A 142,462-nucleotide genomic window follows, 5' to 3' on the forward strand; every position below is an offset into this window, starting at 1 on the left:
TATAGGGAATAAATTGATAGAATTGGATCCATCATATGATGGACATTATGTACAACTAGCTAATATTTATGCCAAGTCTAGGAAATGGGATGAGGTAATAAGAGTTCGAAGATTGATGGCTGAAAGGAACACCAATAAAATTGCAGGTTGGAGCTTGATTGAAACCCAGGGAAGAGTCCACCAATTTGTCGCTGGAGACAGAAAACATGAGCGTTCACTAGAGATACACAAAATGCTTGAAGTAATAGAAACTCGTGTAGCTGAAGCTGGCTATGTTCCTAATCTATCCTCAGTTTTACATGACATTGGGGAGGAAGAGAAAGAGAACGCAATTAGGGTGCACAGTGAGAGGTTGGCAATTGCTTTTGGTTTTTTAGTAATCGGAGCTGGGGATTGCATTCGAATTGTAAAGAACCTGAGGGTATGTACAGATTGTCACGAGGTGAGCAAGATCATATCTAGAGTGTTTGAGAGGGAGATCATAGTGAGAGATGGGAGCAGATTTCATCATTTTAAGGAGGGGAAATGTTCATGCCTTGATTATTGGTAGAATAGACATATACAATCCATTCATTAGAGTTTTTGTTCGTCCTTTTGTTCTTTACTGGAAACTTTCAACACAAAGAAGAACCTTTGTATCTTCCTGTCAGCTTGTGCATTATTTTTTCATTCTTGTATTATAGATTGCTTTTGTTAGTCATTTTAATGTAATGCTAGACGAATAATGTCGCGAATGAGATTGTTTTGACATTATAGTTTGTGTTTCTTTTCATATTCACAGCCATATGATTTATTTCTTCCGATTGGCATTTTCACTTGGATCTTTTTGTCTTGCTTAAGAATTCTAGTTAATGATTCTCAGAAGTAGTTTATGTATTTTTCTTGTTTCATAATCTCTGCTTCTGTTGCAATTTTCAAGCAGTTTTCGTACTACATTTGTGTCCAAGTATCTTTTCAATGCCTTCTTTAGACCAAATGTGAAAGTACTCGAGTTTATGCAGTAGCATATCACTGTCCTGATTCATCTCAAAAACAATTTGGCATGGAACGTGTTGCAACTCTGCCCGAGCTTGAAGAATTGAAATGGTATTCTAGGAAGGGAAGCCAAGGCAAGGACTGGACCATAGAAGATGACTATCACAAGTATCTGAAGGTCTGGGGAAGGTGGACCATTCAGATCATTAGAGAAGAGTCACATGCTACTGCTTCATTGGAACCACTAAACCAGACTAGTTCTCAGATGCGTCTTTGGACAGTTGAACATAACATAAATTAAGGGAAACAGTAGTGAACAGGAAGCAATTTTTCTTCAAGTTAAATCAGTTTAATGGTTGTAGCTTAGCTAAGTGCTTGTCTCTTTGAATTGAAGGGTCCAATCTTGGAGTTCCAGATCCTAAAACTTTTCTCCCTGGCTAGAACAGATATTAGTCCAGTTGAACACACTAGACTGAAAAAGAAGAGAAATTCATTTATGTGAATTTGAGGACTGCTCGAACTGTACTTTCCAAGCATGCAAACATGTTTTTGAGGTTATAACCCTCCCACAAAGAACCTATCCGAGGTCAAGGGTACAGGCTCCTGAAGGACCATGCAAATTAAATAGAAAATCCATTCATGTTCCGAGAATGGAAAAATAAAAACAAAAGAGTGCATGTTTCAATGATCTTCCTGTTCTTGCAAAGTTATAGAACACCCTGCCCAAGCATTAATTGACCAACACAGAAACATGAACTCAGTTGTGTGATTCTATTCAACAAATGGAACCATGGCAAATGAAATTTATAAAATGAAATGACAAACTAATATCTCCTTGCAATTGTACAAACAGATAAATCGAAGTTCATGATCTTCCTCCAGGGTAAATCAAATTATTTTTCCAACCACAGAAAAAATGACAGTTAATATAATGCCACAATATGCGATAAACTATATAATCCAGATTCTCTCTCACTTTGTGGCAATGTGAAGTATGGGCCATTCAATGTTTTCTAAGCTAGAAAAAAGATTTGTATAGTCTCAATTAAGAATCCAGGGGAGTTTCAGACAACACTTCCCACTTCAGTGTTATGCTCACATAAAATTCTTCTCCTCAGGGCTTCTCTCAGCGGCTTCCTTCCTTAATGTCTGAAGCCTTTCTTTAAGTTTCTTACTCTGTTCAAAATTTGCCTTCCGCTTCACAGCTTTCTGAGGGCGAATTTCAAACTTTTAATTTAAAGTCAAAGTCTATATTTTAACTAGATAAACAAGAGACACACATAATAGTTACTCACTTCCTCCCGAAAACATCGATCAAGCTTTATTTTGAGGTCTGTACATTTGCCAAAGAATTTTCCAATGGGATGGTCCAAATGACACTGTTGGAATTGTTCAATAATCTGCAAAACATTTTTGTTGCTTGATTAAGCAAAATGAAAGCTTTAAACAGCAGAAGATTATCACCAAAACCCAGTACAATATAGTAGGCAAAAATGGCACAGGAGTTGCATTGGTTTCACTTCCCTTGATAAAGCATCACAATTACAGTCTCCGTAATATGCTACACATACTTCTGTTAACGAATCATAATTCCGATTCTGCTTTATTCAGGACCAAATACCATAAGAAACACAATTTAAAGATGAAGTTTGAATGTTTTGTGTATAAAGTTTTACAGTGGCCTTTGATCTCTGACCTACAAGCTACAACCAGATGCAATAAAAAGATCTCTGTTCATTTGTCATAGATGAGGCACTATCTTAAACCTCTGTGCAAGAGATTGGAAACAAAGCCAAATCTCCACCCACCCTACAGCAGAAGAGGCAGAGGGCAAAAGGTGCGGATCACCAGCAATAGGAAATGTTGATTTTTCTCCTTATAAATTAAGTTACCAGTTAAAATTATGAACTTTACCCTTCCCATAAAGTTACTCACAGCATCACAGTTGGCCCTTTAATCCAACAAACATTATGCCCCTCTCTCCTACCACTGACCCCACTCCAACAAATACGTAAAGTTATGAGTGATCCATCCAAGATTAAATGCAAGAGAAAAATCTGAGTTTTCCCATTAGCATCACAAATCCTAGGGACAATTGAACAATAACAAGAAAAGAAAGGCATAAAGGGAAACTCACTTCAGCACACATTGGATGCATATGCAATGCCAAAGGAGGATGCATTTTCCTTGAAGCAAATCACCAACTACAACACCTGGAGGAAAAAAAAAAAAAACTCACAAGTGAATTGCTAATAAAGTTAATACGTCTAATTCTATGGAAATCTAAAACTGTATATGGAACTCATAAAATCCTCAATCTATGAGCAGTTTCACCTTACCAAATATCAAATTAATCAGTTGAAAGAAATACACCCATAAATTCATCAAGAAATAGAGAGAACCCATCATTCATTTAACCCAAATATAAACGTTTGTCCCCGTATACATAAAGTATTATACACATAGTACCTATATATGCAAACTAAGTATATGAAGAAAAATGCGCAGAGAGGACCCAGATCAAAAGGGAGGCAATTGAGTTGAATAGAGAGAAATTAAAATTTTAATTCAGCTCCTTGATATGCAAACACGTACAGGTTAACTCGTATCCAAGGTGTGTAGCTCTCCTGCTTGCAGTTGCGGAGCTGAAACGGGCCGGCTGGAGGTGGAGGCGGAGATGAAGAGAGACTTTCTGCTGTCGCCCGCTTCTCTATAAATGCTCAGCACGACACCGTCTGGACATCATTTTAAGATAAAGAGTAACGCACAGCCCAAAATTCCAAAACAGATCAGTGAATTTATTGTGCAAAGCAACGACACGTCGTTTGCACTATAAAGAGGAGAAAATAATTGCCGCAAAATCATGTTTGAAATCTTTAAAATATATATATTTAAAAATTATAGAAATTGTAAAAAAATAATTTTATTTATAAAATAATTGATAAATTAGCAATTTAATATAAAAATTTTTAATTTTTTATTATAGTGACTTATATGAAATCAAATTAAAATTTAATGTGTTTTATGATAAAAAATAAAATTTAATAATTTTTATAAAAATACTCATATTAAATTAACTAATTATGTGTGATAATTACCCTTTAAACACTAGTAATTAACTGAAATGTTGTGAAGCTATTATTTAAAAATTTTATTTTCATTTTTTTATTATTAGAAAATTTTAAAATTGCATAATACGGATGATATGATTTACTAAATATGTTTAATTGATTTTTGTTATTATGCCAATTTTTATTGGTTGTTTGTTTTATCTTTTTCCTTTTAAACCTTCTTCTTGGATGAACTTCTGCTTAGTTACTCCTGATGACATGAACAACTATCACTTCCATCATTGCCATGCCATTTTATAAGCCTTGAGAATGATCATATATTGGTTTAAACAACAAAATCCCTTTATATATGTGTGTGTGTGTGTGTGTACATGACACTGACTTCTCAATAGCTCCCATAAGAATGGGCATGAAACATGCTGTCAGGGAAATATAACACCATGTATGATCATATGATTGCATGAACCAAAGTTACAAAAATTTTCATGCAGAATTTCAATCCACAAGCAAGTAAATTCATTTAATCATTGCTTCACAGATATAGCCAACTTGCTTTCTTTACCAAAATGTTGGCATGTTTCCTCCTCCTTTCCAAGATAATTCAAACAATGGTATTGTAGTTTGGCTAAATATTGTGATGAGTGGATGCGATCTCTCTCACACCATGTGATGGAACTGGCTGCTCCTTGATGCGAGATAAGAGGATGGAAACTTGCTCAGTAGCAATGTCCAGCCTTTCTTTTGACTTGGCAGATTCAGTTATTAGAGTTGATACCAAGTTCTGCAATAACTGTACCCTTTCTCCATGATCATTTGGAGAACCGTGAAGAAGTTTCGCTGGACTTGTGCTGATTCTACTCCAACGGGTGGGGAGATACCTTTCTGGAATCTGAAAACAATTTCCTGTGGAAAGAACTCGGAGAGCATGCCGACAAAGAATTCCAGAGAACTCAAACTGATGGCAACTGCAACTAATGATGCCTTCCCTGGGAACCCAATATACTTTCCGGCCTCCCTCAAGTTTAGTATGGTGTCTCACAAGAAACCCATCTTCCATCTGGAATGATGCATAGTGGTTAGCCAAAACAAGTTGTTCCTGGAGCTTAGAGAAGGCATATGGCGTAAGGACTGTGGCAGCATGGGATTCCATAGGTGCCCCTGTTTTTAGGCATATGTTTTGGAGATTCTGCTGCATTGTTTGCTGTTCAGCAGCTTGATCTTTAAAATCTACAGCAACAGCAACCTGATGTGCAAAGCTAAGTCAAAAACAGGGAAAAGTTTTTCACCAAAAAATGCATAAAAAAGATGCCTCTCATCAGCAGCAGAAAGACTTGTATAACTGAAAGCTGCAAACGCATGGTACACTCTCAACTAACCGGCAATTCAGGAGTAACTTCCAAATTATCATGCACAAACCATCATCATCATCAAGAAAGAAAGAAAGAAAAATTCAAATAAGCATGGATTCGCAGCTGAAACTACAACTTCAACAGTAACAATAATAGAGAGAGTATAACTTAAAAATGTGAAGTCAGTACTGTAGGAGTGGTGAAATTTTGGAATAGTTCAGTTAGATGGAAACTCATTTTGACTCTCACTGATTTGACAGGAATAGAAAGACAACATACTTGTTCCACAAAGTGTGCAAGCCGAGTCTGTGCGCTCAGAAATCGTTGTATGAAAGCATTAATTGATTTTGAATAACCAGCTGCAGTCATTCCTGCAAAGAAATGGCTTCTCAAGTATGGTAATGCCCAAAGAGTGCGCAAGGTATACAAGTTGGCAAGGTGCCTATTATTGTGCAGCCCAAAAGAATTAACCATGTCCCTCCAACCCAGCTCAAAATCCTCAATTGACTCCAGGTTATAGAGTCGATGGAACTCTGCCTTCCACTCAGTATAACGTTCTCCCAGAACAGCATTAAACCAGGATGGAAACTTTGCCACAGTCATCCATATGCAAAGAGCATGTTTTGTTGTTGGCATCTCCATTGCTATTGCTTCTTTGAGGCACATATTTTGGTCAGTTAGAATTGTTTGTGGAGCCTTCCCATTCATAAACCCTAAGAATGCCTATCATATAGACAACATAAAACAAATCACTGTAGTAAATTTGGGAGCAAGATTGCATTTGTCCAAGAATTATCATCAATTATGAAAACAGCATTTCAAAGTATAATCTTATGACTAGCTGTCACAGAATGTACATCAAGAGGTTCATACACAATTTGTTGGACTAAACTACATTCATGGCAAGTGACTATATCAAATCTAACAGGCATTATGTTGGTGATTATTTAGCCCACTCCCCAACATTCATAAGTTTAAACACAAAAACAGAGACTTCGCTAATTATTCCACATCCATATAAATATATAATATATCCAGAATATTTTAGTGAATGTTGCAAATAATTGACCAACCAATTATTCCATATCCACCATAATAACTATCTCCTGCATATAATCCTATTAGTTTCTGCTAATCAATTTCAGAATATCTGCTTTCTTTTTGCTACTTGCTATGGCTAAAAGGATAAGGCCAATAAATTGGATGAAATAAAATTAAAAAGTGCTACGTGTGCAATATAAGGTGATCGATTGATTGATTAAAGGAAAATTACTTCAATTCTATTACCTTCAATGCCCACGATAATAACCTCAAATTTTCCTCTCGTAAAAGCACACAACCGAAGAAACATGGCATTCCATAATTATTCACTCCAACCCATATCCCAAGAGGCATGTCAAATGCAGTCAGGCGATGTGTTGTATCAAATACCACTGCATCACCAAAGATATCATATGACTGGATTGATGATGCATATGACCAAGCTATATTCTCTAACCTATTGTTTGAATCAAGTGTGTATTCAAATTTAAAGTTCGGGTCTTTCTCTTTTATGTTTCTGCACATTCTCAACAAGTCTATGCTCTCTTCCTCCGGATCTAATTTCCTGAAAGACTGAATCAAATTCCTCACGTCCTTCTCAGTAAATGGCAAGTATCCTGGCTCCACACATTTTTCAAGCTCCATGAGCCTCATCATTTGCTGCACTGAAATTCCTGTTTTGGCAAACATGAGGATTCTGCTTTTGTCTGCATCTGATATGGTTCGATATGCAGGAAGGAAACGGACCTGATTTGGTTCTAGGAGTTCATGATTATGGTGATTTGCAAAACCTGTGACACGCCATTCTGGCATCCCTATCTCTGTGGCCTTGCTTATCCTCATATATGCTTGACACCCACACCGGGAGGATTTTCTGTTCCTTTGGGGCTTGCTCTCATTTGAGGCTTTGACAGGAGTATTTCCAGCTCGGTGACAGACAAAATAACGTCTGGTGAGTCCTTTGCCAACCCCATCCTTTCCTTCTGTGCGATGACGGCGGATTGAGAATCCACATCGCCTCGCAAATTCACTGTAGAATTCATAAGCTGCATCATGGGTAGCAAACCTCTGCCCAATGTATGGAATTGCATCATTAGTAGTTTCTAGTGAAAGTCTGGTTTTATCAGGTGATTCTTCCGTGCTACTGGTATCATCCAAAGACACAGATCGTTGGTCTGAGGGATCATCATAAACCACAAGCATCTGTCCAGCCTCTTCAGACATCATGTTTCTCATTAACCTATGTGAGGTCAACTTAGAAACCTGTGTCCAATATGCCAACAAGATAAACAACCTATTCAATTCCTATAGGTAAACAAATGCATCGCATAATAATACAAATATCAACATATTTCAGTAAGAATGCATCCATAAAACACTGCTAGCACAAAAAGGCAAACCCATAAATAATGCTTATGATTACAATGAACATGCCCATTTAGATATTCTCATCTTTATCAGATAACAACATCAATGCTACTATTGTAACTCATCATAAAATAGTTTCCTTTATGCACGATAACATTTCAGGTTTGTGAACCATTGAACAAATTTATGATCAGTAAAATTCGCCACTTTGCACTCTTAAGTTCCATTAATTACAATTTTTCTTTTGTTATTTATAACTTTGTTCTACCAAGAAGCACATCGACCAGCAACTAAACAATGATCCACTTGTCTACTCCAAATTCTTTCCCATGAATTGTATCTTTGTTTTTAGTTTATTTCAGAATTTTCTGGTTCACTGATCCTATACTGTTGAAATTGCGTATTGAAACTTATAGTCCATCAAATAATACCGATTGTTCTCCTTTTGCAATTTTTTGGAAGGAATTCATTGAACACAAAGAATTCATAGCAAAACAAATCGAATAATCTCGCAGGGTAATTATATGATAACCAGGTTGATCTTTCCTCCGAGATTCTTTTGCCTCTCAGTTTTCGTTTGCTTCTGCAAAATTCAGCTGGTTTTTTCCCAAGGGCAGGGAAAGTTTTGCTTCAGCATATTGTTCATTACTTACCTTCTCAATTATTTGAAACACATGAATATTTCAATTGCATTTGAAACACATAATATTCCTACCACGTCCTTCGAAAAGAAAGTGAAAAATAACAGCCCAGTAGGATGCAAGTGAAGGGACTTAGTTTATAGTTAACCAGCATTGGTGGCTTTCTTCTTTTTGTTTTTACCCAATGGCCAAAACTATATCAAAATTTGTAAGGTCTACCAGAATATTTAAAGCTTCTTGGAAATACTGATTTTTCAAGGATCATGTACTGCATAAGAATAGTCAGATTTACAGGTTCAATAGTAAGATTCAAATCAATTTAGGTAATAGATTTAAATCAATTTAGGTACTAAAACATTTGTATATGGCATAGGAAACAAAAACAACAAAGAATAATAAAAAAATCAATAAACTCAATGGATAATCAAATTGAATAACACAATCATGAAATTTCTTCAAAGTTGAAAAACTCACACAAAATATTCACTTCAGAAAACTTATCAAGCTTCAATCACTTCATACTACCCATACTAACAAAACCAAAATAGAAAATTAATAGAGAAACCAACAAATCCTACACAAAGTATACAAGGCACACAATTAAACAAAACCATATAGTTCATGCTTGCGGGTACACTGAATTGAAAATTTGAACGGTGGATAAAATGTATCCTTATTGACATACATCAGCATGCATGGCAATACCCCAATTTTATTATACTATTTTCTTTGTTTTCAAAAATAGATTACTAATCTAGTAAGGTATTAACATTTTCAAGGTTATCATTGATTCAAAAAAAAAAAAAATCTTTGTATTCGCCACCCTTTTCAATTCAGAATTCCAAAAATGGACTTTCCAATTCAAAACCTGCAGTTTAACAATGCAGATGTTGCACCTGGCCATTGGCATTTCATGAAAGCTGAATAGGACATCTTACTTACAACTATGGAAAAGCTTACTCCATTTCACTGAGATTCAACCAAAAAAAATGAGTGATCAAATACTTGAATTTCTACAATCATAATAATTCTTCAAAAACTGAAGATAGTTTTAAGCTCAGAGAACTCTTTGCTATCTAAATTTGAAGAAACAAAATAAAATCACAACCCCAAAAAATCAAATCACAATATTCCCAATACTACCTTAAAATTTCCCTACATTTCTAGATTTCCCATGGAACAAATCATGGAACAGACAAAAAAAAAAGTCCCTTTTTTTAACTACCCCCATACAAGTACACAGCTACAAAAGACCCGTTTCAATATAACATATGAAATACCCAATTCATAATAGAAAGAGGGAAATTTTTCAGAGAGAAAGAGAGAAGTACCAATCAATCAAGGATCCATCTGTTGTAAAATGGTGAAACTACCGGGGAATTTTCCGCGAGGACCAGCCCTAATTTGCGCAGGGAGTGAGGAAGACCTCTTTATAGTCCTGCGCACCTTTTCCTATCGTACGCTTTCTTTGTTTCCAAACAGATTTCTTGCCCGTCGAATTGAAATAGCTAAATCAAGAGACGACACCGTTTAACCCCCACCATAGGGATACATATTTTCGCATTTTTATTTTATTTTTATCTAAATTCCCATTTTTATTTTATTATAAATTCTTTTTACAATATCTTTTTGCTTTGGAAGAAAGGCGTAAACTTCTAACAAAAGAGTGTCGTTAAAGTGAAAGGGATTTGAAGATGAAAAAGAAAATCAACTTTCTCATTTTTATTTTTTTTTTCTATTTTTTACAAGTTATTGTAATGTTTATAATATTTATTTGAATTATTTTTTTTTAAATCTTGCTAAATATAATTAAAAAATTATTTTTAATTCATAATTTATAAATTTAAAATGAATTTTAAAACTGAAAGCATATTTAAATTCCTAATCTTTATTTAAAAAATCACTTCTCATATTTTTTTTTTTTTTTGTACTATTTGAAACCTCAGCTCTTACGGTTGGTGAATGTGCGCGCATACGTGACTGATATATGCTTTGGCCTTTCATTGCACTTTTATAAATTTTAAAAATTTAATAATTACATTTTTATAAATTGATGGATTAAATAATTGCATTTTTTATTATTAATTTAATTTTAATTTCTTTTAAATTGTTCATTTTTATTATCATTATTATTCAAAAATAACACTTTTTTTTTTAATTTTTTACATTATATAATTGAAATTTTTTTGATATGCCACTCACTTTTTTTAATTAGTTTAATTTTTAAAAATTACAAAAAAAATCTTCTCTTTTAGGTGTTTTATATTATTAAATGAATTTTTAAATTTTTATTAATTTATTTTAATTGTTAAACCACTTAAGTATTCATATATGAACCTAAATTATTTTTTATTATTTTATTTTCTTTTATTATTATTCAATTGTTTAAATTATTTAACAAATTAATTATTAAATTTATCTTTATCATTATTATTATTATTAAACAAATTTTAATTTAATTTTAATAAAATTTAAATTTATAATCTTATAATTTTAAAAAAATTAACACTAATATTATTAAAATAAAACTAATGATACAACTAAATTATTAGGTTAATGATAATCCACACGGAGTGTGCAAACGGTCAGTTCGGTTCGGAACCGAATCGAACCGAACTGATAAAACAGAAAATCGAAAATCAAAAATTTTAAAAATCGAACCGAACCGATTGATAAGAGAAAATCGAATCGAATCAAACCGATAAATATCGGTTCGGTTCGGTTTTAAACTGATCAAACCAAAATTTATAAAATTTAATATTTTTAATATTAAATCTAAATAATAAAAACATAAAAACAAAAAAGAAATTAGAAATCAAAACTCAAAAATCTTAAGGTTCGGTTTGGCTTTTTTTTTATTTCAGTTCAGTTTGATTCGGTTCGATTCAATTTGATTATTTTTTTATTTTCTATATATATATATTAATAATTTCGGTTCGGTTCGATTTTTTTGATTTTTTAATGAAAATAACCGAATCGAATCCATTAATCGAAATTATCAAAATTATAAATCGAACCGAATCGATTAAATTTTAAAATCAAACCGATTAAACCAAATTAATCGATTCGATTCGATTTTTCGATTTAAACCGAAAACTGCTTTCCCTACACACATCAACTAAAATACATCTACCTAACCATTATTTTTTTTAAAATAAATATCAATTATGGATGATCACATGTTCAAGTCGCCATCTCATTCTCAACGTCATTAGATTTTTTTTTTTTAAGGAAGATTTTTTTTATTATTATTATTATCATTATCTCACGTTATTAAGTATATTCTCCATGATAGACATGCATCAACTAACAATTTTTTTTTTTTAATTATATCCAACTCATCCTCAACTTAATTATTAAAAATTATTTTATTAAAATTAACGTTTTTATGTAGTGGTGAAGTTAGAATGTTATCTTTGAGGGTAAAAAAAATATATATATATATTGTGATTATAGTAATATGCAAATTTTTATTATAATAAATTATAATTTTTTTAATTAATAAAGTTTAAATTAATAATAAATAAGTAATAAAATAAATTAAAATATTACCAGCCTATTGTATGTACATATTATAATAAAAATATTCGTGATTTTTCTTAATTTAAAGTAAAAATTAAAAAAAAATTAAACAATGCTAAGTGATAATATTAATTTATTTTAATACTTATTTTAGAGTAACCGATCATAAAAATATCTAATTATATAATATTATATTATATGTTAATAATTATGAATAAATTTTAACAACTGTTTCTTAACTTATATAATTATAATATTATAGTTTTTTAACTTTAAAATATAATAGAAAATACATTCAATTTTTAAATTTTACACTATAAAATTCATTTGATTTTCAATTATTGATTTTCTTATTATATGCTAACCTGAACAAATTCAGGTAGCGCTTAGACAATATTTTTTTTATCTTTTTTATTCAAATTTTTGAAAAATTATTTTCTATATAGAAAGGAGAAACATTCGATTTACACATGATTTGAGAGAGAAAAAAAAATATTGACTAAACGCAGTGTTAAAAATCAGTGCCTAACTGAAAAATCGATGATTGAAGGTCAGAGAAATTTTACTGTGTAAAATTTAAAAATTAAGAGATTATGATATTACAACTATATAAATTTAGAAATGATTACGTTGAACTCTAAATCCACAAGACGTTCCGTCCTTGGTTTTACGAGTCAATATATTTGAAGAATCACATTATAATATATTATTTTAATTATAATTTATTAAACATTTATTTTACAATATACATATATGCTATTTTTTTATTTGTGCCTACGCAATTATAGAATGGGAACACGAGTGTGTAAAATTGGCTTTAACTTCATGTGAAAAATATTTAATTAAATTTAAAAAATTTAAGTTGCTGAATAGTAAGATTTAAATATATCTAATCTGATTTGATTTAATGAAAAAAAAATATTATTTAAATGATAAAATTATATTTAAATTTTCATGTTTTAATTTTTTTATTGAATAAAAAATTTTTAAACATTATATTAAATTTTATTTTTTTATATATTTTAACACAAAATTTTAGTTTTGATAATTATTGAATAAATTATTTATTTTAAATTATTAATAAAATATTTCATTCCCATTAACACTACTTAATGAAAATATAAGCAATTTAGTTAAAAAATAAAAAATTAATTAAATTAAAATTTATAATAGATTAAATTGAATTAAACTAAAAAAAATCAAATTAATTCAATTCAATTTTTTTATTTCAACTTTATTTATTTTTAATTTATATTTTAAATAGAATAAAATATTTAAATATTTTTCAATAATTAAATAATAAGATATTAAAAATTTTCAAATTTAAATATTATCTATTATAAATTTAGTTTTTTATAAAATATAAATATTTAATTTAATAATTATAAAAATTATTTTTAGATGTATCAAGAAAATTAGATTTTCAGCTCAGCTACGTTTGTTCTGTAATAGAATTATTAAGAGGTATTTGATTTACTTTTTTTTTGTATAACTGACAGCTAATAGACATTCAAACAGATAAATTAAAATATTTGATAAACTTAAAAAAAATAGAGCTGATAACTGATAAGTAACTGATATAATATTATCAGCTGCAGTTTGTATTAACTTTATTTTTAGAACTATTTCTCATCCGCTAATAGTTAATTTAATTTTATTTTTTATTTATACTATATTATCTTTCTTCATGTAATTCAAAAATTAATATTATCAATGCTTTTATTTTTTTTTATAATCTTAACATCTTAATTTATATATTACAACTTTGTTAATAACATAAAATATGAAATACTTACTTATTATGAAATAATGTATTTTTTATATCTAAAAACTTAAAATTAGCTATAAATTTTTCATTATTAATTTAATTTTAATTACTTCTGAATTGTTCATTTTTATTATCATTATTATTAAAATAATTTTAGAATAATTTTATTTATAATAAAGTGTAATTAATTGTTCTAACAACAGTGTTGTAACATGTTATGATTTCTTATTTATGGTGTCTTTATTTTTTTTATTTTATTATTGAAAATAACACCTTTTTTTTTAATTTTTACATGATATAATTGAATTTTTTTTGATATGCCACTCACTTTTTTTTAATTAGTTTAATTTTTAAAAATTACAAAAAAATCTTCTCTTTTAGGTGTTTTATATTATTAAATGAATTTTTAAATTTTTATTAATTTATTTTAATTGTTAAACCACTTAAGTATTCATATATGAACCTAAATTATTTTTTATTATTTTATTTTCTTTTATTATTATTTAATTGTTTAAATTATTTAACAAATTAATTATTAAATTTATCTTTATCATTATTATTATTATTAAACAAATTTTAATTTAATTTTAATAAATTTTAAATTTATAATCTTATAATTTTAAAAAATTAACACTAATATTATTAAAATAAAACTAATGATACAACTAAATTATTAGGTTAATGATAATCCACACATCTAGGAGTGTGCAAACGGTCAGTTCGGTTCGGAACCGAACCGAACAGAACCAATAAAACCGAAAATCGAAAATAAAAAATTTTAAAAACCGAACCGAACCGATTGATAAGAGAAAATCGAATCGAATCGAACCGATAAATATTGGTTTGGTTCGGTTTTAAACCGATCAAACCAAAATTTATAAAATTTAATATTTTTAATATTAAATCTAAATAATAAAAACATAAAAACAAAAAAAAATTAGAAATCAAAACTCAAAAATCTTAAGGTTCGGTTTGGCTTTTTTTATTTCAGTTCGGTTTGATTCGGTTCGATTCAATTTGATTCATTTTTTATTTTCTATATATATTAATAATTTCGGTTCGGTTCGATTTTTTTGATTTTTTAATGAAAATAACTGAACCGAACCGAACTGATTAATCGAAATTATCAAAATTATAAATCAAACCGAAACGATTAAATTTTAAAACCGAACCGATTAAACCGAATTAATCGATTCTATTTGATTTTTCAATTTAAACCGAAAACTGCTCTCCTCCTACACACATCAACTAAAATACATCTACCTAACCATTATTTTTTTTTAAATAAATATTAATTATGGATGATCACATGTTCAAGTCGCCATCTCATTCTCAACGTCATTAGATTTTTTTTTTTTTAAGGAAGATTTTTTTTATTATTATTATTATCATTATCTCACGATATTAAGTATATTCTCCCTGATAGGCATGCATCAACTAACAATTTTTTTTTTTTAATTATATCCAACTCATCTTCAACTTAATTATTTAAAATTATTTTATTAAAATTAACGTTTTTATGTAGTGGTGAAGTTAGAATGTTATCTTTGAGGGTAAAAAAAAATATATATTGTGATTATAGTAATATGCAAATTTTTATTATAATAAATTATAATTTTTTTAATTAATAAAGTTTAAATTAATAATAAATAAGTAATAAAATAAATTAAAATATTACCAGCCTATTGTATGTATATACTATAATAAAAATATTCGTGATTTTTCTTAATTTAAAGTAAAAAAAAAAAATTAAGCAATGCTAAGTGATAATATTAATTTATTTTAATACTTATTTTAGAGTAATTGATCATAAAAACATCTAATAATATTATATTATATTATATTATATTATATGCTAATAATTATGAATAAATTTTAACGATTGTTTCTTAACTTATATAATTATAAAATTATAGTTTTTCAATTTTAAAATATAACAGAAAATACATTCAATTTTTAAATTTTACACTGTAAAATTTATTTGACTTTCAATTATTGATTTTCTTATTAGATGCTAACCTGAACAGATTCAGGTAGCGCTTAGTCAATATTTTTTTTCACCTTTTTATGCAAATTTTAAAATTATTCTTTTTATAGGTGAAAAATTATTTTCTCTATAGAAAGAAAAAATATTTAATTTACACATAACTTGAGAGAGAAAAAAAAAATATTAACTAAGCGCAGTGTTAAAAATCAGCACTTAACTGAAAAATCAATAATTTAAGGTTAAAAAAATTTTACTGTATAAAATTTAAAAATTAAGAGATCGTAATGTTACAATTATATAAATTTATAAACGATTATATTGAACTCTAGATCTACGAGACATTTCACTCTTGATTTTACGAGTCATATATTTGAAGTATCACATTATAATATATTATTTTAATTATAATTTATTAAACATTTATTTTACAATATATATATTTGCTAGTTTTTTATTTGTGCCTACGCAATTTTTGTGTATGTAGAATGGGAACACGAGCGTGTAAAATTGGCTTTAACTTCATATGAAAAATATTTAATTAAATTTAAAAATTTTAAGTTGCTGAATGGTAAGATTTAAATATATATAATCTGATTTGATTTAATGAAAAAAAAAATTATTTATCTGATAAAATTATATTTAAATTTTCATGTTTTTATTTTTTTATTGAATAAAAATTTTTTAAATATTATATTAAATTTTATTTTTTTATATTTTTTAACACAAAATTTTAGTTTTGATAATTATTGAATAAACTATTTATTTTAAATTATTAATAAAATATTTCATTCCCATTAACACTACTTAATGAAAATATAAGCAATTTAGTTAAAAAATAAAAAATTAATTAAATTAAAATTTATAATAGATTAAATTGAATTAAAATAAAAAAATCAAATTAATTCAATTCAATTTTTTTATTTCAACTTTATTGATTTTTAATTTATATTTTAAATAGAATAAAATATTTAAATATTTTTCAATAATTAAATAATAATATATTAAAAAATTTCAAATTTAAATAATAGCTATTATAAATTTATTTTCTTATAAAATATAAATATTTAATTTAATAATTATAAAAATTATTTTTAGATGTATCAAGAAAATTAAATCTTCAGCTCAGCTATGTTTGTTATGTAATAGGATCATTAAGAGGTATTTGATTCACTTTACGTGTAATGAGACCGGTGATAGACATTTAAATAAATAAATTTAAATATTTGATAAACTTAAAAAAATAGAACTGATAATTGATAAGTAACTGATATAATATCATCAGCTGCAGTTTGTATTAACTTTATTTTTATAACTATTTTTCATTCGCTAATAGTTGATTTGATTTTATTTTTTATTTAGACTATATTATTCTTTTTTATATAATTCGAAAATTAATATTATCAATGCTTTTATTTTTTTTTATAATCTTAACATCTTAATTTATATATTACAACTTTGTTAATAACATAAAATATGAAATACTTACTTATTATGAAATAATGTATTTTTTATATCTAAAAACTTAAAATTAGCTATAAATTTTTTATTTATCAACAATAATAGTGACTTTATTCTTTTTATAATTACAATTTTAAAGATATTTATTTATTTTTTAAAAAAATTAATTATTTTTTAATATTTAATAATAAAATAAATAATATAATATAATAAATTAATAATTATATATTTATTTTAATAATAAAATAAATGATACAATATATTAAATTAATGATCATATATTTATTTTAATAATATAATAAATAATATAAGTTATTAAATTAATAAATTTATAATTTAATATTTATTTTAATAATAAAATAAATTATATAATATATATATATCTTTATTAATTAATTTACATATTATTAATAATAATTAAATATAATTTTATTAAATATTTAATATAAATTAATTATTATTCGTTTAACCGTTAATAGTAATAACTCAACTAGCGATACATCTGGCTGTTAAATTAAATAGGCTCTGAATACTTATAAGTGGAAATGGTTAATTAAATAACTTGAATAGCCACGTAGGATAAATGTGCAGAGAGTATAATGTAAAATCCTACGCGCGCGAGTAACATAATCAGAGGTTCCCACTTTCCCACCACCCCCGTGTTCTCCCGAGCATCAGCCTCTACTCTTTGGCATTATGTGTCGCTTCAAGGTTCAAAGTTCAATCTTTAACTGGTTGAAGACTACATACAAGTCCCAGAAAACAAAATAAAAAAATATTAAAAAAAAAGAACAGAGACCAATTCAGATTCTGAAAGTGCTGTAAATGAACTGATTCTAATGGTGGGTTCTATTTTCTCTCTCTCCATCTCTATCTCTATGTCTTATTTCCTTCTGTTTGTATGCTAATGGTGGGCTTTTTTTATTTTGTTTAAAAAAAAAAAAGCTTTTGGGTTTTGTTGTTTCGCCCTTGCTTTCAGTTAACGTCACCGTTTTATCCACCTTAGGGAGGTTTCAGATTCTGTGTAGACATTGCCTGCCTTTGCAGCTTGGCTTTCTCTCATCAACTTTCTCTTGTGGGATTCTTTGCTTTATCTAAACACAGAAGCGTTCCGTTTTACACTTTTTTTTTCAAGTTGATATTTTTTCAAGTTGATAAGTTAACTCCAAAAGTGTCCCTTTCCTCTCCCTTTTGGGCTTTCTTCCTTTTTTTTGGGTTTCTGTTTGTTGTTGATGCTTCTTCTGCTTCTTTCCTTTCTTCATTCAATATGAAGTTTCTCCACTGTGTAAGCTGTCTCTGTGTGCTTCTCTCTTTTATGTTTATGTTTTGTTGGTGGTTTTTTAAAAAAAAAAAAATTCTTTTGCCTTTTCAAATGATTGTGCTTCAATGTTTGTGAACTTCATTAGATGCTGCTCTGTTCTTTTCTTCTTCTGCATATGATTAGTGTTGGCTATTTTGGTTCAGCCTTATCATAATTAGGGGAAATAGAAGGATGCATTTTTTGAGATTGATTCATTACTTCTATCATATTCTGTTTGGTTGCTAAGAAAACAGAGAAAAAAAATGAACAAAGTAAGCAAAAACAAGTTGAATCTTTTACTGGTTTACTGTTTGTTTTTGTTTTCTATACTCCAAAAGTTGAGTCTTTTGTCTTCACCAGGCCACCGGAGTGAACAGAAACCAGAGAGGTTGCTATTTTCAAATTCTTTTCCTCCCTTTGTTTCTGCTTCTTCATGGGGGTGCGTGAATTTCGTTAAATTTGTGTAGTTAAGGTTGCATATTGGTTTTCCATTTTGTAAATGAATGTGTACTGAATTTTCATAATCTATAAGATTTATGTGTTTATGGTTCCAATCTTTTGAACTTCTTACCGGAACCAAACTTGAGAGCAATTTCAGATTTTGGTGGAAATTAAATTATTTTCTAGTTCATTTTTTTTTATTGCAGTTGTTTTTTCAATTACTATAATGACCATGGTTGTAATTCTAAAATTATGGTCTATGGGTTCTACCCTGTTGCTTGAATTTTCAGTTTATAAGGGAATTCAAATCCCAAAGTTTGCATTCTTTTGGCTGAATTGGAGGTAGCACACAGATTTGAATTGATAGCAGTTCTAGAAATGATTTATCTTTTGAATTGTGGATTGATTTATATGGATTTTCAGTAGAGCTTATTTTTTTGGATGAATGCTTTCTGCGTTAACAATCAGTTCTTTTGTAGTGTCTTGACAATTCAGCAATATATATATATATATATATATTTATTTATTTATTTTTTTTTTCTTTTCTAAGTTTTCCTTATCTGAACAAATTGATTAATTTCTAGCATTCCATGAGATATTCAGACTGCACCTAATTTCTTATGGTTACATATTTTTGCCATTGCTGCTGTTTTCCTTGTGCCCATTCCACAATAACATGTTATTATAATTTCTCATGCTTCCATGTACCATTGCCTTCTCAGGGTTCTGCACAATCAGATCCTAAGAGCAGATCATACCTTTGGACTCTCTTCTTTGCAGCTTCTTTGATCTGTAGTGCTTACTTCATTGGTTGTTCATCCTTTGGAAGTGAATATAAAGAAGTATATATCTCTTTTCTATCCCTTCTTTTTGAAATTCACTTTTGCAGAAGTGAATGGTATAGATGTTGTTTTTTCAATGTATTTAAATCTTTTGGGTTGACATGATAATTTCTCATTCATATGAGAGGATCTTGATGTATTCAATACTGGCATAGAGGTCATATGTGATATATCACTAAATAAAAGAAAATTTCATTGCTGGTTTTATTCTTGAATTTGTCATATTATTTTTTCCCCAAGACATAGACCTTTGTTTTTGTTGTAGCAAGTATTACAGATATTATTGATTGGGTTTAGTCTAGTTTTAGGGCAACAAGCTATTCTAGACATTATTTTATGTTGAAAATCATCTATGCAGAGATTAAGAAGATGGCAAGTCATTGAGAAAATGCAGAGCACAACATCCAATAAATGCCAGGTTTGCGCCATTCACAAGTTTAAAATGAAAAGTACATTGTGAAGCGTTACATAAAGTCATTTAGATATCTCGTTAATTTACATTTTCTTTTGCTTAGGATCTTTGCAGGTCTTCTGGAAGTGAGGCATTGCCCCAAGGAATTGTTAGAAAAACATCAGACTTTAAAATGCGGCCTTTATGGAACAATTCTGTGAAAGATGTGAGTGCAGTCATCATCACAATACATAATCTGTGATGGAATGAACTTGAAGTGCATGAGATAATCTTTCAAATGTATATGATCATTTCAAGATTTATAGCAATTGTTATTGGGTTCATATTACTGAAGGATCATGCATTTTGTCCTGCAATGTGAACCCTGGCTGGCAAAATACTGGTATCTACTGTTGGGTTGCATCATACACAGATGCGCTAGTTGTATCATGTCATTAACCTCAACAAGTGATATTTTGTGAGGAAATATGTTTTACTGAAAAGTTGTTTTCCCTTAAACAAATGGAGTCTAAAACTCTAATTTGATTTATCCATGACTGAAAGCATAATTATAATAGTCTGGTTTGGAATTTAGGGTGTCATTGTATTTTAAGACTGGAGATGGTGCTGTACATTCATATGAATTGAAGTAAATAGGCATTAAGATCTGAGAAGCTTGAAGGGGATGTAAGTCTTAGATTAACTAGTGTTCTGCTGGGAAGAAGCAGTGATACATGCACGGTTTCATGCGCTATTTTTATGAAAATTCTCTCTCTATTCCTTATATTGTTTTGTTTGGGTGTCAGAATGAGCCAAAGCCTTCAATGAGCTTATTAGCACTTGCGGTTGGAATTAAGCAAAAAGAAGTAGTGGACCAAACTGTTAAGAAGGTAGTTGTCAATCCTCACCATTTGGTTTAAAATTTTCTCACCATATTTATATCTGAAATTTATTGCCTTCTTGCAGTTTCCTTTGAGTGATTTTGTTGTGATGCTTTTTCATTATGATGGTGTTGTGGATAAATGGAGGGATTTGCCATGGAGTGATCATGCCATCCATGTGTCTGCAGTGAATCAAACAAAATGGTAAGGTTAATCAACCAAAATGATTCCCATATATTTTTGCATTGGTAATGTTCATATACAGCGCGTTTGTGTTTGTATGTACTCAAGGGGCACAGATGAAGGCATGCATATCTGTGCAAGGATCTGTTCTGTACCTCTCGTGCCTGTGCACAAATGTTTTTCTCATGGTTTATACAAGCTTGACCATTACTTGGTTGTATAGGTGGTTTGCAAAACGATTTCTGCATCCAGACATAGTTGCTGAGTACGACTACATATTTCTTTGGGATGAAGACCTTGGAGTTGAGAATTTTAATCCAAGACGGTATGAATGTTTTACATTCCAATGGTCATACTGAATTTCAATGTCGATAACTACTGTAACACTCTCTCGGTAACTAGTTTCTAAGATCAGAGTTTTAACATGTTAATTACAGCATATTAGAAGCTTGGTTTATCTTTCCAACTCAAATTATGAGTGGTTTTTCTGTTCTCAAAATTTTTTTTTAATGAAAACTTTTAACAATGCATTGAATATAATAATTCCTTTTCAGATATCTGTCAATTGTTAAGGATGAGAGACTTGAAATATCACAGCCAGCTCTTGATCCTGCCAAGTCAGCAGTGTCTCATCCAATTACTGCACGTCAACCAAAATCAAGGGTGCACAGGTCAGTGTAAATTAGTGTTTGGACTAACTGAAATGGTGGCATATCTTTCTACAAACTGGGGAGAGATCACACGATTTGCTATCAATATTTTTTGCTGTAGATGAAGAATATTACAATTGAATTTTATAAATTGAAGGGGATATGACCATTGTGATTAAACTATTTGGGGCCTTTTCATTTGCTTGAACTTTTTTAGGTTAAAAATTTAGTTGTTAACATCTAGGACCCTCATGCTTTCAAGAATTTAACAAAAAATAATAATAGAAAAAAAGGAACCTTCACTACACCTTGTTCTGTTTTATTGTAACTAGTTTTTGCTGTTATCTGTTTGTCCAATTTGGTGGATTAGTTTGCTAAACTTGGGTGCGTCTACTGAAATTTGTTATTTTCTGTTGAGAATTTAATTCAACATCTAATTTGGATTTCCTTCTCAATAGAGGTAAGGATTATGCACAGCTTATAGATTCTCTTATTCTGAATAACGAACAATCTTGGTTTTGGGTATAGAATGTGAGTTTGACTAGTGGTTACCTTTTAACAGAAGGATGTATAAATTTAAAGGCAGCGGAAGGTGTTATCACAACAGCACTTCTCCTCCTTGCATAGGGTAAATGATGACCAACTCTCATTACTTGTCACTTTGATTATTAAATTTATATCATATTATTTTCCTATCTACTTGTTGGAAAAGAGAAGGTTTTTTAATGAACTGTAAATAAGTATATTGCTTCCACAACTCAACTCAACTCAACTAAGCCTTTATCCCAAAAATTTGGGGTCGGCTATATGGATTCGCTTTTTCCACTCTGAACGATTTTGGGTTAAATCCTCAGAAATGTGTAATGCTTCTAAGTCATATTGTACTACTCTCCTCCAAGTTAATTTAGGTCTACCCCTTTTTTTCTTTCTATCCTCTAACCTAATGTGCTCTACTTGTCTAACTGGAGCCTCCGTATGTCTACGCTTCACATGACCAAACCACCTCAATCTCCCTTCTCTCAACTTATCTTCAATTGGCACCACTCCTACCTTTTCTCTGATACTCTCATTACGGACTTTATCTAGTCTAGTATGGCCACTCATCCACCTTAACATTCTCATCTCTGCAACTCTTATCTTAGATGCATACGACTCTTTCAGTGCCCAACACTCACTACCATATAACATAGACAGTCATATGGATATACGATAAAATTTTCCTTTTAATTTATTGGGAATCTTACGATCACATAAAACTCCCGTGGCACGTCTCCACTTCAACCATCCGGCTTTAATCCTATGACTAACATCCTCCTCACATCCCCCATCTACTTGAAGGACTGAGCCTAGATATTTAAAGTGATTACTTTGGGACAGTACCACCCCATTCAAACTAACTCCTTCCCTATCACCAGTTTGGCCTTCACTGAACTTGCAATGCATGTATTCTGTCTTCGTTCTACTTAACTTAAAACCCTTTGACTCTAGAGTACTTCTCCAAAGTTCTAGCTTCCTATTGACTCCTTCTCGTGTCTCATCTATCAGAACAATATCATCCGCAAACATCATGCACCAAGGAATACTCTCTTGTATATGTTTCGTCAGTTCATCTAAAACTAATGTAAAGGTAAGGGCTTATGGCTGATCCTTGGTGTAATCCAATTGAGATCGGAAAATCTCTTGTGTCCCCTCCCACTGTGCGCACAATAGTAGTTGCTCCTTCATACATATCTTTCAATACTTGTATGTACCTAATAGATACCCTCTTTTGTTCTAACACATTCCATAAGATCTCTCTTGGAACACTATCATAAGCCTTCTCCAAATCAATAAAAACCATGTGTAGATCTTTCTTCACATCTCTATATTTCTCCATCAAGCTTCTAATGAGAAAGATCGCTTCCATAGTTGAACGACCGGGCATGAAACCAAATTGATTGAGAGAGATAGAAGTATCATGACGTAGTCGATGCTCCACAACTCTCTCCCACAACTTCATAGTATGGCTCATGAGTTTAATTCCCTATAGTTTGAGCAACTCTGTATGTCTCCCTTATTTTTAAAAATAGGTACTAAAATACTCTTCCTCCATTCATCAGGCATTTTCTTTGAGTTTAGAATCTTATTAAATAATTTAGTTAACCATGCCACTCCCATATCTCCCAAATACTTCCACACTTCAATTGGTATTTCATCGGGTCCACAGTCTTTACCCACTTTCATTCTCTTAAGTGCTTCCTTTACTTCTAAAGATCGAATCCTTCTAGTATAATTTACATTCTTTTCTATTGTTCTATAATCTATATTCACGCTATTACCATTTTGACTATTATTAAAGAGATCATTAAAATAATTTCTCCATCTTTCTTTAATGTCCTCATCTTTCACCAACACTTTTCCTTCTTTATCCTTAATGCACCTAACTTGATTGAGATCTTGACATTTCCTTTCTCTACTCCTTGCTAATCTATAAATATCTTTCTCCCCTTCTTTAGTTCCAAGTTTCTCATATAACTTTTCAAAGGCATGTGCTCTTGCTTGACTAACTGCCTTTTTTGCCTCTTTCTTTGCTATCTTGTACTGTTCATATGCCTCATTATTATCACATTTAGGTAATTTCTTATACCATTCCCTTTTTCTCTTCACTACCTTTTGTACTTCCTCATTCCACCACCATCTCTCTTTTGAGGGTGGTCCATGTCCTTTAGACTCTCCAAGTACTTTTCTAGCTACTTCTCTAATCTTTGATGCCATCTGTATCCACATATCATTGGCCTCCATATCTAGCTTCCATACTTCAGACTCGAGAAGCTCATTTTTGAACTTCACTTGCTTTACTCCTTTGAACTCCCACCACTTTGTTCGAGCTACACTATTTCTTCTAACCTTACTTGAATTGTTCCTAAACTTGACATCCAAGACCACCAACCTATGTTGACTTGTTAAAGCCTCTCCTGGAATGACCTTGCAATCCTTACATAGAGCTCTATTTGTCTTCCTGGTTAAGAGGAAGTCGATTTGGCTTCTATGTTGCCCACTTTTGAAAGTCACTAAATGTGACTCTCTTTTTATAAAGTAGGTATTTGCTAGTATTAGGTCGTATGCCATAGCAAAATCCAGGATGCTTTTTCCCTCCTCGTTTCGACTGCCAAAACCAAAACCTCCATGAACATTCTCATAACCTTGCCTATCACTTCCTACATGTCCATTCAAATCTCCACCAATGAAAACATTCTCTTCATTCGGTATGCTTTGCATTAAATCATCCATATCTTCCCAAAACCTTTGTTTACTCTCACTGTCTAGTCCTATTTGTGGGGCATAAGCACTAACTATATTTATTGTTTCTCCTTCTAGTACTAGCTTTACTAGTATAATTCTATCTCCTACTCTTTTCACAGCTACTACTGCGTCTTTCAATGTTCTGTCTATGATTATACCCACTCCGTTCTTATTTCTCTCCTTTCCGGTAAACCACAGTTTGTACCCTGAATTACCCACTTCCTTACTTTTCTCTCCTACCCATTTAGTCTCCTGAATGCAAGCAATATTCACCCTTCTCCTTTCCAAGGTATCCACAAGCTCCATTAATTTTCCTGTAAGTGATCCAACATTCCAAGTACCAACCCTGATCCTCCTCCTATCCTGCTCCTTCCTAATTGGTCTCCTTCTATGATATCTTCTATTGTTTTCTATATCTATCTTGTGTTCTGTTCCACTATTTGTTCTACTATCTGTCCTATGGACTAACTTCTTTACCCACACCCGTCCATGATGTGGGAACCCTTGCTCACTTAACACCACACCCGGGCGCCGGCATGGCGCGTCGCTTTCGGTGAACGCCCTACACCCTTGCATATTTATCACTACACCCGGGCTCCGATGTAGCGCGTCGTTAGTAGAGGACGCCCCAACGTTTATATCATTTGAATCCATATCATAGGGTGTGACGAAATTTTTACGCTGGTTGTCACCTACCGCAACCCTCCTCCTTTACCCGGGCTTGGGACCAAGTATATTGCTTCCACCCTGAAACTAAATTTTGTTAATGCAGTTGGGTGGAAATGATGGCACCTGTCTTCTCAAAGGCTGCTTGGCGATGTGTATGGTATATGATCCAGGTATAGTTTCTGTCTCAAGTCTTTTTCACATTGGAATGTGAGGGGTGGTACTAGCTTTTGATAAAATCATACTCAGCAATCTATAGTTAAAAAACTTGACCAAATTTATAGCAGTGGGTGACTACTGATACTTGAAATCGTTCTGTGACATGATGATTAGGTATATTGCTAATCACATTGAATGAAACTTGGTAGAGCGGGTGGTATTCATTCTGACTTTAGTTATATTTTAGTTTAGATTCAGTTGCTAAAATCCATTCCCTTTTGTTAGTTAGGATATAGAATCGCTAATGAATCAAAATACACCACCTTACTTGGTTGGTCAGTAGAATATATTTGCACTGTCATCTCTACATCATGTCTGTCTTCGTAATACTCACTGGCTAAGGATCTTTCACTTGTACAGAATGACTTGATCCATGCCTGGGGCCTGGATTTCCAGCTTGGTTATTGTGCACAGGTAACTTTCCAAATCCTATGAATTTCCATGTGATTCCATGGGCTATAAATGTGATAGTTCTACTATTTTATAGGGTGATCGAACAAAAAATGTTGGCGTAGTTGATTCTGAGTACATTGTTCATCTGGGTCTTTTAACTCTTGGTGTCTTCAATGGAACTGAGGCAAGTCCTTAATGGAATATGTTTCTTTCATCATTCTATTGTATTTTCATCCATCACTTTCCATTACCAAACATGTGTTAGTTCAATTAAGCAAGACAGCTTGCACTAGCAATGCTAAATGTTTAGTCTATCTCAATATTTATATAAGTTTCTGCTTTTTTGTGCAGTCTAATTCTCATTCTGGTTCGCAAGTTCATCTTTCTCAAGAAAAGCATTTTGCTGTAAGCTGCTCAACCTAATATATTTCTATAAATAATCTGAGCTTGCTACAGTCTTCTGAATAAAAAATAATAATAATAATAATAATAATAATCTTTGGTACTGCAGGAGCCATCGGAGTCCCATGTAGTTGATAACAGAGTAGAGGTACGCTCGGTTGATTATTTTCTATGCTCGCAAGCCATGTTCTTTTTTTCATTACGCATTGCACAAACTGCAAAATTATGTTCTTTTTGTTGTTTTTCCCTGCTTATTTATACTCTCAACAATATGCTTATTTTTCCTCAAATGAATTGACATGGATCCATTGGTTTAAGAACTAGTTATGGAGTAATGATATTTATACAGGTAAGAAGACAGTCCTACTTTGAAATGCAGATCTTCCGGGATAGATGGAAAAACGCTGTAAAGGACGACAAATGCTGGGTAGATCCATTTCAATACTTAGCAAACCAAACTAATAATTAAACTTTATTCCCTCATATGAAGATTGGTGGCTACATTCATACATGACAGCAATAGCTTCTTGTACAAACCATCCATATGAATTTTTTGTTCGAAAAAATCTCAAAACAGCAGAGGTAAAGTGTGTAAATTCTTCAAGGAGATTGAGATTGTGAATTTGTGATTTCTTGGCTGCTGCTGCATAGCCAGTGGTGTTCATATCTGGATGATCTCAGAGAGATGTGGAACAGCCAATGCAGATTTCTGTAATTTTATGCTTCATTTGATCTTCTCATTCAAATGAGAAATGGCAGATATGCCTGATGTGTGATTTCCTACTTCCCACTTTCAAATTATTGATAATTTTTTTGAATTCTGTAAATACAATTTAATTTTGAGTGTTTTTTTTTTTGAGTAACTTCAAATATTTATAAAATAATACCCCTTCGTTCACAATGATTGGTTTACTTTTATTTTCACATAATTTAAGAGAATAAAATTAATATAATTAAAGCAATAAATTTTATTTAATAATTTTTTAATATACTTTTCATTTTTATTATTTCATTTAAAATTAAATAACTTTTGGTATTAAATTATTTTTAAAATTAATGAATTTTAATTTTTTTAATGTGTATTAAATAGAGAATATTAATAAGTTAGTAAATAAGTTATTATTTTAAAAAGAAAGTGATTTACAATTTGAGATAAATGGAAAATAAAAGCAAAAGTTAATATTGAAATTCATCAAATGATGAAATTGTAAGGACGATATTGTAAGTGCGCATTACATACAAAATGATGAAATTGTTAAATTTTGTAAAAATTTGGCCCAACTGTAATTATAGGTAAAAAATAGGTACTAAAAAGTAATTTTGTCAAAAATAAATTAAAAAAAAAAAAAAGAAAACCACAAACATCACATTTTTTTTTCATCAGATTACTTTATGGTCATTTCCATTTGAATCCTCTTAGGGTTTAAGGCTTGAAGCTCTCTCCGACTGTACTTCTCTTGCCTCTCAGACTCACACAAAGGTTCAACGGCCCAAAGATGTCAGTCTACCGCCTCCTCCGCCACTCCACTGCCACCGCCGCCACCAACGCCAAGTCCTGTCAACCTCTAATTCGAGCCCTCCACTACCTCACACTCTCTCCCAAGACGACCACCTCCGAAACTTTTGACTCTAATGACCCAATCTCATCGTTATCCAACCCCATCTCCTCATCTTCTCTCCTCCCTATATCCCGCACCTACGCCTTTTCCTCCGCCGAAGAAGCTGCTGCCGAACGCCGTAGACGCAAGCGTCGCCTCCGCATCGAACCTCCACTCCACGCCCTTCAGCGCAATCCCAACCCTCCGCCTCGTGACCCCAACGCGCCTCGTCTTCCGGACTCTACCAATGCATTAGTAGGCCCGCGACTGAACCTTCATAACCGAGTGCAATCTCTCATTCGCGCCTTCGATCTCGACAACGCCTCCCTTCTCGCTCGCAACGCCGTCTACACCAGAACTCGTCCCACTGTGTTCACCTGCAACGCGATCATCGCTGCTATGTATCGAGCCAAACGGTACAGTGATGCAATTTCGCTATTTAAGTACTTTTTTGAACAGCATGATATAGTTCCTAATGTTGTTTCGTATAATAATTTGATCAATGCACATTGTGATGAGGGGAGAGTCGATACGGCACTTGAAATCTATAGGCATATAATTGCAAATGCTCCGTTTAGTCCATCGCATGTAACTTATAAGCATTTGACTAAAGGGTTGATTGATGCTGGGAGGGTTGATGAAGCAGTGGATTTGTTGAGAGAGATGTTGAACAAAGGTCACGGGGCAGATTCTTTGGTCTTTAACAATATAATTAAAGCGTTTCTTGACTTGGGAAATTTGGAGAAGGCAAATGAGTTTTTCAATGAGTTGACTGAGAGATGTTTGTGGTATGATGGCACAGTTAATGCAACATTTATGGATTGGTGGTTTAAGCAAGGGAAGGATAAGGAGGCTATGGAGAATTATAAGTCATTTATGGATAGGAAATTGAAGATTGCACCTCCAACTGGAAATGCCCTCTTGGAGGTTCTGCTCAGGTATGGGAAAAAAGAGGCGGCTATAGCTTTATTTGAGTTAATGTTAGATAACCATACCCCACCAACCAACCAAGGTGTTAATTCGGAAACTTTTAATATCATGGTGAATGAGTGTTTTAAAGAACAGGAGTTTGCTCAGGCAGTGGACATGTTTAGGAAGGCAGGGACAAAGCCTGGGTCAAAACCTTTTCAAATGGATGTTGCAGGGTATAATAACATTATAATAAGGTTTTGTGAGAATGAGATGTTATTAGAGGCTGAGAAATTCTTCACAGAACTATCATCCAAGTCTTTGTCCCCTGATGTCACAAGTTATAGAATGCTGATCGATGCTTATCTGAAGGTTGAGAGAATTGATGATGCTCTAAAGTTGTTATATAAAATGGTACAGGAAAATTTGTGGGTGGTGGCAACTTATGCGACAAGGGTGTTTAGTGAGTTGATTAAGAATGGAAAGGCAGTTGAGTGTGCACAGATTTTGACTAAAATGGGAGAGCGAGATCCAAAACCAGACCCCTCTGTTTATGATGTTGTGGTGAGAGGACTATGTGAAGCAGGTGCATTTGACATGAGCACAAATATACTGGAGCAAATGATGAGATACTGTGTTGGTGTTCCTCCCACGTTAAAAGAATTTGTAACTGAGGCATATACCAGTGCTGGACATAATCAAGAAATTCAGAGAGTTTTTGATGAAAATAGGTGGAGGAACATGTCTAGACCCCCTCATGTGCAAAGACAACCTCGAATGCCATGGGGTTCTCAAATGGCAAGAGAGCAGCAATCTTCATTGCCTGCACGAGCACCATCAGGTCAACCTCAGATGGCAAGACAGCAACCATTTGGTCGCCAGCAAATGGAAGGTCAAATGGTATCAGGATCACCTCAAGCGCCATCAACACAACCATTAGGTTCCCATAATACTGCAGGACAGCAGCCATCATGGTCCTCTCAGATAGGACAGCAGCCATCAGGGCCTCATCAAATTGCAGGACAGCAACAATTGTGGTCTTCTCCAACAGGACAGCAGCCATCATGGTCCTTTCAAAGAGGAGGACAGCAGTCATCATGGTCCTCTCAAAGGGGGGAACAGCAGCCGTTAGCATCCCATAGCACTGCAGGACAGCAGTCATCTGGACCTCAAAAAATGGCAGGGCAGCAGTCTTCTTGGCATGCTCAATTTGGAGGACAGCAGCCGCCATTGTCCTCTCAAAGGGGGGAACAGCAGCCATTAGCATCCCATAGCATTTCAGGACAGCAGTCATCTGGACCTCATCAAATGGCAGGCCGGCAGCCTTCTTGGCATGCTCAATTTGGAGGACAACAGCCGCCATTATCCTCTCAAAGGGGGGAACAACAGCCATTAGTATCCCATAGTAGTATTGCAGGACAGCAATCATCTGGACCTCATCAAATGGCAGGGCAGCCTTCTTGGCATGCTCAATTTGGAGGACAGCAGCCACCATTATCCTCTCAAAGTGGGGAACAGCAGCCATTAACATCCCATAGCTTTGCAGGACAGCAATCATTTGGACCTCATCAAATGGCGGGTCAGCAGCCTTCTTGGCATGCTCAATTAGGAGGACAGCAGCCACCATTGTCCTCTCAAATGGGAGAACAGCAGCCGTTAGCATCCCATAGCATTGTAGGACGGCAGTCACCTGGACTTCATCAAATGGCAGGGCAGCATCCTTCATGGCATGCTCAATTAGGAGGACAGCAGCCATCACTGTCCTCTCAAATAGGAGGACAGCAGCGATCATGGTCCTTTCAAATGGGAGAACAGCAGCCCTCAGGAACTACACACACAGCCAGACATCAGCCATTTGAATCCATGCAAATGTCAAGACAGGTATCATCTAGAGACTATCAAAATCTTGGCACTTTTCATCTTGAGAAATACTTTTAAAAGTAATAACAAGACTAATTGACTAAAGATATCTCCAAAATAGTTTATCTGTAAATTTATAGATGACGAGGATGGTTATTTTTGGGTAGGACAAAGATGCCCTACACAAATTTAAAATATTATTTGTTTGCTATGCATGCATGTCAACAAATCTATACCTCTCCCTTTCTGTTTTGTTTTGGAGATAATGATGTAACAATTTTTTTTAATCTTCTTTATTTTTTAAATCTGAAAATTTCAAGTAACAAACTAATGACGTTATTCTTAAGCAAGTAGCTGTTTTTAGTTTTTGTTATTTTTATTTTGAAAAGGTTTCACCTGTTACCCTGCAGCTTGATCAATATCAAATTTCAATATTGCACTTAAGCCCAGTGTTCTGATGATGGTTTAAAAAATCTCACATTTGGTTCTACTTTTAAGTGATACTAGACGGGATTCATGTTGGATTTATGTGTCGAGTCTGAGACCACAAAACCACAATTTGATTTTAGCCTTCTTTTTTTTTTTTGATAAGATTGATTTTAGCCAAATTGCTGCTTTAGAATTGCATTTCCCTTAAGGTTTCAGTTTTAACAACTGTTTCCCTGGCATTATTTCTATGAGTTCTTGTGTTAGTGAATAAAGTAGACAGTATATTATGTGGTATGCCAAAAACCTGCTTGTTGCTTGAAATTCCATTTTTTATTTTTTCTCTAGCACTTTCTCCGCCTAAGTAGTTTGCGCTTAGCCGGTCCCAAGCCTGGATAAAGGAGGAGGGTTGCGGTAGGTGACAACCAGCGTAAAAATTTCGTCACACCCTATGATATGGATTCAAATGATATAAACGTTGGGGCATCCTCTACTAACGACGCTACTGTAGTGATAAATATGCAAGGGTGTAGGGCGTTCACGAAAGCGACGCCATCTGGCGCCGGTGTGGTGTTAAATGAGCAGGCTTCCCACATCATGGACGGGTGTGGGTAAAGAAGTTAGTCCATAAGACAGATAATAGAACAAATAGTGGAACAGAACACAAGATAGACATAGAAAATAATAGAAGATATCATAGAAGGAGACCAATTAGGAAGGAGCAGGATAGGAGGATCAGGGTTGGTACTTGGAATGTTGGATCACTTACAGGAAAATTAATGGAGCTTGTGGATACCTTGGAAAGGAGAATGGTGAATATTGCTTGCATTCAGGAGACTAAATGGGTAGGAGAGAAAAGTAAGGAAGTGGGTAATTCAGGGTACAAATTGTGGTTTAAAGGAAATGAGAGAAACAAGAACGGAATGGGTATAATCATAGACAGGACATTGAAAGGTGAAAAGAGTAGGAGATAGAATTATACTAGTAAAGCTAGTACTAGACGGAGAAACAATAAATATAGTTAGTGCTTATGCCCCACAAATAGGACTAGACAGTGAGAGTAAACAAAGGTTTTGGGAAGATATGGATGATTTAATGCAAAGCATACCGAATGAAGAGAATGTTTTCATTGGTGGAGATTTGAATGGACATGTAGGAAGTGATAGGCAATGTTATGAGAATGTTCATGGAGGTTTTGGTTTTGGCAGTCGAAATGAGGAGGGCAAAAGCATCATGGATTTTGCTATGGCATACGACCTAATACTAGCAAATACCTACTTTATAAAAAGAGAGTCACATTTAGTGACTTTCAAAAGTGGGCAACATAGCAAATCGACTTCCTCTTAACCAGGAAGACAAATAGAGCTGTATGCAAGGATTGCAAGGTCATTCCAGGAGAAGCTTTAACAAGTCAACATAGGTTGGTGGTCTTGGATGTCAAGTTTAGGAACAATTCAAGTAAGGTCAGAAGAAATAGTGTAGCTCGAACAAAGTGGTGGGAGTTCAAAGGAGTAAAGCAAGTGAAGTTCAAAAATGAGCTTCTTGAGTCCGAATTATGGAAGCTAGATATGGAGGCCAATGATATGTGGATACAGATGGCATCAAAGATTAGAGAAGTAGCTAGAAAAGTACTTGGGGAGTCTAAAGGACATGGACCACCCTCAAAAGAGAGATGGTGGTGGAATGAGGAAGTACAAAAGGCAGTGAAGAGAAAAAGGGAATGGTATAAGAAATTACCTAAATGTGATAATAATGAGGCATATGAACAGTACAAGATAGCAAAGAAAGAGGCAAAAGCGATTAGCCAAGCAAGAGCACAGGCCTTTGAAAAGTTATATGAGAAACTTGGAACTAAAGAAGGGGAGAAAGATATTTATAGATTAGCAAGGAGTAGAGAAAGGAAATGTCAAGATCTCAATCAAGTTAGGTGCATTAAGGATAAAGAAGGAAAAATGTTGGTGAAAGATGAGGACATTAAAGAAAGATGGAGAAATTATTTTAATGATCTCTTTAATAATAGTCAAAATGGAAATAGCGTGAATATAGATTATAGAACAATAGAAAAGAATGTAAATTATACTAGAAGGATTAGATCTTTAGAAGTAAAGGAAGCACTTAAGAGAATGAAAGTAGGTAAAGCTGTGGACAGATGAAATACCAATTGAAGTGTGGAAGTATTTGGGAGATATGGGAGTGGCATGGTTAACTAAATTATTTAATAAGATTCTAAACTCAAAGAAAATGCCTGATGAATGGAGGAAGAGTATTTTAGTACCTATTTTTAAAAATAAGGGAGACATACAGAGTTGCTCAAACTATAGGGGAATTAAACTCATGAGTCATACTATGAAGTTGTGGGAGAGAGTTGTGGAGCATCGATTACGTCATGATACTTCTATCTCTCTCTCAATCAATTTGGTTTCATGCCTGGTCGTTCAACTATGGAAGCGATCTTTCTCATTAGAAGCTTGATGGAGAAATATAGAGATGGGAAGAAAGATCTACACATGGTTTTTATTGATTTGGAGAAGGCTTATGATAGTGTTCCAAGAGAGGTCTTATGGAATGCGTTAGAACAAAAGAGGGTATCTATTAGGTATATACAAGTATTGAAAGATATGTATGAAGGAGCAACTACTATTGTGCGGAGGGGACACGAGATTTTCCGATCTCAATTGGATTACACCAAGGATCAGCCATAAGCCCTTATCTTTTTACATTAGTTTTAGATGAACTGACGAAACATATACAAGAGAGTATTCCTTGGTGCATGATGTTTGCGGATGATATTGTTCTGATAGATGAGACACGAGAAGGAGTCAATAGGAAGCTAGAACTTTGGAGAAGTACTCTAGAGTCAAAGGGTTTTAAGTTAAGTAGAACGAAGACAGAATACATGCATTGCAAGTTCAGTGAAGGCCAAACTGGTGATAGGGAAGGAGTTAGTTTGAATGGAGTGGCACTGTCCCAAAGTAATCACTTTAAATATCTAGGCTCAGCCCTTCAAGTAGATGGGGGATGTGAGGAGGATGTTAGTCATAGGATTAAAGCTGGATGGTTGAAGTGTAGACGTGCCACGGGAGTTTTATGTGATCGTAAGATTCCCAATAAATTAAAAGGAAAATTTTACCGTACAGCCATACGACCGGCTATGCTATATGGTAGTGAGTGTTGGGCACTGAAAGAGTCCTACGCATCTAAGATAAGAGTTGCAGAGATGAGAATGTTAAGGTGGATGAGTGGCCATACTAGACTAGATAAAGTCCGTAATGAAAGTATTAGAGAAAAGGTAGGAGTGGTGCCAATTGAAGATAAGTTGAGAGAAGGGAGATTGAGGTGGTTTGGTCATGTGAAGCGTAGACATACGGAGGCTCCAGTTAGACAAGTAGAGCACATTAGGCTAGAGGATAGAAAGAAAAAAAGGGGTAGACCTAAATTGACTTGGAGGAGAGTAGTACAGCATGACTTAGAAGCATTACACAATTCTGAGGATTTAACCCAAAATCGTTCAGAGTGGAAAAAGCGAATCCATATAGCCGACTCCAAATTTTTGGGATAAAGGCTTAATTGAGTTGAGTTGAGTTTTCTCTTCCTGGCTTACACCCATTTCTCCTGCATTTTGCATCCATGAAGCTTTCGAGGGTGATGAACTGTCAAAGCAATATAGGATATTGGAACTAAAGGAGAAAGATCAAATGAAGTGTTTTTTTTTTTAAACTACTATTATTTATTATGTTTGTTGCTATCTTGAAGTATTTGCTTCAGCTGAAAAAGAGATATGGAACTGTAATTGGAAATAGATAACAACCAGAGAGAAGTTGCAGGTCCTCTAATCTCTATTTCGCACTCAGTCTGTCAATGTATACCGATTACCGTTTTAATTTAGGTCTTTTCAAAGCCGCCCCTCCCCCCCAAAAAAACAACCAAAAAAAGAAGATAACAATAGGACATAAGTGACAAAAGAAGATTGTAAGAACTGGCAACAGTTCATATATCTAAAGAAGTTGGTAGACCGAAATTCTATGGCTAAAGAAAGGTATAGCATATTTTTTTTATAGAAAGATGGTATAGAGGCAACCCACCCATCCAAAATCAGTTGCTGTATTATAGCAATTTGAAAGTCTTTGGCAGTGGCTCAATACTCAACTCAACTAAGTCTTTATCCCAATAGTGCCAGAAAATTTTCTATCTCGATATCACTGTTTAAACTTCCCTCTTTCCAAAATTTGGATATTTGCTCGTCTTCAGCTCATTAATAAAGTACAGGTTTGAAAGATGTGATGCTCTTGTTAGTTATTAGTATTTCACAATATCTATACTGAATGAAGAGCTTTATGTAGCTATTGGTGGAGAACTCTAATATGCATTTTCAGTTACAGTTTTCTTCAGTTGAGAGGATTGTGGGGTATGTCGTAGTGTACAATGAATGATGTTTATTTTAAGAGTAAATTTATGTTTGTTCTTTTTATTTTTCATTTCAGTTATGGTTCTATGAACCATAATATCTAATGAATTACCATTGGTTCCTGACTTGTAATTTTTCATTTGTGTTCTAGTTTGAACCTATGGGAGGACAGCAGCCAAATGGACCCTCAGAAATGGCAGGACAGCAATCATCAGGGCCCCTTGAATGGCAAGAGAACCACCAGCGAGCAGCAGCTTGATTCTTCCATGCAAAGTTAATGTGATAGAACTTTCTGCTCTCTTATGTGCTGATTTTTTTTCTTTTTTCATTTGAGAAAGGAAATTACTTGATCATTATTATATGCAGTGCGTCTTGAGTTGGCTTCATATCACTGAAGTGCAAGAATAAGGTACCGTCTAGCATTCTGGATACCACTTTCTGAGAATCTGACATATATATCTTGCACATCCATCCTATACAAGAGATCAACTATTTTTGTACTTCTACACTTCTTATTTGTCATTGATACATAAATTTTAATGACAAAAAATTTCTTTGCACACCAAATATTGAGGCTCCAATATGCAATTGTCTTTGTAAGTTTGTAGATACTTTTCTTGCCACCAATGACCTTGATATTTTAGTATATTTTAACAGGTGATTTTCTTTATATAATTTCACTATTCTTGCTTGGACGAGGAAATGTAGGATCCTTGGAACAAGATTAGATAGTTGATTATGTTGTAATTTGAGGTATGAAACTGTACTCTTTAGTGTTTGCGACATTGATGTTTCTACAAGTCAATGAAATGAAACAAAATGCAATCCAATTTTTATGATATTGTAGCAAAATCCTGCTCTCTTTTCCAAGTTTCACGAAGGTAGAAGTGCGCCATTTACACTTTAATGCTATGCCTTATCCCATAAGACATGATGGACTTGATGTATTTGGTTGACCCACCCATTTTCAAGGTGATTATTTTTATTTATTAGTACCCCAGTTAAGATGTTTTGGTTGTACCAACTGACATGGTCAAGTATCAGAGGACATGTTAGCCATTATCAATCTAATTTGTAGGACAGAACAGTTTCTATTGTTATAACCTGTGTTTACTCTGCAATCAGAAGAACGAAACCATTGAATGTTTGGCATTATTAAATTAATTTCATTATTTTAAAAGTATTTGTTAATCTCAGTTTCAGAATACTATAGTTAATTTAATAGCACCAAACCACATTCCCCAGGATACCACTTGACTTCAATGGCAAATTCATATTAAATTTTATTTAAGCTCAGTAGATCTAGTTAATTGGATTACCATATTGAAAAATATTTCTCGCATCATTAAGGTCCAAGCCTTGCAAATTTCCTCAAAGTGTATATCACTGAAATCTCCTTGAGGTTTGCCATAATGTTCCCATATCAGAAAATTGATTTTGACTACAGTGCTGGAATAAAAAAATCATAACTAATAACCTTTACAAGGCTTTTGGACTTGTTATTAGCACAGTATACGCTAGCAAGCAATCTGTAAAACTTTCCTCATAACAAACACAGATTTAAGAGCCCCCAACTGCCTGATCATCAACCAAAATGAACTCAGTAATCATTGACATAAGCTCTCTGAGTTGCTGCTTCTCAAAAGGCTAGCTAATGCTCTCAAAATTAGATCAACAAATAGCGATTCCCTTAATGATCAACAATCCCAATGACCTATAAAAATCAACTGTACAATTGTGCCTAAACAAAATTGTTATGAGAGCCGCCAGCCAATGTCTAGGGGCACTACAGAAATGATGTCATATCTCTGCCAAGAAAAGAAAATGAGTAATCAAAATTCCATTACTGTTGAGGTGAGGTTAAGCAAGGACTCCAGAGCACTTGGATGAAACTTCCGAGCAAAGAGGTAACAAACAGATGTCATCGCTGAATTGTATGAACATTCTGTTCCATTATTCCGAACAGACTGTATTAAACTCTCTGTAACGTTAATTCCGTTATATGTTGCTGGATGGGGTCCCCCCAGCGACCAATCAACCCAAGTTACTGTGCGATTAGCATTAAGCGAACCATGGAACATGTTCAGATAAGTTGGAATGTAATGCTCATCGGGATAGCAGGCAGGCTTACAATATTTCTTGAAGACAGAATAGTACTTCGTGTCTGAGACTATATGAACAGCCAAAGCCCGTTGGATCTCAAACCACTGAGACCCTTTCCTCCACTGAAAGAGCTTAATATCAGGAAGCATTTTTCGGTTGTAGCGGCCACGACCATAACGAGAGGGATCATCATATGACTCAACAAAGCTATATTCAGAATGAATGAGATACTTGTAGACAATAGGGAAATTGTAGATTGGTATGCAGCTCTCAGAGAGAAGAACAAACCGCTCATTTGAGAAATCCAGCAGGGCATTGGCTAGAAGGCGCTTCTCAGCATCAACCAGTGAAACTGTTCCCCACTCAACATTCTGGAGATGGAAAATAAAATGGTTCATAAGGAAATACAGAATGCAATCAACATTCAACAGTAATTAAGTGTCGAGAAAAAGTTGGAAGGCAGAGCTTTAGCCCGACAAAATAAGGCAATGCTCTTTTGCACACAACAGAAAGCTAAAATGCAACAAGTCCCAACAATTTCTGCTTGTAACATAATTTTCCATCACGAACAAGAAGTTTCAGTCACTAAAGAAATTCGTCTCAAAAATATTACTAATAGCCACTACATTCTTCATGCAACAGACCATTTTTCTCATACGTCTTATTGTTAACATAAATTAAAAAATTAATTAATAAATGTTGGCAATCAGTCATGTTTGACACAGTATACAAGCGTATCCCACAGTGAAAGGGCCTGCACACTAAAAGTCTCTATTTGATTCATGTGAAAGTGGTCACTGGAAGGCTGAGACAACTCCAGACAATCTTTTACTTGGGGTTTTTTGGAGATGGACAATTGATCTTCAACGACCTTGGGTGATGGTTGGCTAATAGTTATGTTGTCTTGTTAACATGTATTTGCTCCATGCTACTTCAAATGAAATGTATTTTGTTAAAGACATTTATGCGGAATAGGGTCAGATATCTCATTTCATATGTGATGTGGAAAAAGTCCAAAGATTCTCTCAAGGGAGTACATCCCATTAAGGCAAAGCTTGCTCCCACATGAAGATAAAGAAACAGGGGCAGTTATTTCGAGGAGCTGTACTCCATCAAACATCTCATTAAAGTATCAAATGGCAGAACTGGAAGAAATGATGATCATACTTTTACCAAAAATGGGCATAAAAAGTCGGTTGTACTTGTTAAACTTTACACAATTGTTTACACAACCAATATCATATATGAAAATATATATGCACTTACATGGATATGCACATATATATCTTATGTGTGGTAACAAAGAGATGACAAGGAATTCATTAGAATCTGTAAAAATAAGTTTTTACACAACTTTGATTGATAGATATGACCATTTCTTCATAACCTTACATTATCAAGCTATTGAAGTTCTCATCAGAAACAATTATCAAACAAGAAAAATGAATAAAGAACATTCCCAAAAAAAAAATTTAAACACACTCTCTACTAAATTCAAGTAAGCCTCAACATTGAACTACTTCAGGTTAACTGAATGGTCCATCCAAAGCAGGGTGCACCAATCTAGAAGGGAAAACAATAGAGACAATCCCCCTCTTCAGCACTATCACATGAGATGGCTATTGAAGACCTGAACCTTCACCCTTGCAATTATAATTCAAAGACTTCAATAGACTAGACCCTACACTATTTTCAAAAATTTCAGCTTCACCATTGCTTCTCAATCTTGGCAAGGAAATATATAGGCGCTCCATCTTGACAAACAAGGATAGCAATCAATTCTAGTATATCCATGGTTTCAAATTTGTGTAGTAATGTTAGCTCTACTCATAATGTCAATGGATCTCTCCCTACATCTAGCAAGTGCATAACGTCTTAAATGCCTAGGGGCTTTTCCTGGCTGTGATTTGGATTAGCTAAACTTAAGAAGACAATCTCCAAAATAGCATCATTCAATTTCATGAACATATAAGCAAACTTCTATTGTCCAATTCTCTCCCCGCAAATTTAATGATTTCTAATAAAAGTATATTATTTTAAGGAGCTTATACTCCACTTAATAATTTTTCTGCTTATTGATGTTTCTTGCAGCTGTAAATTGATATTAATTGCTAGCCTATTAACATTAGTATGAAACTAACCCAACTCAACCTAGAAAGAATCAAATCTGCCGCCTGGCTATAACATGTCAATCCTAATAATAACCCACACAAAGCCAAAATGCTTATAACTCAAAAAGTATCAGCATCAACGAGAATAATCAGAAACCAAACGCTTAAAACAGCCAGCTGCAGTTCATACCTGACTCGGTATTTGCCTTCTGTAGAATGGAGAATCCCTTGAAACATTGAGCACATAGTCCTGAGGTGTATGGATATAGATAGAGAAATACTTCTCATGACCTCTAAAGAACCTCTCCCACAATGGCAACATAGGCAAAGGCCCTCTCGTCAAAAACATGAAAGCTACTTTAGGCAATCTATCAAAGGGATACCCTTTCTTAGTTGGCATCAAAGAAGCCCTCCAAAAAAGCTCCTCATCATTCATGCTATGAGTCAAGTTCTTTGGATGAAGAAACGTATCCATACCAAAGCAATCAATCCTCTTACAAGGTCTCAAAATTGTGCAATTACCACCTGTGATTGTTGTTGATGCTATGTTGTTCGTGAAGAATAGGCGAGCTTGTGAAGTGAAGTACTGATTGATGTGAGAACTTGTTGCTAAACCCAAAATTATACCAGCCACAAAAACAACCAAAAAAGATAATATTTGCACTAGTTTTAGCAAACCCATGTGCCTATCTAATCCATCTTCCTTGTCTCCTCTATGTCTTGCCATTTTTTTTCCCTTTTGTATCTCACTTCATTCAATTAAACAAATCTCCTAAACTCTTATTGGTATTCAATTCTAATAGCTGCAACCACTTCCTCTCATGCAAAATTGGGACGCTTTAATGCAAAATTAATTAGTAAAATGTATTGATCACCAACCCCGCGCCAAAAAAGAAACTTTCAAGTGGATTTGATACCACTAACAGAAATGAGAGAACCCAACACCAAGAATCAAATCAACGACATGAAAAGTCCAAAAAATCCAAGATTTTAAGCGCCTGGGCATAAAAACAAGGCAAAAAAAATTGTAGAAAAACAAATTAAAATAAAAAAGAATCCAAATAAAGAAATTTAGATCTCCAGGATCAGCGGCAATGGATCATTAGTCCCATCTGTGAAAACCCAACACAAGAGAGAGAGGAAAAAAAGAAAGAAAGAAGAAAGCCAGGGATTTCGATTAAAGAGTGAAAGAGAAAGAGAGACTAGACAAGCAGCAGATAGGATCAACATCAAAATCAAAGGATCAAGAATTTGGAATCACGTCACCAACCACAAACAAACAGACATGTGTGTAAATGGGAAGAGAGAGAGAAAGGAGGGGAATTTAAGTGGTGTAGTTGGAGATTTTGATTGAAAACGACAGGGCGTTTTCAGAGGAAGAGGGAAGGAGCGAACTCAGGGAAGGACCCAATGAGGAAGCAACGATTTGGGACGCGGAGAATCGGAATACGAGAATCAGAATCCGAGTAAGAAGACACCTGTCGCTGGTCGCCCAATATCAAATAATTAATTAAAATGTATTTAATGTAAAAATGAGTTTAATAAATTAAATATTAACTAATTAAAATTATTTTAAATTATTTAAAAAAAGAAAAAAAAATTTAATGATTTGCTCGCATGCGGGTTTTAAGAGAAATGGTCTACAGCTGACGTGGCTTTTGGGCACGTGTTACTGGTGTGGCCTTTTTTTAGGAGAAGTTATATTATAAAATTATGATTTTATACAATGCAGTGGGTTACTTACTAAATGCAGCCACTTTAACCATGTGAGTGTTTTTATAAAATTTTAATTTTATTTTATAAAAATTATGAGAGATTAAAAGTTTTTAAATTTAATTTGTTGAAATATTAATTATTTTATAAATAAAGAGAATAAATTTAATAATAAGGGTATAAATAGATGTGTTTTATATATTATTTTTAAAAAAATAATAATAAAATAAAATAATTTTATTTATAAAATAATTTATAAATTAATTTTAAAATTTTTAATTTTTTATTACAATTAATTTAAATTTTAAATAATTTCATTAAAAAATAAAATTTAATAATTTTTATAAAAATACTCATAAAATTAAATAATTAAATATAATATTTACACCATAAAATTACAAGCTAATAAGATTCTCCATGCTTAGTTGCTTTAGATCATTATATAGATTCTCCAATTTTTTTAATATTTTTTCTATATTTATATGCTATATAATCTTGCCACGAAGAATTTTCTATGTTCAATTTCGAAAAAAAATATTTATAATAAAAAAATTCAATTTAATTCTCAATAAATTTTGCATAGGATAATGATGATGAGTAGGTTCAAAATAAGCATGAAAATACAAATTATGGGCGTAAAATACAGCACATAAGAAGAAACAAGAAGCTCAAAAGATCCAGCCCAATACAGAGTCTACCCATAAATTAGAAAAGGAAAATTTATAATTATATTATATTTTAAATTTTAAATTTTAATAATTAATTATTTAGTTCTTAAATTTTATATTATATTATATTTTAATTCTTAAATTTTTAAAAATTAATTATTTAGTCTTTAAATTTTATACTATATTATATTTTGATCCATATAATTTTAATATATAAAATAATTTAGTCATTTTGTTAATGGATATAACTATTATAAATATTAAAATTATAGGGGTTAAATTGTTTTATATATTGAAATTAAATGGACTAAATAATTAATTTTTTTAAATTTAAAACTAAAGTATAGTATAGGATAAAACTCAAGGACCAAATTATAAATTTTCTAAATAAATATAATTAATAGGATTTTAATATTTATTAATAGGGTTTATCTAAATTTATCTACATCTTTAATCATCTTTTGTATATCTTAATTTAACATTAAATTACTAGGGAATTGCTCATGTTAATGTATGTGGCTATAAGTAATTTAAATTTATATGTATATATTTTTTAATTTTAATATATAAAAATAGTGTAATGTTTTAAATTTTTTATTAATTATTCCAAATTTTATTTTTATACTTTTATCTCTCAAATTTTTTAATAAAAATTTCATATTATAAATAATTAAAATCTATCCATATCTAATATAAATATAAATATATGTAATTAATATATATTAATAATAATATTAATAAAATAATTATTAAATAATTTATAACTTATATATAATAAAAAATATCACATAATAATACTATAAAAGAGAATACCACATGTAAGTCACGTGATAATACTGAAATAAAATATCACATGTCAAACTCTTTGAAATATATTTCAATTATATATATATATATATATTAATCCGATATTTTTTTCCAGATTGGTGAATTTGTTTTTTTAACAATATAAAACTTATTTTCTTAATAACAAACAACTGATCTGTCTTTTTTATAAAAAAAAAAAAAAAATACAACGAAATAAATTTATCTAAATATTTCCAAATTTATAATAAAAAGTTGAATATTTAGAATTATTTAAAAACATATAAAAAATAATTTATATATAAAAAATAATTTTTAATTAAAATATTTTTTTTATTATTAAACTAAAATATTAAATTAATAATTTTATTTATATTATATATATATATAAATGCTTGATAATTTAAAAAATAAAAATAACTTTCTTTTACGATGCTAAGGTCATCTTCTTCAAAAATAAAGTTTTCTTTTTTAATTTATTTTTCAGATTGCTCTAAATACTAAATACTTTGACAATATTTGAGGAGATAAATATTAAGGCTATATTAAGGAAAATAGGTAATTATTGTTGTCTTCCATATATTTAGATTGATTAGACTAGAGAGAGAGAGAGAGAGAAAACAGATGCTTTAGGAGACAAAGGTAAGAGAGAGATTGCTGGGAAGCTTTTATATTCATTATACATGTCTATAAGAGAGGAATGGAGGTGAAGATGGGTTATTCAAGAGAGGGAAGTGATATAGAGAGAAAGGGATCATTTGGAAGAGCCACAGAGGATAATGCATTTAGTTCAATCAGAGAGCCACTCCTTCTCAGGAACAGGAAAAATAATACCTCCCAGATTGCCATTGCCAATGTTTGTGCCATTGAGAGCCTGGATTATGAGTACTTTTCTTATCTTTATTAGTATTATTTTATTTTTCAAGCTGTCCTTTTTTATTGCTCTTCTCTTTGTATTTTCGTTTGTTTATTTTCACTAGAAAAAGAATTGGAATATCCTGTATTGTTGTTTTGATTGATTTCTGAGATGTTATCCTACTGGTTTTAGTGGGTTTCGAATGAATTCATTATGTGTTTGATAATTTGAAATTAAATTGTCTAACATTTGAGGGAAGTTCAGGAGTTAATTCGGTGATTTTTTGCAGGATTGTTGAGAATGAACTTTTTAAACAAGACTGGAGGTCTAGAAAGAAGGTTGAAATATATCAGTACATTTTTATCAAGTGAACATTTGCCTTTCCTATTGGGTTAGGAACAGGGCTTGTTGGCTTTTTCAATAACATTGCTGTTGCAAATATAGCTGGTATCAAACTTCTCTTGACTAAAAGTCTTATGCTTAAGAACAAGTAAGTCAGAGTATTACCTCCTTTGCATAATCTTGGTTATCTAATGTAGTCACACTTAAATGCACCTTATTAAGCAGTCTTGTATGTCATTATATTGCACTCAGTAGAGATAATGCTTGTTCTTTTATGGAGCCAATTCTAATTTTGGTTTGAAGTCTCAAGAAAACCATCATGATTATCCAGTGTCTCTTGGATCTGGATTACCTTTTTTATTGTTTTTTGACTATCTGCCACATGTAATTTGTCTTTTATTTAAATTGCCCAACAAAGTTAAAGTTTTATGCTTGAATTTTCTGCTTTTTTGCTCATTGCTTTGTTGTTAGATTATAATCAGCATTCTCATTGTCCAATTGGCTCTATTTCTCCATGAAACAACTTTATACTTCGTGAATCACCTCGCAACCAAATACAAAACTTTGAAGTATCTGTGAATGATTGTTACTCCAGTGCAGGTATTATCTGGCATTTACATCACATGCTGGTTGTAACATAATTCTAGCCATTGCTGCTGCAGCCCTTTGTGCTTACGTTGCTCCTGCAGCAGCAGGTTCATGCATTCCAGAGGTTAAAGCATACCTGAATGGCGTAGATGCTCCATCTATATTAGCTCCTAGTACTCTTTTTGTAAAGGTGAGCCCAAAACTAGTTTCTTCAATATAGTTCAGACAATTGGAAGTGAATATACTGCATCATGGAATACACAATGTGAAACAAACAACCATATTCTTCATTTTTTTTTTTTTTATCTTATTTCCATGGCCATCGGAAACATAACCAAGGATTAAAAGGTGAAAACAATTTTGGTGCTGTCTCTTTTGTTGACAAGCTGAGCATTTCCTGTCATCCAGTGACATCTTTTACTATCTTTTGTCTTTGTGGATATAGCTAATTATTTTTAGTGGGGTGTCATGTTTTTCCTCGATGCCTTTATTGCTCTTTTTAACTAGATCTAAAAGGATCTGATAATTTATTAATTGTTGACATGAGTTGGAGAGATCAAGATATAGTCCCTGGATTATAAATGAGTGGAGCTTAGTTGGAAAATAAATTTCATACTAATATTGAACTTCTCAGATTTTTGGAGTTGCTGCTGGATTTGTTGTTGGTAAGGAAGGACCTATGGTGCTCACTGGTGTTAAGAGGCTTCATAGAATTTTGCTGGACTGGAAGATGTGGGCTATTTGGGCAAGGAGGTCTGATCATCTTTGATGTAAGCTCAACAAAAGCTACATACAGCATACTTGATTTTCTGGCAGTTGTATTCCTAGGAGTATTAGGGGGAATTTTGGGAAGCCTTTACAATTATTGGAATGACAAGATCCTTCGCAGTTACAGCATCATCAATGGCTATGTCCCAAGAAGTTTCTTCTTTGAAGAGTGTTTTGCTAACTATACCATCTTGTTAGTAAGCATCATCAAGATTGTCAGAGTATTATTCCAAGTGCTTGTATGAATAGATGTCTGAATATGCAAAATTCATTCTAATTTTGCTGGTGTTGATTTTTTGAGTGACTTACAGGAGAGGTCCTTCATTCAAGATCCTGCTTGTCATCATCATTTCCTTTTTGACCTCATGTTGTTCTTACGGCCACCCATGGCTTGCACCGTGCATTCCCTGTCCCCCTCACCTGTCAGATCTATGCCCCACTGAAGGTCATTATGGATACTACAATACTTTCCAGTCTCCACCAAACCACTACAATGACCTTGCTTCCCTTTTTTTCAACACCAATGATGATGCTTTTCACAACTTGTTAACATCTAGCACTAAAAAGAAATTTAAGCTCATCACCCTTCTTGTTTTCTTTGTTGATACTTGCGTCCTTGGCATAATAACTTACAGCATCGCAATTCCTTCTGGACTTTTCATCCCTGTCATTCTTGCTGGGGCCTCTTACGGTCGACTTGTTGGAAACCTGCTTGGTCCCCTCTCTTGTCTTGATGTTAGTCCCTTTGCCCTACTTGGAGCAGCCTCTTTCCTTGGCGGCACCATGAGGATGACAGTTTCTGTGTGTGTCATACTTCTTGAACTTACTAATGATCTGTTGATGCTTCCATCGGTGATGCTAGTTCTCCTCATTTCAAAAATAGCAGACAGATTCAACAAGGGTGTTCCTGATCAAATTGTGAAGCTGAAAGGATTACCTTACATGGAAATGCACGCAGAACCATACATGAGGCATTTAGTTGCAAGTGACGTTGTATCTGGCCTGTTAATTTCATTTTCTGGGGTAGAAAATTTAGGGAACAATTTAGGGAACATGTTACGTGCTTTGAAAAAAACAGGACATAATGGATTCTCTGTGATTGATGTGCCACCTTACACAGATGCTCCAGAGTTGTGTGGGCTTGTTTTAAGGTATCATCTGCTTGTGCTTCAAAGGGAAGAAGTTCACTAAAGAGAGGGTAATGACAGGATCAAATATCATGAGGACGTTTAAAGCACATGATTTCGCAAAGGCAAGCTCAGGCAAGGGGGTGAAGCTCGAGGATTTGATCCTGTGTGTTCTCCATACACTGGGGTGGAGCTCAGGCATCATCAAACTATGTCTCTAGCTAAAGCTGCTGTTCCCTTCCGGGAGATTGGCCTCAGACACTTCTGTGTGGATCCAAAAGCACCAGGCGTAAGACTCACCCAGTTTATATATATATATATATATATATATATATATATATATATATATATATATATATATATATATATATCTCAATTTCCTGTTGCCAAGGTTTCAGGTTATTAACTATCCAATGTTTCAGACTGATTCCATCACAGTTTTGGATTCCAATACCATCATTATTTAAAATCTTGTTTACTAAGACAAATTATTATATGCTCCCATTACAATGTGCCGGCTCGTGGGGGGGGCACAGTGTCTCCGGTGCATAGAATAATTTTTCAAGAAATGCACATAATCAGAATCGGATTTGATCGTTTTAGCTCGATTCCACTGCACTAATTTCTTATTCAATTATTTGAAAAACCCTCAAATGGGCTTCTTTTTTATTATTAAAATCTGTGAATATGCTGATGCAGAAGAGATGATTTTCTTCATTCGTTTTCTCTATTGCAGAGGCTTCCAATTGTTGGAATCCTAACACGGCATGATTTTGTGCCAGAGCACATATTAGGCCGTTATCCGCGTATCAACCACCACAAACAAGGCGCTTCATTAATTTTTTACTGTGCCATTATCAATATACTTTTGCCTTGTTGTCTCCATTATCAGTTTCTTTTGGATGTACAATAATGAATTTTGTGTATTAATAGTGAAATTTACTACCTTAAAATCTACAAAATCTATGTTGTAGCATAGGATTTTTGGTCTGTTATGAACTCAAGACACGAGATATATAGTGAAACTCACCATAAGTCGCATATATTTGTATTTTGAGTCTATGGTGAATTAAGTCTAAGTAAGGATTTTTAAATTTAAAAGATAAAATTTAGAATTGATATTAATAAACGAATGATTTCATTTGTTTGGTGCAGTATAGTAAGTGTAATTAAGTGATTTTTAAATTAAAATTAAGAATTATATAAATTAATTGATGCATTTCTAAAAGAATCCTTGTTTTTCTTTTTTTTTTTTAATATATTTTTTAATCATTACTGTAAATAAAATAAAATATAAGTATGAGTTGCATGATACATACATATTTGTCTCCAATTCGAGCATATGTTTTCATTTTTTTTTTTATAAAGCATACATATATTTTTTATTTTAATTGATTATCCTCTCTTCTTATTAGACTTAAAAAAAGAAGGTTAGAATTTAATTTTTTTTTTAAATGTAACGATCAATGAATTCATTAAATACCTATACACTCTGTCATTAATGATATTATCCTTGATGTTACTGTCCGTGTATGCATGTGTTTTATTTATAGATAAAAAAAAATGTGTTTGAGTGAAAATAAGGGAGAACTGAGTGTTTTAACGTGCCCTTAATTTAAGTTTGTGAGTGAATCGAGCATGCTTAGAGGCTGGTCTTTTGAGATTTTATATTAAATATAGAGTGTGCGTATGTATGAATTATAAAAAAATAAAAATTTTATTAAAATTATTATAATTTTAATAACAGTCTATTTCTATCAATATCATTATAGATATACGTCTTCTCCTTTGTTTGCTTTTATGGAAAATATTATCCGAAAAATATTTTTTTTTAGATCTTTTAACATTTGGGTATTTAAATAATGAGTTAATAGAAAAAAAAAATCATGATGAAGAGAAATTAAATTATTTTTAAGAAAAATAATTTTTTTTAGATTGATAATATTATTAAAATATAAAAAAATATATATATATATACTATTAATTTAATATTATAATTAAATAATAAAAAATATTTCACAAAAATATTTTTTATATATAAATTATTATTAAAAAATTAAATTATATAAAAAGTAATATTTAATTTATACATTCTTGTTGAAATTTCTAAAAAAAAAAAAATTGAAATGACCGATTAGGTCTTGTGAAATGATATACATGTATATGATTAAAAGTGAAAATTTTAAATAAAATTATTGTACCACAATATGATTATGACTATTAATTACAGTGAATCTTATAATAATAATAATAATAATAATAATAATAATAATAGTAATGAGACTATATCTATTATACACAATGAATAAATTCTGTCATTACATGAAACTGGTGGCCCACTCCTTCAACGTCTACCATCACTCCAGAGTGTACGTCCACCACAAAACCCACCCCACTCTCCAGATATCTAGTAACCACAATTCCACAATCCACAGAATTTGTTTTTTTTTTTTCCTAATTCTTTTTAATACTATTGTCCTGATATAATTACATGTTTAAGATCTTATGCAATGGTCAGACTCCAATCACTACAAGAATTATCTGCTTTAATCGTAATCCTCACGGTTTTAGTCTATAGATGGAATGGAAAACTTCTTAGAGGTCACCCATTCTAGGATTTCTCTCAAATGAGCACGTTTAATCCTAGAGTTCTTTCAAATCTCCAGGCTATTCCACTAAAAGATTATTCTAGTGTTTGGAGCTTGACCGTTACAATCAGTATCAAAGCCAAAAGCTCCCTCATTACGGTGTGACAAGTGAGGACACTTGTGGAAGCTGGTGGGCCACAAGACCCAAAGATAGTGCCCCAGTGATTTCATTGGACGCGGCAAAAAGCTCCTTAAAAGATGGGGAATATGTCCCATATCGGAATGGGAGTAAAAAGTAATGATATATAAAATGGGAGAACTAATCACTAGATGTGCCTTTTGGTGGAATGGCCTGGAGAGTTGGAAGAACGCCAGGATTAAGCGTGCTTGCTTGAGAGAAATCCTAGAATGTGTGACCTCCTGTAATACCCCTAATTTTTAAATTTATTATTTATGGGTAACTATTAATATTTTATTTTATTTAAATTTTGGAAAAATTATTTGAAATTTTTTAAAATTTTGAAATCGGGTTCGATTTTTTAAAAATATAAAACTTTGATGATTTTTAAAAATTAATTTAAAGACTACGTGGTAAAACTAAAAATATATTTAGACCTTACGAATTTTTCTGAGTTTTTTAGAATTTTTTCAAAATTTTTGGGCCTTATTTTTTGTCCCAAGGTAGAGTAAAAATTTAATTTCAGGTATTCTGAATAGAACCGGTAGAACTGAACCGAATCGAATCGGACCGATCGAATCAAACCGGTCCCTTTCTTCTTTTTTCTTCTCCTTTATTCTCTCTCCCCGATGCCATTTTCTTCCTCCCGTTTCTCTCTCCTCCCTCTCCCTCTGCGCCGACCACTCTCCCCCACCCCTCCCCGCGCTGTCGCCGACCTTCCCCACCCCTCCCTCACCGCAGGCTGGCCTCTAGGCCGTCGGAAAATCCCCCAGAAGTCTCCTCCACGCGTGTTTGCCGCTTCGACTTCCCGGGCCGATTTCAGCCAATCCGGCCATCAATCGGACAGGGTCTTATCCCAAAATATATCTACACCTTGAGAATTTTCCATAGACACCAAGAATACAAAAATCCATCTAGCGGTTTGTCTAATTTTTACTCGGAAAGTTTTAGCTCATTTTGATTTTTGAGCTAGATTTCTCAAAAACCGTAAACCCCACAAAAAATCTGAGAGTACCAAAGTGCTCCACTCGTTAAGAGCTTCGCGGCAATACCCATTTCGAATTTTTCTGACACCAGGGGTCTCATGGAACTTCGCAGTGTTTTTCTGAGTACTAAATGAGCTTAATAAATTTTTTAAAAATTATGTACTAACCCCCGTGTTGTGGGCTTTGCGTAGGTATCTTCAATTAGCGAAAATTCAATAGTTACTCGGGTTTGCAATTTCAGGCCTGGCAGGCAGGCTACCGAAAAAGTTTTAGAATTTGATCGAAATTATAGGCTATCCCACCATTTGCAGATGTTCTGGACGTGTTTCCAATGTTGGAATTGGCATAGGTAAACCCAAACGTTACTTTTTCTTAATTATCTAGTGCCTAATTTCGATTAAAAATCTATAAAATATTCATGGTAGGTTAAAAAATTATAATTCCTTTTGCATTTGCTTAATAATATTGCTAAAGACCGCAGGGCAAAATTTTAGAATTTTTAGAGCTCATTTGGGCAGTTTTTGCAAAAGGGTTAATTGTGGGGACTAAATTGTAATTTTTCAAATTGTGGTTGTTGACTGTTTGGATGGGCTCAAGAGGGGCCATGCAATGTGATTGAGTTGTGGATGTATGACTTGTGAATATAGAGTGCATTTTGAGCCCTTTTGTAGGTTGGGTAGGTTATAGGTATAGGGGAGACTCTGCCAGATTTTCGGCACGACTTAGGGTGTCTTTGGTCATTTTTACACTTGTATTAAGTCAAATATATTAAATAATTGTAATGAAATTTGTCAGGTGAGTCGAGACAGCCTTCCTCCTCCGCCCAGTCGCCGCAGTGACCTCGATTTGAGTCTGTAAGTAAAATATTAATTTTAATTATAATTTCAATATTATTATATGTTCAGGCATGCCCATGCATCACTTATAAATATGTATCTATGTAGTTAAACACTAGGCACGTTTTATATTGCATTCTTAATTGATGAAGTGCCAAAGATGTTGTTTATGGTAATTTGGAGCAGTGTGCGTGCGTGTGGTGTGTAGTATTGGATATGGGTAGGACGGGTAGACGCGGCTTGAGAGACACTCGCTGGGACCCGATCCTTTATGGATAAGTCGAGGTAGGCACGGCTCGAGATGATCTCGCTGGCCCCCGCATATGGTTTATCAAGCGAAAGTCTGGCTTGTTCGCTGGCAGAAGTTGAATTAAGAGAGCTGTATAAGGGATCAGCTCCCATATATGTGGGATCAGCTCTCATATATGTATTGTTTGAAACATTATTAGGTGTGTGAGTACTCCAATTTGCCTTTTTGCTATTATGATGTGATGTGTATGAAAATTATGATGATGTTACATTCCACTATTTAGGATGCATTAGCTTTAGATAACTATAGAAATTATAGTTAAAATTAATATTTTACTCTCTAAGTCGAACGCTCACTCTTGTTCACCTTATTTTTTCATGATTCAGGAGATCTCTTATTGAGTTCTAACCTATTTCTCTCCCTCGCAAGTCATCTATTTATGTTTTGTGATATTTTGTATAATTTTGCTAACTTCTAGAATTATGCATGTGTTAGAGATACTTACATGATTTGGGTCTGTATTATAATTGCCATGTTGGATCTATAAACGTATTGAATACATGTATGATTGGACTAGATGTGGGAGCTAAGCTCCCATTTGATTCTATGATATTATGATTATGTGAAGGGTGAGCTAAGCTCCCCATAAACAATATATTGTGTTTACAGGTCGGGTGAATAAAAAACTTCCTATTGTATGGTCTACATTATGGTCAAATTTTGTCCGGTTGAATTCTTAAATTGGGCCTAAAATGGGTCTTAGGATTAGTTTGAGGAATAGTTAGACTTAGGGGTGGCATTTTGGACATGACCCCCGAACACGATACGAATACGATACGAAAATATAGAGTTTGAGTTAGGCTTATTCGTGTTTGTGTCGATCCATTTATGATACGGTTATAATCGTGTTGTGTCACGGGTTAACCCGCTAACCCTACTTGACACGTTTATGACACGATTTAATATTCGTGTCACGTGTTAACCCGTGACTCACTAACCCATTTGACCCAGTATGACCCATGAACCCACTTATGTAGCGTGTTAAATGGGTTATTTCGTGTAAAATGGTTCATGTCGTATTGAATACACCTAATGCAATTTAATATTAATCATGTCATGTCATGTAGCCTGTATAATAGAAGGGTCGTGCTCGGATTTAAATTTTTGACACGATTTATTAATCGTGTCATGTTCATATCAACCTTAATCGTATTCATGTCGCGTATTGACACGACACGAACACGACTCATCAACCCGAATTGCCACCCCTAGTTAGGCTTACAATGGGCCTCGGAGGCTTTAGGCTGGCCCATGTCCTAATGCCGGTCCAGCTCATAGGTTGGGCTGTGACATCCTGAGAAGTTCTCTACTCCACCTATGAGACAAAACCGTGAGTCTTATGACCAAAGCGGATAATTTCTTTAGTTGTTGTAGCCTGACCATTACATCTTATATTATCACATAACATGGTCCTGATACTCGAAAAAAAAATCATGGTGACCTGATAATTGACCTTTGGTATTGAAGATTTTTTTTTTACTTGAATTTGATACTCATTATAAAACTGAAAGTGTTTAACTTAATTTATAAAATTAATTTGTAAATACTAAGTGTTTATAATCTAATTTAAGTTTATAAATATTTAAAATTTTAAATAAATAAATATTTATTTAAAATACTTATAAATTATTAATAAATAGTTTAATGTGTTTGACAAAAAATAATTTTTGAGTATATTTATTATTACAATAATTGAAAATAATACCAAATAAGATTTATAATGAAATTTTAAAAATTAAATAAAAATAATATAGTAAAATATTTAATCAAACTAACTTATAAGCATAAAAATGAAAAGTTGAATTCTCTAATTTATATTTTTTAATTATATGCTTAAATTATAAGACTAAAAATTATTATAAATAAATACTCAACTCAACTAAGCCTTTATCCCAAAAATTTGGGGTCGGCTATATGGATTCGCTTTTTCCACTCTGAACGATTTTGGGTTAAATCCTCAGAAATGTGTAATGCTTCTAAATCCTCTGAACGATTTTTTAATGTGTAATGCTTATAAATAAATAAATTATCTAATTTTTAAAGTTTATAAATTGACTTGATTAATTTATAAATTAAGATAAATACCCTTTAAATAAATAAATAATATATATATATATATATATATATATATATATATATAATTAAATGAGTTTTCAATATAAAAAAAAAATTAAATGAGTTTTAACTTTTTTAGATAATAATAAATAAATTTAAGATAAATTTAAATAATTAAAAATAAATTTTAATTAAATTTATAATAAATTTAAATTTTAAAAATATTTAAATTTAAATTTAAATTTGAGTAAAGCCATTTTCATGGATGTTTTTCATCCTAAATGTGATAACTCATTTAATGAGATAATTCAAAATCTATTAACAAAGTTATATAGGATGAATGGGCCTGGTGGGGGAGCAATGGTTCCACTGCCCCCTCTCTAATGAACTAAAATGTTATAAAAAAATAAAAAATAAAATATGATATATTAAAGTTTTATAGCATTCAACTCGCTAATTTTAAATTTTAATAAAATAATATTTTATTAATAAAAATATTTTTATAAATTAATTTATTCCTCTTTAAAAATAAAATAATTAAATTATGGTTTTGTTAGGAGTAACTTATAAGTTATATTTTTTTTTATTTGAATAATATTTTTTTGTTTTAATTTTCATATACAATAGTTGAAATAATTTTATCTTATAGTAAATATCCATAAAAAAATATACAAATGAATAAATTAATTTCCTAATTTATTGATAAAAATAAATTTGATTCCTAGTTAATATAATGTTGGACTCTTAACAATAAAATTATCCATCTCTATTAAAAAAAAGATATATATATTTTTTTTAATTTAATGAGTCAATTATAATTGATAAGTTACGTAGCGAAAAATAACTCTTTTCCTTTCTTATCGTAAATATGAATACTTGTAGAATAATAAAGATATTTGAACTCGAAATTTTTTCGCTTTAAAGTGTAACCAAACTATTATGGGTGACATTAAAAAAGGGTCACATTAAAAAAACAAATTAATGATTAAAATTAATAAACTTCAGTTCCTTACTTAAACTAATATATTGTTATTGTGTGAATTATTAGCCTAACAATTGAGGTGGGATTAGACATAATTATATAATGCAAAAGTTATCTTCAGTGCATTAATCATATTTATCTGAGGTTTTGTATACAAATCATATCAAAAGTCTCCTTTATTATGTAAAACTTGAGAGTTGCAAATTCATTTTTCTAATAAGGTACTTATTAGTAATATTAAAAATATTGGATCCAAGCCTTGTTTTTTTTTTTTTTTTGCTTAATCTTACTAAAGATATATCATTCACTGATAAATTTAGGTTTAAGTATACTTCCATAATCTCAACCTCTTAATAAAAAAAGCTTTTTCTTTCTCCACAATATAAAAAATAACAAGAGTAAAGCTTTGGTTCTTACATAAAAAATTAAACTACTAACCAACCATATTGAACTGTATAGTCTAAAATTTAACTTTTGAAAAAATTTAATTTTTTTATTGTTAAGTTTAAATAATAAATATTAATTAAAATTTAATTTTTACATTTAAATACATTTTATGTTAAATTTATTTTAACATTTAAAATTATAAAAATATGCTAACATATAAAAGCTTTTTTTTTGTATTATTAATATGGCAAAATACTAATTAATTGATCTATTAATAAACAAATTTTTTATATGATATAATTTCTGTTGAAAAGGCTTGCAAAATTTTTTTTTTTTTGTTTATAAAGTTTTTTTTTAAGAAAAAATTTTTTTTTCTATTAAAAAAATTTACTTGGCATATCACTTTGAAATAATAATAAAAATGTTTTTTAGCAAAATAATTTCCAACAACCACACAAAGAGTAAGTGCCTATTTGCAATTGTGTTTAGAGGTCTAAAATTATATTTTTGAATAAAAGTATCATTTTAATGCTTGTTTGACATCCTATTTGGAGGACTAAAATTATTTTTCTGAATAAAATTACTATTTAAATACTGTTAAAAAAATAATTTAGAAAAAGTTATTTTGTTATTTTATTATTCATATAACTAAATTTATTAAAATTAATTTTAAATTATTTTTTAATACTCTCTGACTAATATATCTAAAAAAGTAATTTTTTTCAACAGCAATTTCAATATCAATGCCAAACAAGTCCCTAGATGATGTTGAAAAAATCAATTTAAAAAAATTATTTTTTTATTTTAGTATTATTATGACTAAAATTTATCAAATTTAATTTAAATTATTTTTAATATTCTCTAACAAATATATCTACAAAAATAATTTTTTTAAATAATAATTTTAATAATAATATTAAATAGGCTCTAAATAACATTAAAATTGTATAAAAAAATCCACAATTTGATATATTTGCATTAAAAGACAAAAATAAAAAGGAGAATACTCATAGTGCCTTCTTGCAAAAGTACAAACTTCATGCTTGAAAGCTTTATTTCTTATTTATTTATTTATTATTAAAATTAAAATTTAATATCTTATTATTAAATTAGATATTTTAATTTAGTGGTATTAAAATAGTTTTTGAAGTTTTAAAGTTTTGAATTCATATTTTAATAAAATTAATTAGATTTTTAAGATTAAAAAGGTATTTAGAAATATATAATTTTAAATATTATTTAAAAATAATTTAAGAAATTAATTTATTATTTCTTGAAATAAATAAATTTATTATTTTTATTAATAAAATATTTTAAATTTAAATTTTACTTAATCTATATATATAAAATAAGAAAATATTTTTATGGTGCTATCAAATAGTATTGTCCTTTATAATATTAGTATTATCTTTGATATTGCCCACGTAACATTTTCTATTTAATTCTCTTTTATTCTTCTTTTAATTTTATAAAATTTTGATATTTTAAATAATAAAAATAATCATATAATTTAACTAATTTAAAATAATTCTATATCTTTAAGTAATGTTGTGATTATATTATTATATTTTTATTAAAAATTTAAGAAAAAAATTTAATAAAATATATAAAAGTATATTTAATTAATAAAAAATAAAAAATATTGTAGTTTTAATTAATCTTTTTATCATATTATTGTATTTTTATACTTTTATTATGAAATTTTCATTAAAAAATTTGATGATAAAAAATTAATTAAAAATATAAAATAATATTTAAATAATAAAAATAAAGTATATAAAAATATAATATGAAATAATTAATAAAAAATTAAGATATTATTATTTACATTTAAATTATTAATAACCACACTATCGCTAATTTTTAATATTTAATATTTTTTTATTAATATATTTAAAATTTAATACCGAGCAGACATTCGTACTAATGAAATGAGTTAAAATTTTAATTTTTTTAATAAAAATTTAAAACCTGAAATTCAAGAATTTTGGGTTTTAAAAAAGAGATTCTGTTCGATTGCATCGTAAACCAAACCAAAAAGCCAACAGAAAGCACCCTTTTCAAATGCATTTATCATTACTTCTATTTCTCAATTTTTGATTTCAATCTTCCTTCTCCAGATCCAATCTTAGGGTTTCTCTTCTTCTGCATCTCTTCATTTCGATCTCTATTTTCCTATGCAAAATTTGTGCCTCTTTGCTTTTGAATCCGTTAATCCTTAGAAGTATAGATTGATAGATAGGTATATTGAATATGGAAGCGATCGAAGACTTGCAACAGCTATCCGAGTCTATGAGGCAAGCCTCTGCGTTGCTTGCCGACGAAGATATTGATGAAACTACGACGTCTTCCTCCTCCAAACGATCCTCCACTTTCCTCAATGTCGTCGCTCTCGGCAATGTTGTAAGTTCCTCCTCTTTTGTAATTTGTTTATTTCTATACGGATCCAGATTTTTATTTGTGGATATGGTGCTAGATCTTTGGATCTATTGGGTAATGCGTATAGCAATAGTTGTGAATCTTAAGTGCGTGTTTGGATTCAAAGTTAGAAACAGCTAGAAATGTAGGCAAAAAAATTTGTACGTAGTTTGGATTTCATGAGATTTCGTGTGTATCCTACATTGAGTTTTTAGTAGCGTTTTAGTTGTGGAGTGGTCTTTGTTGAGGAAAAAGTATGTGTTTCTATAAGCCTATTTGTCATTTGATATTTGAGAAGATGGGATTAGTAGTGCATTGCTTCAGTTGATGGCTACATGTCCATAATGTCTCTTTGTGTAGATGTATTTGGTTGCCCATCATTTGGATACAATACACATTTGGAAGGACAGAAATTACTGGGAGTGAATTAGAATGAGTTTTGTTCTGGAGAGTACCTACTTTGTGAATAAAACCTTATGGTTTATGCTTTTAGGATGTTCAGTAATGTTTCTGAAAGGCTTTTTCTTCTGGATTGCTTTGATATTATTTGGATGAATGGAGGGAGGCAACATAGGGAGAAAAATAAAACCAAAAACAAAAAGAAAAGGGAAAAAATGCTATAAGATTGAACTTATGAAGCTTTCTCTTTTATTTTCTTCCTTGAAGGATGCATTTTATGGCTATTTTGATGAAGATGCTGTAAGATATTTTAATATATTTTCTTTTGTTTTTGGATATCTTGATCAGGGTGCTGGTAAATCTGCTGTATTGAATAGTCTCATTGGACATCCTGTTTTGGTAAGTTGAATTTAGTTTTTGCTTTTGCATTCTGTTGAAAATTTGATTTCCCTTCATGGATTTATGTTTTTTGTATTTTATTTTATATTTTTCTTATTATTTTATGGCAGCCAACTGGCGAAAATGGTGCAACTCGGGCTCCAATAAGCATTGATTTGAGTAGAGATAGTTCATTAAGCAACAAGTCAATCGTTTTGCTAATTGATAACAAATCTCAGCAGGTTTCTGCAAGTAAGGCATCTTAATCACCTTTATTTTGCTTGTGATTTCATGATGTTGCCTTAGTGGAGCTTTATTTTATACAATAATGTATGCTAAGAGCACTTATGCATGCTTGTAACATTACTAATGTCTTTGTGAATTGGTCTTATGATTTCTCTGATTGTTGTTGGTCTTTTAAATTGGCAAATCATAGGTGCTCTTCGGCATTCTCTACAGGATAGGCTAAGCAAGGGTTCATCAGGCAGGGGTCGTGATGAAATATATCTGAAATTGCGAACTAGCACAGGTTGGCCTTTGTCTTATTTTGACAGTTAATTCTATACTTACAAAATTAGTAAAACCTGTTCTAAATTTTAAGAAAAAAGAAAAAAAAATCACACATGGTTTGATGCAAATTAGATATTGCCCTTTCAAGATATTCTTAAGTTTATACAGACACCCCCACAACAATGATTGTAGATTCACATCCAGTAGAAAGGCAGACACTGTTTCCCATGATTGTTAGTAGTAGTAGTTTTAATGCTATTTGCACTTGGCTTGAGTTGATGATATAAATGATGGCTTGAATGCTATTTTTGTGTCATAGTACATAAAAGTTTTAGGGTTGAAATTTCAATGTTGAAGCACCAATGTACTCCACAATAATGAGAGGCTTTAGGCGCTTTAGATTTGAATGAGGATAGCACAACATGAGGGCCTGTTGCTCTTGGTTAGATGACCTGCTCAAACTTATGACCCACCCCCTGATGCAGATCATATTCCTAGGGATTTTAGGAATACATATTTTAGGAAGAAATATAAAAAAAAAATGGAAATAGAATTTGTAGGGATTTATGATTGTGTAGTCCTAATTGGATTTGGATTCCCAATCCTAATGTTTCTAGGGTTATACAAACACTATAAATATGCCTAGTTATTCGTAATTTTCAGATTCGCTATGACAATTTTATCAGATTAATAATATTTTGGAATTAGTTCTCTTTCCCGTTGTTTGCCTGTGTTCTTGTTCTGGTTTTGCATCACCCGGATCAAATTCTTATAATGGATTGTGATGACTGAAGCTTTATGTCTTTATATGCTTGGTTGAACTATTAAAATTGATAAAAGATGAAATTTTGTGAAGAGATGAAAATTGGACTATTAAAATTGAGCTTTACAATCCACAATTATATAACATTTGGAAGCAAATGAATAAAGAATCAATTAATTTTAAAATGATGAATTCTCATGTTTTGTCTGCAAATATATGTTAATCTACAATTCAATTAAGCATATAAAAAAAGGAAGCCAATAGGGTGGAGGGAGAGAGGGAGAGCAGCTAGGCTTGGGATGGAAAGTAACATATGAGTTCGTTTGAGGGTAGTTTAGTCCAATTAATTGTGGCTTTCATAGTGAGGAATTCATTTGTGAAATTTCATCATTTTTTTATGTTTAATTCTATAGAATTGATATCGTGGAATTCAACTAAAACACTCGTTTGAGTTCCAAGCATGACATGTATGGTATGACAAATGAAGTTTAGTAAATTTTTAAATGGGGCATGGATGATTTTGATTTGTTTCTTGACTAAAAAATTACCAAAAGTAAACATGATTTGGATGTGTTATAAACATAAATGCATAGAATGCATATATGCACTTGTTTGTATATGTATATTTTATAACTAATATTTTTATGGTATAATGTTCAGCTCCACCATTGAAATTGACTGACTTACCAGGACTGGATCAAAGAATTATGGATGATTCACTGGTAACATTATGTACTTTTCAGTAACATGTTTTAGCTGAATTTTTTTTGGTTAATTTTAAAGATAATGTTTTCAGTCTGGTAATTAGTAAGGTGAATACTTCAGTTTGTAAGATGCTTTGATAGCCCAGCCTGTCTAATAGGGTTTTTTTTTTTTAATTTTTTTTTGTAAACTATCTCAGATCAGTGAATATGTTGAACACAACGATGCAATTTTGCTAGTTGTAATTCCTGCTGTTCAGGCACCAGAAATTTCATCATGTAGAGCCCTTAGAATTGCGAAGGAATATGATGCGGAAAGTGGGTTCACAGTTCAGCTTTCTTCTTATGTTTTTATTCAAAAAGAATTATAATATTATTTTCATCATATTTTGCATTTTAAGTTTGTTTTGTGTTATATTTATTACTTTATACATATTTTTTAATTTTATTCTTTATTTTATTTTAGGTACTAGAACAATTGGTGTTATTAGTAAAATCGATCAAGCAGCTACAGAGTCAAAAGCTCTTGCTGCTGTTCAGGCACTTCTCCTGAATCAGGGACCTCCCAAAACATCTGATATTCCATGGATTGCATTGATTGGTCAATCTGTTTCCATTGCTTCAGCACAATCAGGAAGTGCATCTGAAAATTCTTTAGAAACAGCTTGGCGTGCTGAGAGTGAAAGTCTAAAATCTATATTGACTGGAGCACCCCAAAGCAAGCTTGGGAGAGTAGCTTTGGTGGAAGCTCTTGCTGGTCAGATCCGTAGTCGTATGAAACTCAGGCTTCCTAATCTTCTGTCTGGGTACTTTAGCTTTTCTTCTGTTGCTGTTTGATCCTTGCTTAAATGAACTTATTTTTTTCTTGAACAAATCTTTGAAAAACTATCATCTGCTATTTTTATCTTTGCTGCATTTATTTACATGTGGTTTTCTTTCTTATTATTACATTCTCTGATAGACAAGGATTAGAAATTAGAATATCGTATGTGAATGGATAATTGCTAGATCTGGTGAGGGATTGTCCTGTACTATCATGCTTTGTGCCCATTTAACTTCTAATGCTGTCTTATGTTATTAAAACTGCAGGCTTCAGGGGAAGTCTCAAATAGTTCAGGATGAACTTGTGAGACTTGGCGAGCAAATGGTTAGTAGTTCTGAAGGTACAAGAGCTTTAGCTTTGGAACTCTGCCGTGAGTTTGAGGACAAATTCCTCCAGCATCTTGCTGGTGGTGAAGTGAGTAATTTCATTTAATAGTAGCATGTGTTTCATTATTTTCTTGTGATTATAATAGGAAACTGGTAACAAGACACCTCTCCCTTTATCTACAAGATCATTATAAGCACACTTTATGAAAGATGATCTGATGATGATCCCTGAAAAGCTGAAGTTTGATTTTATGATTTTGTCATCTGCATTTGATTTTGCTGATTCACTTGTGCACAGTTTTGTCATTTTTAGAACAACTAGTTTAACATGAAGATGGAACTCAACATACTTGAAAATTAATAATATGCCTGAAATCACTTGAAGGGAATGTGTCAGATCAACTAGGTTCTTTGAGGAGGGATTGAATAATGATGGATGTGATTAATGGCTTACGGGAAATGAAAATTTGCTTGTAACTTGATGACAATTTATTTTATAATGAATCTTAAATAAACCCATATGTATGCATTTATTGGCTTCTGGTTTAGTGCTCGGTTCCTACTTAACTGGAGTTGGATGCCAATTTAACAATGGACTGCTTTAAGCTTGCTTTTTCGTTAGGTTTGTCCAGATATTCTGTTCTAAAATCATAATGGGTTTTAACATGTTTATTTGCAGGGTAATGGCTGGAAAGTTGTTGCAAGTTTTGAGGGAAATTTTCCAAGCAGGATCAAGCAACTCCCTTTGGATAGGCACTTTGACATGAACAATGTCAAAAGGGTATGCTCTCACTTTTAGATTGATTTTTATATTCTTCCTATCACTATTACGATTTTTTTGTGATTTTATTATGATCCATTTCATGACATCAGATTGTTCTTGAAGCGGATGGTTATCAACCTTATCTTATATCTCCAGAGAAAGGGTTAAGGTCCTTAATAAAAGGTGTTCTAGAGCTGGCTAAGGAGCCTGCACGTCTATGTGTGGATGAGGTACTGTACTTTATACGCTGTGAGGTTATATGCTACATGTTCTTTTATAGCTTCTTCATCTCAAGATATATTTATTTGAACAAGCAAACAAATTCAATGCAACGTTGGTAATTGAATGAAGACTTCCTATTTTAATGTGATATATGCCTATGTAGATATTTTTACATTCTTTTGTGTTCTTGCCTAAATGGCATTTAACTGTGATTTTCTAATGCACTTATCAACACTCAACGGCCATCAATCATTTGGCAAAATGCAGATATCTGATGGATGCATGGTAGTTTATGGATAAAAGCACCCTAGAATCTGCAGCATGATCATATATTGTGAAGTCAACTGGAATGGGTGTATCAAAACCATTGTTTCAAAGTCACATCGATTCTGAAATTTTTTATTTTTATTTTGCATTGCCTTCCCATTACAAAAATTTATTTGGTCTATCAGCCTGTTCACATTGCTTCCACTAGTTTTTTTCATGGAATTCTCTCTTCTTACGTTGCTATTCACCAATATTCAAATTCTGGGCTACAACTTTTCTGAGCAAGACAGTGCAATCACTATAAGTCAATTTGTTTTATTTTGTGTTACATGGTGTGTTTGCTACGCATCTAATCTGAACATGTAATGCATGGATCTTCATGTTGCTTTTCCTTTTCCTGCTATTATATAAATGGCTCTTTAAGCCAAAATATGGATGTAATAGGTGCATCGTGTGCTGGTGGATATAGTGTCTACTTCAGCAAATGCAACCCCTGGTCTAGGAAGATATGCTCCCTTTAAGAGAGAGGTACTACCGCCTTGCATTCTTATGTGCTGTGTATAGGGTGTTTCCTAGTATATATTTATTCATCTCTGTTAATTTTGCAATTAGATTGTGGCAATTGCTAGTGCTGCACTTGATGGGTTTAAGAATGAAGCGAAAAAGATGGTGGTTGCCCTGGTGGATATGGAGCGTGCTTTTGTTCCACCTCAGCACTTCATCCGATTGGTGCAGAGGCGGTATGTTCCCAATTGAAATGTAGATAAATTGGTTTGCAAAACACAAAATATGTATTTTTACTCTGAAAGTTTGGCTTGAACTTTTCTAGTTTTCTGTTATGTCATCTATACACCAAGCAATTTTGTTTTTAGTTTCTGTTAGTTGTCTACTTTAGGCAGGCTGTTTAATGTGAACTTTGAGTGGTTATTTTATTTAATTGTTTCTAAAGTTTTTGCCTTACCTAGTGAATGGCTGAATGCTATTTCTATTCCAAATTATATTTTAGTGCCATTCATGTGGCAACTTGAGAACACCTCTACAAAACCGGATGGAACTTATTTTATCATTGATTAATCTGATAACTCCTAAACAGTTACGGGAATGCATTTGTTTTAAAATCTCTACTGAGAAGGAATTACATGCTGAGTTACCATTTATACCACATCAAATATACATTTTGCTGCCATCAAATGCTAAGCCCCATTCTTTCTTGACTGTAGAGGATGCTGTTCTTGTATAATTTTGACAAGAATATACAAAGCAATTGAAAACAAAGGCCTTTTAGTGCTTTTATTTCCACCTAGTGTATGAAATGGGTAAATGTAGGTTCTATGTAACTTCTTATTCTCTATCAATTGTGTATTCAAATTTTTCTAATAAAATGATATATTATTTTGGTTCTTAAAGAGCAGTTCTTTCTGTTTTATATCCAGTTTGTATGGTCTCTTTTTTGTATGTCTGATCCTTTCATGTTTAATGATCACCAGAATGGATAGGCAGCGCCGTGAGGAAGAGATCAAGAATAAATCCTCCAAGAAGGCAAATGAAGCAGAGCAATCCATGCTAAACAGGGTATGAACTTATTTACTTTCTCTAAACCAAATTGTGTTCATAGTATTTTATATGTTTTTTTTTATGTGTTACTCAATAATTCATCTTCATCTTCTCTCAGGCAACTAGTCCTCAAACTGGAGCCCAGCAGTCTGGAGGAAGCTTGAAGTCAATGAAGGAAAAATCTGATAAAGATTCACAAGAGGGACCAGGCTTGAAAACAGCTGGGCCAGGTGGCGAGATAACAGCAGGTTTGTACTCAAACTCTTTGAATGTTAAGATCTAAGCAACATTCAAGCTATGTCCTATTTGGACACTGAAGTGGTATGACATGCTTCATCTGCTAAGAAACTGGTGCACAAACACATGTTAATGTAATTTGCTTGCTTGACTTTTCTCGTTTGTTATTAATGAGTACTCCATTTTGGTTTTTATGTTCTTGTGTTAGCGTTTGCATTAGTTGCAAAGTTAATGTATTCTAGTGGCTGTCTGGATTTCTGATTGATATGAAATATTCCCACATGAAAATGTGCACAAACATATGTGAACGGGCAATCTGGGGAGAGTTGTTTAATTTTTTTTTTTCTTTCTTTTATTCTCCCCCTTTTCAGTAGAGGTGGAGAGAACTGTTTTTCTAAATTTATTTTATGGCTTTCTTTTTCTTTTGGGTGCATTTTGTTAATTGGTATATGTCTGCAACTTTTGATGATTCTATGGATTGACACCAGATGACTGGAGCCCTAGTGGAAGTGCCTTTTATTCATATCTTATTCCTTCTCAAAATGTAAATTTTCTTTATGAATGTGCTTTTGACAACATAATAGGTTATGCAATACAAATGCTGCTAATTGATTTTATTCTGCATCTGCAGGATTTTTATTGAAGAAAAGTGGAAAAACAAATGGTTGGAGTAGGCGGTGGTTTGTATTGAATGAAAAAAGTGGCAAGGTTTGTTAGCTTATAGGATTTTGGTCAACGTAAAGTGAAACTGTGAAAGTGCATGATTGTTTATCTTTTCTGGTCTATTACTTAACTTTTGTGGCTGTTGTAATGTTAAAATTAACATTGGCGCACATTCCTATGGCATTTTTTAATGTAGGATTATTATGGAAATCTCAGTGGTTCACTTAAAATTATATATGGTGCCTAAATATTTGAAAATGGAAAAGTAAATATGACATATCAGATCCAATACATCTTATCATTCAGTGTTTTGTCATAAATAGTGAAGCTATTAGAATCTTGCTAATCGCATTTTATTGCATTCATTAAAATTCTGACCTATATGAAAAAGGGTCTTAAATAAGTGAAATTTACTGCCCCCTTACTAGGTCTCTGCATTTGCTTGTTTCCATAACTGCCATTATTGTACTCAAACCTATCCCTTAATTGGCATGATATCTTATACTATTTAACTTCTGTTACAGCTTGGTTACACCAAAAAGCAGGAAGAAAGACATTTCCGTGGTGTCATTACTTTGGAGGTAAGAACCTAATTAGGACGAGAAAAATTCTCATTGACCAAATGAAGAAATAAATTTCCCATGGGTTGCAATAATTCAAGGAATGTGAAACCTGGATAGCTTGTCGATTAGTTGTTTTAGCATTTATAGATTTATGGTTAAACTTGGCAAGGACCTCCATGATATTGTGATGGGTTTTTAGAAACTTGGATGGTACATGGTATCAACAGAAATTGTGTAGCTCGTACATATGATAATCAGAAAATTATTTGTAATTTTGAATTTATTTATGCATATTAGAAGCTGCTTTTCAAATTTTGAAGTGCCTTCATTTACTTCCCGATGGTTATAGGATTGAACATGTTTAGGACCAACTTTTTTTTATCTGGTGATGTAAATGCATGTCTGATAATGAGTTATTATATTGCTCTTCCCCTATTGTTACGGTGACCGAGTTTGAATACATGCGCATATCAATGTTATTGTTCTTGTCTGAATGCTAATCTATTTGGATGAAAAAATCAGGAATGCAATATTGAGGAAGTTTCTGATGATGAAGAAACCACTTCGAAAAGTTCTAAGGATAAAAAGGCAAATGGACCAAGTTCTGAAAAAGGAGCCAGTCTTGTTTTTAAGATAACAAGTAGGGTCCCATATAAGACTGTCTTGAAAGGTATTACTATTAACGTTTATCTCTGGCTTCGCCTTTCTATATTGTTTACATGGTGCTGCTTCCTTGCTCCCTCCCCATATGTGCCAATTGATTACCCTTTCTTTTTCTTGCAGCACACAGTGCTGTTGTGTTAAAAGCTGAGAGTGTTGCTGACAAGGTTGAATGGATAAACAAGCTGAGAAATGTCATTCAGACTAAAGGAGGTCAAGTTATAGGCGAACCTGGTCTTACCATGCGTCAAAGTCATTCTGATGGTTCACTTGTGAGTTATTCAATGTTGCACTGTTCGCTTGTGAGTTATTCAATGTTGCACTTTTCACTTGTGAGTTATTCAATGTTGCACATTGTTGTCCATTGTCCATATTTTTGTTTAACTGAATAGCAAAGTAGATGGTCATTTCACATGTCTGCTGGAAGTTGGGAGTTTATACTTATCCAGATATACTTGATTTTTATGAGACGAAATGCTAGCTTTTCAAGAAGGAAATCTCTTGAACATGTATCTTGGTATTTTTCTTGTTCAATTTTGTAGGATACAATGACTAGAAGACCTGCAGACCCTGAAGAAGAGGTCCGGTGGATGTCTCAAGAAGTGCGTGGTTATGTTGAAGCTGTTCTTAACAGCCTTGCTGCCAATGTCCCCAAAGTAGTTCCTTTTGCCAATAATAACAGCTTTTGTAGCATTTAGCTGTTTGATTATATGTTTTGTCTAATACTTAATAACTTTTATTATTGAGCAGGCAGTTGTCCTTTGCCAAGTCGAGAAAGCGAGGGAAGACATGCTTAATCAGCTTTATAGTTCCATTAGGTTGGTATTTTTTTTTTTTTCTTTTTTTCCCTTTTTGACTTGTGAATGTGGTGAAATATCTTCTCCTAATGAATGATAAATGCAAACATTGATCCTGTTGTTCCGTCAAATAATAATTTTTCACAATGCGTCGTGACATATTCTTGATGGAAGTTCATTCTATGTGCATGCATTTACTTAACAAAATTTTGAGCATCGTTTGCATTTGAAATTTTTACTTCTACATCTTATTTTTTTTGTTTTGTTTTGTTTCTGAATTGTTAATAATAGTTTATGCTTTTGGTTTGGTGGTGGTAGTGCACAAAGCACCGCAAGGATTGAAGAACTGCTCCAGGAGGACCAGAATGTAAAACGTAAGAGAGAACGTTATCAGAAGCAGTCCTCTCTTCTTTCAAAACTTGTACGGCAACTTAGCATCCATGATAATCGAGCAGCAGCTGCGTCCAGCTGGTCCAATGATGGTGGTGGAGCAGGTAATGATGGTTGTGAACATTCCAATCAACATTTTAGTTTGGTGTATTGTGTGGCACCTGCACCCAAACAATTGTCTAGCATGTGCAGATTTGCTTTTGTTTTAGTATTCATTAATGCAAAATTCACAACAAAAGAATTAACAGGCCTAGTTTCCATTTTGAAATTGATGAAGCTGCTGTTTTTAATTTCATTACGCACATACATATTCTTAATGTTGATTATGGTAGTTGGATGTGGGGTGCTTCTTTGACTTGTTTTAAAAAAAAAAAATAATCTTTTGCCAAAATTATGCTATATTTGAGTTCTGAAGGATTTTGACCTTTGTGTTTTGGATTGAATATGCCAGTCATTTTTCTCTAATATAGATTATTAGTGTTAGATTCTCGAGGGATAGCACATTTGAGAGAATGATGACTTAATAATGATTAATAGTTTGTTTGAGCAATGATAGCCAAGGGAAAAACTGGATGGTATATAAACTGCTTCTACTCCTAAACATTAAGGAGTAATTCCTGTTGGTTGGAAATTTCCATTTCATAACATAAATCACTTCTGCTAGACTTTTAAGTTAATATAATCTGCTAGACTTTGTCATTTTATGTTATAGACTTTTAACATAAAAACTGCTTAACAAGAATGGTTTTATTTGAAAATCTGTGTGTTGTCTGGATTACTAATGTGTACTTTTGGAATGTTAAATTTGCACAGAAAGTAGTCCAAGAACAAGCGGATCTGCCGGAGGGGAGGATTGGAGGACTGCATTTGACACTGCAGCTAATGGCCGTGCTGAACCATTTAGGTCTCACAGTCGACGAAACAGTGATCCACCTCAAAATGGTGATGCAAGCTCAGGCACAAACAACAGTCGCCGCACACCCACTCGGATGCCACCAGCACCACCACCATCAGGCTCATCCTATAGATATTAGATAAAAAGTTTGATACCCAATTTGATTATTCATGCATATTCTTGTGGATGGGAGCTAGCTCTCCTCCCACTCCAGGTGGAGAGCGTTTCTCAAGCACACATCCATGTCATAGTAGCTTTTGTAGAAGTGTAATAGGTATGTAGATATATATTGCAGTTACATGTGGTTCATTTTAATATGTATCAATGCTCTGTTCATTAAATTTTTCCCATTTTCCATTTTGTTGTTAGGCGCGTGGGACGAGGCCATCTCTAACCAATTTCCAATCAGATGCTTCGCTTGTATTTGTTGTACTGAATGTTTAGTAGAAAAGTAATTTTTTTCCCCACGGCTTAACCTTTGAACATAGAAGTTGTAATTTAATTTGATTCACCTATTTTAATTTTGACAGTTGAAGTCAAATTAAGTAAATTAATTCAATTATAGCGAATTTATCAAAATTGAAAGTTTAATTCTAATTAAAATTATCCATATTAGAACTACTGAGCTAAATTGTCATTTGATTTTTTTTTATAAATTCTTTAGGCCTAATCTAAACCACCATAGTCAATAATAATAATAATAATAATAATATTATTATTATTATTAAAGTCGATCCAATAATAAACCACCGTTGTTAAAGTCGATCCAAATCGATCTGGTAAAGGGACCAGATGAATGGATTAGATTGGTTCGATGAAAAAACCGGATAAACAAGGAAGTAGTTCAACAAATGAATTAAATGAATAAATGGTTTAAGGGTGATTAAAAATTAATTAAATATACATAATTAATTAAATATAACATCTTTAAAATAAATAATTAAATAAAATTAATTAACTTTTAATTATTGAAAATAAAATTTTAATATTTATCAAGTTATTTTTAATAAATTTTAATAGCATTTTATGCATAAAATTTTTCTTAAATAATATATCTATATTTTGTTTTTCCAAAAATGTACAAAAAGTGCTGTTCTACTTCTATATATATATATACAAATTCTTGGAAGTATAAATTTACAGAATGATCACAAAGACCAACTACTAATTTTATTTACGTCTACACCATTGCTCGTCTAGTGTATCCCCTCCTTAAAGGGACCAGAATCACGTATTAGCTTCATTACAAGATTGACCTGCAAAGGAGAATCATTAGTTAGGCAAAGCCACATAGAAAACATTCCATTCTTTTCAATGAGAAAACTGGACTCTCAGATGGACTTTTAGATTTCATAAACATAATTCTAACCATTATTCCCCATTAAAGACTTTAAAGGGGTTATCCAACACATGAAGAAGCGTCTCACACTTGTGAGCATTGGGGAGGGTTGATGTAAACAACCTCACCTCTGCTTTGCAAAAATTGTTTTCATGGCTTGAACCCGTGACCTTCAGGTCACTAATCGAATAACTTTATTATTATACCAAAGTCACCCTCATCCAAAATTAAGATTTTAGCAAAAGAAATTCCTCTCTCAAATACAAATATGAACGCATCAATAATTAACCTTCAATGACTTCACTTAATGAAATTTTAGGAGAGAAGCAACAGAGTGAAAAATAGTTCTAGAATAAATGGCCTGATGTATTATTTCCGTATCCTACTGCAAGAGTGTTAATGCAGTTCATTGATGAGGAAAGCTAAAATCATTGAAAAAGACAGGAATCCAAAATGCAGCATAAATGGGGAGTACCTGAGATGATTCTCGCGCTAGAAATTCCTCTATAGCTTTCCTGAAAGCATCATCAACAAGGTAATGGCAGCTGTAAGTTGTCACAGGAAGATAACCACGCTGAATTTTATGTTCACCCTGAGCTCCTGCTTCAACTGTGCTCAGATTAAGTTCAATAGCTGCTTCTATAGCCTATTTATGAAGAACAGGTTTTGGATTAATAATCATTCATTCTTTTCATATACTAACGACTTTCACATGCATATTGCTAGCGCTAAATCAATGCCACAAATTCAAGAAAACCATTCCTATTACTGCAACTTTTCCCTTATGGAGACTCCAACTATCCTCAGGTGTGCCATGAGAGCCAGAGAGATATAAAGATGGAAGAGGATAACTACCCAAAATTAACTTTCTATCCAGAACTTAAAAGGAAAACGGAAGAAGATCAATAGAGCATAGCATAACTAAGTTATAGCAAACATAGAGTTGCAGAATGTGGTCCACGGTGAAAATGATCGTATTCTTTTACTGAACACTCTAGAGACAACAATGCAAAGAAAATTTTTACCCCATTTTTTTCGTCTATAATATAAGAAAAATAGAAAGAGAAAATTTCAAGTAATCAGATCAGACCTGGTAATAGCATGCTTCAAAGTGCAAACTAGGATAATAGGCTCTTGGGTGACATCCCCACAGACGCCCAAACAGGGTATCTCCACCGATAAGATTAAGAGCTCCTGCAACAAATTCATCCCCTTCTTCAGCAACAACAAGTAACACCTGATCTCCCATCTTTGATCCCATGATATGAAAGAAATCCTTTGTTAGATAAGGACTGCCCCACCTATGAAAATACCAAACAATACATCAATGATGCGGCATTTGAAGCATCTCATGTGATTCAAAAAAGTATAACAAGCAGATTTCTAGCAATTATATAGAAGTGCATAAATTTTGTTCAAAGGCAGGAAAAAAGATCTTAATGGTATGGATCAAACTTGTTATCAGTGGTGTTCCGGTAGAAGTTATAGAAGGAATCCCAATGCCGAGCCTGCGAAACATGAAAAAAAGAAAAAAAAAAAAAAAACCTTCAGTCATTTCTAGTCACTAATTGTCAAAGCAGAAAGTACCAAATCTATGTTGTCATAACAACTAATGTTAGCAATATGAACAAACTTCCCAATATATGCTTTTTCAGATTCAATAATGAATTTATTCCAAGATTTGCATTTACTTCATGCTAGTGGTACACATCCATAAATTCCAAGAGACACCAAGAACTACCAACAATGTGATAAATGCAGACTATAACCATAGAATGCAATTTTACGAAGGCCAATGAAGATTGATCATACATGTGCAAAACTAAATTTGATGCAGCGTGAAACTCAAATAGAAATACACTCTATGCATAAGAGTGAAAAATAGAGAAAATTCTCTGCAATATTTTTATTGATAACCATCTGTCTCCCCAGATTACACGTAAATAAGTTTATTTACAGTGTTTTAGACTCCTAAACCTAATAGGAATATAAATCTACTTTTTAGGAAATTTAGATAAACTAAGACACAATAAAAAAGTATAAACTAAATAGGAAAAGTAAATCCTAGATAAAGCAGGAAACAAATAAATTCTAAATAAAATAGGAAACTTCCTAATTAATTCTAATCTAATTTCTACAGCTGCTAGAAGTCTTTACAAGATGTCCTAGGTGAAATTTGCTATCCAGAAAAATCAACTTTGCCCAAACTTGCTAAAATTGCTACTTTTTCCCCTTTTCACACCAGCATGCTTCCATTGTTATGTGACTTGTTTCTTCACCCAACAATGCTCCGCATCAAAATTGCTAGCAGGATCATGAACAGATTAGAAAATTACACAATAAATTGCCAATAACATTCATCGTTTGCAAATACAAATAACCAAGTACCTTTATTTCATAACCCCGAAGCCGTTTCATAGTCAAGTTTTGCACTGAAATCTGCATTTAGAAGTTGAGTTAGAAAGTGGTGACTTTCATGTTCAATGTAGACGCTAACTGACCATGGAAGCACCTGTCACTTAACACATTACGTCAAAGAGGGAGGGAGGAAGAGTAAATTTGTTTGTAATAAAGAGGACACAACTAGACTAGGATTCTTGATTTGATTAAATTAATGCTGCTATAATACTCAGAGATTGTGGAGGGACAATGCCAAGAATTATCATTATCTTTCTTAAATCAATATTTTCTAATAACACGGTCATTTGAAGATAGCAACTTTCAGAAACAATATACAGTTCTAAGCTGGCCCCAAAGTTTGAATTTTGCTTGTATATGAAGTAAAAAATGCACAATGCTGCTAAGAGAAATGTTTGTCTGTAGCCAACCTATTTCTTTACTTGTGCGAAATCTCTCAGTCAAGTGGTTCTTCACAATGCCATATAAATGTAGTAAATTTAAGCAATATACTAAAATGATCATATTTGATTGTTCCTAAACTTTTCCATGATTATTATACCTTTCCATTGTACATGATAATTTTAACTGGCACTAATGTATGTTGACTTTGTTAGATCACAACAAAGAATCCAGTATTAATGTCATTTTGCTTGAAGGAGATTTGATATGAGCAGGAAAAAAAAAAGAGAAAGAAAGAAGTTATTTTTAACTATAAATAGCATGCGCATGTGTGTCGGTGTATTTTCTCGAATAATCCATATTGGGAAAAGAAGATCGATTATCCTGAGACCCAAGGCACAATTTTGCAAGAAGGTGTCCCAAGTCCCAATTGAAACTCATGCAAGGACTGGTATGCATGAAGAAGAAAATGAGATGCACCTTTTTGCGTTCTTGACGAATATTTTTCCTTTTACTTTGCTTCATATCCATCAAGAACTCATCAAAACTGCATTGCATGATGGACATAATAACATTTTTATGTTAACATATTTGACTGTAACAAAACATGATCAATGCAAGTGATTAAAATACAATGAACAGAGGCCAAAAAAAAAAAAAATTTAAGGGGCTTGCATGTATAAACCCATTCTCATTATATAGGGTTTTTAAAGGATGACATGCTTCTGATGAAAAATTTGCAGACAAGATGGCAAGAATTGAGAACAGGGAAATTGAGCAGGACCCAGAAATGGAAAGGGAACATGTCCTAAGGTATTAGAAAAACATATAATATACAGCAAACAAAAGTTTATACAAATCCAAAAATTGTTCATCTACCTTAAAGGAGTATGTGAGAAAATCAGCATCATAGTTGAACATACAACAGGCGAAGTGATACATTTTAATGATACAGCATAAAAGTGTAAGCAAATCCAAAAAGTGTTCATCCACCTTAAAGGAGTATTTGAGAAACTCAGCATCACAGTTGAACATACAACAAGCGGAGTGATGTATTTTAATATTATTATGTTTCGCAAGACAACTTATGGTTCACTTACTCTTTATAATTACGATTTTTCCAGTGGTACTGCATTCCAATCCTCTGCAGAAATCCTTTTTCCTTCAGTTTGTGCCACTCTCCTTCTGAAGGGAAGGTAATGTGCAGTGATGAGACCTCGGACTGTCAAATGGCATAATGCATGTTAATAAGGAAAAATGTAACAATTTAAAATAGCAAACTAATTTTAAGGTTCCAACAGTAAAGGAAATACAAACACTTCAAAAGTACAGAGTGTGAGATCCCCCAAAAAAGACCAACAACACCTTTTAACAATCATAGAATTCAACTAAGAGTAACAGCAACCTAGCAACTTAATTAAAGTCACACAATCCACAAACAATTATGCATTGCATTATGCAAAAGAATTGTGAAGAAATGGACAAAACAAAAAATAAATTGAATAATGAGGTTCAACCACAATAAATAAACATATTCATCCGTCTTCAACATCTTTTTTACCCATTCAAACTCTACCTTGTGTTTATGGATTTGAATAATATAAAGACAAAAACAGAGGTTCATTTGTCTATCTCACCACCTACACGTCATTTTTTCCTTTCTATGGAGAAAATTGCCTACTCTCCCTAGTGCCTGTTTTCTGAATGCAAATCCTCCCTTTGCCTAATAGTAATTGGATAATTAAGTTTCCATCTAAAGCCAATAATTCTGCTTGATCAGCAATCATTCACAGGATCAAAATGACTTGTTGAAAGTGTGAAGGCTTAGTAAGGCATCAAAATATCTATATAAATATAATAAAGGTGATCTCTAAGAATTTTTGACAATTGGATGCTATAGAGTATTGACAATTGGTGGTTTATACTGTCAATATGTAGCTTTATAAAATTTCCTAATGTATCTATATAGACTACTTAACCCCTCATGTCCTTTATTAACTAATTTACAATAGTTTTCTTTTATTAACTATGTTTGATAATTATTAAATTAAAAATCTTAAGTTTTATAATTTTAATTTAAATAATTATAGATGTATCATGCCTTAGGATATCCCTCCTAAAAACTAAACAACCATTATCACCATCACTGCTCTGTAAAGCACCATTCTTACACTCATGAACAGGTCCATCCCTAAACAAAATTGAAGAGCAAACCAATAAGGAAATTGGAGGTAAAGTTGTCTCCTAAATGATTTTTCAAGAATTAACAATCTCATTTTCTAAACACCATCAAAGGTTGTGCTCAAAAGAACAGCTACTTTGATTTGTTAAAAAGTCTTCATGATTTTTTTTCTCATTCAGATTAGAGGTTTTCAAACACTCTTTTATTTGATCTGATGTTGCCTGTGATTTGACAAACGATTCTTGTATAATGGAACGATTAAATTTTTATGTTTTTTATGAAGAAATTCCATCATTTTGATACAATGAACATGAATTCACATCTATATTTGCAATAAGAAATTTTATCGCACAATTTGCCGGGCAAGCGTCTAGTTATTTCCTGGTATCTGCATGATGTGCTATAACAGCAGTGAGTCATAAACAGATCTCACTTTACAATATGCAGTTTCTTGGCCTATTTGGAATCTAACTTAAATCATTTGAGAGAAGAATTGGATCTACCAAGCAAGCTCAAAGAAGTTACAAAGAGCAATATAAAGGATTTGGTAAGGGAAAGTGTGCATAAAGATTATGAGACTACACCAAATTCACTGTAATGCGGTGTGTCCAACTGTAGTGGAATCTTGGGATTTTAAGGATTAAGTTCCTGCTTAGAAGTTGTTATAAAACAAATGATTTTCTGGGCTTCTCCATTATTTACTTATTATAAAGTTTTAAAATGGAGACTTTTGTCAATCTCCGGTGTGATTAAAGGTTAATTTGCTTTGTTTTATTTCTTGTTTCTGTATTCTGTTAGTGGAGAATATCATATCCTCCTTATTGCTCTGTCTGTGTATTATTCAACCTTCTTATTACAGGATCCATTGCAAGCACATCAATCTAGAATAACCATTTATATGTAAAATCATCCCAGGAACACTGATTCACAAAAGCACTTTTATCAGAGGTAGGAATGCAACGTGCTAAAACCCCTCACTGATTTCAAAATAGAACTGGTGAAATGTCCGTGTCTGACGTCAATCACTCAAGAGAGAAAAAAATTGTTTGGATAGAATTAAAGATAAAAGGATAATGATTTATCAGTAACAAAAAAAACACACACCTTGACCGTTATATCCTTTAGGGCAGAAACTAAAACATCAAAAACTTGATCTCTGATTGAGGTATCACACACACACACACACACACACACACACAACTAAAACATCAAAAACTTGATCTCTGATTGAGGTATCACACACACACACACACACACACACACAGAGTGAAAGCTGATGTAATGTGATTGGTAGTTTGGTACCTTGACCGTCATATCCTTTAGGGCAGAAACTAAAACATCAAAAACTTGATCTCTGATTGAGGTATCACGGACTAATATCCTTGGACCAGTAACTGGAGTGAAAGGCACACAGCATTGGAACTTTGGATAATATCGAGACCCAAAACCATAGTAGGCATCAGCCCATGAATGATCAAAAACAAATTCACCATATGAGTGGCTGCACATCCAAAGTAAGATAAATGAGATGACACCAAAGTAGAAAAAGTGCTTAAATGGAATCTCTGAAAATATTGTTGGAGAAGCTATATTAGAATTTGCTGTATGAATAACATAGTGGATACTGAACCTTTTAAGATAGAGTGGAACAACACCTAAAATATTTTCAATTTCATCCTTGGCAACAATGTGGCTAGGCATCCATCCTGTTTCCTGCAATCGCTTGAAATGAAAAATTAGAATATAAGTGGATTTTTCAAGCTTACTTTAACTGTTCATACAGCTTAATATCAAATAAAAGATCTAAAGCTAAATAATTGCTCTAGCAATGAACCAAAGTTTTAAGGTCTTGAAGTGGTTCACTGTCATGTAGCTTAGTGCTCATAAAAGATAGGTGTAGAATACACTCACTTTTAGCCCCATCAATTCACTCAAAGATGAAGAGAAGCAGTCCATATTTCATGTAAGATATTACAAATTTTCCACAAATTGAGACCTAATCTAGAATTGGAAAAAGAAGTAGCGAAATGAGAAAGAATGGATGTTATCCTCATCTGCTCCGACTGATATATAAACTAACAATTAATGATATAAACTTTGAGAAGTTTGCACAAAGCAACAATTCTTAACCTTCACAGAACAACCTGACTCTTCTAAGCTCGAAAGAAAACCATGGGTAAGAAATGGATTAAGTTTTTCAGGGCCAGTAGAATCCAGATTGCATGCATCCCATTCAACTGGTGAGACCTTGGAGATAGAAGAAATCACTGAAACTGATATCTTTTTAGGTACCACTTGGTTTGCTGAGCCTCCCTGAATTTAAAATGAATAAACAGGAATTAACAATTAAACAGAAGGAGAAGGACACTAAATAGTCATAATTACAATGGAAGCATCATATGCAAACACCTCTGAGCCTGACCCTGTTAGAATGAAATCCTGTTGTGGAAAGTTTGATAATCTTGGCTCCACAGACTTCTTTGATCCCCAAAAGAGTGCACTGATTTTGCACATCTGATATGAACTACTAACACTTTGCTGGGATGATGGTTTTCCCTACAATTACAATAACTAGATTATAATTTTAACCAAACAGAAGTGCATGAGTGAACATACAGCCATAACACAAAAAGCCAGGGAAAGGGAAAGGGGGAGAGAGCATGAAACCATAGTAATAATCTTCTGATCAACTAAACTAACAATTTCTTTCTTATTTTAAATATGTGGAACAAAATCAGGCTTAACCAGGCACATCAGAATCTCTCTTTTTTTTTTTTTTATAATTAAAGGATCTCAGTCCATGACACCTTCTCTAGGACACTTTAGTAAAGCATGCAGAAAAATTGAGGGAAATTAAATCAGCTCAAAGGTTACTGTTCATTTTGAGACCAAATTGTGGGCAATCAACCAATTGCAGAGTTTCTGTACCTAAAATAAAAGAAGCAAACCATTGGACTGCTATCATAGAAAAGGTAAGAACCAGCTTAAGTCTCCAAGTCAAAATATTTTACAATTGTGTCTTCATGTCTACCATGGGTATATGTGCTAATTATAAGATGGAAATCTCATCTTTCTTGTATGAATAGATGACATAGATAATCATATCTTCAAGAGAAGAAGTTAATCGAAAAGGATATTCAGGTCAGAAACACTCCAAGACAAAAAGTGTTAGTCCATTCAATTATTCATGTAATTTTTCCTTACTTCATCATTAACAAGTGCTCAGCAAATTTATGAAGCAATGCACCATCATAACGCTAAGGATGTATAAACGGAAACCTAAGAAAGTAACCCATGTAGAACATCTCTCACTATTTTCTCTATTGTTACTAAATAAAGGGGTGAGGATTTACAAGGTACACATCAATGATCTGATCAATTTCAATCTTGGTAGATGATGCTTGCAGAGTGCAGCATGAAGCAACTTGATAATACTACAGAGGTGAAAAGGCCTGAATGGATCAAGACAGTAGAATCATACTAGCATTTGCAGGGATATTTGCTAAATATTCAGGAAAAGGCAGTCGAAAACTACTCTTTTGGTTGAATTTCCAAATGAATCAAAATAATCACTCACCTTTGTAACTATATATAATCATACAAAAAATTGCACCTCAAATAATAATGTGAATTATGAGATGAGCTAGCTTGTATAATCCAATTAATGAACAGTTAATTCGCTTCAAATTTTAAGTCCACGTAGCTTGAAATCTATACAAAACAATTCAGTATTCACACAAATAACAACCACCCAGAACTAAAAATTCAATCTTCTGGCATAAAATTTGAAGAAAAGGCAGAACCAAAATATCGCCTCAAAATAACTGAAATTACCCAGTTCACACTAATATCAGTAATACCTCAACTGCATATAACAGAGAGGGAAGGAGAGAGGCTTACAGAGAGAGGAGTAAATTTGCCGAGAAATGGCGAAGGCTTGCAGTAGCTCAGTACTGCTGCCATGGCCACACAGTGCTCCGATTGATTCGATTGCTCCCTCTATCAATTCCCAGATAGGAGAGCTTGAACAAAAATGAGAGAAAAAAAGAAATACAAAAGCAACGTTAAAAGTCGTGCCACGTGGCAAATAATTTTGCCAGAATTTTTTAATATAAAAAATTAATTTACTTTTTAATACTATATCTTATAATTAATAGTATTTTTTAAAGTATGTAATTTGTATTCAACGCTTGTTCTCGTGATTTAACTTTTTAATATAATTAAATTAAAAAATATTATCATAACAAATTAATTTTTAATTTTTAATTAAAAATAATTTATATTTTTAATTTTTATATATGTAATTTGTTAAAATTTTAATTACATAATAAATAAATTTTATATAATATCAAATTAACATAAATATGTTTTTTTGGCATATGTAGTAGATGAATTATAATTAAAATAAAATTTAATTTTATATAAAATTATAAATTTTTTATAAATATGTAAATTTAATCATGTAACAATGTATTTATTTACCATCTATATTTTTAATACTTATTATTACTGTAGTAATTTTTTTTAAAATTATAATTTAATATTCATTGAATATAAATTAATTTTTTATTTTAGTTTAATTTTTTTATAAAATTTTATATTTAATTAAAATTAAGTGTAAATAAGAATAAAAATTTTACATTTATATAACCTTTAAAATTAAGAATTATAAATTTATATAAACTTTCAAATTAATTTAGATAATAAAAATATTATTATAATTAATTTTAAGAATAAAAGAGAATTTAGAGATAGCCAATGTTCCCAATTCATATAATTATATATATAATATAGATTAATATTTACATTTTTTATTATAAAACAAAAAAAATTAAAAATCTCTAAAAATTTTGTTTGATCGAACATTTTAATCATTTCATCTATTTTTAATTTATTTAACTGTTGATCCCACAGAAAAAATGTGATTGTTGAAACCAATAATTTTATATATTTTTTAATTTATATTTTAAAATAAAAAAAAATAATAATAATAAAATTAATGATTAAATGGTAATTTATTTAATATTTTCTCTCCCATTTAAATTATTTGATTAATGAGAAGTGCTATAGTATATTTAGAAACTGGATTGAAGGACTAATATTAGATAGAGTGAAATTTCAAAGAATTTTTAATTTATTTTCAAAATAAAAGTAGAAAGTTGTTAACAATAATAAATAGGAGTGAGTAGAATTCAGTTTAAAAAAAAATGACTTAAAAGATTTAATTTAAAAATTTTATTTATTTTTTCAGTATTTTAGTTTATTTTGTTTTTTAAATTTAAGAAATTTGATAATTTCGGTTTTAATTTTTGAGAGAAAATTTGATTGAATTTGACTAAATCAAATACTTTATTTTTAATTAATTAATTATTATTATTATTATTAAATTTCAAATTATAGTTAAAATAAAAAATATAATTAAAATTAAATATACATTACATTCAAAATGAGTAAAAAAAAATCAAGAAAAAGTTCAAACTGATAAATTAAATTGAATTGATCGACTTTATTTGATTCAATTCAATTTTTTTAATATATTTAATTAAATTTATTAAAAATTTTGATTTATCCAATTTTTATGAGACTCACTCTAATTATGATAATATAATAATTTAAAAAATAATTTAAATTAATATAAAATTATAGAAAAAGATCTTAAACAAAAAACCCAAGAAAAAATGAGGGAATATTTCCTCTCATGAGGGAAAGGTTAAAATATATATATATATATATATATATATATATATATATATATATATATATATATATATATATATATATATATATATATATATTTATATATATATCATTTGAGGAAACCTTTCCCTCAACTCAACTACAACTACAATTCAACTAAGCCTTTATCCAAAAAATTTGGAATCGGCTATATGGATTCGCTTTCTCCACTCTAAACGATTTTGGGTTAAATCTTCAGAAATTTGTAATACTTTTAGGTCATGTTGTATTATTCTCCTAAATTGACTTAGAGGAGAGTAGTACAACATAACCTAGAAGCATTGTAAATTTCTGATGATTTAATCCAAAATCGTTTAGAGTGGAGAAAGCGAATCCATATAGCCGACCCTAAATTTTTGAGATAAAGGCTTAGTTGAGTTGTAGTTGAGTTAAGAGAAAGGTTTCCCTCAAATGATTTATAATTTTTTTTTCTCTTTCATTTGAGTGAAGGGAAATTTTCACTTACAATATGCTTGAATAGGGCGCATGAAAATTTTTAAAATAAAATAATATAATAAAAATAAATAATAATAAAATTTTCCTACACTAAATTTTTTTTCCAGTTATGATTATAATTTATTTAACTAAAACATACTTACAATGAAAATTAATTGATAAATTATAAATAATTAAATAATATATGGAAATATAATTAACTCAATAATGATAAGAATTTAATTTGAAATCTTTTTGTTCCATATTATCTATGAAAAATTTTTCTTATCATTCAAGTTAAAGGAAAAGGGAAATGTGATTAATACTTGGCAACTTTAAGATAGTTTTGTAATTTTACTAATTATAAAAAAGTTAAAATTAAAAAAAAAATTAAAATAATTAATTGCAAAAATTAAAATTTTTTGATAAAATTAAAAAAAACCCTTAATTTCAAAATTTTTCCCAATTACAACATGGAAAGGACTTACAACTCAATTTGATTCATTTTTATTCAAATTTTATGATAGAGTATTATTTTTATTTTTAATTATTATCTTTTGAAATTAAGAAAATTTTTGTAACACCCCTGATTTTTTATATATTATTATGGGGCTTCGTGTAGGTATCCTCAATTCGCGAAAATTCGACAGTTGTCCGGATCTGTGAATTTCCGCCGCATGCACAGACCACTGGAAAAGTCTCCGAATTGGATCGAGGTTTTGGCTACCCCACCATTGTCAGGCATCCCGAGCGCGTTCCTGAAGTCGGAATCGGCAAAGGTAAACCCGAACCTTGCTTTTTCGTAATTTTCTAGTGCTTAAATAGGATTAAAAATTCATAAAATATTCGTGGTAACTTAGAAAATTACGATTCTTTTTGCAATGGCTTAGTAATATTTCTAAGGACCGCGGGGCAGAGTTTTATAATTTTTAGAGCTTATTTGAGCAGTTTTTGCAAAAATGATCAATTATAAGGACTAAATTGAAATTTTACATATTGTGATGGATGATTGATTTGATGGGCGGGAGGCTGTGTGATGTGATTGATTGTGGATATAGAAGTGTGTTTTGAGCCCTTTTGCGAGTTGGGTAGGTCCTAGGTATAGGGAGACTCTGCGGATTTTCTACGACTTAGGGCGTATTGGGTCTTTTCTTGATTTGTATTGAGTCATTTGTATTAAATAATTGTAATATAATTGTCGGTGAGCATGACCTTCTTCCTCCGCCCAGCCGCCACAGTGATTGCCGTCAAGTCTGTGAGTAAAATATTAATTTTAATTGTAATTTCGATATTATTATATTTTCAAGCATGCCCATGCATCACTTATATGTAAATATTTATGTAGTTAAACTCTAGGCACGATTTATGTTGCATTCATAACTGTTAGCGTGCCATGGATGTTGTTGTGGTAATTTGGAGCAGTGTGCGTGCGTTGGCGTGCGTGTGATGTGGTGTGGACTATGGATAGGACGGGTAGACACGGCTTGAGATCTTCTGGGACCCGGTCCTTGGGGTAGACACGGCTTGAGTTCTTATTTGGGACCCGATTTGGTTATTAAGTGGAAGTCCGAGCTGAGTTCTTCGCTGGCACCAGGTTGGATTTAAGAGAGCTGTATAGGGGATCAGCTCCCATATATTATGATTGATGTTACAGGGTGCGTGAGTGCTCCAAATTACCTTTTTGTTGTTATGATGTGAAAATATGGTTGCTGTTGCATTTCACTCCACAGGTTGCATTAGTTCTAGATAGTTATAGAGATTATGGTTAAAATTGATATTTTACTCTCTGAGTCGAACGCTCACTCCTGTTCAATATTTTTTTCAGGCTACAGGAGGATTTTATTGTGGTTAACCTGTTTTTCTCCTTCGCAGGTTGTTTATCAATAGTTTTGTAATTTTATTTACTCCTAGAATTTCCGCATATGTTAGAAATATTTAAATGATTCGGGTCTGTAATATAAATTGTCATGTGGACCTGTAAAATTATATGCATGTTTGATGGATTGGATGAGGGAGCTGAGCTCCCATTTATTTTTATGCTGATATGAGTATGTGGAGGGTGAGCTGAGCTCCCCAATTGATGATATATTTTGTTTACAGGTCGGGTGAGTCAAAAACTCCCCGTTGAAAGGTCCACTTTATGGTCGGACTCTGTCCGGTTGGTTTCTTGAAATTGGGCCCAAATGGGCCTTAGAGTTGGGTTAATGAACAGTTAGGCTTACTACGGGCCTCGGGGGCTTTAGGCTGGCCCAGGTCCTAGTGCCGGTCCGGCCCATAGGTTGGGTCGTGACAAATGTGGTATCAGAGCTTAGGCTCCAGATTCATAGGGAAAAATTATCTAAGTGTTGGGAAGAGTCTACTAGGAGTCACATGCGGAGTATAGGATTCTGTTTCGTCTTTTCCTGTAATTCTTTGTTTCTAGATTCTACGTTATACCTCGGGAAATATAAGATTACCTCAGTTAGTGTCTTGATTTTCGTGGAGTACATAGAAACATGAAATAGATTTAGCAAACTTATTGAGGTCTACCTTGGAAACACGTACTCAAATAAATACTATATTTTCGTCAGTATGGGTTTAAATGGTGTGCCCATTTCGTGCAAGGCACGAGTACATAAAAGTGAGTCTTGAAAGTACAGTTGCCCTAGATAAGGATGAGGATACCATTGCTGGCAGTCATCAGTGGATGACCCAGACAGAATAAGTTTATGATAATAGAAGATTCAAGAGAGATAAGAGATTAAGAGACCTAGTCTACCAGGACGTATCGTAGTAACTATACAATATTCTCGATGTACGTACGTCGCAGCGATTACTGATGCAGGCATGAGATTATTGTCTAGAGCTGCGTACTACCCTGTAGAGCTTATGATGAGGATGTTATAGGCGTACTGTTTTGGTACAAGAATGCCGAGCGAGTTCTATATCTTCAAATGAGTTGGGATCTCCTGTTTAGGGATCTAGAGCTATTATATCGAAGGTCACAGTTGGGTGGTAACTAGAGTCAGTGACTCGGTTACCCCAGCATGAGCTAGAGTTACTGAAGAGTTGCTATCGGACTGAGGTTTGGACTAGTTGCAAAGTAAAGGTGACACCTATAGAGTGAGACCATCTAGTCTTGGTATGGAATTTTGGATGGTTTTGCAAGATGACAAACATTTTGCTTAGAGCTTAGTGAGAATAGTATACCTTGTGTGTATCAGTATAGAATAAAGTACAACCCTACTACCTAGAGAAGGTCGAAACTATGAATATATGATTTACAGAGCTATGATATGATAAGAGAGACACTAGTTTGACATGGTTTTGGGCAAGGTGGTAAATGTAGTACCTTTGTTGCAGCAAGTTAGGGTATAGTCCTATCTTTTCAGAAGGGATCGAAAGTTATTACTAATAATGGTGACCCACAAAATAGTGCTCGGATGGGGTGTAGAGTGTGGTAGAGAGGAGTTGGCTCGGGTATCCTGGAGAGGATACAAGTTCCATTATAGGAATCATATATAATCAGATCACGATGGATGTAAATCCTTTGAATTGGATGACGGGTTTGGGTGCCCGAAATCTTAAGTTTTGGAATTAAGTAAACATGGAAAATAATAATAATAATAATAAAAAAATAATAATCAATAAAATTACTGCAGAATCAGTTCTCGAGGTAGTAAGGGTATTATGTAAGCTAAAGGATAAGAATAGAAATCATACGATAAAGGTATGATTGCAATTTCCTGAGTTCCTTTCTGACTTCATATTGTTCAAACAGTAGTAAAATCTAATTATAATAGTGTTAAGAGTAATAAATTAGCGAAGATAAATCACAAAAGGCCAGTAGATAGAGAAAGTGTAGAATGAAAATTGGGATAATTGATTACAGATGCAATATAATCTAAGTGCCAGTGGGAGTACTAGCTAGAGTGGTCAAAGGACCAAATCTGAGTAGCACAGACATATGATAACGCGATAGAGACTCTGAAAGATATAGTTAGCAAGTACAGTTGTTATGTTAGGAAGAAGAATGGAACCAGGGATAGAATAGTCAAGTTCTATTTTGGGTAAGACAAAGGAAATAAATGAAAGGACAACCTAAAGAGCGCATAATAAAAGGAACAAAGTTAAGATATAGGATAGGCTAAGTGTTATTCTTGGCAAGGAGAATGACAAGGATGGAAAACCCAAAATGGGACCACATTAATGAGAAAAGTGATGGAGGTATGGAATACAATAATAATGAGTAAATGTTAGAAGGTGTGCGATGGTATTGCGGACTACCTAAATAGGTAGAGAAAGAGAAGTTAGTAAGCAGTAAGTTGAATAAAAGTCAGTCTAAGGGATCAAATAGGTATGATGAGAGGAAAAGAATGATAGATAATGACACATAGGTTTTAGGTTAGACTTTTGAGATAGTGAGAAGGTAGTTAGAGGTTCGTTATGAATGTCAGGCAAACATTTTTAGTGTGATCAACATAATCACTTTGCAGTGAAGCAATAACGACAGAGCAACAGTAGGGGTAGAATAAAAAGTGACAAGTATGGATGGTAATAAATCACTAGAAAGTTTAAGGATCAAATTAATGACCATAGATAAGGGTGGAATTAGTGTTGAAAGAATCTATTAGCGAGAGAAATCTTTCAGGATTCAACAAGGGTTAAGGGCACAATATAAACGATGATGGATATGAATCATAGGTCGAGTATAAGTAAAGTTAATAAATTATAAAATATTATGTCAGGAAGGACGATGGTACGATGAAAGGGTTCATGCAGATGATACCTTATAGGTAGAGCACAATTGTGCTAGGAGATGATGAAATTTGAAGAGAAAGACTAAGAAACATAGGTTAAACGTTATTATATGGACAATCGGGCGTAGTTGAATATAGATGATATTTTTCTTTCTTTTCAAGTTTAGCTCGTGTTTTTGATTCCAGAGCGTTATATAAGGAGCAGAGACTGAGGCAAGGAGACCTAGTTATTTGAGATTTTGATAGGCACCAATTCATATACAATTTCCTGATATGAGAATGACAGTAAGTGCATACCTAGTGTTAAGTATGAAAGGACGATCAGAGTAATGACAGGAGTTAAATTGAGTTAGCTACTAAGGCTTGCATTTTCAACTATGAGCTAGATGAAGTACTATTTATGGATGAGTTTCAATAGATGAAATTGTTCTGATGGGTAATTTGAGGTTGGAGTTTAGAAAGCTATGGGCGATATATGATTATATTAAGGAGAATGAACACGAGAATTATCTTGTTTGTAATTAATACATGACACATATTTACTACAGCCGTGTTAGTTCAGATGGAACTTATAGTTTATGGGGCTCATATTCATCCAGGATAAGCAATTTCCTACTAAGGCTGGTAGGGAATGATAATGTTCTGATAGTTAAGTTGGAAAAAAGGGGATACAAGAAAAATTTTCTATGGGTAATTATAAATGTGCTGGTAGGAGTAAATCATAGGGTTAGAATTCTTGAAGTAATGAAACTAGTAATCAAGATAAGACTAAGAAATAAAAAGAAAGTTAAAGTTGATGATGGGATAGACATCTTTGAAGGAAAAGGTGTAAGGATGAGATAGGACTAAAATTAAGGAATAAGTACAGCAGGTTGAAAAGATACCAACAATACCAAAAATAGGAAAAGGGAAGTGGATAAGATGCAAAGGACAGGAAGAGAGCTTGATAGAGTCAGTTATAATGATGAGGATAAGGAGTGTCTAACTACTACCCCTGTGTTAACACTACCTATGAGCGGTGAAGGATACACCGTGTACTGTGACGCCTTCAGAGTTGGCCTAGGGTGTGTTTTGATGCGAAATGGAAAAGTAGTGGCTTATGCTTCAAGGCAGCTAAAGAGGCATGAGCAGAACTATCCCACTCATGATTTGGAAATGGCGGCTGTAGTCTTTGCACTAAAAATCTGGATACACTACCTGTATGGTGAAGTGTGCGAGATATATACCGACCATAAGAGTTTGAAGTACATCTTCCAACAGAGAGATTTAAACTTGAGATAGAGGAGATGGATGGAGCTTCTGGAAGACTATGATTGCACCATCCAGTACCACCCTGGGAAGGCCAATGTAGTAGCAGATGCTTTAAGCAGAAAATCTTATGGCAGTTTGGCGCACATTTCATTGAGAGAAGAGACGTTGATTCAGAAGTACATGAGTTGATGGATCAAGGTTTAATCCTAGATCTTTCGGATGAGGGGTCTTGTTGGCTCATTTTTCAGTGAGGCCAGACTTGCGAGATAGAGTTAGAGTTTCCCAACACAGAGACCAACAATTAATGAAGATCATAGAAAGAGTACAGCAAGGTGAAGGTGGTGAGTTTGGATTTGCCAATGATGGTGCCCTAGTGCAAGGTTCTAGGATATGTGTGCCCGATGTGGACAATCTCAGAGATGAAATCATGCGAGAGGCACACTATACACTGTACAATGTCCACCCAGGTTCCACCAAGATGTACCATGATGTGAAAGATAGCTATTGGTGGAATGGCTTGAAGAGAGACATAGCAGACTTTGTGTCCAAGTGCTTGACTTGTCAGAAGGTGAAGTTTGAACACCAGAGACCGTCAGGGAAGTTGCAAGAGCTCCCTATCCCAGAATGGAAGTGGGAAATGATTTCTATGGATTTTGTGACTGGGTTACCTCGTACCACGCGAGGATATGATTCGATATGGGTAATTGTAGACCGCCTAACCAAATCAGCTCACTTCTTGCTTGTGAAGACTATATATTCTGTGGCACAGTACGCCCGGCTCTACATTCGAGAAATAGTCAGATTGCATGGAGTTCCTGGCCCATAATATCGGCAGAGGGCCCCAGTTCACTTCTCGGTTTTGGAGAAAGTTGCAGGAGGCACTTGGCACACAGTTGAACTTCAGTACGGCTTTCCACCCTCAGACAGACGGACAGTCCGAAAGGACAATCCAAACACTGGAAGACATGCTTCGCATGAGTGTTTTGGATTTTGGAGGTCAATGGGATGAGCAGCTAGCTTTGGTGGAGTTTGCCTACAACAACAGTTATCACTCCAGCATAGGGATGCCACCCTATGAGGCACTATATGGAAGAAAGTGTAGGTCTCCTCTGTGTTGGACGGAAATGGGGGAAGCGAAGGTGCATGATGTAGACCTAGTGCAGAACACTTCAGAGATAGTTCCTTTAATCAGGGAAACAGCTTGACTTTCGATGGCAGAAGAGTTATGCAGACCCCAGACGGAGGGATGTGGAGTTTGCAGTGGGCGACTATGTATTCCTGAAGGTTTCTCTAATGAAGGGAGTCATGAGATTTGGAAAGAAGGGCAAGTTGGCACCTCGGTATATTGGACCTTTTGAGGTTACTGATAGAGTTTGAGCAGTTGCCTACCGGTTGGAGCTACCACCCAACCTTTCTCACGTTCATCCCATGTTTCACATCTCCATGCTCAGGAAATACATTCCCGATCCTTCTCATGTACTACAGTCGGATGTAATAGAACTAAAGGAGAACTTGACATTTGAGGAGCAACCTGTAGCCATAGTGGACTACCAAGTGAGACAGCTAAGATCAAAACAGATCCCTATGGTTAAGGTTTTGTGGAGGAGCCAGTCAGTGGAAGAGTGCACCTGGGAGTCAGAACGGGACATGCGTAGCAAGTACCCTTATCTGTTCAATGTGTAATCATGTACTTTATTCTGCCTTGTGTAAAATTCGAGGACGAATTTTCTGTAAGGGGGGAAGAATGTAACACCCCTGATTTTTTATATATTATTATGGGGCTTCGTGTAGGTATCCTCAATTCGCGGAAATTCGACAGTTGTCCGGATCTGTGAATTTCCGGCCAGACAGACCAGCTACCGGAAAAGTCTCCGAATTGGATCGAGGTTTTGGCTACCCCACCATTGTCAGGCATCCCGAGCGCGTTCCTGAAGTCGGAATCGGCAAAGGTAAACCCGAACCTTGCTTTTTCGTAATTTTCTAGTGCTTAAATAGGATTAAAAATTCATAAAATATTCGTGGTAACTTAGAAAATTACGATTCTTTTTGCAATGGCTTAGTAATATTTCTAAGGACCGCGGGGCAGAGTTTTATAATTTTTAGAGCTTATTTGAGCAGTTTTTGCAAAAATGATCAATTATAAGGACTAAATTGAAATTTTACATATTGTGATGGATGATTGATTTGATGGGCGGGAGGGGTGTGTGATGTGATTGATTGTGGATATAGAAGTGTGTTTTGAGCCCTTTTCGGCAAAGTTGGGTAGGTCCTAGGTATAGGGAGACTCTGGGATTTTCGCACGACTTAGGGCGTATTGGGTCTTTTCTTGATTTGTATTGAGTCATTTGTATTAAATAATTGTAATATAATTGTCGTGAGCGAGATGCCTTCTTCCTCCGCCCAGCCGCCACAGTGATTGCCGTCAAGTCTGTGAGTAAAATATTAATTTTAATTGTAATTTCGATATTATTATATGTTCAAGCATGTCCATGCATCACTTATATGCAAATATTTATGTAGTTAAACTCTAGGCACGATTTATGTTGCATTCATAGCGTTAGCGTGCCATGGATGTTGTTGTGGTAATTTGGAGCGGTGTCGTGCGTTGGCGTGCGTGTGATGTGGTGTGGACTATGGATAGGGCGGGTAGACACGCTTGAGATCTTGGGGACCCGGTCCTTCGGGGTAGACACGGCTTGAGTTCTTATTGGGACCCCGATTTGGTTATTAAGTGGAAGTCCGAAATGAGTTCTTGGCACGAGTTGGATTTAAGAGAGTCGTATAGGATCGGCTCCCATGTATTATGATTGATGTTACTGAGTGCGTGAGTGCTCCAAATTACCTTTTGTTGTTATGATGTGAAAATATGGTTCTTTGTTGCATTTCACTCCACAAGTTGCATTAGTTCTAGATAGTTATAGAGATTATGGTTAAAATTGATATTTTACTCTCGAGTCGAACGCTCACTCTGCTCAATATTTTTTCAAACTACAGGAGGATTTTATTGTGGTTAACCTGCTTTTCTCCTTCGCAGGTTGTTTATCAATAGTTTTGTAATTTTATTTACTCCTAGAATTTCCGCATATGTTAGAAATATTTAAATGATTCGGGTCTGTAATATAAATTGTCATGTGGACCTGTAAAATTATATGCATGTTTGCTGGATTGGATGAGGGAGCTGAGCTCCCATTTATTTTTATGCTGATATGAGTATGTGGAGGGTGAGCTGAGCTCCCCAATTGATGATATATTTTGTTTACAGGTCGGGTGAGTCAAAAACTCCCCGTTGAAAGGTCCACTTTATGGTCGGACTCTGTCCGGTTGGTTTCTTGAAATTGGGCCCAAATGGGCCTTAGAGTTAGGTTAATGAACAGTTAGGCTTACTACGGGCCTCGGGGGCTTTAGGCTGGCCCAGGTCCTAGTGCCGGTCCGGCCCATAGGTTGGGTCGTGACAATTTTTATTAAAATGTTATAATTTGACAAAATTATAAGAAAGTGTTTGTGTTAACCTATAAGTTCTAAAAATAAATTTATCTATTTATTTATAATATTTTTTAAATTTATAAGCTCACTTTATAAATTTAAAAAATAAGTTAGAATGGATTAGCATTTAATTTAATGCTTATAACTCTATTTTCTTATTATATTACTCTTATTTAATTTTTAAAATTTTATTATAAATTTTATTTAACTTTTTTAATATTTTAATAATAAATATATTTATAAATTATTTTTATCAAATATATTAACTATTTATTAACCACTCATAAATAATTTAATTAAATATGTGACTATTTAAAATTTTAAATACTTATAAAATTAAATTAGCTTATAAATATTAATTTTTATAAGTTAACTAAAATACTCTTTGATAACTAAATTTTTATTTTTTTACCATTAAATATTATTTTTAAAAAATATAGTTTAGTCTAAAAATTTTATATAATGTTTTTACAAGAAATTTTAGAGTTCTATAATAAATAAAAAATAAAATAAGCATAAAAAGCACGTATATTTTAAATGACCATCGTAAAAATGGAGGCTCTATGGTGCTTGTAAAACGCAACGTTTCAAGCTGTGGCAGCTTCGTAATAATTAAAAACTCTAATAGTTATCTCATCATAGGCAAAAAACCCTAATACCCCACTATATAAACCTGCAACACGCGTCAGTGGTCTCACTATTACGCAGTTTCCTCTTCTTCTCACAAGTCTTAACAATGGAAGCGTCAGCGGCACCAAACGAGTCCGTTCAATGCTTCGGGCGCAAGAAGACCGCCGTGGCCGTCACCTATTGCAAGCGTGGTAGGGGCCTAATCAAGATCAATGGCTGCCCAATTGAACTGGTGGAGCCCGAGATCCTCCGGTTCAAGGCTTACGAGCCCATCCTCCTCCTTGGACGCCATCGTTTCGCCGGTGTCGACATGCGTATTCGCGTCAAGGGTGGTGGGCATACCTCGCAAATCTACGCCATCCGCCAGAGCATAGCTAAAGCTCTCGTGGCCTTCTATCAGAAGTTCGTGGACGAGCAGAGTAAAAAAGAGATCAAAGACATTTTGGTTAGGTACGATAGGACTTTGCTTGTGGCTGATCCAAGGCGCTGTGAGCCCAAGAAGTTCGGTGGTCGCGGTGCTCGTGCCAGGTTCCAGAAGAGTTACCGTTAAAGTTGGATTTTTATGTTTTATGCTTCTGTGATTTTCAAGAATGTTTTGATGTTATGTGTTTTGGGATCTTACAACTAAAATGTTAATGGGTTCTTTCATGGGTTTCTCTTGGTGGATCAAGTTCTTAAATTTTGTTTTCAGGATAATTTAATCTTTGTAGCTAGTTTATTAAACGCATCATATTCTCATATGTTGAATGTTTTGCAATTTATTGTTGCTGAATACCATGAGTTGAGATTTTATTTTTCACGTATGGCCTTGATCAATGCTTCTGTTCTTTTTGTGGTTTGATGGCTTTAGTTTGGTATATTAATGGGTTTTGTGTTCAAGTTTCATGGTTTTCTGTTTGGAACCTTGTGCTGCTCTATGGGCTATTGTTTTTTCTTTTTTGGATGTGTTTAACTTAGGCTAGTGTTTGTATACATAAAGGGATCATGTAGGAGTTATGGATTTCTGCACTTGAGTCCTAATTTTCCAATGTGCATTGAAGTCAAGCGGGAGTTTGCAATGGTTTGAGAATTGTTGATTTGGGTTTGACATTGATTAATGATGACATTTTGGGAGTTTGAGATGGACTAGTTTATCTATTGATGTTGATTGTTGAAGGCAGTGAAATTGGATACACTACTTTGAAATTTTTATCATTTGTTGGGTGTTCTTGTATCGTTATTGGAGATTGTTAGGAGCAGGTTTTGGTGGGAAGTAGAAGCTGACCTATGGAACTGACAGTGGACTAATGGTAGGGTGAGCTCATCTCCTGATTTGGAGGAGCTCTAAATTTCTTTGTTTCTAGGTGCTTCAATTATTCTCCTGCCGTCTGCTGTTTTAAGTTGCTTTTCGTAAATTGGAGCAAATTTTGATTTTGCTTGGGAAGGAATGGTTTCCCCTGCAAATATAGAGTGGAAAGGAAATGGACGAGCCAAAGAGGAGTTGAAGGGAGGTGGCAAATATGCGAGGAAGGGGAGAAAGTAGTTTATGGGCTAATTTTTATAGCCTATCTTTTTACACTGGGTTTCACTTCTATAACTTCAATTTGTTCACTTTAGTATATTAATTTATAAAATTATAGTACTATACAATATGGGTGATTGTATATAATTTATAAATAAATACTAAGTTTTTCTTTATTTTATTAATATATGATTATTTTTTAAATAAATAAATAAATGTACGAATATAATTAAAGTTAAAACTTTTAATTATGGTAAAAACATAATTTAATTATTATAATTCTTCACATATATGTGTGCGCTCATTGCACATATTTACATTATTAATAATTTATTTTTTACGTATGAAAATTAGTAAAGATGTTTTTATATATATTAGATATTATTTTAATCATAAAAATTTAGATATTGAAAAATGAGTCATAATAATAATTAAATTATGATTAAATATTAATAATTTTATTAGATTGAATTGTAAATTATATTACATTATTTGCATGTATAGTTAAGAATTTTATATGATTTTTTTATATTGAATATTATATACATATATGTTATAAATGTGTCGTAAAATTTTATGTGTAAATATTGTTTGCCTTTATAAAACAGTATATTTATAATTAATGTTTTCAAATTCTTAAAAATAATTATTATTCATAAATTAAAAAAAATACATATGATCATTTAACTCTCATGTTATACGTTTTATTACCTTAAAATTTTCTTTTGTTTTTATAAAAAAGATAAAGTAATATATTAATTTTATTAAATTATTTTAATTAATCTCATATAAAAATAATTAAATACTTTAAAAGTCTAAAACGAAGAAAAAAAATATTATAAATATTAATTTATAATTAAAATAAAGAGAATTTATCTAAAATGTAATACCGTCATTATCTAAATTTCCTAAAATAAAAATAGAGAGAAACCATGATATTTATTTTGTCATAAACTAAGAAAAATAAGCATTCTTGAATAGAAGTAAAATAGAGATGGCCATTAACAGCAGAGGAAAATGTCTCATCTTTCAGTAAAAATAAGCCTCTTCTGCATTAATTTCATTTTCAATTTCAAATATATTTTCACTTCTCAGCAATTAAACAAAGTAAAATAAATTATGAATACAAATATGTATTAAACCGTAAAGTATATTAACATTAGTGCATTAGGAAAAAGAGTGACAGGCAGGACCTGATTTTTGAGATTGAAAATCATGAAGTAAATCTAAAATTTTAAACTCACCTGAAAATAATTAAATTTATAAATTAATAAAATTATGAAAAAAAAATAAAATTTTGAAGAAATTAAAATATGAATTGTGTAATTATTTGTTCATCATGCTTACAAGATTCAATGCTGCTTGACACTATTCATTACATGTTGTCAGCCTTCTCAGCTTAAGAATGAAGTTAAATGAATTTTTATAAGGTTTAAAGTTGAATTTAATCTTAGAAGTTTAATTTAATATATTTTAAATTTTTTGTCAAATTTAATCTAGAAAGTTTCATTTTAAACTTAATTTATCTTTAAAAATTAAGAAAATCAAGAAATTAAACTTATTGTTTTTTAATTTTAAATTAATAAATCAAATAATTTAATTTCAAAATAAAAAATTATTTTTTATTATTTTCAATTTAAATCAAGAAGCCAATAAATTTAGACTATGTTTATTTTATAGAAAATATTTTTTATTGTGTTAGTTATAATATTAAATTAATAATATATATTTATTTTATATACGTATAAATATTTTCATATTTTAATAAAATTATCAAAATTTAAATTAAAAAAATAGAGAAAAATAACTTTCTCTTTTAAAAAAATAAAAGTCATTTTTTCTTAAAAATAACTTAATTTTTTTTTAATTAGTAAAATATTTTTCCTTGCCTAATTTTTTTTGAGTATTTTAAATACTAAAAAATGTGAAAATTTTTTCAGGAAAACATTTTCTACAAACAAACGGCGTCTTAGGTCATAAATTTTTTATTTTTGATTAAATTGAGATTAAATGAAAATTTTTAGACTCAATTAGATAAAAAAATTAAAAATGAACTAATTTAAAATTTTTTAATAAATACAAGAACTAAATTGAACATTTTACCATTTTTATAACTACTATGAATATGTTTTAAGTGTTGATTTTAATATAGTTATTAAATGATATGGTCTTACTAAATATGGGTACATGATTTATTATAAATATTTTATAATTAAATGTAATTTTATAATTTTAAGTCTTTTAATAAATATATAAATTTAATTATATGTTTTTATAAATATATTATATTATTGCATGTTAAAAATTATCAAAATAATCTTTAAGAATTTATAGATCATTATTGTTGAGCATGTATTTACATATAATGTCGGAATTGTAATTTCAATTAACTTGATGTATTTAGGATTTAAATTAAATTAATATTTTATTAAATAATTAATTAAATGTAATATGTTTATAAATAATATTTAATTATAGATTACAATTCAATTTTTAAGTTGAATTTCATTAAATTAATATTTAATAAAATAAATAATATTTATTTCAATTTAAATTTGATTATGAACTTTAATACCATTTGAATTTGGTTTCAACTAATACGTTTAATTATAATTTTATTTTAATTTAACTTCTATTAAATTAAGCTTACAACATTCTCTTCGATTTTCTGTCGTGTCGCTCCATTTCCCTCTTCTTCACACAAGTCCAAACGATGGAAGCGCCAGCGGCACCGATGGAGTCCGTTCAGTGCTTCGGGCGCAAGAAGACTGCCGTGGCCGTCACCTACTGCAAGCGTGGGAAGGCCTAATCAAGATCAATGGCTGCCCAATCGAGCTGGTGGAGCGTGAGATTCTCCGTTTCAAGGCTTACGAGCCCATCCTCCTCCTTGGACGACATCGTTTCGCCGGCGTCGACATGCGCATTCGCGTCAGAGGTGGTGGGCATACCTCCCAAATCTTTGCCATACGCCAGAGCATTGCTAAAGCTCTCGTTGCCTTCTATCAGAAGTATGTGGACGAGCAGAGTAAAAAGGAGATCAAAGACATTTTGGTTAGGTGCGATAGGACTTTGCTTGTGGCTGATCCTAGGCGCTGTGAGCCCAAGAAATTCGGTGGTCGCGGTGCTCATGCCAGGTTCCAGAAGAGTTATCGTTAATGTTGGATTTGTATGTTTTATGCTTCTTCGATTTCCAAGAATGCTTTGAAGTTACGTATTTTTGGGATTTTAGAAGTAAAATGTTAATGGGTTCTTTTTAATGATGGTTTTTGAGGGGTTTCTCTTCATAGACCGGGTTCTTTAATTTTGTTTTCAGGATAATTTGATCTTTATAGCTAGTTTATTAAAAGCATCATATTCTCATATGTGTTGAATGTTTTGCTATGTATTGTTGCTAAATGCTATGTGGTAAGCTTTTTGTTTTCACCTGTGGCTTTGATCAATGTTTCTGTCCTCTAAGTGGTATGATAGCTTGAGTTTGGCTTGTTAGTGGGCTTTGTTTCGATTTTTAAGTGAACTTTGTTGTGTTTAAGTTTTATGGTTATGTATTTGGAACCTTGGTGCTGCTCTATTGGCTTTTTTTTTGTTTTTTTTGTTTTTTTTTTTTAATAATTATGGGTTGAACTAAGGCTAGTGGTTGTATGCATAAAGGGATCACGTAGGAGTTATGGGTTTCTGCACTCTGAGTCTTAATTTTCCAATGTGCATTGAAGTCAAGTGGATTTTGTCTTGAAAAATGTTTATAGAGTTTGCAATGGATTTGAGAATTGTAGATTTGGGTTTGTCAATGATTAATGAGATTTTGGGAGTTTGAGAGGCAACATGGATTAGTTTGTATATCTATTGATGTGGATTGTTGAAGACAGTAAAATTGGATATACTGCTTGAAAATTTTATCATTGGTGAGTGTTCTTGTATCATTAATGGAGATTGTTAGGGGCAATGTTTTGGTGGGAAGTAGAATTTGGGGCAATGTTTTGGTGGGAAGTAGAAACTGATTGCGATTTAGTAACCCATGGAACGGGTAGGGGACCAATAGTAGGGTGAGCTCATCTCCTAACTTAGTGGATCTCTAAATTTTCCGTGTTTCTAGTTGCTTCAATTATTCTCCTGCCAACTGCTGTTTTAAGTCGCTCTTGGTAAATTGGAGCAATGTTGATTTTCCTTGGGAGGGAATGTGTTTCCCTCCAAATATAAAGAGGAAAGGAAATGGATGAGCCAAGGAGGAGTTGGAGGGAGGAAGAGGGAGGTGGCAAATGTGTGAGGAAGGGAGAAAGTAGTTTACGGTTGAGAGAGAAATTGAGGAGAGAGAAGGCTGTTTATGGAGGGGAGAGAAAGAGAGATGACGTGGGAGGAAAAATCATATGATACAACAGTGATTCTTTGTAGGCAATCGTTACATGGAAATGGCAAGTCAACACAAGCTTAACACATGGATAAGAAAGTGGACCCTAAAAAGAAAAAACTACCAAGCAGTTTTTTCTTCTGATAAATTTATTCTTCTACATATTTAATTTCTAAAAGCTTGTTATTTACATGTTAAATTTTTAGAGGCTTGTTATTTCATGTATTCATCCAACTTGTAATAATGACGTTACCATATAATTACTATTTGGAGAGATGAAATTTTTAATTGTAAAAATTCATCTGGGACATGCCACATCACCATTTTAGCTGGAACACCTGCCTAATCAGGTGAGGATTTTTCCTCATCTTGTTTAATTTAAACGTTTAAGTTTTACTTAAAATTGTGGTAAGTTTAACTTTATTTATTTACCGAAAGATAAGATGATATTTCATTAAAGTTGAACCATTACAATAATGGGCCTCCAATAAACAAATATAGTAGAAACATTAGGCCCATAAGACACCCCAAAGTACAAAGTCTAGCACCTAAAATGGTAAAGTCTTGGGAACCAAAGAAGGAGAAGCAAAATCCTTATCCTTCTCACTTTTTAGCGCCATCAGCCTACCTTGGAAGCTGGCTGGGGAGAAAACAAAGTCATCCTCCAATACAGCAGCTTAGTTTGAGCTAGTGAACCCTTGGGGCAACACCATTTGAAAATCAAACCTACCTAGCACAAAACCTTGAGAGATTAAAAGTATAGCCACTTGCCATGGCTATGGGAGGGTGACGTTGGTAAAGCTCACTAGCTTATCATTCTCTTGTAGCATTGGGGGTTGGCCTTCCATCCTTTGAGGAGGCTCTATGACCCTTAGAGTTGCTGAGCATCTCACTCATAAAAAGAACCCTCTTGCTAGGCACAAACAATATCATACCTAGAAACTAAACATAGCTAAACTAAAATACACCGTAGGTTTTCTTCATAGTCCCTCTTCAAAGATTTTCAAAAATTGCAAAACAAATTACCTCAAAAAGGTGTTTACACTCAACTTGGAGGTGGGGAAGCCCATTGTCTAGGTCTAGAAGTCACAAATGGCAGCAAAGCAAGAGACTGTGCCCGAAAGAAGAAAAGAAGCGAAGAACGAAGTTCTCTCTCTTTAGAAAAAAAAGCTTTGAACTCTTTATTCATGTCACCTTCTTTTAACTAATGGCACATTCAAATATAAGGTAAGGCGGTAGATAATAATTTTCTTTGTGACATAAACATCCAAATCTAGCAATGAAAGCTCAATTGCCAATATTTGATACAAAGAGGTTTTCAAGTGAGATTCATTCATAAGGCACTTAAAAGACTTTTGACTAGAAGTTTATATGAGGCCACAGGCTAGTAGCCAAATCCTAGTTTGGCGGCAAGCATCTCTCTCTATTTTTTTTTAGAGAGAATTTCTCTCTCGGTTTTTTGCTTAGTCCCTAGGGCTTTCTATCTTTCTTCTTGCAAGATCTATGGCTTCTCCTGCCCCCTCATGGGCAAGGGGGGCTTGCTTCCTTGCCAGAAAGTGGGTTTTCTCCCTCCCATCTTTTGGTACGGGTTGTACATATAGGTTTTTGTTTTCTCTTTGTTGCTAGTCTACGGCAATAGAGAGGGTTCTTGGTTGACCTGCTCAGCTCTTTGATGGGTTGCATGCTTTATTTAGGTTTTAGAGGTGTATTAGGCGAGTTGAAGTGTTTGTGATGGTTAAAGGAGAGGAGATAACACCAAGGGTTGCAAGAGCCAGCCAAGTGAGAGCTGGCACCCTCTGGCTATATGAGATTAAGAGGCCAATTCGGGCTTTGCCTCTTTCCTATTCTTCCTGTTCCATTATTCTTTCCTTGGGTGAATGTTTTCTTGGTTCCCATGCGTATTCTTCACCAAACTTTAATGGTTTTTTAGCTTTGATCCTGTGTCGGGTGTGAGGCTTGGTAGTGATGGTTTATCTTCTTAGTCTACTGGATTTGCCAGTTTTCACATGCTCGAAAGACCTCCATGGCTAGGAGCAACGCTAACTACTGTTGTTATTGGATCCTCTAGTTTTGGTTTCCCTTATGTCAAGCAGTCCCACTTTCTCGATTCAAAAAATACTTTGTTGGAATTGGATTGGAATGCCAAGTTTTTGTCTTTTGGCTATGAGCCAAGTATTATGTTTGTATCTCTTAGTCTTTTAAGGCCTTTTAACGAACCCAAGATCTTCGCGGCGGGGGGGGGAACACAGAAGTTCATATGGATGCTTAAGTAGAGTCTCATACACGCTTAATACTACAAGGTGTCTATGTTTTGGCAAACCATGGTGATCTTGTTAAAATGTCAAATGCTTTGGGAGGGAGTGTGTGAGTGTCATATTTGGGTCCATCTCTTTCTTAATTGGTGGGCCAAACTTGGAATTCATATTACCTACTCCCAAAGGCTTATTTTGCGGTCTCTTGAATTAGAGAAAAACACAATTTTTATAATTTAATTCTAATCTTTTAATTTTTTTTCTAATTTAAGAAATAACCTTATCTCTCATTTATTACTATGGTGTGAACATTTTTTTTTTCCCTCTAGGATCAATGCTGTGAACTATCTATTACTTTCCTCTTTCTAGACAGGATTCATCTTGCAATTAGATTTGATAATTTTACCCCACCCATATTTGAAGCCTTTGCCCCACTTTGATTATCACCAGAAGATTATAATTTAAGATAAATTTTATAACAAGCATATAAAACACAAAATATAAAAATTTATATATTAATAAATTATCTTTATCATTTTTTTTTAATAAACTGACATCATATCGATGTAATCCATTTTTATCTAATTAGTGTCATTCTTTTAAAATATCCAACAAAGAAATTATTAGAAGTGAGATTGAAAGTATAGCATCGTCATTTTAAATAATTTCATCTTTGTTATTAAACTAGACACTAAGTAAAAAATCAATAATATATTATTTAATTACAATTAATTTAAACTTCTAATTAGGCTTTCGCGCACTTAGTGCCACAACAAAGCAAAGTCTATTCATAAAGCATCACAAATAGAGACCACTGGATTTCTGAGTGTCGGCAGAGAGAGAGAGAGAGAGAGAGAGATGAAGAAAGGTATATCATTTTTTTATTTCCTTTTTCAACTTATCTGAAAATCAAGTCTCTTTATTGATTCAATCTTGTAAAAAATGCATGCAGTGGCAGTGCCATTTACTGATTGTATTCTGAATATAATTGGAACAAAAATTTAAAAATTAATCTTGATCTTTTGAGTTAAAAAAAGAATTGTGTTTTCATGAAATGATTTGGATTTTATGAAAACTTTTACTTAATTTCTTATTTTTCTCTGTAGTTGACCTCAATATGCTCTTGTGTTATCACTTTACTGAGTTATGCTTGAATTGAGAACTGTAGAATTATGAGGTGAAAAGACTAGAGAAATAGATTTTCAGAGGGAGAAAGTAGATGTCACGACCCAACCTATGGGCCGGACCGGCACTAGGACCTGGGCCAGCCTAAAGCCCCCGAGGCCCGTAGTAAGCCTTAACTATTCATTAACCCAACTCTAAGGCCCATTTGGGCCCAATATCAAGAAAACAAACGGACAGAGTCCGGCCATAAAATGGACTTTCCAACGGGGAGTTTTCGACTCACCCGACCTGTAAACACAATAAACAATCCATTGGGGAGCTCAGCTCACCCTCCACATACTCATCAACATAATAATAATTGGGAGCTCAGCTCCCTCATCCAATCCATCAAACAGACTTAAAATATTAAGTTTACAGGTCCAACATGAATATAATATTACAGACCAATTTCAAATAATTACTGCTAACACATGCGGAAATTCTAAGAGTAAATAAAATTACACAAATATCGATAAACAACCTGCGAAGTATAAAAGCAGGTTAACCCAGAATAAATATCCTCCTGTAGCCTGTAAAAATTTTTGAACAGGAGTGAGCGTTCGACTCAGAGAGTAAAATATCAATCTTAACTATAATCTCTATAACTATCTGAACTAATGCACCCTGTAGAGTGAAATGCAACATAAACAACATTTTCACATCATAACATCAAAAAGGTAATTTGGAGCACTCACACACCCTGTAGTATCAATCATAACATATGGGAGCTGATCCCTATCTGACTCTCTTAAATCCAACACAGTGCGGTGAATTACTCAAGCTCGGACTTCCACTTAATAACCAAATCGAGGGTCCCAGCGAATTACTCAAGCCGTGACTACCCCTCGAAGGATCGGGTCCCAGCGAATTACTCAAGCCGTGACTACCCCTCGAAGGATCGGGTCCCAGCGAATTACTCAAGCCGTGACTGCCCCGTCCTATCCATAGTCCACACCACATCACACGCACGCCAACGCACGCTGCCGCTCCAAATTACCACAACAACATTCATGGCACATTATGATTATGAATGCAACATAAATCGTGCCTAGAGTTTAACTAAATAAATATATGCATATAAGTGATGCATGGGCATGCTGAACATATAATAATATCGAAATTACAATTAAAATTAATATTTTACTCACAGACTTGACGACAAATTACTGTGGCGGCTGGGCGGAGGAAGAAGGCTGTCCCGGCTCACCTGACAATCATATTACATTTATTTAATACAATTTAACTCAATACAAACAAAGAAAAGACCAATTACGTCCTAAGTCGTGCGAAAATCCGTGAGTCTCCCTATACCTAGGACCTACCCAACCTGCAAAGGGTTCAAAACACACTTCTATACTCACAATCCATATATCAACAGTTCAATCATATCACACAGACCCCTCCCGGCCCATCAAATCAATCATCCATCACAATACGCAAAATTTCAATTTAGTCTTTATTATTGATCATTTTTGCAAAAAGCGCCCAAACAAGCTCTAAAAATTATAAAACTTTGCCCCGGTCCTTATCAATATTACTAATCTATTGCAAAAATTATCGTTATTTTCTTAGCTACCTATAATATTTTATGGATTTTTAATCATATTTAAGCACTAGAAAATTACGTAAAAACTAGGTTTGGGTTTACCTTTGCGATTCCGACTTGGGGGCGCTCGGGGCGTCGACAATGGGGCTAGCCAAAACCTCGGTCCAATTCGGAGACTTTTCGGTCCACAGTGCATGCGGCCCGAAATTTGCGAACCGGTCAATCGCCGAATTTCCGCGAATCGAGGATACCTACGAAGCCCATAACACGGGGTTAGTACATAAATTTTTAGAATTTTCTAAGCTCATTTAATGCTCGAAATTACACTGCGAAGTTCCGTGGGACCCACCGAAAAGCGGTGTCGGAAAATTCGAAATTTATGTCGTTGAAGCTCTCGGCGAATGGAGCGTGCTGGTGGCCTCGGTTTCCTCGTGGGATTCACGGTTTTGAGAAATCTAGCCCAAAAGTCGAAATGGGCTAAAATCTTCCGAGCAAAAATCGGACAAACCGCTCGATGGATTTCGGCGTTCTTGGTGTCTATGGAAAGCTCGCCGAGTAGATGATTTTAGACACAAGACCGGTCCAATCGGTGGCGGATCGGCCGGTTGGCGGAGCTGGAAGCGGCAGCGCGGGAGGAGGAGAGAGAAAAGAAAGAGAAAAGAGAGGGACGACCCGCGCGGGAGAAGAAAAAGGAAAGGGAGCCGGTTCGATTCGACCGTTCCGATCCGGTCCGGTTTGATTCGGCCGGTTCGATTCGAAATATAAAATTTTGAATTTTTACTCTGCCTCGGGATCGAAAACGAGGTCCAAAAATTCCGAAAAAATTCCGTAAAACTCAGAAAAATACGTAGACTCCAAATATATTTTTAGTTTTGCCACGTGGTCTTTAAATTAAAATTTTTAAATTCATCAAATTTTATATTTTGGAAAATCGAACCCGATTTTAAAATCGAAAAATCTCAAAAAATTCCTAAAATTTAAATAAAATTAAAATATCAAAAATACTCATAAATAATAAAATTTGGGGTGTTACATTCTTCCCCCTTACTGAGAAAATTCATCCTCGAATTTTTACACAAGCGAGAATAAAACACATGATTATGCATTGAACAAGTAAGGGTACTTGCTACATGTCCCGCTCGACTCCAGTGCACTTTTCCACCATCGACTCCTCCTCCACAAAACCTTAACCATAGGGATATGTTTGGATCTCATTTGTCTCACTTGGTAGTCCACTATGGCTCTGTTGCTCCTCAAATGTCAAGTTCTCTTTTAGCTCTATTACATCGTTGCGATTACATGAGAAGGATCGGGAATGTATTTCTGAGCATGGAGATGTAAAACACGGGATGAACGTGAGAGAGGTTGGGTGGTAGCTCCAACCGTGAGCAAGCTGCTCCAACTCTATCGGTAACCTCAAAGGTCCAATATACCGAGGTGCCAACTTGCCCTTCTTTCCAAATCTCATGACTCCCTTCATTGGAGAAACCTTGAGAATACATAGTCGTCACTGCAAACTCCACATCCCTCCGTGCTGGGTGCGCATAACTTTTACGCCTCTTGAAAAGGCTGTTTTGATCGTTCCACGATTAAAGGAACTATCTCTAAAGTGTCTTGCACTAGGTTTACATCATGCACCTTCGCTTCCCCATTTCTGTCCAACACAGAGAGACCTACACTTTCTTCCATATAGTGCCTCATAGGCGCCATTCCTATGGTGGAGTGATAAGCGTTGTTGTAGGCAAACTCCACCAAAGCTAGTGATCATCCCATTGACCTCCAAAATCCAAAACACTCATGCGAAGCATGTCTTTGATGTTTGGATTGTCCTTCAATTTGTCTGCTGCATGCGAGGGTGGAAGGCATCTTGAAGTTCAGCGTGTGCCAAGTGCCTCCTGCAACTTTCTCCAAAACCGAGAAGTGAGCGGGGCCCTCTGCCGGATATTATGGGCAGGAACTCCATGCAATCGACTATTTCTCGAATGTAGAGCGGGACATCTTGTGCCACAGTATGTAGTCTTCTGAGTAAGAAGTGAGCTGATTTGGTCAAGCGGTCTACAATTACCCATATCGAATCATATCCTCGCGTGGTACGAGGCAACCCAATCACAAAATCCATAGTGATCATTTCCCACTTTCATTCTGGGATAGGGAGCTCTTGCAACTTCCCTGACGGTCTCTAGTGTTCAAACTTCACCTTCTGACAAGTCAAGCACTTGGACACAAAGTCTGCTATGTCTCTCTTCATGCCATTCCACCACTAGCTATCTTTCACATCATGGTACATCTTGGTGGAACCTGGGTGGACACGTGTGTAGTGTGCCTCTCGCATGATTTCATTTCTGAGGTTGTCCACATCGGGCACACATATCCTAGAACCTTGCACTAGGGCGCCATCATTGGCAAATCCAAACTCACCACCTTCACCTTCTTTGTACTCTTTCTATGATCTTCATCAATTGTTGGTCTCGTCTTTGGGAAACTCTAACTCTGTCCCTCAAGTCGGCCTCACTGAAAAGTGAGCCAACAATACCCCTCATCAGCGGATCTAGGATTAAACCTTGATCCATCAACTCATGTACCTCCCGAATCAACGGTCTCTTCTCTCTTTGAAATGTGCGCCAAAGCGCGGAAGATTTTACGCTCGGAGCATACGCCACAACATTGGCCTTCCCGGTGGTGCTGGATGGTGCAATCATAGTCTTTGAAGCTCCATCCATCTCTCTGTCTTAAGTTTAAATCCCTCTGTTGGAAGATGTACTTTAAACTCTTGTGGTCGGTCTATATCTCGCACACAGCACTGTACAGGTAGTGACTCCAGATATTAAGAGCAAAGACTACAGCCGCCATTTCCAAATCATGGGTGGGGAAGTACTGCTCATGCCTCTTCAGTGCCTTGAAGCATAAGCCACTACCTTTCCATTACGCATCAAAACACACCCTAGGCCAACTCTGGGCGTCACGATTACACGGCGTATCCTTCACCACTCACGGGTAGTGTCAACACGAGCGGTGGTTAGACACTCCTTGAGCTTACGGAAACTCACCTCACGATCATCTGTCCAAATGAATGGAACATTCTTCTGGTCAACTTAGTTAGGGAGCCGCTATCACGGAGAAATCTTGCACAAAACGCTTTGTAGTAGCCAGCTAAACCAGAAAACTTCGCACCTCGGTGTTGTTGTAGGCCTAAGCCAATCGATTCTGACTTCAATTTTCTTGGGATCCACTTGAATACCGTCACTTGAAACCACGTGTCCCAAGAATGAGATGCTTTCTAGCCAAAATTCACATTTCGAAAATTTGGCGTATAGCTGGTGCTCCCTCAAAGTCTGCAACACCATCCTCAAGTGCCACACGTGTTCTTCCTCGGTCCGAGAGTATACCAGAATGTCATCTATGAATACGATGACAAAACGGTCCAAAAATGGCTTGAACACCCTGTTCATCAAGTCCATGAAGGTCTTTGGTGCATTAGTGAGTCCAAAAGACATCACCAAGAACTCATAATGACCATATCTTGTCCTGAAAGCCGTTTTGGACACGTCCTCATTCCTGATTCTCAATTGATGGTAGCCTGACCGCAGGTCTATCTTGGAAAAGAATCTAGCTCGTTGGAGCTGATCAAACAAATCATCGATCCGAGGAAGTGGATACTTGTTCTTCACAGTCACCTTGTTCAGCTGTCTGTAGTCGATACACAACCTCAATGACCCATCCTTCTTTCTCACAAATAGAACAGGAGCACCCCAGGGTGAAGTGCTCGGACGTATGAAACCCTTGTCCAAGAGCTCCTGTAGTTGCTCCTTCAGCTCTTTCAATTCTGCTGGTGCCATCCTGTAAGGTGGCATTGATATGGGGTTTGTACCCGGAATAACATCAATGCAGAACTCTATTCCCCTTTCTGGTGGCAACCCTGGAAGCTCTTCAGGGAAGACATCCATGAATTCTCTGACAACAGGAACATTTTCCATGCTGACACCTTCTACAGATGTATCTCTCACCAATGCCAAATACCCTTGGCATCCACGCCTCAACATTTTTCTAGCACAAATTGCTGACACCAAATTATATGGAGCCACGCTCCTATCACCATCAAAGCTAAACTCTTCCACACCAGGTATGTGGAAGTATACCTTTTTGTTCCTGCAGTCTAAGGTGGCATAATGAGTTGCCAACGGTCCATCCCGAGATTACATGAAATCCATTACTGGTAGAGGAACCAAGTCTGCTGGGAGGATCTTTCCATCCACTACCACTGGGCTGCCCGGAAATACCATGTCTACATCTATGTTGTCACTAAGTGGGGTAGCTACCGACAAAGGGCATTCTAAGGTTGTAGGGTTTCTACCCAACCTCATGGCAAACACAGGGGAGACAAATGAGTGCGTAGCACCCGGATCTATCAAAACACGAGCCTCATAAGAGCAGACCAGGAAGAATACACCTTACAAGCGCATTTGAAGCTTGAGCATCCCGGTGGGTCGGGGTGAAAACCGAGCTTGACCCCTACTGAGTGGCGAGAACCACGATCGACTTCTACCTCTGATCGCCTCCAAATCCACGTCCCCCTTGTCCTCGGCCTGTTGGCCGGCCCACTGCCATGTTGGAAGCACCGGATACAAGCGTGAGGAACATTCATGCAGAACCATGTGACCCCATCGTGGCTCATTGAACATGGGGCATTCTCTAGCAAAGTGACCGGTTGGCCACACAGAAGCATACTCTGATCCCATCAAACAAGGTCTGAATGTCCTCTTCCACACTTTGTGCACAAGGTGCCAAGGAGGATCTGAACTGGACCAGAACTCATGTACCCAGCTGCTTTGGATCCGTGCCACAGTGCGAATCCTCGTGGTGATTATGCGAAACCACTTCTCTAGCTCCTACCATATCCTCTGTAATTACCACAGCCACCTGTCAGGAGTACCCATAGAAGGACACACGAGGAACCCTCTGCTTTGTTTTTCTTTGCTCTTCCATTTGTCATCCACGGCATAGCTAATCTCAATGCATGCAGCTCGATCAACCACCACATCAAAAGATCGATCCGACATCATGGCGAGTTCGCATACCTCTGTCAAGCCCCTTTAGGAATCTTTTCACCTTCATAGTCTCTGTGAATCTGCTTTGGTAGGGGCATATCTGCTCAATTCGAAGTGCAGAGCATATTCATCTCTGGACACTGCCATTCTGTCTTAAGGCCTCAAAGGCCCACCTTCGATCTCTGAAGCTTTACGCACAAACCGATTGATAAAAGTTCCTGGCCCAGGCCCATGTCAAACCCTCCATCCGGGGTAACACGTAGTCATTCATCCATTGTCTAGGCATGGGCCCCATGACGTGCTGCATACATTCTATCAATCTTCTATCAGTCAACTGTAATTCTGTTCCTGCCTGTCTGCAGGAATCCAAAAACCGATATGCATCGTCTGACACATCATAGGTACCAGGCACCAACTTCTTAAAATTTATGATCTGTTTGTAAGGTTCCCCTCTTGGTGCGGTGGACTGCTGCTGCTGTGGAGGGTGGACCATATACTGCGCCATCATGTCGATGGTTCTCTGCAGACCAGCTAGAGTAGCTGCCATGGGGTCCATGGGACCCTGTGCCATGAAAGCACGTTTCTGAGCGTGGGTAGCTGCTCTTCTACTTGAGCAGCTCTAGGCCTCCTACCCCGCCTCCTCGGGGCAGGCGCCTCATCCTGTGCTGACACCTCGTCAGGCACATCTGGTTCTGGTGCAGTGGCAGCTCTCCTGCTTCTACGCATTTTCCTGAAATTCAGCAGCATTAGCCCACAAAATTCAAAATTGCACATTGCACAGCTCTATAGACTCATATTTACACACAATATATGAAGCAGAAACTAGAAGCAAAGACGACAATGCAAGACGAATATGGACCCTATTTTTCCGCATGTGACTCCTATTAGACTTTTCCCAACACTTTAGACAACATTCCCTAAGAATCTGGAGCCTAAGCTCTGATACCACATTTGTCACGACCCAACCTATGGGCCGGACCTGCATTAGGACACAGGCGACCTAAAGCCCCGAGGCCCGTAGTAAGACTTATCTATTCATTAACCCATCTCTAATGCCCATTTGGGCCCAATATCAAGAAAACAAGCGGACAGTCCGGCCATAAAATGGACTTTCCAACGGGAGTTTTCGACTCACCCGACACTGTAAACACAATAAACAATCCATTGGGAGCTCAGCTCACCCTCCACATACTCATCAACATAATAATAAATGGGAGCTCAGCTCCCTCATCCAATCCATCAAACAGACTTAAAATATTAAGTTTACAGGTCCAACATGAATATAATATTACAGACCAATTTCAAATAATTACTGCTAACACATGCGGAAATTCTAAGAGTAAATAAAATTACACAAATATCGATAAACAACCTGCGAAGTATAAAAGCAGGTTAACCCAGACTAAATATCCTCCTGTAGCCTGTAAAAATTTTTGAACAGAGTGGCGTTCGACTCGGAGAGTAAAATATCAATCTTAACTATAATCTCTATAACTATACGAAATAATGCACCTGTAGAGTGAAATGCAACATAAACAACATTTTCACATCATAACATCAAAAGGTAATTTGGAGCACTCACACACCTGTAGTATCAATCATAACATATGGGGTGATCCTATACTGACTCTCTTAAATCCAACACAGTGCGGTAATTACTCAAGCTCGGACTTCCACTTAATAACCAAATCGAGGTCCCAGTGAATTACTCAAGCCGTGACTACCCCTCGAAGGATCGGGTCCATGAATTACTCAAGCCGTGATCGCCTGCCCGTCCTATCCATAGTCCACACCACATCACACGCACGCCAACGCACTTTTGCTCAAAATTACCAAAACAACATTCATGTCACATTAACAGATATGAATGCAACATAATTAGTTCCTAGAGTTTAACTAAATAAATATATGCATATAAGTGATGCATGGGCATGCTGAACATATAATAATATCGAAATTACAATTAAAATTAATATTTTACTCACAGACTTGACGACAAATTCCTGTGGCGGCTGGGCGGAGGAAGAAGGCTGTCCCGGCTCACCTGACCATCATATTACATTTATATAATACAATCGACTCAATACAAACAAAGAAAAGACCAATTCGTCCTAAGTCGTGCGAAAATCCGGCGAGTCTCCCTATACCTAGGACCTACCCAACTGCAAAAGGGTTCAAAAAACACTTATATACTCAAAATCCATATATCAACGGTTCAATCATATCACACTGACCCCTCACAGGCCCATCAAATCAATCATCCATCACAATACGCAAAATTTCAATTTAGTCTTTATTATTGATCATTTTTGCAAAAACTGCCCAAACAAGCTCTAAAAATTATAAAACTTTGCCCCGCGGTCCTTAGCAATATTACTAAGCTATTGCAAAAAGAATCGTAATTTTCTAAGCTACCACGAATATTTTATGGATTTTTAATCCTATTTAAGCACTAGAAAATTACGTAAAAACTAGGTTCGGGTTTACCTTTGCCGATTCCGACTTCGGGGACGCGCTCGGGACGTCTGACAATGGGGGGCTAGCCAAAACCTCGGCCCAATTCGGAGACTTTTCCGGTCCGCAGTGCATGCGGCGAAATTTGCGAACCGGTCAATCGCCGAATTTCCGCGAATCGAGGATACCTACACGAAGCCCATAACACGGGGGTTAGCACATAAATTTTTCAGAATTTTCTAAGCTCATTTAATGCTCGAAATTACACTGCGAAGTTCCGTGGGACCCACCGAAAAATGGTGTCGGAAAAATTCGAAATTTATGTCGTTGCGAAGCTCTCGACGAATGGAGCGTGCTGGTGGCCTCGGTTTCCTCGTGGGATTCACGGTTTTCGAGAAATCTAGCCCAAAAGTCGAAATGGGCTAAAATCTTCCCGAGCAAAAATCGGACAAACCGCTCGATGGATTTCGGCGTTCTTGGTGTCTATGGAAAGCTCTCGCCGAGTAGATGATTTTAGACACAAGACCCGATCCAATCGGTGGCCGGATCGGCCGGATTTGGCCGGGGAAGCTGAAGCGGCAGCGCGAGGAGGAGGAGAGAGAAAGAAAGAGAAAAGAGAGGGACGGCGGAGAAGAAAAAGGAAAGGGAGCCGGTTCGATTCGACCGGTCCGATCCGGTCCGGTTCGATTCGAAATACAAAATTTTGAATTTTTACTCTGCCTCGGGACCGAAAACGAGGTCCAAAAATTCCGAAAAAATTCCGTAAAACTCAGAAAAATACGTAGACTCCAAATATATTTTTAGTTTTGCCACGTGGTCTTTAAATTAAATTTTTAAAAATCATCAAAGTTTATATTTTCGGAAAATCGAACCCGATTTTTAAAATCCGAAAAATCTCAAAAAAATTCCTAAAATTTAAATAAAATTAAAATATCAAAAATACTCATAAATAATAAAATTTAGGGTGTTACAGTAGAGAGCTATGATAAGGCAATTTTTTTTTTTTCTTTTTCTCCTGAATATTACACTAATATATGATAATGGAATTTGTTTTACAATTTTTTTTTTTCAATAAGAATGAGTTTTGATACTATGTGGCTGTACAAACACATACACAAAAGCAAATGTATGATGACTAAAATTTGTTGATATGAATTTTGTGTCCTTATTTGATAGGGTTATTAATTTACTTTCTCCCCCTCTGTTTTTAGGGTTCACTCTTACAGAACTTCCTAAGTTTAAGAATTAGTGCATCCAATATCATGTTAATAGATTGCATGTAAATCACAATATTTTTTCTTTTGCTTGTCTGATCTACTTTTGTTCTCTCCTATTGTTTTCGATCATGTCTCACCTAATGTATAGTTATATACATATATTTGTGTGTGAATGTATGTCTTATGTTAGTATGTGTGTATAACTGTATATATGAGGTAGTTTACTTTTATCTTTTGCAGGCTTCTTGTTTGTTCAAGCTTGAAATCATATCTGCTCATTTTTTTTATCATGCTTTTGCATTTTTTTGTTCTGTCTTGATTTCTCATTCAATTTTTAGGCTGTTTGTTCCATAATGTGGATAACATTGTTTTTTTTTTTGGGGGAATTGGATAACAATTCTTATTTTTTCGCACAATTGCTTGCCTCTATATAAGGATTTTGATTCTCCCCTTCTCCTTTTATTTTGTGTTCATGATTGAGAGGCTGCAGTACATGATTTTATAATTTATAATTACTGGAGTAGTTTTTGCATTACATTTTCATTGCATTAGTTAGATCAGTCTGTTCTAGTTAACTAATCATTTTTTTTTCATGCACGTTCAATTATTTTATATTGTTACCCTTAATATTTAATCTCCTTCTTCCTTTTATCTTTTTTTTTTCTAGCTTCTTCATATATGCTTTTGATCTATTTTTTCCTGTAATTCTATGTTGGGTTAATTTACTGTAGAAAGAGATGATTCTCATTGATATCAATTAATCTGTACATGGGTATATATATACAATTGATTCCTATAATTGTGTTCTACTAATTAGGAAAAAATCATAAATAAGAAATCCTAAATAGGAATAGAATCTGAGAATATACAGAGAAATAATATAGTGATTGACTTTCCATAACATAGTGATTGACTTTCCATAACACTCCCCCTCAAGTTGGAGCATAGATGTTAATCATGCCCAACTTGTTACAAATGTAGTCAATCCTAGCTCCATTCAGAGCTTTTGTGAAAATATCTCCTAACTGCTCTCCAGTTTTGATGTGTCCTGTTGAAATAATCTGTTGTTGAATCTTTTCACGAATAAAGTGACAATCAATCTCAATATGTTTGGTCCGCTCATGAAACACCGGATTAGAAGCAATATGAAGAGCAGCTTGATTATCACACCACAATTTCGCGGGCAGAGAGGTCTTAAAACCTGTCTCATCTAGTAATTGAAGTATCCACATTACCTCACATACTGATTGTGCCATGGCTCTGTATTCGGATTCAGCACTAGATCGAGAAACTACACTCTGCTTCTTGCTTCTCCAAGACACCAAATTTCCTCCAATAAAACGCAATATCCGATGGTTGACCTCCTGTCAACCTTAGATCCACCAGTCGGCATCGAAAAACATTCAACATTCAAATGCCCATGATTGCCATGTAGCAAACCTCTTCTGGAGCGCCCTTGGATAACACAAGATTTGTTCCAACGCTTCCCAATGAGCAATAGTTGGGAAGACATAAAGCCCGACTTACCACACTAACGGCATAAGCAATGTCGGGACAGTGGTCGTAAGATAGTTCAATTTTCCTACCAATCTCCTGTATCTCTCTGGATCTTCAAACAACTCATTATCCACCTACTTGATTGTAAAGTTGGAGTCATTGGTGCGCTACAAGGCTTAGCACCTAATTTTCTGTCTCTGTCAATAGATCGAGGACATATTTTCTTTGAGACAAGAAAATACCCTTCTTACTTCTTATAACCCGATACCCAAGAAATACTTTAACAATCCCAAGTCTTTGTGCAGCGAGTTTGGAGGAAGGTTTTAAGAGATGAAATACTGTGAGTCACTCCCGGTGATGACAATGTCATCCACATAGACTATCAAGAGAATTAGGCCACCTCAGTTGCCTATAAAATCCGAGTGATCACACTTACTCTTTTGCATACCAAATTCTGTCTTTGCTTCACCGAATCTCCCAAACCATGCCCTAGGACTTTGTTTTAAGCCATAAAGAGACTTCCGAAGCCTACAAACTTTACCCAACTCCCCCTGAGCAACAAACCCAGGTGGTTGCTCCATATACACCTCCTCCTGAAGATCACCATGAAGGAAAGCATTCTTGATATCTAATTGATGCAGGGCCAATCATATGTAGTGCTAAAGAGAGATAAACAAGCGAATAGAAGTAAGTTTAGCTACAGGAGAAAAAGTATCGAGTAATCAACCCCATATGCGAGCATATCCTTTTGCTACAAGGCGTGCTTTTAACCTAGCCACAGAACCATCGGGATTTACCTTTCAGTAAATACCCATTTGCATCCAATAGCTTTCTTACCGGTGGGCAAGGCAATAGTTCCCATGTACCATTATCATCTAAAGCCTCCATTTCCTCTTTCATAGCATCACACCGGCCCGGGATGAGACAGTGCCTCATTAACAGAATTAGGGATAGGAACAGAGTCTAAAGAAGTAACAAAACACTGAGAACCAGAAGACAATTGATTATAAGAAACAAAAGAAGAGATAGGGTAAGTACATGAACGTTTACCTTTACGAAGAGCAATGGGTAAGTCTAGATCAGAATCATGATCAGTATGAGGTACAGGATCACCCAACGAAGTAGCTGGTGGAGGATCTGAGTCAGGAATCTCCAATCTCCTGGAATAAACATGAACAACGGGAGGTCGAGTAGGTCTAGAGACAGAAGGAACAGGCTGTGGGAGAGGACTAGACATTGGTTGGAAAGTATATATTAAGAGATCATCCTCCTCCCCCTGACTCTCATATACAGATGATGGAGGAAAAAATGGAGTGGACTCAAAAAATGTGACATCTGCAGAAACAAGATAACGATTAAGAGTAGGAGAGAAACAACGATACCCTTTTTGGGGCCGGGAGTACCCAAGGAAGACACATTTGAGAGATTTTTGATCCAATTTAGTAACCTGTGGACGAACATCACGCACAAAACAGGTACAACCAAAAATACGGGGTTCAATAGGGAATAAAAATTTTGTAGGAAACAAAGTAGTATAAGGAATATCCCCATTAAGGACAGAAGACGGCATACAATTGATCAAAAAACATGCCGTAGAAACTGCATCCGCCCAAAAGTGTTTAGGTACTTTCATCTGAAAAAGAAGAGCACGAGTTACCTCAAGAAGATGACGATTTTTTCTTTCGGCCACACCATTTTGGGATGGGGTATCCATACAGAAGGCGATGAAGAATGCCATTTTGTGTCATATAAGACTGAAATTGTCTTTGAAAAGTATTCTTTGGCATTATCACTTCTTAATATGCGCACAGAAATATTAAATTGAGTTTTGATTTCATTGCAAAAGGCACAAAAGATAGAAAACAACTCAGAACGATTCTTCATTAAATATAACCAGGTAACACGAGAGTAATCATCAACAAAAGTAACAAAATAACGAAATCCAGTTTTAGATGTAATAGAACAAGGACCCCAAACATCAGAATGAACTAACTCAAAAGGGGATGAGCCCGTTTATTGACTCTAGACACGAGAAGGCAAGCGATGATGTTTTGCAAGCGACACGACTCACATTCTAGTCTTGATAAAGTGAAATTGAGGACACAGACTTTTCATGGTAGACAAAGAAGGATGACCCAATCTACAATGAGCTTCAAGAGGTGTTAAGGTGCTGGAGCAAACAAGCGACGCGGTACATGATTTTCGAATGTAAAGACCACTGACTCGCGTCCTCTACCAATAATACGCCGTCGTAAGATCACGAAACAAACACCGGTCGGAAAAAGGAAAGCAGAACAATTTAAGGTACGAGTAAGTTTACTAACAGTAAAAAGTAGATTAAAAGAGAATTTTGGTAGACACAAAGCAGAAGACAAAGAAATTGTGAAGTCGGGTTCAGATTCAGAACCCATGACACAAGAAGTAGAACCATCGGCTAAAGTGATGAGGAAGTGAGATTAGACCGAAAGCGGATAGAAGACTAGAATTACTGTCATGTGATCCATCGCACTGAATCAATAACCCATTTGGATGAAGAAGACACAAGGCATGTAGTGGATTTACCCGACTCGTGATCGCGATGTGAGGGAACTGGTAGGCTTTAGAGATGCACGATCTTTGGGAAAATTGTGCAAAATCCTCTGCAGATACCAAAATAGTTTTCTCAGAGGAAGATACTATAGAATTCTCTGCTGCCATATTTGCCATCTGTGATCGCTGATTTTTCCTCTGAAGTTGCGGACAATTATATTTTGTATGGCCAGGCTCATGGCAATAATAACAAATGACTCCTCTTGAGTCCTAATTAGAACTAGCCTCTCCATTACGCTGATTATACATTGCTGTAATTCCTCCTCTACTTCCTCTTCTATTACCTGTTATCCATTTGGATTACGGCTAATAAAACACTCTTGGCGGTGTGAAGATTGAGTACTCTCTGTACGAAGGACCCGTGTGAACGTTTCATGCAAAGAGGAAATCTCAGAACTGGAGAGAATCTGAGATTTAGCAGTCTCATACTCTGAAGGAAGGCCTGCAAGAAAACTTATAACAGCCAGTTGCTCCCGTTGGGCCTGCTGAACTTTTACATCAGGACTAAAAGGCAACAATACATTAAGTTCCTCATATACCCGTTTAAAATCCATAAAATAAGCCGTGAGAGACTTATCCTCTTTCTCAGCACGGTAGAATGCCTTACAAACATCATAAATACGGGAGATATTCTCTTTACGAATCTGAGAAAATCTAAGTAATCCATCAATTCCTTAACAAATTCACAGTGATTAATTAAACTAATTACCTCACTATGAATCGAGTTCCGAAGCTGCAAAAACAACCGAGCATCCTCCCTTAGCCAAGTTTGTCGTGTATCATCAGTGGGTGGATCTTTAGTAAGGTGATCATCCTTATCAATGCTACGCAAATAGATCCTAACAGTCTTACTCCACTCCAGGTAATTCGAACCATTAAGTTTGTGTTCCGTGATCTTAGTCATCACCGGAATCACATCAGAAATAACATTCTTATTGTCTGCCATTTGTTGAGACAAAGAAAACTAACCGAAACGCTAATCCAAAGTGCTTATAGCAGCAAAATAACCCAAAATCACAAATCAAGCAAATACCGAAATAGGATCTGAGAGCCAAACCTCAGAAGTCCTTTAATGGTATACTGGATCAGGCAACAGCACACAGTGGTGGAATGAGGGGGTTGAGGCGACGGCGGCGATGTTGATCGGGGTTGAAACGGCCGGTCGGCGGCCAAGGTCTCTCCTGAGCTGGGTAGTGAGAACAAATAGTCACCCTAGATTGATGACCTGCTCTGATACCATGTAGAAAGAGATGATTCTCATTGATATCAATTAATCTGTACATGGGTATATATATACAATTGATTCCTATAATTGTGTTCTACTAATTAGGAAAAAATCATAAATAAGAAATCCTAAATAGGAATACAGAATACAGAATATACAGAGAAATAATATAGTGATTGACTTTCCATAACATAGTGATTGACTTTCCATAACACTAATTTATCTGCAAAACATTCTGTCAGTATTTCATTAACAGTGTTTAAATTCTGATGGAATATATATTCAATAAATGTAAATATTCATGATCTGATTTTTCTTATATTATTTTATATTCAACCTGTGTTCACGTGCTTTAGCGTGCTTCTTTGTTTGTTTTTCAACCCTTTATTAACTGCAGATGATAATAGAAGGGTCATCGTATGTGCTTCAATGAATATAACCTTGTGTATATGTGAATAATGCTATAGTCTTTTTTTTGTTTAATAGATATCCATCACCAAGAATTTTTACTGGGCTGCATATAATGTTGTTTAAATCCTACCATATAATCTGGTATTGAGAGATGGAAATACTACAGATTCCGGGTATAACTTCCTAGTTGTCTAATATAAGCATGCACGTCGATTTTCCTGAAAGCTTTATTCTGTTTCTTGCCATGCATCTAATCTCCAAACTTTTGATTCTATAGTGTCAAAATTTGTGCCCTCTAGTGTTAGGAACTGATACCTAAGATATAGCTAAATGCAACAAACACTCGTCCCTAAGAAAAATACAAGTTATATAAACTACAATTTATATCTAATAAATGTGCATTAATTTTTTTTTTCCCTGTCTTGTATGCTAGGTTGCTAACATTTTAAAAGCTTAATGGTTTGAGTTTTCAGTTACCAATGATTGTGCAGTTAATTTTATTGTGTATTTTGGACTTGCATTACAAGCACATGTATGCACACGAGCTCAAAATGCAAGCTTGTGTGCATGCATGCACTCACAATGCAAGCTTTTGTGAATGCACACGCTCGCAATGCAAGCTTGTGTGCACTCACACATCATGCTCATGACATCACTTATCTTAGGAGGAATGACAAATTATATTCCTTACTTTGTTTAATGTTTCAGATTACTAAATTTGACACATGCAGCTTATTAATTATTTAGATTCCTTACTCTGTAAATGCTTAAGATTACTAACTTGGGCATTATGAGATTTTTAGTATTGAATGTTTAACGATACTTGGCATGCGATAAAACTAATTTTATCTATAATTAATGATTGTCATCCATAGCATTAGGTGAATTTACTGTAATTTCAAAGTTATAGTGCAGTCTCTGTACCATATTTTACATACCACTGGTATATGTTAATGTTGTAAACATTTCATAAGTGCACACTGATTATTGATGTATTGCGATTAACGGTCCTTAAAGATTTCAAATTTTCTTATGAAATATGGTTCTCGGGCAGGCTTGTATGTAACGGCAACATGTCATATTTTCTTTTCATGCTTAAGTCATTGAGGTTCTGCTATCAGTATCTTGGTTCTATTCTATACCCTTTTTCCCTCTGCACAGCCTAAATTGTTTCCTAGTTATAGTTTACTATTTCTACTCATTGCAGAGATCAAATGCATAAACTCTGTAACTATAAATACATATATGGGATTTTGATTTCCTAATTCTTTTATTTGGGGGTAAATAAATTGATAGCTCTTGGTATAGGATTCTGCACTCTTTTCATCTGCATATATCTCCTATTCATTATCTTTGTTCAAAGCTGGACTAGTATGCCAGCTTGCATTCCTAAAAAGTTTTTGCCATATGTTACAATATGTGCATGGCTGTGTACCGTCATATACATGCTTTTTTGTGTGTGTGTGTGTGTGAATAATCCATGCTGCATAGCTTTTCAGGCAAGGTTTCGCCATGCATTATCTTCTATGTTGTATGAATTTGTTTTACTGTATGAATTTGTAGTTACACTCTCATTTTTGTTCAGTTTTATTTGTTCTATTGCTAATATATATTTAGCATCTCTCATAAGCATACTTTCCATTTGGTTTCCATGAAATACTGTGATGTGTTCATGAACCTCTTGGTCATTATGTCATTTGGATGCTTTTTGATATTCATCTGTGGAGGAAATTGTTGCTATGCAAGTTTTGCCTTTGAAACACTCTATATGTGGGTTTGTCTTCCTTTTTAGCTATTTCTGGGAACATATTATCACATTTATATCTCCTATAACTTCCATTTATCTTTATGAACCATCTGTATTCCTCTTCTTGCTATCTGAATGGATCAATTGTTTTAGGGATAGCAAAAAACACTAGAGGAGGATCTAAGTCTTCTACTTCTGGTGTTGAAGAATCTAATCACAGAAGTGGAGTTGCGACTAAACTAAAGCAGAAGAGAAGTAGGTCTGAGAATGGTGAAAATGTGTCTCGTTTGAGGGAGATGCCAAGGAGGGCAGCTGCTTGCTGAGATTTCAAAGAACAGTCTACAGACTTCTCAGAGAAATCTTCACTAATAGAAATTAAAAGGGTGGTTGTAGTGGAACATGAGTCTGTAGCCTTAGGTTTGACAGCTGGGCAGGATGATCCTCGATCAAACAGAAGACTGAAGGATTTTACTTTCCATGATGCTGGTGGAAACCCACAGCCACTTGAGATGTTGGAAATTGATAACTTCTTCATTTCAGGTCTCATCTTGCCCCTGGAAGAGAGTATAGATAAAGAAAAAGGAGTAAGATGTAATGGTTTTGGAAGGATTGAATCATGGGTAATTTCTGGTTATGAAGAAGGATCACCTGTTATGTGGGTCTCAACTGGATTAGCATATTATGATTGTATTAAACCTTCTTATAAATACAGAAGATTCTACAATCTTTTCTTTGGAAAGGCCCATGCATGTGTGGAGGTATACAGGAAATTATCAAGGACATATGGTGGAAATTCCAATATAGGTGTTGATGAACTGATTGCAGGTGTTGCACGTGCAATGAGTACTAGTAAGAATTTTCCTCAAGGCATGTCCATCAAGGACTTTATAATTTCGTAGGGTGAATTTATTCATAATCAACTTATTGGTTTGGACGCAACAGCAAAGAAAAATGATAAGATGTTTACAGGTTTGCCTGTGCTTGTGGCCCTTAGGGAAGAAAAGAAGAAATTTGAGAGTTTCTTGACTTCAGAAGCCGCAACCTCGGGTATAGTGGGAAATACAAGTCTAAAAGTTGTTGAAGAGTCAGCTGATCAGTCTACTTCAACCACTTGTGTGACTGAAGAAGATGAGGATATGAAATTGGCCAGGTTGCTACAAGAAGAGGAGAACTGGCTGTCCATGAAGCAAAATAATCGACAATCTTCAGTTCCTCCATCAAAATTCTATATCAAGATCAATGAGAATGAAATTGCAAATGACTATCCTCTTCATACATACTACAAGACCTCTTTTGAAGAAATTGATGAGTTTCTTGCCCTTTGCAATGATGGCAGTAATGAACTTCCTGAAAACATGCTTCATAATTGGACACTTTACAACTCTGATGCTTGATTAATTTCTTTGGAGGTCCTTCCTGTGGGGTGTGCTGATGTCAATATGATGATATTTGGGTTAGGTAATGTTATTCAGGATCCGGATGGAAGCGAATATTATCTTGATGATAGTTCTAACCAGTCTTCATCAGCTTGTGTTGAAGTAGAAAATGGAATTGGACTTCCAATATATTTAAGTGATTTAAGGAATGGAAGATTGAATTTGGATCATCAATTATTTCGATATCAATTCGAACAGATTTGTCCTGGTATGTACATGTAGGCTTATGTTAACTTGTTAGTATGATGGTACTATTAGTGTTATATTTTTTCTTTCAGTCTCATTAATTGAATTTTTATTTTCCCCTTGCAATTGATTCATCAGGTTTCAATGAATTTCACCTGCTTCTTTATTTGTGCTAGTTTCTTAAATTTGACAAATCTTACCCGGTTTTTAAAGCTGGCAATTTCTGTATAAATTAGTTATTGAGAAGCTAATGCAATTGTTTGCCATGAGCCATCTGTAGAAAACAATAAATTTAAAAATGAGCCAGATAGACAAAATCACCAATAGAATAGTTATCGGGAAGCTAATGCAATTTCATGGCTCATTTCTGCTTCTCAAATATTATTTCTTATTCAAGATGATTGTATTTATGTCTGAGACATCTGTAGAAAACAATAAATTTAAAAATCTTCAGTTTTTCAGTTTGTTGAAATATTGTGTACTTAACTAACTTTATTTATATTGTTTTTGTAACATAAGATTATTGCAGACCTGACCTGATATGAAAGTGTTTTGTAATTGATTTTTCAGGTATACTATAGTGAATATTTAATGACAGTTCCTATTGTGGCAATACAAGGCAAGTGTGAAGTTAGGAAGAAGCATGATCTTCCACCTTTGTACAGCCCTGCCATCTTTGAGCATATAATCTTCTGTGAACACGTATAAATGGAGCTATCAACCATGTGATTTTCTTTCCTTGTTGTGTGATATTTATGAAATCACCTTGTTATTAGTTCCAATGGTCATTTTTCTTGTACAATCTACATTTGTCTGCTTGTGCGGTGGAAATTGTGTTGATTGAACCATGGTTTCCTCTTTTTTACCTGAATGACTATGATCATTTTTCTGCTGCCAGTTGCCCGTTCACATAAAGCTTAGCTCTTCAAAGAAAAGATGATCGATGATTTTACGTATCAAAAGAAAAAGAGCAAGTTTAAAGAAGGAGAAAATGGTTTTAATAATATTGACAAATTATCAAAAGCATTATCTAAAAATCGGCTGGCCACCCTAGATATCTTTGCTGGTTGCGGAGGCTTGTCTAAAGGTTTAGAGAGTGCAGGTATCCATTTTCATAATTGCTCTACTCATGAGATGCCAAATTTAACTCATTTTTCTTATGTTGTCCATAGCTAACCTCATCTATTCCTATTAAATACCTTTAGGAATGTCTGTGACAAAATGTGCAATTGAATATGAAGAACGTGCAGGGGAAGCATTTAAATCTAATCATCCAGAGGCATTGGTCTTCATTAATAACTGCAACATGATCCTAAGGTGGATCCTTGCTTTCTATGAAGTGGATTTTAGTTATGGTGTTTTTCACCCCTTTGTTTTAGCAGATGTTTAAGTTGTTGTAAATGATTGCTGTACTGCACTGCACTGCTATGTTACATATTTATATTTGGTTGGCTGGCATTGAATTTTCTGGGATATATTTTTATCCAGTTAGTGAAATAACGTATCTGTTTTTATGTTCTTTCAAGCTTATACCAATGCCAATTATTGGATTAATATGCAGGGCTATCATGTCTGCTTGTGGGGATGCAGATGATTGTATATGTACTTCTGAAGCTTCTGAGTTGGCAGCAAAACTTGATGAGAAGGAGATTAATAGTCTTCCTCGGCCTGGGGAAGTTGAATTTATCTGTGGAGGGCCTCCTTGCCAGGCGTGTAAAACTTCTTGCTTTACACGCAATATTTTTTGTTTCTTAGACAATTTGAGTATCTATCCATAGTTTAAGGCTATTAACTTCTTTCTTTCTTCTTCTTCTTCCTTTTTTTCCCCTCTTGTATGTACATAAAATATTTTTATATTTTTCATTTTCTTAATCTACAGGGATTTTCTGGAATGAATCGGTTTAATCATGGCTCTTGGAGTAAGGTCCAGTGTGAGATGATCTTAGCCTTCTTGTCTTTTGCTGATTACTTCCGCCCTAAGTTCTTCCTTCTAGAAAATGTTAGGAGCTTTGTATCATTTAACAAAGGGCAAACATTTCGTCTGACTCTAGCTTCACTCCTTGAGATGGGCTATCAGGTAAACATACGTTTTTCCATTTATTCTATAAAAAAATACTCCAATTTTTTCAAGCATTTCTGTTTAATGGGGAAGGGAATATTTTAGAGCTTTATGGTGTGCCATTGTCATTTCCTAGGAAATCATAATCCATTTTTATCAGCATAACTCCATAGTCTGATGTAATCTCTACCTTCATATGATTAAGAAGGAACTAAGAGAACTAGCTTATTCATTTATTTTAATTATTGTAGGTGAGGTTTGGAGTTTTGGAAGCTGGAGCTTATGGTGTTTCGCAATTTCGGAAGCGTGCGTTCATCTGGGCTGCTTCTCCAGAGGAAATGCTCCCCGAATGGCCTGAGCCAATGCATGTGTTTGCTGGCTCAGAGCTCAGGGTTACCTTATCAGGAAATTCCCAATATGCTGCAGTGAAAAGTACGGCAAATGGTGCTCCTTTCCGAGCAATAACCGTTAAAGATACAATTGGGGATCTCCCATCTATAGGGAATGGGGCTTTGGTGACAACCATGAAAGTAGGACTTTCTTCTTTTGGTACTCATTACCTTACACACGTACTTATCTACTCAATGGCTTATTGCTTTTACCTTTGTTTTACTTTCCAGTATGAGAATGAACTTGTCTCTTGGTTTCAAAAGACAATTCGACGAGACATGCTGGTCTTAACTGATCATATTTCAAAAGAAATGAAGGAGCTCAATCTCATTCGTTGTAAAAGAATTCTGAAGTGACCAGGTGCTGATTGGCGTGACCTCCCAAATGAACAAGTATTTACTTTTCCTTTTCTGAATATGCGTATTTGTTCTGATTATATGGTGCTCGTCTACCAGAGGAAATTTCTGGCTCCAGAAAGTTAGCCACCATAACAAGTTGCTGGAATTATGAAGTTGTTTAACTTGTTTTGCAATTTCCTCTCCTGCAGGTTAAGTTGTCCACAGGTCAAGTGGTTGATTTAGTACCATGGTGCCTGCCAAACACAGCCAAGAGGCACAATCAATGGAAAGGACTATTTGGAAGGTTGGATTGGGAAGGAAACTTCCCTACTTCTGTTACTGACCCTCAACCAATGGGTAAGGTTGGGATGTGCTTTCACCCTGAACAGGATAGAATAGTCACAGTCCGTGAATGTGCTCGATCCCAAGTAAGCTATTTCTCTTTGTAAGCAATTTTCATTATGTGCTTGGATTTTAAAGCTGTATGGTTATTTGGGTTTCTGGGAATTAAAATTTTGTGAAAGAAAATACATGGAATGCTGAAAATACAAGTATCATGAGGAAATAGATCTGTTGGGGACTGCTTTCATTGAAAGTTGCTGTCATATTGAGAGCCACTATATCTACAACGACTGGATGTTCTTCAATGGTTTGCTAATTATTTGATGAGCACTTAGTGATATGCAAATTACTGAAGTTGCCAGATATTTCAGCAGCTATTGTCAGCGTTTGACCTTCAAGATTCTCACTTTTTTGTGCATGTAGGGATTCCCAGATAACTATAAGTTTGTAGGAAATATTCATCACAAGCATAGGCAGATCGGAAACGCTGTTCCTCCTCCTTTGGCAATTGTTCTTGGGAGGAAGCTCAAGGAAGCAATAGAAAAGTAAAAAGCTCGACATAATGCAGCTTCTTCATGTATACAGTGAGATTACAAAATTGGATTTGAAGTTTGGCATCCCAAATAAATCAAATCTATAATTTCTTTCATTACTGTAGGTGCTTGTGCAAGAAGAGTGAAGATTGTTGTTTAGAATAGTTAGCCATGCACTTGCATTTTCACCCAATAAATACAAACTCGGTTGTAAAATTTGTTGTTTATAGTGCCAAGCAAAGCTTCAAAGTTTCCTTCTGCCATCTATGTGTTAATGCTGCATGCAACTGGCCTGAAATTTTCTCTTCCCGGAACCTTATTAGTATCTTACCTTATTAAACTAAAATACATGTGATTCTATGATATCTTGACCTCCCTCCACGACCTACTGGAATCAGAACCAACTAGAACCAATCAATGTGGGAGACCATGGACTTGCAAGTTTGCATACAAGGAATTGAACGATATGCCACTGGAATTCATAACCTTTGACAGCGATGTTGTGTTTGTGTGTACATTTGATATGGACCAGAAAAAGATACATATCATCAGCTGCAGATTTTAATTCCCTAAGCTGTAATTAAGGATGTTACCCTTTTGATTTAGAATCCTAGCGTTGTTAACCTTTGTTCCAAGTATCATCAACTCCATTGCTGTTCCTGGTTTTACTCAAATTTGTGGCCTAACCATTCAAAAAATGCGTAAGGGCATTCAAGAAATGCATTGAAACTTCAATAACGATCATCCCATGATTCGTTGTCAACTTCACTAAGCCGGAAGTTCAAAATATTATGCGTGGCCGAGGCGAAGAGGGGAGAGGGAGGAGAAATCATTCAACTTATCGTGGTTAGCAAGTTAGAACTCATTTTTAGTAAAGCGGGAGAGAGATGTTTTCATTGTATTTAAATAATAGAGAGGAGAGGAAAATTATAATATAAGCCACATTTAAACTAATGAATTTAAACGAATCAACTTTAACTCAGTAGTCATGAGATTTTGAATTTAAAACATAATCAAAATTAATTATATTAAAAAATTAAAAAAAAAAACTTTTAAAAGGGAGTAAACATATAATCAACACCAACTTAACAGAAAGGAAACAAAAAAAGAATCACTATGGTTGAGGTCCATGGGTCAATTGGACGTGCCAAGAAATTGATCTTTCGAGATCTCATATTGGATGTAGAGTGTGCGGTTACATAAAAAAAAAAAAATTATTAAAATTACTATAATTTTAATAACGGTTTATTTCTACCATTGCCTTGTGTGTGTGTTTTATTTTAAAAAAAAAAAAGAAACTTTTCTCTCCTTTCTTTAAAAACTTAAAATGCCCAAAAAAGTGAAAGAATGTTAAAAAAATTTCTCTTTCTTTCCTTCTTTCCCATTTTAGCTTTTGGCATGCATTGTGGTGTATCCTAAGATTATAATCTGGGGCCAACATCTGACAAGAAATAATTAATACAAACTCCAATGTGTGAATTCCAATTATTTAATGTGGTTTAGAAAGGAAAGAGTTACCTCATATCATTTAATTCAAACTCAATTAATCTTTGTGGGAAATTGTAAAAAGTGAATCTAGAAATAGCAACGAATCGAATATTTGCGAGTGCTTAATTCAATCAAATTTTAATATAACATATAATTAAATTAAAAATAAATTTAAATTTAAAAATTAATATCGTATCGAATTTGAGTTGAATTTAGATTTTATATATTAACTATTGATTATTTAAATTTATTTATATAATTAATTAATTAAATATAAAATATATATTTGTTATAGTAATATTTATAAATGTTTATATATAATATTTTAAATAAATAGAATTTTTGCTGATACAGGAGATATTTATCAGGCAGTTTTGCTTTTATACAAGCTTCCTAGAAGTATATTCATCTCCCCAGCATCTTACTTTTCCAGGCCATCCATGGTTTTGTGCAAATATAATGGTGGCAAGAAAGCTTGGAAACCGTTTGCCGTATTATAATTTATCATAAGAGTGCACCATTACTGCAGCCGAATAATGCCAGATATTTATTATCTTCAATATACATTGACAAATACTAAAACTGAGAAGAAATTAACATACAAATTTAACAAGAAAGAGAAATCCAATTTGTAGCATGCTCATGACAAGTAAAATGGTTGGATAGCAATACATTTTCACTACATGAACAATTATAGTTAATTTCATGATAAAAAGATTAATGACATACCCCAACTGCTCATTGATTATAGGTAATTTCATGATCAAAAGCTCAATCCATATATCACAACAATCAGACCTCACAGGTTAGACGCCACATTCTTTTGCCTCAGACAACCAGTGCATATAAACACTGACCATAGTAAGTTCCTCCTCTACCTAAAGACTATTTTCAGTAAAAAATATTGAATTCGTAGTAATTCAATTTTAGTATTGACTGGTGAAGAATTTTTTGTTTGAAAGGCATGATACTGTTCATAATGAATAAATGCCCAAATGGTGATGATGAACTCTCGTCACAGTGAGAGAGGTGCTACCATATGCTTCTCTTTGAGCATCATTACAGCCTCAGAAAATTTCATCACACTGTAAGAGATGCACCATTATCAGCTACTGTTAGATTGAGTATCATTGTAGCTGCCTTTGGGGCCCTGATGATTCATGAGCAACAGGTTAAGTGAAAATTAGAAAAGCCTCCAGGATTTTCACAATTAGGAAATGGAGTAGAAGTTATTTAATATATATTAACAAGCAATATCAACACAAAGTCAGTGAAATATACATATGGTATAAACCTAAGTTGGTGGCACAACTGCACAAGTTGGTTATACATGCGTCACAACTCACATAGAGACCTGTCTGCACATGGAAGCCATGTCGAATAAATTGGCCAACAGCAGCATGAGACCAATAAGTACAACTTATTGGTATAAAATAGTGGTAACTTATTGGTATAAAATAGTGGTAAGAGGATAAGAAGGTTCTTCTGTGTAGAATATGAATGAGAGAGAAATTATATAAATTAAATCTACAAATTATTATGTCCATTTCATTTTTTTTTCCCCATATCAATGAAGTTCATTGCCTATCATATTTATAAAGAAATAAAATAAGTTGAGAGTGAGGCATCAAGGCTTTGGCTCAAGTTTGGAGGGTTACATTACTTCATAACTAAGACAAGCTTCTTGGCATTTAACACACAATAAGCAGATCCATAAACAATTTCATCATGTCTCTGACTTCACATGTTAACATTGCAACTTAGCTCCATTTCCTATGGTGATATAATTGCTCTATCTCTGGGAGTTTCTGGTTCAAGAAGATTTTGAGAAACAAAGTAGACACTAATAAAGGACATGTAACAAATAAGTTCTGCAAACTGTAATTTTCAGTAAAAGTTTATACACAGGATAAGATTTATACTCGTGTTTTTACAGGAGCAACAGCTCAATTCAATGATCATTTGCAAGTTTTTCTTCAATGGAAGTAACATAATTACATGCACAGACTGTTAAAATGGGAACAATGTGCAGACAATTTTTTAAAAATATATATAAGTAAGCAGATAGATAATCTAATTAAAGGAAAACTAATTACCATGCATCGGGTGCCTGGTAAATTGAAGCTGAAGTGCCAAAGCATGACTGGAGCATTTCAGTGTGTATCACTCCCGGATTAAGTGCAATAACTGCCATCCCATCAGGCAACTCTTTTGCAACTGATCTGGTCAAACCCTCAACAGCCCATTTAGATGCACAATAAGGCGCAACCTGTTAAAATATAATCAGATGAAAATCTGGAAAGTGAACTTGAAAGGAAGAACGAACATAAAGCAGAGGATAAACATTTAGCACAAAATCTTACTACCATAAGCGTTGACACTCCACCAGCAGACATCACAAATAAAAACTAGCATTTGTTGAAAGAGCCAAATCCCACATTTTTATACTGATTTTACAATCAATTAAAAGGAAACATTAGAGCATAGCTACAGAAAATCAATTTTGGGGAAATTCATCTTACCAGGGCAGCACCGGATCTTCCCCATCCAGAAGAGAAGTTAACAATAATTCCTTGCTTCTTGGGTAACATTAGAGGGATGAAGTGACGCAAAACATTAGCTATTCCTTTCACATTCGTATCAATTACAGCGTCAAACTCTTCCTCTGGAACTTCCCATATCTTGTTGTTTCTGTTAATGGTACCCGCATTGTTCACTGTTTAACAAAATTAACAAGTAAAGGAATTTTTTTTTTTTTTAAGAAGAATATTAAAATTTAAAAAGAAAAGGGAAAATTTTGCATATGAAAATTCACCTATGATATCTGGAGCACCCTTCTTTTCTATTACAGCTCTTGCCAGCTCTTCGACGCTACTATTAGACCTCTAACAATCGCCGGCCATTGAAATTAAACAATTAAAAACCAAAATAATGAAAGAAAGATTAAAAATTGATCAAGAAAATGTAGAATGGGGGGAAATACCACGTCGGCGATGAGGAGCAGGTGGTGGTTGTTATGGTCGGAGGAGAGTTCAGATTGGAGGGAATTTAGCTTATCCTGAGCACGAGAGCAACCGATGATGGTGTGACCTCTCTTGGCTAGTTCTAGAGCTAAGGCTCTGCCTAGTCCTTTGCTCACTCCGGTAATCATTACCGTCTTACCGCCAGAGCTCGCACCTGCAGCTCCAGCCGCGGCTCTGTTAACCGCCCCAAACGACGCCGTTTTCATCTCATATGCAGCAGAGGCAAACTGCTAAAGGGAATGGAAATGATCAGATAGAAGGCTCTGTATTTGAAGTTTCAATGGTAAAGGCTTTTGCCGCTCTCCGGGCCATTGCCACATTGTGGTTTACATATCCTATGGCAGATTCTAGATGCACTGCCTGGTTCCTTGATATGGCTCACAAGTTAGTCATATTTATTTAGATTAATATTCATTTTAATTTATAAATTAAAAAATTATTTAAAATAAATTAAAAATTAAAAATAAAATAAAATAATATATTTATTTTTTAAAAATTTATTAATCAAGTAAAATGTTATATTATTCTAATAATTTTTAAAAAATATCAATAATATTTTTATTTTAATAATCATAAAACTCAATGATATGTCTCTTTTAGTTATATTTTGACAAATTAAATTTTTTAAGTGTCTTTTAATTAAATACTTAAATTATTTAAAAGTTAATTTAAAATAATTTTATTAAATAATTATTTATTTATTTTTAAATTAAACTTATAAGTTGAAAGTAAATAATCAAGTCAAAAAATTTTTTTTCTTATTAAGTAGATATTTAGCTTGGTTTATAAATTAGTTAAACTTATTTAAGTAAAAAATTATATATATTAATATTTAATTTGACTATATATATATATATTAATATTTAATTTAACTTATAAATTAAAAAAAATCTTCTTAAAAAAAGTCAAAAGTTATAAATAAAGTTATTTATGACTTAACTAATTATTTTAAAACTACTTTTAATCAAATAAAAGATTATATTATCTTAATAATTTTTAAAGATATCTATATTATTCTCTTTTAACCACTACAACACTTAATTATATATTTTTTTATAATTTTAATTAATCAAATTACTTGTAGTCATCTTATAACTAAATACTAACTATTTAAAAGTTATTTTTAAATAATTTTATTAAATAATTAATTACTTATTTTAATTTGACTTAAAATTTAAAAAAATATATTTTAAATGAAGAATTAAAAGTAAGTAGCTGAACTAAAATACTCTTTAAATGCTAACACACCAAGCATCTACATAATTTTCATGCTTTTATTTATACTAGTATATTTGGAGCACGTAACATTACATGTGCATCAAATAATTTATGATATATAATTATTTTATTTATATATAATAACTAAATATCGAATTCAATTATTTAAATAAAAATATTAAAATTTTAAAATAATTAATATTAACATTTAATTAATGCATGTAATATAATTTATAAGAATTTAAATTTTTTTCATATCTATATTTTACTATTATCAATTTTTTTTCATAAGATAAAATTTCTTGAAATATGCTAATTTTATTATACTTGAAAGAGTAATAGCTCCAAATTTTCATATATATATATATATATATATATATATATATATATATTAATGCAGTTAGTGCTAAATGATTTAATATTGTAGCTAATATTTTTGATTCCCTAAAATATAAAAACCATGATAAAAAAATATAATTAAGAGTGAATGTCAAATTAAGACAATTAATTTTAGTTTGATTTTAAAATTTAATAATATTATGGACATGCTTAGTTGAACTTTCTAGATGATCATAAGCCATAAAGATGTGTGGCTTTAATGTCGATTTCATACTTAATAATGGAACCGAAATTATATTTTAGTTTGATTCTTTAATATTTTAATTTTAATTTGTTTCTTTTTTTAGATATAAATTCTTGTTCAATTTGATTAGATTTTAATTTCGATTTCAATTATAGAAATAATTTTATGCAATTATTATTATGATATTTATACATTATTATTTAAGTTCTAAATTCTAAAATTAATTGTTAATATATAACATATCATATAATATATTTTTTAATTATATTCAATTATATAAATTTTAACTATTGTGGGATATATATATATATATATATATATATATATATATATATATATATATATATATTTAATTAATTAATTAATAGAAATTTAAGCAATTAATTGTAAACACATTTAGAAAGGAAATGTTATACTAAAAGTCTACATGTTAATATATCATATTTAAAATAAAAATATATTGAGACTTTATAAAATAAAATTAATTATATAAGAAATTACTGTAAAAAAAATAATGTATATTTTTTAACAACCTCAATTAATTAAATTAAAAAGCTAAATAGAAAAATTAAAATAAACATGTACGAATGTTATTTATTACATATATCCAGTTGAATTTTTTTTTTAATTTATTTTCATAAATAAATGAGAAAATAATGGCACTAAATGTAGGATTTTTACTTCCTCATAAGTAAATTATAACTAAAATTAAATTTAAATATTTATAATTTTAATAATGTATGTTTATTAGTCAAATTGTATATTTACTTAGTATTTATAATATTTATTATTATTATATTCATATTTTTTAAATTTTAATATTTTTTGCATAAACTTCTACTTTTAGTAGCCTACCTTAGGTTTTATTATAATTTAAATTGATAAATAATTAAATAATAGCAATTTCATAATTATATTAGAGATATTTTTATCCATTAAAAGTTTACCATTTTATATATAAGTTATTTTTTGTGAAACAAACGAAGCTTAAATAGAATAATTGAAAAAAAAAATTGAATTTAATTAAACTTTCTAAGTTATTTTGATTTTGATTGCAATTAAAAAAATAAGTGAAATTCAATTTAATTGAAATTTAATTTAATTTAATTTTTTTTTAATCTGAAATAAATCAAATCTTATTCATTCATCTACAAAATTCAAAGTCGTGAACAACAGCAGCAATCATTGAAATCCGAGAAGCAAGCAAATTGCATAAAAAAAAATCCTAAAAATAATTCCTTAATATTTTTGTAAAAAATTTCAGATAATAATATGTGAAAATAGAGGATAAAAATAAGACAAATCGAAACGAGTTAAAGATCTAAGAAAATATAATTATAATTTAATAAATTCAATACATTTATAATTTTAAATTATTAAAAAAAGTTAAAGGGAATAAGAAAAAAAAAAAAAAAAAAATATATATATATATATATATATATAATTGATTTTAATTTTGATTATTTGAATAGAAGGGTATTTGTTGAAGGCATGGGTTGGGTTCAAATCTTTCAGACCAAAATCGAACTTTGGGCCTTTATTTTTTTTTTTTTAATTTTTTTTAACAAGCTTGTCAAACCGTGGTCATGTCCACCTAATTTAACTGCATTTTGTGTTTATATTATGATCAGAATTTTGCTCTGGCATGGGCGTAATTATTATTAATTGAATAAAAATATAATTATATAGTTCTTTTGAAAATATTTATATTTAATTTATTTGAAATATTTTAAGAACAACTTAATAAATTTAAAAATAGATATAAAAAAATAAATATAAATTAAAAATAAATAATAAGATTATATATAAATAAATTCTCATCAAGATTACCTTAGTGATATTTGTTTATATTGTTTTTCATCTTCTTTTAATGTCTTAATTACTAAAATATCATTTGAAAGTTTGAAAAAAAAACCTTGATTAAACATTATATTTTTTATTGCATTAGAAGAAGACTAACTTAATTTTTAATATGTACTTTTAATTTATATAATTTATAAATATGACATTTAATTTTTTAGTATTAATTAAATTATAACCATTGTTATAAATTTTTTTTATTAAAAAAATTAAATACATAATTATGCGGACAATAAAAAAGTACCTTTAATTTATATAATTTATAACTATGAATTTTAGTTTTCCTAATATTAATTATTTATAACTATTATTATTATTATTATTATTATTATTAGTTTTCCTATTATTAATTAAATTATAACTATTATCATAAGTTTTTATTATTATTAAATGTCTTATATATAGATTTATCATCTAACAATATTTTAAAATTATTAGGAGAACAAGGGTAAAATGAAAAAAAATTAATGGAGTGTAATTTGTCACGTTTTGGTGAAATTTATTTTGAGACTTAAAAATGCATAAATATTAATATAAATATTTAATTTAAAAATTATTAATTACGGTTATTTTCATTCATATAAAATTTAACTTTTTCTCTATACAACTCAACTCAGCTCAACTAAACCTTTATCCTAAAGATTTGTGGTCGGCTATATGGATTCGTTTCTCCACTCTAAATAATTTTGAGTTAAAATTTATTTAAAAAATTTAAAAAAATGAAATTCAAGTTTAGAAAGAGCTCAAATTTAAATTTGAATTCCATTCATTTAAATTTTATTAAGTTTGGGCTCGATTTAATTTGACTTTTAATTTACTAGTTTATAAATTTAATTATGAGAATATAATTTATTTTTTAAATTCATAAATTTGAAATTGACTCATTAAACTTAATTAATCAATTTTTTTTAAAAAAAATTATAATGTTATAGCTTCAATAAATCATAATTATTAAATTAATAATCATAAACATGCTAATAATTAGATTATGATAACTATAAATTATGTATTTTAATTATATATTTGATTTTATAATAATATTATCACATTTAATTATTAGTTAAAATTATATATATACATAAAATAAAAATTAACATATTAACGTATAAATTAGTTGGCTTATTTTTCAAATTTTTTTCTTAAATAATTTAGTCAAATTACATTAATTAGATTACACTTTACAATTAATTAAAATTCATATATTTAAATAATGATATTTAAAATTAAATTTAACTAAAATAATTAAAAAATTTTAATCAAATTTAAATTAATTAAAATATTAAAATTATTAATAAATTTAAAATTAGATAAAATTTTTATGAATATTCTATCCATTCATCGCTGTGTCTATTCATTTCATTAATGTTCAAAACGCATTTAAATTAAGATTTATTTAAAATTTTATTTTTAAATAAGACCAGCTTTATTATATTATATTATTATATATACATAGATAGATTAGTTATGCAAATTAAATAAGCAAACTTATAATAATAAACAAAAACATTCTTCAGTAACATGATTTGTTTAGTAAATCATGCATGTTGCTCCCTTTGGATTTATGATCCAGTACAAAATATGCAAGTATCTGCTACTCTAGGTATGCAAAAGTTTGATAACAAGAGCTGATATAGAAGAGTCTGTCTCCATAGTTGAGTCTCAATTAAACAAATGAAACAGAAAAAAGGAACTGACCCAGAAATCCAGGATTTCTATATTAATAAAAGAACTTGGAAAAAAAAAATTCCGCACAGCTGATCACGTTTCAGCTGCCACAATTTAAGCTGAAATTAATACAAATTTGTCAAGAACGAGAGTCGCTGCAGCCTGCAAGCATTCACCTATTTATTTACAAATGGATTTTCTAAAAGCTCAGCAGCAGTGGGACGATCCTTTGGATTAACTTGTAGGCATTGCTGGATAAAGTCTCGCGAATCATCTGACAGAGAATCAGGAAGAGAAGGTAGGTGGCCTTTTCCAATCCGATAAATTAATCCACCTTTTTCCAAACCCAAATCAGAGTATGGAGGTTTTCCGGTTAACATCTCCAATACAGTGCACCCAACGCTCCATATATCAGCTTGAAACCCATACCCTCCTGCTATCTTGCTATTAAAAACCTCAGGAGCCATCCAGCATGCAGTCCCTTTACAGGACTTAATGATTGCATTTGAGTTGGTTACTTTTGCTAATCCAAAATCTGCGATTTTCACACATCCATTTTCATCCACCAATACATTGGCACATTTGATGTCCCTGTGAACAACATTTCGCTCATGGAGATAATTCAAGCCTTTCAATATCTGTTTCGTGTACAAAGACACATGGGAATCCTGCAGCGGAAATTCTTTATAAACCTTTTCAAGGGAGCCCTTACTTACAAGCTCGAGGAAAACATAGAGCTTCGATTCATCCTTACTTGTGCCAAAGTATTTAACTACATTTGGATGGGTGAGCTGACATAATAAATCAACCTCTTTCTCAAGTTGGTCAATAATCCCTCCATCTGGCAATAGAAGTTCCTTCACAGCAAAGAAGAATCCATCAGCCGCAAATCCTTCATAGACTGATCCAAATGACCCGCTCCCCAGTCGCACACCCCTCCGCCAATTTGTAATATTGCGACCCTTTCTTCTTACCTGCCAAGTAAAATTGCTTCTATGAGTTAATTTTAGAAAATTCACAGCATGTATGCGTTTTACTAGGAAAGTGAATTAGTAATCATGGTTCAATGCCAATGAGCTTTAGCTTAATAGTTTTAGAGTAATTTCCACAATTGTGAAGTCTAAGTTCAATCACCGATTGAATTCAAATAAACTAAAAAGGAAAAATCATGCTTCAGAAATTATGGACTTCCTATTCCACATACCTTTTGGAACCGATGCATCAGGGTATCACTTTTATTGCAGTCATTGTTCAAAAATTTTCTCTTGTTGAGTTGTGAAGTTCCACTAATTGTGCATCCGCATAGTGACTCATTAAATTCTTTAAGACCCCGTCCGTTAAAAGAGAACAACTGGTCGATTGATGTACCAAAAACATTATCAAATCCTTTTCTGAAAAATAATAGCTGATTAGAAATAGATTTGACAAAGCGATGTTGAATTAGACGATCAACATAAGACTCCCTGCTACTTTTGCTATTCACGTGGCTTAGTTCTGTGCTCCATTGGCGCCCCAATTCAGCTTCAGCGAATTCTAGAACTTCAGAGTCAATGAGCTCAGCATCTATGACCTTCTTGCACCAACGATATAAGTAAGGATCTACCTCTATTACATCTTCCAGTGAAATTTCCTCTTTTCCAGCCAGTTGCAAAATAAACAAATGGGCAAAGGCAACACCCACTTGTATTTCGTACATCAAAGCTAATGCAACCAACTTCCCAACAAATTCCAAGCAATCGAAGTGGAAGGGTTCGAGCTCAATTGCTGTGTATTTAAATAAAAAATAAATAAATACTACGTACATACGCTATTCTTGATGTCATGAACCGGGATACTAATATATATACATAATGATCACAGCTCAAACTAACTTTTGAAATCAAATTGCTTGCAAGTTCCAGATTTAATGTTTGAATCATAATCCAAAATTATATAACAAAGCATTACAACAGATTAGTGAAATTGATTATGTCAAGATTGAGAAGGTAGAAACAAACAGTAACAAATAAATGTCAGTTAAGTAATCAAAGGCAGTGCAAGCGTACCATGATTAGGATAAAACCTATGAGGATCATTTGGGCACGCTAGGAAAAGGGGGTTTTTTTGTGGATTGAATATAGCTCCACATAACTTGCATAACCAATGCTGCAGTACTCCAGGATCTGTAACTTGCTGATTTTTGAATTGCATATACAGATTCTTGCTCAGATTTTTAGACCAAACAATGAGCATCTCATATAATTTTGCATCATGTATTTTAGGAAATTGCCATGCCTGCATTTAATTAGGAAAGTGAATTAGTAATCATGCTTCAAAACGGATGAGCTCTAATTCAGTGCTATTAAATCATCTTTACGACTATAAAGTTTTAAGTTCAAGCTCCAATCCAAGTCAAATTAAAAATCATGATTCAAAACTTATGCACTTCGTATTCCAAATACCTTTGGGAACCAAGACATCAGGGGATTACTTTTATTGTCGAGCTGTAAAGTTGTAGCAATTACGTATCCGCACAGCGACTCATTAAGGTCTTCAAGCTCCAGTCCTTTAACAGACAACAACTTGCCGATTGATGTACCAAAAACACTATCAAATCCTTGTATGAAAAATGATACTTGCTCAGAGATAGATGCGACAAAACGGTGTTGAATTAGATGATCAACATAAGCCTCCCTGCTACTTTTGCTATTCACATAGCTCAGTTCTGTGCTCCATTGGCACCCCAACAAAGCTTCATGGAATTCTAGAACTTCAGAGTCAATGACCTCACCATCTATGATCTCCTTGCACCAACTATGCAAGGAGGGATCTAGATCCCTTACATCTTCTAGTGAAATTTTCCTCCTTCCGGCCAGTTGCATAAGAAACACATGGGCAAAGGCAACACCAATTTGTATTTCAGACATTAAAGCTATCGCAACCAACTTCCCAACGAATTTAAAGCACTCGAGGTCTAAGGTTTTGGGCGCAATTGCTGCTTATGTAAATAAATAAATAAATAAATAAATAAATACTACATACATTCCCAATTTATGGCTATTTAATATACACACACACACTTCTTGATGTTGTGAACCAAGGTACTACACATACACAATGATCATAGCACAAACCAACTTCTAAAATCAAATTGTTTGCAAGTTACAGAATTAATGTTTGAATCATATTCTGAAATTATATACAAAATATTGCAAGAGATTAGTAAATTTATTATGTCGAGACTTGAGAGGGAAGCAACAAACATTGACTTGTTAATGTCAATCAAATAATTTAGGCAGTGAAAGCTTACCAGGATTAGGATAGAACCTCTTAGGATCATTTGGGCACGCCAGAAAAAGGGACTTTCGAGGATTGAATATAGCTCCACATAACTGGCGTAACCAATACAGTTGTACTTCACGATTTGTAATTTGCCGATTTTTGAATGCCATATACAGATTGGGGTCCAGTTTTTCAGACCAAACAAGCATCTCATATAACTCCACATCATGTATTCTTATCTCAGTCATCATCATCATGGCTAAATGCATCCTAGATTTACTATCCATCACATCCTTTCGCTCGAGTAGCCACAAGTGATCATTGGTTCTATCAGTGCATTTAGCTATTAGTTCTAACAGTGAACGCCTTTTGTTTCTTAATACATTCCAAAAGCGTTCTTCACTACTCTTGCAAAGTTTAGATATCACATGCAATGCCTTCAGAATGGTAAGATATTGAGAATATCCACAATAAGCAGATTCCATGTACGAGAAATTTTCAAAATGAGCAAGGTACGCTTCCGTCTTTGAAAGCAAGTCAGAAAATGTACGTTCAAAACGCAGATAGTATTGTAAAGCGGAATCCACTCGCAAATGAATGGTATTACATAAAACGAGTGAAAATGCCTTAAAGTCACGAACATCAATGACGCCTGAGGATGGAGTGGCCCTGCGATCCAAATCTCTAGGCAAGCTTTCTGCCAATTCTCTAAAAATGAAAAGAATACTTGTTATTGGGTCTTCAAGATACTCGAAATTGATTTTATAATTACCTTTTTCAAACAACTCTGTTAGATGAGTGCGGCATAAGAGATACAGGTGGTTACCATCACCATGATACGACAGAAGAGAGACGCATAATTGTGTAAGTATAGATGCACATTTATCAAGCCAACCTTTTGCTAACATCATCTTCAATAATGAATCCAAGAAAAATCTGATTACCGCATCACCAATCTCTTCGATATTTTCATAAAGCGTAACAAAAGACGAAGGGAGAGTAACTAGAAGAAACGTCGTCTGCTGCCTCAAAATGGAGAAAAGGTCTCTTATTTTGTTGCTTATGCATCCATAATCAAAGGCGACCGATTTCCTCTGGCACATAGCATGTATCTGTGAAACCAAATTTAAAGCCTCAGAAGAATTCTGGCGAGTTACACCATCCTTTCGGAGCACTACCTGGAGACAAGCATAGTTTTTAATTGAGCACTCCTTAAGTGTCTGGCACCACTCTAGCCTCTTCCCAAAGTAATATATTTTCTGTAGGGTAAGCGGAATTCCGAAAACCTCTCGAATTTGGTAATGGACAGATTTTATGGTATCATTAGAATTCGCTGAAATCAACCTGTATGGATCACCGTCCATCATCACGAAGACTAAGATGCTGATAGGTTTGGAATCAGCTTCTGCCATCCGCTGTGGATCAAAGGGATGGTGATACCAATTCTTTGATCGGCTTTCAGAGGAGTAGAGAGAATGGCCTTAGCTAGGAAGGAAGCTTTATGTTCTGTATACTGAATCAGTCAAAGTCAATCCCCTTCAATGTTCCGTTTCTTTCTTTTACAACTTAAAAGTCAATCTCTATGTTTTTTTTTTTTTTTAAATAATAAAAAGCAAGTCTACAAGCAACTTTAATTAAATTTTGATAAACATAATTAATATATTTTTATTAATTTTCTTTTGAAAATATATATTAAATTTGACAGAATTATCAATATTAACGTTAATATGTAAGTTTAAAATTGATAAATTAAAAAGAAATGCATAATTCATTTTTTTCCCTTTAGATCTTCTATATTTGAAAATTTACAATTCTTTTTTTTTTTTTTTAAAGTAAATGTAAAAAAAAATTGATCGAAGAATTATTATGCATTCTTAAAATATTTTTTTTTTTTTATATAAAATCATCAGTTCAATTCTTTATAAACATGAAAAAATAAAAATTTATCTCTATAAAAATATAAAGCCATATTCATTAGTTTCAAATGTGTCATGTACGTTGATGCCAAGAATATTATTTAATAAATAAGAAATAGATAAACCGTGTCAATCATCTATTTCTTATTTATTAAATAAAATTCATTAGTTTCAAATGTGGTCGTCTTCTACGCTGTGGTTTGAATCGACGATGGGATAAGTAGAAGAAATTGCTTAAAGTTATGTGGTTAAATATAAGATATTTAATTATAAAATTATTTTAAACTAAAATAATTAATAATTATTAAAGTAAAATCTTTTTTTTTTAAATAAAATTTGACAATTTTAAATATAAGATATTTAATTATTAATTATTTTAAACTAAAATAATTAATAATTATTAAAGTAAAATCTTTGTTTTTTTAAATAAAATTTGACAATATAATACTCTTACAAGAGAAAAAAAATATAAACATAAATAATTAAAATATTATATTTAGATAGAATATAATACTTCTGAATAGGAAATATCTTTTTTGATTTTGAATTATCAGAAAAATCTTTTATATTGCCCATTTTGGGAACTTGTTATCTCTGTAACCCTACAGAAGACATTAAACTATAAACGTCAACAGAATAATATGCTTCACTATCAATTGGGATGGCAACGGACAGGGTACCTACGAAAATCATCCTACCCGAATCCGAATTCGATTAATATTCTCAAAATCCGAACCCGTTCCCGACTCAATTGTTGTTATTCGAAAAATACCTGAACTCGTTTAATTTTATATATTTAAGTAATAATCTTTATAAAATATTATTTGTATTAATAATTTATATTTTAAAATTTTAATAATTTCATAAAATTTTCAAATTTATTTTATATAAAATAAAATATATAAAAATTTATAAATACTACTAAAAAAATATATATTTTACATTTAATTAAATATTTATATAAACGGATTCGGATAACGGATATCCAACATATAAAACTCGAACCCATTCCAAACTCGATTATATACTATCCAAACCTGTTCTATTAGGATTCGGTTGGATCGAGTACCCACAAAAACCCGACCCGTTGTCATCCCTAACTATCAAGCTCCATTAATAAAAGATTATTATCCATACTTGAGTCTCTCACAAAAAATAAAAAAATCAAATTGAAACTTCTGATTATTCAAATCTGTTTATATATTAACTACTGATTATTCAAATCTATTTATATAATTAATTAATTAAATATAAAATATATATTTGTTATAGTAATATTTATAAATGTTTATATATAATATTTTAAATAAATAGAATTTTTGCTAATACAGGAGATATTTATCAGGCAGTTTTGCTTTTATACAAGCTTCCTAGAAGTATATTCATCTCCCCAGCATCTTACTTTTCCAGGCCATCCATGGTTTTGTGCAAATATAATGGTGGCAAGAAAGCTTGGAAACCGTTTGCCGTATTATAATTTATCATAAGAGTGCACCATTACTGCAGCCGAATAATGCCAGATATTTATTATCTTCAATATACATTGACAAATACTAAAACTGAGAAGAAATTAACATACAAATTTAACAAGAAAGAGAAATCCAATTTGTAGCATGCTCATGACAAGTAAAATGGTTGGATAGCAATACATTTTCACTGCATGAACAATTATAGTTAATTTCATGATAAAAAGATTAATGACATACCCCCAACAGCTCATTGATTATAGGTAATTTCATGATCAAAAGCTCAATCCATATATCACAACCATCAGACCTTAAAGGTTAGACGCCACATTCCTTTGCCTCAGCCAACCAGTGCATATAAACAATGAACATAGTAAGTTCCTCCTCTACCTAAAGACTATTTTCAGTAAAAAATATGGAATTCGTGGTAATTCAATTTTAGTATTGACTGGTGAAGAATTTTTTGTTTGAAAGGCGTGATACTGTTCATAATGAATAAATGCCCAAATGGTGATGATGAACTCTCGTCACAGTGAGAGACGTGCTACCATATGCTTCTCTTTGAGCATCATTACAGCCTCAGAAAATTTCATCACACTGTAAGAGATGCACCATTATCAGCTCCTGTTAGATTGAGTATCATTGTAGCTGCCTTTGAGGCCCTGATGATTCATGAGCAACAGGTTAAGTGAAAATTAGAAAAGCCTCCAGGATTTTCACAATTAGAAATGGAGTAGAATTTATTTAATATATATTAACAAGCAATATCAACACAAAGTCAGTGAAATATACATATAGTATAAACCTAAGTTGGTGGCACAACTGCACAAGTTGGTTACTAGACCTGATATACATGCGTCACAACTCACAAAGAGACCTGTCTGCACATGGAAGCCATGTCGTATAAATTGGCCAACAGCAGCATGAGACTTATTGGTATAAAATAGTGGTAACTTATTGGTATAAAATAGTGGTAAGAGGATAAGAAGGTTCTTCTGTGTAGAATATGAATGAGAGAGAAATTATATAAATTAAATCTACAAATTATTACGTCCATTTCATTTTTTTTTCCCCATGTCAATGAAGTTCATTGCCTATCATATTTATAAAGAAACAAAAATAAATTGAGAGTGAGGCATCAAGGCTTTGCCTCAAGTTTGGAGGGTTACATTACTTCATAACTAAGACAAGCTTCTTGGCATTTAACACACAATGAGCAGATCCATAAACAATTTCATCATGTCTCTGACTTCACATGTTAACATTGCAACTTAGCTCCATTTCCTATGGTGATATAATTGCTCTATCTCTGGGAGTTTCTGGTTCAAGAAGATTTTGAGAAACAAAGTAGACACTAATAAAGGACATGTAACAAATAAGTTCTGCAAACTGTAATTTTCAGTAAAAGTTTATACACAGGATAAGATTTATACTCGTGTTTTTACAGGAGCAACAGCTCAATTCAATGATCATTTGCAAGTTTTTCTTCAATGGAAGTAACATAATTACATGCACAGACTGTTAAAATGGGAACAATGTGCAGACAATTTTTTAAAAATATATATAAGTAAGCATATAGATAATTTAATTGAAGGAAAACTAATTACCATGCATCGGGTTCCTGGTAAATTGAAGCTGAAGTGCCAAAGCATGACTGGAGCATTTCAGTGTGTATCACTCCCGGATTAAGTGCAATAACTGCCATCCCATCAGGCAACTCTTTTGCAACTGATCTGGTCAAACCCTCAACAGCCCATTTAGATGCACAATAAGGCGCAACCTGTTAAAATATAATCAGATGAAAATCTGGAAAGTGAACTTGAAAGGAAGAACCAACATAAAGCAGAGGATAAACATTTAGCACAAAATCCTACTACCATAAGCGTTGACACTCCACCAGCAGACATCACAAATAAAAACTAGCATTTGTTGAATGAGCTAAATCCCACATTTTTATACTGATTTTACAATCAATTAAAAGGAAACATTAGAGCATGGCTACAGAAAATCAATTTTGAGGAAATTCATCTTACCAGGGCAGCACCGGATCTTCCCCATCCAGAAGAGAAGTTAACAATAATTCCTTGCTTGTTGGGTAACATTAGAGGGATGAAGTGACGCAAAACATTAGCTATTCCTTTCACATTCGTATCAATTACAGCGTCAAACTCTTCCTCTGGAACTTCCCATATCTTGTTGTTTCTGTTAATGGTACCCGCATTGTTCACTGTTTAACAAAATTAACAAGTAAAGGAATTTTCTTTTTTTTTTTTTTAAGAAAATATTAAAATTTAAAAAGAAAAGGGAAATTTTTGTATATGAAAATTCACCTATGATATCTGGAACACCCTTCTT

General features: G+C 33.3%; 13 protein-coding genes and 3 pseudogenes across 33 annotated transcripts in view; 8 read left to right on the top strand and 8 right to left on the bottom strand.

The window, feature by feature from the left end:
• The window catches only part of LOC110650717 (pentatricopeptide repeat-containing protein At5g66520), a 2,179-nt gene extending 1,407 nt beyond the window's left edge, over nt 1-772 (top strand). Inside the window, 1 exon segment of the mRNA XM_058151168.1 lies at nt 1-772. This exon segment is cut by the window's left edge and continues 113 nt beyond it. Coding sequence (XP_058007151.1) covers nt 1-550 — 550 coding nt within the window. The 3' untranslated portion in view covers nt 551-772.
• A 986-nt stretch (nt 773-1,758) lies between these two features.
• On the bottom strand, nt 1,759-3,756 carry LOC110650719 (uncharacterized). Its single transcript, XM_021805823.2, has 4 exons — nt 3,571-3,756; nt 3,113-3,188; nt 2,271-2,375; nt 1,759-2,184 (listed from the first exon to the last, which is right to left on the bottom strand). The coding sequence occupies exons 2-4, from the start codon at nt 3,155-3,157 to the stop codon at nt 2,071-2,073; spliced, it is 264 nt and encodes an 87-aa protein (XP_021661515.1). The 5' UTR covers nt 3,158-3,188; nt 3,571-3,756; the 3' UTR covers nt 1,759-2,070.
• Nucleotides 3,757-4,468: 712 nt separating this feature from the next.
• LOC110650721 (protein FAR1-RELATED SEQUENCE 11) lies at nt 4,469-9,926 on the bottom strand. Of its 4 annotated transcripts, none has more exons than XM_058151170.1 (5): nt 9,777-9,793; nt 8,920-8,975; nt 6,683-7,699; nt 5,675-6,118; nt 4,469-5,289 (listed from the first exon to the last, which is right to left on the bottom strand). In XM_058151170.1, the coding sequence occupies exons 3-5, from the start codon at nt 7,670-7,672 to the stop codon at nt 4,672-4,674; spliced, it is 2,052 nt and encodes a 683-aa protein (XP_058007153.1). In that variant the 5' UTR covers nt 7,673-7,699; nt 8,920-8,975; nt 9,777-9,793; the 3' UTR covers nt 4,469-4,671. The 4 variants fall into 4 exon arrangements, with proteins under 4 accessions (XP_058007153.1, XP_058007152.1, XP_021661520.2 ...); XM_058151169.1 differs by lacking the exon at nt 9,777-9,793 and adding an exon at nt 9,589-9,770; XM_021805828.2 differs by lacking the exon at nt 8,920-8,975 and having other exon boundaries at nt 9,777-9,926.
• Nucleotides 9,927-17,847: 7,921 nt separating this feature from the next.
• On the top strand, nt 17,848-27,648 carry LOC110650723 (uncharacterized). 8 transcript variants are annotated; one of them, XM_058151173.1, is made up of 16 exons: nt 17,848-18,022; nt 18,841-18,919; nt 19,644-19,763; nt 20,122-20,181; nt 20,279-20,380; nt 20,961-21,044; nt 21,121-21,239; nt 21,442-21,543; nt 21,773-21,889; nt 22,431-22,496; nt 25,923-25,989; nt 26,396-26,449; nt 26,523-26,612; nt 26,780-26,833; nt 26,940-26,978; nt 27,180-27,648. In XM_058151173.1, exons 2-16 carry the CDS (start codon nt 18,914-18,916, stop codon nt 27,297-27,299), a joined length of 1,200 nt encoding a protein of 399 aa, XP_058007156.1. In that variant the 5' UTR covers nt 17,848-18,022; nt 18,841-18,913; the 3' UTR covers nt 27,300-27,648. The 8 variants fall into 8 exon arrangements, with proteins under 8 accessions (XP_058007156.1, XP_058007159.1, XP_058007157.1 ...); XM_058151174.1 differs by lacking the exon at nt 17,848-18,022 and adding an exon at nt 18,082-18,465; XM_058151175.1 differs by lacking the exon at nt 17,848-18,022 and adding an exon at nt 18,541-18,752.
• A 591-nt stretch (nt 27,649-28,239) lies between these two features.
• Nucleotides 28,240-37,208, top strand: LOC110650720 (pentatricopeptide repeat-containing protein At1g10270). 7 transcript variants are annotated; one of them, XR_009150546.1, is made up of 4 exons: nt 28,240-31,218; nt 36,180-36,437; nt 36,686-36,781; nt 36,900-37,208. XR_009150546.1 is itself a non-coding variant. In XM_021805824.2 (3 exons), exons 1-2 carry the CDS (start codon nt 28,327-28,329, stop codon nt 36,285-36,287), a joined length of 3,000 nt encoding a protein of 999 aa, XP_021661516.2. In that variant the 5' UTR covers nt 28,240-28,326; the 3' UTR covers nt 36,288-36,307; nt 36,395-36,867. The 7 variants fall into 7 exon arrangements, 3 of the variants coding, with proteins under 3 accessions (XP_021661516.2, XP_021661517.2, XP_058007163.1); XR_002494037.2 differs by lacking the exon at nt 36,900-37,208 and having other exon boundaries at nt 36,180-36,307; nt 36,395-36,437; nt 36,686-36,867; XR_002494038.2 differs by lacking the exon at nt 36,900-37,208 and having other exon boundaries at nt 36,180-36,301; nt 36,395-36,437; nt 36,686-36,867.
• Nucleotides 37,209-37,463: 255 nt separating this feature from the next.
• On the bottom strand, nt 37,464-41,693 carry LOC110650718 (glycosyltransferase BC10). Its single transcript, XM_058151181.1, has 2 exons — nt 40,433-41,693; nt 37,464-38,502 (listed from the first exon to the last, which is right to left on the bottom strand). The coding sequence occupies exons 1-2, from the start codon at nt 40,967-40,969 to the stop codon at nt 37,861-37,863; spliced, it is 1,179 nt and encodes a 392-aa protein (XP_058007164.1). The 5' UTR covers nt 40,970-41,693; the 3' UTR covers nt 37,464-37,860.
• A 4,390-nt stretch (nt 41,694-46,083) lies between these two features.
• On the top strand, nt 46,084-47,421 carry LOC110652724 (chloride channel protein CLC-c-like; annotated as a pseudogene).
• A 10,004-nt stretch (nt 47,422-57,425) lies between these two features.
• LOC110651065 (dynamin-2A) lies at nt 57,426-69,116 on the top strand. 2 transcript variants are annotated; one of them, XM_058151182.1, is made up of 22 exons: nt 57,426-57,833; nt 58,596-58,646; nt 58,757-58,877; nt 59,062-59,154; nt 60,559-60,620; nt 60,800-60,917; nt 61,066-61,405; nt 61,689-61,836; nt 62,428-62,529; nt 62,622-62,741; nt 63,445-63,528; nt 63,613-63,740; nt 64,488-64,572; nt 64,673-64,802; nt 65,423-65,499; nt 65,979-66,035; nt 66,540-66,687; nt 66,801-66,949; nt 67,220-67,333; nt 67,428-67,495; nt 67,793-67,968; nt 68,678-69,116. In XM_058151182.1, the coding sequence occupies exons 1-22, from the start codon at nt 57,684-57,686 to the stop codon at nt 68,896-68,898; spliced, it is 2,742 nt and encodes a 913-aa protein (XP_058007165.1). In that variant the 5' UTR covers nt 57,426-57,683; the 3' UTR covers nt 68,899-69,116. The 2 variants fall into 2 exon arrangements, with proteins under 2 accessions (XP_058007165.1, XP_058007166.1); XM_058151183.1 differs by lacking the exons at nt 60,559-60,620; nt 60,800-60,917.
• A 720-nt stretch (nt 69,117-69,836) lies between these two features.
• Nucleotides 69,837-79,131, bottom strand: LOC110651064 (uncharacterized). 2 transcript variants are annotated; one of them, XM_021806253.2, is made up of 13 exons: nt 78,980-79,097; nt 78,433-78,531; nt 77,489-77,635; nt 77,210-77,392; nt 76,710-76,792; nt 76,382-76,580; nt 73,998-74,119; nt 73,378-73,444; nt 72,487-72,537; nt 71,554-71,606; nt 71,189-71,399; nt 70,574-70,744; nt 69,837-70,015 (listed from the first exon to the last, which is right to left on the bottom strand). In XM_021806253.2, the coding sequence occupies exons 3-13, from the start codon at nt 77,591-77,593 to the stop codon at nt 69,956-69,958; spliced, it is 1,305 nt and encodes a 434-aa protein (XP_021661945.2). In that variant the 5' UTR covers nt 77,594-77,635; nt 78,433-78,531; nt 78,980-79,097; the 3' UTR covers nt 69,837-69,955. The 2 variants fall into 2 exon arrangements, with proteins under 2 accessions (XP_021661945.2, XP_021661944.2); XM_021806252.2 differs by lacking the exon at nt 78,433-78,531 and having other exon boundaries at nt 78,980-79,131.
• A 12,275-nt stretch (nt 79,132-91,406) lies between these two features.
• Nucleotides 91,407-92,093, top strand: LOC110650409 (40S ribosomal protein S16). The gene has a single exon (XM_021805368.2). The coding sequence runs from the start codon at nt 91,460-91,462 to the stop codon at nt 91,901-91,903; it is 444 nt and encodes a 147-aa protein (XP_021661060.1). The 5' UTR covers nt 91,407-91,459; the 3' UTR covers nt 91,904-92,093.
• A 3,405-nt stretch (nt 92,094-95,498) lies between these two features.
• Nucleotides 95,499-96,138, top strand: LOC110650410 (40S ribosomal protein S16-like; annotated as a pseudogene).
• A 22,359-nt stretch (nt 96,139-118,497) lies between these two features.
• LOC110663783 (DNA (cytosine-5)-methyltransferase 1A-like) lies at nt 118,498-123,884 on the top strand (annotated as a pseudogene).
• Nucleotides 123,885-125,478: 1,594 nt separating this feature from the next.
• LOC110663742 (NADPH-dependent pterin aldehyde reductase) lies at nt 125,479-128,360 on the bottom strand. Of its 3 annotated transcripts, none has more exons than XM_058151188.1 (5): nt 128,099-128,360; nt 127,931-128,000; nt 127,638-127,831; nt 127,212-127,384; nt 125,479-125,638 (listed from the first exon to the last, which is right to left on the bottom strand). In XM_058151188.1, the coding sequence occupies exons 1-5, from the start codon at nt 128,342-128,344 to the stop codon at nt 125,620-125,622; spliced, it is 702 nt and encodes a 233-aa protein (XP_058007171.1). In that variant the 5' UTR covers nt 128,345-128,360; the 3' UTR covers nt 125,479-125,619. The 3 variants fall into 3 exon arrangements, with proteins under 3 accessions (XP_058007171.1, XP_058007170.1, XP_058007169.1); XM_058151187.1 differs by lacking the exon at nt 125,479-125,638 and adding an exon at nt 126,025-126,200; XM_058151186.1 differs by lacking the exon at nt 125,479-125,638 and adding an exon at nt 126,025-126,265.
• Nucleotides 128,361-133,441: 5,081 nt separating this feature from the next.
• On the bottom strand, nt 133,442-135,763 carry LOC131182249 (mitogen-activated protein kinase kinase kinase 1-like). Its single transcript, XM_058151184.1, has 3 exons — nt 135,510-135,763; nt 134,669-135,228; nt 133,442-134,438 (listed from the first exon to the last, which is right to left on the bottom strand). The coding sequence occupies exons 1-3, from the start codon at nt 135,742-135,744 to the stop codon at nt 133,641-133,643; spliced, it is 1,593 nt and encodes a 530-aa protein (XP_058007167.1). The 5' UTR covers nt 135,745-135,763; the 3' UTR covers nt 133,442-133,640.
• A 118-nt stretch (nt 135,764-135,881) lies between these two features.
• On the bottom strand, nt 135,882-138,260 carry LOC131182000 (E3 ubiquitin-protein ligase UPL5-like). The gene is made up of 2 exons (XM_058150627.1): nt 136,754-138,260; nt 135,882-136,438 (listed from the first exon to the last, which is right to left on the bottom strand). Exons 1-2 carry the CDS (start codon nt 138,135-138,137, stop codon nt 135,882-135,884), a joined length of 1,941 nt encoding a protein of 646 aa, XP_058006610.1. The 5' UTR covers nt 138,138-138,260.
• Nucleotides 138,261-140,516: 2,256 nt separating this feature from the next.
• Nucleotides 140,517-142,462, bottom strand: part of LOC131182250 (NADPH-dependent pterin aldehyde reductase-like) — a 2,431-nt gene continuing 485 nt past the window's right edge. Inside the window, exons 2-5 of the mRNA XM_058151185.1 lie at nt 142,438-142,462; nt 142,141-142,334; nt 141,715-141,887; nt 140,517-140,769 (exon numbers count right to left, since the gene is read on the bottom strand). The exon at nt 142,438-142,462 is cut by the window's right edge and continues 45 nt beyond it. Coding sequence (XP_058007168.1) covers nt 140,700-140,769; nt 141,715-141,887; nt 142,141-142,334; nt 142,438-142,462 — 462 coding nt within the window. The 3' untranslated portion in view covers nt 140,517-140,699. The remainder of the gene's footprint in view (nt 140,770-141,714; nt 141,888-142,140; nt 142,335-142,437) is intronic.

This window comes from Hevea brasiliensis, chromosome 8 (assembly GCF_030052815.1).
Source record: "Hevea brasiliensis isolate MT/VB/25A 57/8 chromosome 8, ASM3005281v1, whole genome shotgun sequence".
NCBI classification, from domain to species: domain Eukaryota; kingdom Viridiplantae; phylum Streptophyta; class Magnoliopsida; order Malpighiales; family Euphorbiaceae; genus Hevea; species Hevea brasiliensis.

Excerpts from the sequence above, each read along its gene's own strand:
- LOC110650719 (XM_021805823.2), bottom strand. The coding sequence starts at position 3,157 with ATGCATCCTCCTTTGGCATTGCATATGCATCCAATGTGTGCTGAA. Across the intron at positions 2,376-3,112 it reads TGCATCCAATGTGTGCTGAA|ATTATTGAACAATTCCAACA; the intron begins GTGAGTTTCCCT and ends AATGTTTTGCAG. Across the intron at positions 2,185-2,270 it reads ATCGATGTTTTCGGGAGGAA|AAAGCTGTGAAGCGGAAGGC; the intron begins GTGAGTAACTAT and ends ATTCGCCCTCAG.
- LOC110650721 (XM_021805828.2), bottom strand. The coding sequence starts at position 7,672 with ATGAGAAACATGATGTCTGAAGAGGCTGGACAGATGCTTGTGGTTTAT. Across the intron at positions 6,119-6,682 it reads TATTATCGTGGGCATTGAAG|GCATTCTTAGGGTTTATGAA; the intron begins GTAATAGAATTG and ends TCTATATGATAG. Across the intron at positions 5,290-5,674 it reads TTGCACACTTTGTGGAACAA|GTTGCTGTTGCTGTAGATTT; the intron begins GTATGTTGTCTT and ends TTTGCACATCAG.
- LOC110650723 (XM_058151171.1), top strand. Across the intron at positions 19,764-20,121 it reads TTGGAAGTGAATATAAAGAA|AGATTAAGAAGATGGCAAGT; the intron begins GTATATATCTCT and ends TCATCTATGCAG. Across the intron at positions 21,890-22,430 it reads CCAAAATCAAGGGTGCACAG|AAGGATGTATAAATTTAAAG; the intron begins GTCAGTGTAAAT and ends ACCTTTTAACAG.
- LOC110650720 (XM_058151180.1), top strand. The coding sequence starts at position 28,327 with ATGTCAGTCTACCGCCTCCTCCGCCACTCCACTGCCACCGCCGCCACC. Across the intron at positions 31,219-36,179 it reads CCATGCAAATGTCAAGACAG|TTTGAACCTATGGGAGGACA; the intron begins GTATCATCTAGA and ends TTTGTGTTCTAG.
- LOC110650718 (XM_058151181.1), bottom strand. The coding sequence starts at position 40,969 with ATGGCAAGACATAGAGGAGACAAGGAAGATGGATTAGATAGGCACATG. Across the intron at positions 38,503-40,432 it reads GAAGGCAAATACCGAGTCAG|AATGTTGAGTGGGGAACAGT; the intron begins GTATGAACTGCA and ends TTCCATCTCCAG.
- LOC110651065 (XM_058151182.1), top strand. The coding sequence starts at position 57,684 with ATGGAAGCGATCGAAGACTTGCAACAGCTATCCGAGTCTATGAGGCAA. Across the intron at positions 58,647-58,756 it reads TCATTGGACATCCTGTTTTG|CCAACTGGCGAAAATGGTGC; the intron begins GTAAGTTGAATT and ends ATTTTATGGCAG. Across the intron at positions 60,918-61,065 it reads GAAGGAATATGATGCGGAAA|GTACTAGAACAATTGGTGTT; the intron begins GTGGGTTCACAG and ends ATTTTATTTTAG.
- LOC110651064 (XM_021806252.2), bottom strand. The coding sequence starts at position 79,042 with ATGGCAGCAGTACTGAGCTACTGCAAGCCTTCGCCATTTCTCGGCAAA. Across the intron at positions 77,393-77,488 it reads TAACAGGGTCAGGCTCAGAG|GGAGGCTCAGCAAACCAAGT; the intron begins GTGTTTGCATAT and ends TTTTAAATTCAG. Across the intron at positions 71,607-72,486 it reads TTCGGGGTTATGAAATAAAG|GCTCGGCATTGGGATTCCTT; the intron begins GTACTTGGTTAT and ends CATGTTTCGCAG.
- LOC110650409 (XM_021805368.2), top strand. The coding sequence starts at position 91,460 with ATGGAAGCGTCAGCGGCACCAAACGAGTCCGTTCAATGCTTCGGGCGC.
- LOC110663742 (XM_058151187.1), bottom strand. The coding sequence starts at position 128,344 with ATGAAAACGGCGTCGTTTGGGGCGGTTAACAGAGCCGCGGCTGGAGCT. Across the intron at positions 128,001-128,098 it reads TGCTCCTCATCGCCGACGTG|AGGTCTAATAGTAGCGTCGA; the intron begins GTATTTCCCCCC and ends GGCGATTGTTAG. Across the intron at positions 126,201-127,211 it reads TACCAGGCACCCGATGCATG|TGTGATGAAATTTTCTGAGG; the intron begins GTAATTAGTTTT and ends CATCTCTTACAG.
- LOC131182249 (XM_058151184.1), bottom strand. The coding sequence starts at position 135,744 with ATGCAGGCATGGCAATTTCCTAAAATACATGATGCAAAATTATATGAG. Across the intron at positions 135,229-135,509 it reads TAGGTTTTATCCTAATCATG|CAATTGAGCTCGAACCCTTC; the intron begins GTACGCTTGCAC and ends TTAAATACACAG. Across the intron at positions 134,439-134,668 it reads TGATGCATCGGTTCCAAAAG|GTAAGAAGAAAGGGTCGCAA; the intron begins GTATGTGGAATA and ends TTTACTTGGCAG.
- LOC131182000 (XM_058150627.1), bottom strand. The coding sequence starts at position 138,137 with ATGGCAGAAGCTGATTCCAAACCTATCAGCATCTTAGTCTTCGTGATG. Across the intron at positions 136,439-136,753 it reads GAGGTTCTATCCTAATCCTG|CAATTGCGCCCAAAACCTTA; the intron begins GTAAGCTTTCAC and ends TTACATAAGCAG.